At 43.4% G+C, this 144,179-nt stretch overlaps 2 protein-coding genes across 2 annotated transcripts; both read left to right on the forward strand.

Moving 5' to 3' along the window:
• The first annotated feature begins 27,434 nt into the window (after positions 1-27,434).
• SLC7A8 (solute carrier family 7 member 8) lies at positions 27,435-75,815 on the forward strand. Its single transcript, XM_088470004.1, has 12 exons — positions 27,435-27,705; positions 29,853-30,053; positions 44,319-44,523; positions 44,651-44,802; positions 66,489-66,614; positions 67,074-67,227; positions 69,080-69,203; positions 69,335-69,438; positions 70,077-70,173; positions 70,285-70,434; positions 74,074-74,251; positions 74,545-75,815. Exons 2-12 carry the CDS (start codon positions 29,903-29,905, stop codon positions 74,691-74,693), a joined length of 1,590 nt encoding a protein of 529 aa, XP_088326130.1. The 5' UTR covers positions 27,435-27,705; positions 29,853-29,902; the 3' UTR covers positions 74,694-75,815.
• Positions 75,816-96,757: 20,942 nt separating this feature from the next.
• On the forward strand, positions 96,758-113,948 carry CEBPE (CCAAT enhancer binding protein epsilon). Its single transcript, XM_088470250.1, has 3 exons — positions 96,758-96,857; positions 104,709-105,275; positions 112,857-113,948. The coding sequence occupies exons 2-3, from the start codon at positions 104,829-104,831 to the stop codon at positions 113,169-113,171; spliced, it is 762 nt and encodes a 253-aa protein (XP_088326376.1). The 5' UTR covers positions 96,758-96,857; positions 104,709-104,828; the 3' UTR covers positions 113,172-113,948.
• The last annotated feature ends 30,231 nt before the right edge of the window (positions 113,949-144,179 follow it).

The raw sequence follows: 144,179 nt of genomic DNA on the forward strand, positions 1-144,179 counted from the left end.
TAATTGTGACTACACCAAAAAAGGGAAATGAGATTGTTACTGTTAGGTGTTTCTTGTGGCTGTTTTACATAAAAATACAACACACAATGTAAGTGACAAAAATTGCTAATCCTTGCAGGAACAGTCTACTTATGTCAGGGTAAACAATCTCTGATTTTGAAAAAACGAATGAGCCAGAACGTTACTTAGAAAATAACACTTTATTTATAAATGGGCAAAAAACAAAAAAAACTAGTCCCTAAGGAGGACCGACATATGGTCAAGGACCACCAGCAGACCGATGATATTGTGGCGCATCCGGCCAACACAGGCGGCTAATTCTGCCCGACGCCTCTGTTCCTCTGTGGGTGAGAAAAGTGTGGGGATTAATACAACAATAATGAAACCACATTAAAAAACAAGCCCCCCCCCAAAAAAAAACAAAAAACTAACCATAATTACACCATTAAAACACATCAACCAAAAATGGTGTAGGCCAAAAATACAAGGCCAATGTACAAATTCCGACAGGTGTGATATGTGTATGTTGAAATCAGCAGTAACAGGTAAAGGCAATCTGCAAAATCCCCAAAAGTCTAGCAAAACCCCCCAAAAAAAGGAACGACACATGATTACATACAAACAGTTTGTGTAGAAAAAAAACCCAAAGAAAAACATACCGGAAGATAAAACGGCAGCTCCGGAAGGCCCACCCTCGTCCTCCTCGGAGGTGCCTCCATTCCCCAACGATCGGGGCGGGGTAATTACCGATTCCGGGGAGGGGGTAATTCGAAGAGGGGTGGTTGGTGGAGAGGGGGATTTGGGACGGAGGGGAAGGAGCCCCGAAATTTCAGCCAGAGGGTCTTGGAATGCTGGGGAGGAGTGGGGAATAAGGGAATTTGTGGTTGTGGAGTGTTGGCTGGGGGTTGGGGAGAGTGGCCGTGAGCGCCGTCTGGCCTGACGAGGACGGCGTAGTCTTCGCTGGGCCCCTAAAAGATGTGAAACAAATTGGGGTTAGTTTCAACACAAATCCGCGAAAAACACCATTTTCTAATCCCCCCCCCAAAAAAAGTGCCATGCAGATATGAGTACAATGAATAAATATGAACTACATTGAAAACATGGCCATGCAGATATGAGTACAATTAATAAATATGAACTACATGGAAAACATGGCCATGCAGATATGAGTACAATGAATAAATATGAACTACATGGAAAACATGGCCATGCAGATATGAGTACAATGAATAAATATGAACTACATGGAAAACATGGCCATGCAGATATGAGTACAATGAATAAATAGGAAATACAGGGAAAACATGGCCATGCAGATATGAGTACAATGAATAAATATGAACTACATGGAAAACATGGCCATGCAGATATGAGTACAATGAATAAATAGGAAATACAGGGAAAACATGCACACGCAGATATGAGTACAATGAATAAATATGAACTACAGGGAAAACATGCACACGCAGTTAGGGCCACAAAGACAAACTTGAAAACCACAGTCCATAAAACTTACTTTCGGCGATCTGCATGCGAAAGCATGCCAGCAAGCGGGGCGTCCGCCGTTGCAGGTCCGACCACCTGCGCTCCAGCTGCCCGATCTGGCGGCGTGAGCCAAAGGAGCACAGGCGGGCCGTACCTCCGCATATGCGGAACGCTTTTCGCGGTTGGTGATGGGTGGAGGCTGGCTGGTGATCCGCCTATCCATCACCTCCGTTAGCAACAGCAGCTCGCGCCTGGTGAATGCGGAGGCTCTCATGATGTCAATGGTGTATTTGTGAAAATTCATTTTTAATAAAGTGCCCAAAAAATTTTTGATTGGCAAATGTATTTGGGTAATTAACAGGACCAATTCTATTGGTTAGTGTATGAGTCATGTGTTCGACAGGGCCAGAAATCCCTTGAGACTTATGATAGGCTTGATGCAGTGACATGCGTAAGCAAATTTAAATAAAGAAATGAACTCCGGGAAATATGCGGGTAGAAAAACAAATAGAACAATTGTTTAATTGGGGCTAACATGTATTTTGACAATTAAAAGCGAATGTTTAAGACGTACGTATTCTGCGGGTAAACACAAACACGGACATGAATAAAGTTTATTGCATTGTGTTAAAAAAAAAAAAAAAAAAACAATTAAGCTAATTGATATATTGATTGGCATGATACGATTGAGGGAGGTAGGCAGAATAAACGAGCAGTCAATCGAAATCTGACAGTCCAACTTCCGGGTAGTACTTGTGCGTGCGTTCCCTTCAAGCCACTTCGGGGATGTACGCTCGCTATTTGGCACGCTCGTTAGTTAGAGGAGGGGTCGCTTGAGTTTGGGGAGGATGTTTGGCTGCGAGCGAAAATACGAGCGAGTGCTTGAATTTAAATTTTTTTTTACGTACGCCGAACGTACGAATGCCCACTTGCGTCCGGGTCTGAATGAGGGCCTTTGTATGTTTATGTGAATCTGCCAGCAGTTGTGTGACAGTACTTTCAAATTTCGCAACAATTTTAAATATCCTCAGGAGGTCAAGACCTTCTAATTTCTCTTAATTTCCACATCCTTAATAAACAGGGCAAGTCACTTCAACTAAGGAGCCAATAAACTTTAAACAGCCCTGCAGCGGCCCATTACTGACCAAGACACAGCTGTCAGGAACAGTCTTTTCAAAAGACTGTGGGCCTGATTCATTACGGATCGCAACTGCGAATGCAATAGCGATTACACACACAGTCTGACTGCGATAGTATGCTAATCCTCTGCGATCGCTATGCTGTTGTAGCAGAACAAAAGAACATCCACTTTACATTTCATAATCCTTAGCAAGACTGCGAAACCAGTAACTTCGAGTACCATCGCAGCCTCGCGCACACTTGCACAAGGTCAAATCTTACTTATAAATTTCTAACCTCGTCGTACGCTGTGAGTACACAATTTGCGTACGGCATCGCAGTGGATAATTTATGCCCGTGCAGCGGCGTTCAAATGCACTGGCACCAGAGGAGTAGCATGGATGCATGGTCCCGGAGAAACTGCATGTCATAGCAGGGGGGGGGGGGGCTGTACTGAACTGTGCCAGTGGTGTATGGCCAGCCTGCGGGGGAATACTGAAGTGGAGAAAAAAAAGCAAACAGTGGCAGTATCACGCTGGGCGTTGAGGTCCAATTGGGGGAGTAGAATGCTTCGGTAATGCATTAAGTGGTAGCTGCTTTGTCACTGCTTTATGTATAGCACCTAGGATCTGACTTTTATCTCCTTTGAATCATTGTTATTAGTCAATAGAGGAGTTTGTATTATATATTCTGATCATTTAACATAAATTGACAGAGCACATGTGCAAGAGTGAGATTCCACAGGGTGCACAGCTTATTACTGCAATTACTGGCCCAAACAGATTTCACTGGAGTGGGAACACTATGGGAAGCTCCAGTCTCAGCTATGCTCCTACTTCGCAAATATACATTGCACCTATGTTATGTGAGTACTACTAATCATGTTCTGTCTAGCACCATTATTTCAGGTCTCTTAATATTTTTTGCAAGATGGTCTCTTAATAATTTTTGAAAGACCTTTCAAATAACACTTTGTGGTCATGCCTGGGAACACCTTATTAATTTAAATAGCAAAGTAGTGACCTTTTTTGTTTAGGATTTTTCTCAGATGTGTCACTTTTAAGTCCACTGAAGCACAATGAATGAACGAGGAGAGAAGGAGTCAGGGGATCAAAGAGGAGAGGGGAGAGGAAAGTGCCGATCAGAGAGGAGGGCTGACAGAAGCCAATAAGAAAGGAGAGGGGAAGGGCAAAGCCAATCAGAGAGGGCCAGTGACAGAAGCCAATAAGAAAAGGAGAGGGGTGGTGACAGAAGCCAAGAAGAAAGGAGAGGGGAGTGACAAAGTCGATCAGAGAAGGGTGGTGACAGAGCCAATAAGAAAGGAGAGGACACGGGAGCCGATCACAGGGTAGATAGGGGAGGGAATTAAAGAGGTGAGAAGTGAATGTAATCAATCTGACAGGAAAGGGGAGGTGACAGAAGATGATCACAGAGGAGGGAGGGCCGGCAATCTGGGCAGCTTGAGGGAGCATGAAATGTAAAAGCAAACCTCAGATCCGTCACTTATTTAGGATATAGAGCAAACAAACCCAGAACCCTGGATGGTGCCCTCTGTCCATTTTGGCGCCTGGAGCTCATGCTCCACTGGAACCACCCTCGTTACACCCGTGACTGGTACGCCTGCGTTTCGCTGACCCCCCACCGTCACCACCCCCAAATGGTGCTTTCTGACAACACTCTGCGATGGGTCTGCGTAGCCACTGCGATCGCAATGGAGTGTTAGCGCACTGCAATGCATGTGCAGAACACACCAATCGGCTGATTGCGTGCGTAATCGCAGTTACGATCGGTAGTGAATCAGGCCCTCTCTCAGCACAAGTTCACATTTCATATACAGGTACTGCTTTCTGAGGATGGACTTTGAATAAAGAAGTACCATAACTATCAAGATAGTTTCTATTGGTGGCCAGAACCTTCATAATCTGCAGCAGGTTTGAATTCATTGATTTCCTTATCCAGTACTCAAAATTCATTGCTATTACTCAAAACTCAAGCTATATTCAACACTCATTTAGGCATTGAGAATTCAAAGTAACTTTCTGAGGATTTGTCAGTTACTTTCCAAGAAGTCTCCTCCTTGGCCAAGGTTACAGTAACATTGTTAACCTTGTGTTCTTCTGAGATATTCCATTTACCCACAACTCTTGGCTTTTTTTCCGCTTCTTTGTCTTTATTCATAAGTTGACAAGGCTCTTTTTTAGAGTGGGAGCTTTCAGTCCTGGTAAAGCGAGACCTATGTAAATCCATTTCCTCACAAACAAATTCAGCTGTATTATAAGTATCTGCTTGGTTGCATAAATGTGTTATTTTATGTACATGAGCACAACTCTTCACGGGAAGCAGTCGGGAAGCCGGCGGTCGGCTTCCTGACTGCTTAATCCCGGCAAGATACAAATGACAGGCGTCAAAATCTCTTCGCCTGTCATTAGACCTACGCTGGGAGCCTGACACTCGGCTTACCGATTGAAGGTGAGCCGGTCGCCGGGAGCGGACAGCCATGGGGGGGAAAGGGTTAGGTTAGGGGCTCCCGGGGGGACTTAGGGTTAGGCACCCCCTGGGAGTTTAGGGTTAGGCTAGGGGAAGGGAGGTTAGGGTTAGGCACCCCCCCTCTTGGGAGACATAGGGTTAGGCTGCGGGGAAAGGGGGGTTAGGGTTAGGTACTTAGAGGGGGGTTAGGGTTAGGCACTTGGGGGGAGGTTAGGGTTAGGCACCCCTAAAGGAGGGTTAGGGGGGGTGTCGAAGTAAAATAATTGGTTATGATTGTTTCTAATTATCTGACGATCTAGTCGTTTATGGGCTGATAAAGAGTAAAATCAGACGGTACTCTGCGTCGGAAGCAAGCCGATGCACACAAATGCGTATATATCATTCAAGGTTTAGCCAAGTGTGTGAGAAGCAGGAGTATGTCTGTGACAAGTAATTAAAAATACACAAAGATACTGTGAGTGTTTGCATATATATTGAGAAGCTCCGCATACAGTATGTCATTTGAAATGTAACACAGAAACTGATATGCTCAATTGAAGTGTTCTGAATGTAGAGTTAGAAACAATTGTCAGAAGTTTGACTATCGTTAGCAATTGTATGCCTTGTGTCAAGTGCTGATGTGGTTAAGAACTGACAATTGTATTCTAAATAAGCATAGGAAAGCCTTTGTTAAAGTTATCAGACTTCTTTCCAAGGCTTGCTTCACCTGTGAGCAGGGCAAACTTCATTTTATATGACCTTTTGTAATTAGATTCATACAGATATAATATAAAAGAATACCAGTTACTGGATAAAGCTATATATATATATATATATATATATATATATATTAATATATATATATATCATTTTAATCCATGACACAAACACTAATACACATTTGCACATACATGCATACACATAGACAATCGCATGTGTATCCACAATGCGAACACATAGACACTCTTATACATATGCACATACACACGAACATACCCTGTAACTATTTTAATATGAAGATGCACAACACACATTAGCGTATGTAAGATAAAATGCACAAACACACAGGTCATAATCACTATTACTTATGCAAGCACATATAGAAAAGGTTTTGTTAGACAATCATTATGGTATAAAGTGTGCATATATGATATTTAAGGTATACAACATGGTAGACATGGCATGTTTGGTACTACACTGACACCCTGTTTATTTCCAGATATTCAAATCTATCAGCGAGGGAGTCGCATCTTGTGTTCGATGGTTATGGATTATAGGAAATTATTGGTTAGAATGTATACTCTGTATGTAGTGTCTTAAACCAGTTAAAGAAAGACAATGTAATCTCAAGACATTGTTGGAGAATTGGGACATACCCCTAGTAACAACATAAGAACTGTCATATGAACTAAAGCGTACTACAAAGATCAAGAGCAAGAACCAATGGAATTATGTTTGTCTGTCTACATTGTTGTTATCATGATCTGTAGGGTATATAACCTTCCCACCGGTCCCAGTCAGTAGCCATTCTCTTGAATGACCGCAGACCTCAGTATTGACGACTGTATACTGGGACCGGTGCGCATGCGTATGTATCAAGCTGTACCTTTTGTATTCACTTGCTTCTTTGCGCTAATTGTTTAGATCAAAGTGCGTATTATCGTTTATATGAATAATATAACTTTTGTGCTTTTGAAACTCAGTTGGGCTCGATGGCAATTATTTCTTTTGCGACTTGCAGCGCTAAAAGCGACTAGCGATTAAAGGGGTATGCATAGGGGCATTAGGTTAGTTTATACCTACCCTAAGGATGATCAGGATTTCCTCCTCTGTCGGGCTGCCGCTGTCGGGATTAGATTCCTTCTTCACAAGACACGTTCCTGATTTTAACTACTGACTTGGTAATATTCATGTCATTCACATGGAAAAATTAGATTGTTATCTGGGAAGCCAGAGATATTTTTGGAGTCTTCTGTATGTCTTGCATCTTTGCCTCAAGGGACAACAGATCACCATTTGTATTTTTCAACTCCATATCACAAACTTAGGTACAGCTTTATCATTGGAAACAGTAACTCTCTGGTAGGACTGCACACCTTATATATATATATATATATATATATATATACATATATATATATATATATATATACATATATATATATATATATATATATATGTAGCTGAAAGTCACTGCAAGGCATTTCATTTTCAGTAAAAAGTTATTTTGTGGAGTTTTGTAACTTTGACCCACCACTTGTAAATGGATCAATCATATCAACATGGCCAGAATCAAATTCCAGAGTGTAAGCCAGCTTCTTTTCCTTTTCTGATTTTCCTACTTCCAAATGACAGTTTTCCTAAGTTGCAGAGAGCTGTTCTTCTAGCTGATTAATTTTCCCCATTGCGCTTTCCAATTTTTTCTGAGTCTGCAGAATATCTCTCCATATCTTCAAGCTTAACAAGTCTCAACTTTTGCTCAGCTATTTTAAATTCTGCAACTTTTATTTTACACTCAAGCTCTTCGTTCTCTGGCACTCATTTCCACCTGGAGATTGTGCAACTGTTTCTGTGCACTTGATAGACATTTTGAAAGCTCTATCCTTGCAACTCTTCAAATACAGCACATACATGGCAAAGTTCTTTCTCCAAAACTTCACTTTGTTCTGCTGTTTCATGCAGCACTTCCTTTAGAAATATATTTCTTTCAGCAAGACACTCTGAAGTTGCTCTGGAAGTAGCCAAGTTGGACTGGAACGTCTGTACTTGCTCCTCTTGCTTGAAGACAAACACTCTCCATGCCTTTTCTATCCTTGTCTCTTTCCCACTGAGCGTGATTCTGCAGCATATGGAGATATTTATTTTCCCCAGGACATTCATGGGGCTTCTCTGTTAATTGAGCTATCTTTAATTTACACTCTGCAAGTTTTATTCGTGTGGACACAAGTAAAGAGTCTCTTTCTTTCAACACCAGAACTGCATCACTCTGATATCCTTTTACATATTCTTTTTTTTTTATAATTCATTATTTTAAATGGTCATTCAGAAATACAATTTAGCACAAAAAAAGAAAATAAAAGAAGGGTCACAAAAACCCAATACAGACCATATTTTGTAAACATTAATAAACAAAAAAAACTTCAAAAATATTTGGTAGAAAAGGGGGGTTAAACAGAGGGCAAGAGGGAGGGAAATAGGGGGGGAATTGGTATGAAATACCGCCGGCCGCATGGCCGGTGGTTTGATTCCCGGCAGCGGCAGCCCGACATCAGCAGAGATCCTGGCAGCGGAAGCCCGACAGCGCTGGAAATCCCAATCGTGGATAGGTAAGTATTGTCTAACCTAACCCCCCTAACCCTAACCCTCCTTAGGGGTGCCTAACCCTAACCTCCCCCCCAAGTGCCTAACCCTAATCCCCCCTCTAAGTGCCTAACCCTAAGCACCCCCTTCCCCGCTGCCTAAACCTAAGTCCCCCGGGGGGGTGCCTAACCCTGTCCACCCCTGGGGTGCCTAACCCTAACCCTCCCTCCCCCTAGCCTAACCCTAACCCTCCCGGGGAGGTGCCTAACCCTAAGTCCCCCCCGGGAGCCCTAAACCTAACCCTCCCCCCTGCGGCTGTCCGCTCGCGGCACCCGGCATCACTACGATGGAGATGCCAGGCGCCGGTCTCCCGGCGTCGGGGAAATGCCGGGCGTCTACATCTAGACGCCTGGCATTTCACCCTTGCTGGGATATGATAGTCGGGAAGTCGGGAGTAATTTGGATGCGAAGGTCGGTGCGCGGGTAGTATGCCCCATAAAGAAGTTAAATCTGGGAGAGTAATATAGGCAGATTCAATGTCCAACCATGAAGTAGAACCTGGGGGAGAGTATGAAGCAACAATATGGGAGAAGTGGGAGGTGAGATAATAAAGTTTAACATTAGGGAGACCTCTCCCACCTTTTACAACTGACCTTTCTAAAACTTTACTCGCAATTCTAGGGGGTCTGTGATTCCAAACAAAACGAACCAGGGCCTTTTGAATATTACTTAGAAAAACAGCAGTGACAGTTACGGGGAGAGTTTGAAAAAGGTAAAGCCATTTTGGTATAATATTCATTTTAACAGCTATGATCCTACCCAGCCACGAGATCATAAGACGATTCCAGGAATTTAAGTCGGCCTGCATTTTAGATAGGAGAGGTGAAAAATTGTCATGAAATAGAGTCATAGTGGGAAGTTAAGTAAATCCCCAAGTACTTGATCTTTTTGGGTTGCCACTTAAAATTAAAGTTAGTTTGAAGGTTTTCAGCATCTTGTGGGTAAACATTAGAGAAGCATGGCCTCTGATTTGGAGTAATTAATTTTATACCCAGAGACAATGCCAGGGCCGTAGCTAGGGTAGTGCGGCCGGTGCCATTGCACAGGGCACCACAGGTCAGGGGTCACTGTTTGGGCCTGTCAAATTTCTGTTTATTATCATTCTTGCTTGTAGCTTCCTCTTATTCATCTCCAGCATGTCCTGGCCTCTGCTATCTCTTCCCTGGCCCTTCCCCATGAAGCCATGGCCCTTTTTTGGGTGCATTATGTCCCTTTGAAAAATGAGGGGGGCGCCAGTGCTCTTTCAGGCACAGGGCGCCAAAAAGTCTAGTTACGGCTCTGGACAGTGCTATAGAACCGAAGAACAGAAAAAAGGTTGGGGAGAGAGATTGTCGGTTGGGTCAGGGATAGAAGGATATCATCCGCAAAAAAAGAGATCTTAGGTTCCAAAGTACCAACTTGAACCCCCGGAATATCAGGATGGGATCTAATATGGGAGGCCAGTGGTTCAATTATAAGGGCGAACACCAGGGGGGATAAAGGGCAGCCCTGCCTAGTACCATTGCTAATATTGGGCCTGAAGGAATACCATTAATCAGGACTGTAGTAGAGGGGGTAGAGTATAGTGCCAGGAGACCAGTGAGAAAGTCACCAGACATGCCATAGACTTCAAGAGCGGCTTTCATAAAGTCCCAGGAGATTCTATCAAATGTTTTTTCAGCATCTAGAGAGAGTAAAATAGTAGGGGATCTCCTGGAGTTCAAAATATGAATAAGATCAATAGCACGTCTGGTGTTGTCTCTCGCCTGGCGACCCGGTATAAATCCCACTTGGTCGTAGTGAATTAAGGAGGAGAGGAATGGGTTCAGGCGGTTCGCAAGGATTTTAGCAAATATTTTCAAATCCAAATTAAGGAGGGAGATAGGTCTGTAGCTAACACAGTTAAGTGGGTCTTTGCCTTCCTTGGGAATCACCACAATTCTGGCTTCCAGCATTTCAGAAGGGAAAGATCACCATGAAGAACCTTATTAAAGAGAGTGTGAAGATGGGGAACGAGCAAATCTGAATTTTTTTTATAATACGCTGCCGTAAATCCATCTGGACCTGGGGATTTTTCCATTTTTTTTTAGATTTTATAGTGTGTTCAATCTCCTCAACTGATATCTCGGAGTCTTTTACACATTCTTTCAACGTTTTCTCTTCCTGCTGAAGTACCACACTTGGTGCAGTTCAACAATGTGTTGCTCTTTCTCTGCAAGAAGCACGTCATCTTCATGCTCCCTTTTCAGCATAGACTCCTTCCACACTTCAGCTTCCTCTAGGAGTCTAGACATATTTGCCGGTTTGATCTCTGTCTCTTTAAGAGCTTTCATTTCCAACTATTTTTTCTTTCTCTGTCTAAATTATATTCTTAAAGAAGATAATTCACTTGGTAACTTTTCGACAATTTGCTCATGCAACAGTTCCTCTTCAGCAAACCTTTTATTCAAATTAAAAAGAGAGGAAACGAGGGGAGCTCAAATGAAAAAAACATATTTAATAAACACAGTAGTGTAACAAAAAATAAGTAAAAAATAAAATAAACAAATTGATAACAATGATTACAGCCAGGGGCTGGCTGGCAACTTTTAGCCTTGGGGGCAAATGCATGCAGGCGGCCCTGGCAGAGGAGTAGCGTGTAGCCAGGGTGCCCGAAGAACGTGCGTGCTACAGCGCCGCCCCCCTCAAGTGTTTCAGGGAGGAGGCGGGTCCATATGGGATTAATGTAAGTTAAAAATAAAGATTAGGGGCAGCCCCCTGTCGTAGTGCCTCCGTGTGCCACAGGAGAGAACACCCTTATGCAGGCCTCTAGTAGTGCCCCCAGTAGTGATCCCCCCTATGCAGTGCCCCTAGTAGTAAGCCCCTTATATAGTGCCCCCAGTAGTGGTCCCCCTTGTGCAGTGCCCCTTGTGCCCCCAGTAGTAAGCCCCTTATATAGTGCCCCCAATAGTGGTAACCCTTATGCAATGCCCCTTAAATAGTGGCCCCAGTTGTAGTCTCCCCCCTATGCAGTACCCCAGTATTGCCCTTTATATAGAGCCCCCAGCAGTGGTCCCTCGATGCAGTGCCCCCAGTGGTAGTCCCCTCCCCTATGTAGTGCCCCTAGTAGTAGTCCCCTCCCCCCTATCCAGTGCCCCTAGTAGTAGTCCCCTCCCCTTGTAGTGCCCCTAGTAGTAGTCCCCCCCTTGTAGTGCCCCCAGTAGTAGTAGTACCCACTTGTAGTGCCCCCAGTAGCAGTAGTACCCACTTGTAGTGCCCCCAGTAGTAGTAGTCCCCCCCTTGTAGTGCCCCCAGTAGTAGTAGTCCCCCCTTCTAGTGCCCCCAGTAGTAGTAGTCCCCCCCTTGTAGTGCCCACAGTAGTAGTCCCCCCCTTGTAGTGCCCCCAGTAGTAGTAGTCCCCCCCTTTATAGTGCCCCCAGTAGTAGTAGCCCCCCTTGTAGTGCCCCCAGTAGTAGCCCCCCTTGTAGTGCCCCCAGTAGTAGTAGTCCCCCCTTGTAGTTCCCCCAGTAGTAGATCTCCCCCCCTTGTAGTGCCCCCAGTAGTAGTAGTCCTCCCCCCTTGTAGTGCACCCAGTAGTAATCCACCCCCCTGGTAGTGCCCCCAGTAGTAATCCCCCCCTGGTAGTGCCCCCATAGTAATCCCCCCCCCAGTAGAGAGAGACTTAATAAAAAAATAAAAAAACACTTACCTGAAACTCCCGCTCCTGGTCCCGACGCTTCTACCGGCTCCTCCGGCCGCTTTGCATTATGGGAGAGACGTCGTCATGACGACGTCTCTCCCATTATCCACTGCGAAAGCCGGAAGATGGCTCCCGCAGTGGGAGCAGCAGCAGCCGATGAGAGTCTGACAACCTCTCAGCGGCTGCTGATTACAGCAAACACACAGCTGCCGGCTCCGGCGGCTGTGTGTTTGTGCTGTGTAGCGCTGACCGAACTCCGTCCGGTCAGCGCTACACACGCGGTGCAGTCTGTATCACAGTGACACAGACTGCCCGTGGCCCGCATGACGCTGCGGCCCGGGGGGCACATGGCACCCTGCCCCCCGGCCCAGCCCGCCACTGATTACAGCACTCACAAATACAAATCTACAGCTTCCTGGGATGAAGAGAAGATATCACGGTCCTCTATTTACCAAGTTCCAAAAAAATGTAATTCCCTTGGGTTGGCGCTCTTTATGTCTTTATATTTTACCTCAGAGAAAATAATGAGACTAAAAATAACTAAAAATATAAAAGATAAAATAATTAAAAACTATTTATGAGAGTAGAACATGCAAATATATATATAAAAAAAGTATCTTATTTGGATATTAATGCCAGCTGACAACAAAGTTCCAATGTGAAAAAAAAGTCCTTATATGAAAAAAATGGATTTCAAACCATATAGAATTTTCCCAAAATCAGAAACAATATAGCTGCTCATAAATAAGTGAAATTGCAAAGTACTTGAATAACCAATAAATTATCTGATGAAAAACCATTAATCTATGGCTGAGAAACGCGTTATCAACTGACTGATTTATCAATGATTGTGTACAAAGACATTTTTGCTTCTACACGCAGCTGATCCCTATAGTCCCCGCAATCTAGCTAGCATTGGCTAGCACACTGCACTACAGACCACACAGTCAGCAGCTCCACTGGCACCAGCAACTCCACAGCTCCGTGTTTGAGACTGTCACACAAACCGCATGGTCTGTGGCTTCACTGACACTTGTAATTCCATAGCCCCGTGTCTGGAACTATTAACATCACTTTCATCAACCACACACAGACAATATGGTCTGTCAGCACTCTTGGATTTGAATATTCCTTCACAGAGAATGAAAGCAACAGCCTAATTACTATTGGACAACTGTCGCGACTTGTTACCATCACGCTGTATCCTCAGGCTGCAGGGTCTGATAACCTTGACAACGTGGTCACCGAAATGGGGATGGCACCCGCAGTTGCTGGGAGACAAAGACGCCGGACGGCCGCGGGTGCTACTGGCTTTGCCGCACAGACGTGCAGTGTTCCAGCTGTCAGTTGTCTATCAGTTTGTGCACCCGCAGCTCATTGGTGGAGGATCTTTTATTAGTCTGTCTGTACCGGCGCCACATCTCCAGTGGTCATTTACACCTCGTTTGTGAATACTGGTTCCTGTCAGTCTGTCTGTGTCTCTGTCTGCCGGTATCCTGCCAGTTTGTGTCTTGGACTGCCCTGTCTGGTTTCCTGACCATCTTTGTGGTGTTGTATCCAGTCTCAGTCTACGGCCTCGCCGCATCCATGGCATTCACCTTTTGGTGGTGAGTACCTCCTCTTACAGCCATCTGCGCCTGTCGCTCACTGTATCTTTCTCTGCAGAGCTGCCTGTGGCATAGCTACCTTCTCCACCTAAGTGGTAACTCGGCACCAGTGCCACACCTTGGCCCTCAAGGCCACACCTTGGCATGAGTGCCGTACTTCGGCCATCAAGGCTGCATCTCGACATCAGTGCCGAACCTCGGCCCTCAAGGCCGCATCGTGTTTCCAAAGCCGCTCTTTGTCCCTTAAGGCCGCGTCTTGACCCTCAAAGTCGCAACTTGCCACTGCGTCTCAGCTCCATTAGCCATATCTCCTCCCTTAACCATCACCAGCTGTATACATCCTCTGCTCAGCATGGTTGCTGTGTAAGCCCCTACTGATCCGAGTTTTAAGACCAGACGCAAACCTAAGTACCATTGAGCGTATCCAGGAAACAGCGGGTGTCTGTTATTGGCAGAAGACCTCGCCAGTCGACTCTAGGGGTCTTACACGGTGGTACCTAGCTAATCATTTTATATTGTCTTTTATGAAGTGTCAATTATTCTCAGTTGCTTTGGATCACCATACTTACAGAAATAAACAGTGTGTACAGGACCGCTGTACACACTGCTACAGGTTGCTGTATATCATTAACACTGGCTCCATGAATACAGCCAGAAACATAGGAGGTTCTGCACCATCTAAAAGAAATACCAGCTAACTACCAGGTACTCTTATTATGTATACTGGAGTCCATTTAATACTTCCAAACATAATTAAGTACAGGCTTTCCAGTCATATTTCAAAGGATTGTTACAGCTCCCACATTTTAAGTCAGACGTATTATATTATTGGTGATTAAGATACTTTGTGACTTCACTGACTCATGAGCATCTTTTTTGTTTCTGATTTTGGGAGTTACCTATGGTTTGAATTTTGTTCTTTTTATTTTATATAAGGACTTTTTTCAAATTGGGACTTTGTTATCAGCTGGCATTAATATCCAAATAAGAGAATTTTAATTGTTTTTTTTTAACATACAGTATGCGCATCCTGTATATTCTTCTACTCTGATATGTATTGTGTTTTTATTTATTTTATTTTTAACTTATTGTATGTGACACCACTGTGATTATTAAATTATTTTTTTCCATTTGCACTCCCCTCTTTTCACCTCGTCTATATACTGTACATATTGGGGGTTTAGCTTCCCATTCCTGGGTACGCCATCTGGATTTATTACCCTATCTGTTTAGTTTGAAGCACCTGGTACCATATATATATATATATATATATATATATATATATATATATATATATATATATATATACTTCACTGAAAGATGCAGCACTCCTGGCACGAAATAATCACAAATGCGTCAACGTAATAGACAACGTTTCAGTGCCTTTTTATTAATATTTGTGCCACTTTCATCAGGTCTGACCTGATGAAAGTGCCACAAATATTAATAAAAAGGCACTGAAACGTTGTCTATTACGTTGACGCATTTGTGATTATTTCGTGCCAGGAGTGCTGCATCTTTCGGTGAAGTATATTATTTATTTACTTGCGGGCACCCGGCCTATTCACGTTGTAAAGGGAGAGCCGGACCTCTGCATATGGTTTATATATATATATATATATATATATATATATTTTATATATATATATATATATATATTTTATTGTTATTTTTTTTCCTTTTTTATTTGTCATTTATCTGCTTCACAAGATACAAAAGTCTTTCATGCAAAACTTTTTTCATATGCTGACATGGGGCCTGATTCATTACCAATCACAACTACGGTTACGCACGCAGACGGCCAATTGCTGCATTCTGCGCATGCATCGCAATGCGCATACGAGAAGGGCTTACTGCAATCGCAAACACCACGCAGACCCATCGCAGAATGATTGATAGGTAGTGAGCGCTTGAGGGTGGTGACAGGAGGTGGGGTCAGCGAAATGCAGGCATGTTTGAACAGTGTTACAGGGGCGTGCATAATAGCCACTGCGATGGCATGCGCAGCTTGTGCATTTTCATTGCGTGCAGTGATTTTAGCAATTTCTAAGTAAGGTCAGACCTTGTGCAACTGTGCATAAGGCTACAATGGTACTTAATGTTACCGATGCTTTCGCTATTTTGCTAAATATTACGGATGTGAGTAAGGGGAAGTGGGTGTCCTTATGTTAAGTTGCGACGGCATTGCGATGCGATTGCAAACATTAGCATATTTTCACAGTAGACCTGCATGCATAATCGCAGCTGTGATCGCAGTAGCCTTCCGTAATGAATCAGGCCCCTAGTCTTTTCCTGGTAAGACCGGCACCAACACTGACCACACACCACACACAGTTTTACTCTGCTTTTAGATGTCCCTTTCTCTGGAACATCACTTTGCAACACAGCATCTTAAAAATAATTATCCCCCATCATATCACAGATGAGTACAAAAAAAACTATAGAATGGTCACAATGCATGGAGGAGTTTTCGCCGTAGGTAGCCAGTGAAGATTACTGCTGGCAATGCCCTGTAAAAGCCATTGCCGACTACAGGTCTTGTTAAATAAGCAGAAGACCTATCTCTAGCAAAAACAAACATTTTCACTGGATTTAGGGGCCAAGCACACCCTAGTGATAGCTGTGTCTTAAACAGAAGTCAAGGTTGCAACATTAAAGGAATTTTTTTTTTTTTTTTAAATCATATACCTGAGAAACAAGGTAAAAGGAGAGAGTTGTGATAAGTTGGGAATAGGTAAGGGTAGCTTACACCAAATGCATTGATACATCATTGGGCCAACATAGGGCCTGATTCAGACCCACTCGCGAGCGGCTGTCCGCTCGCAAGTGGGTCGATGTTATGGACTGAGCATGCGCACGACGGAGGGAGCTCCGTCGTGCGCATGCGCCAGACGCGACGAGCGAAGGAAAGTCCTTCGCTCGTTGTGTCCGATCAAAGGGGGCGTGCTGTCAATGTTGATTGACAGCACGCCCCCTTTGGTAGGCGTGCCGGGGGCGTGCCTCCCTGATGGGGGCGTTCCCACGGGAACGCCTCCCGTCAAAAGCCGGCCCACTGACATCACTAGTGATGTCAGTGGGAGTGATTTTGGCTCTGATAGAGCCAAAATCACTCCGGAGCTTGCGGTTGAAAACCTCAACCGCAGGCTCCGGCTCGCAATTTCGATGGTCGCGATGGTCACGACCATCGCGGCCATCAAAATGCACGCTCGTATAGCCTGTGGGTGGTGACCCACAGCTATACGAGCATCCAGGAGGACGCTCCATTTTCATGGAGCCCGGCCCTCATTCAGAGCGTGCGCTCTGCTCAGAGCGTACGGCTCTGAATGAGGGCCTTAGTCAGCTACAAAAATAACTGTATAGATAAACATAAATGTATATTCCACCGGTTATATATCAATGAAAATGCCTTTACCAAACTGTCAATGGATTTCATACTCATAAACAATATTAAAATCCACACATTATGCAACCAGTATACGATGCTGTGTTTTGCATTAATACTTGAATATTTCATTGCTTACTCTTACGTTTCTTATATTTAGACCACACCTTTATGAGATTGCTGATAGCTGCTGCTCCTCCTCCATGTTGGTAATGAACAGGGAGTATAATAATCTTTGAGAAAGTAAGTGCAGAACGTGTTGGTTATACTGGGAACTACAAGTGCCAACGAACTGGAGACAATTTTGTTCATACCATCTGCAAGCAGCACTTTCCGTTCTCCTAAGATAACTCCTGATTATACAGGAGGCTACTTGGACTTTATGCAGTCTCCCTCTATACCCTCAAGAAGGATGCATACATTGCTCTTGTGGAAGTGACTATTCAGCATAACCCACCATGTATAGCATATGTTTGGGAGCAATTGTGACTTTTAACTAGGTGACTTTGTGCTGTAAATTTAAGATACAAGTAAATTTGCTACCATTATGAAATTATTGAAACTCACAGTGACAAATTGGCACCAAATGTTCATGTACTATATTGTACTTTGGACCTCATTCAGAGCTGGGCGCTATTTGCGCTCACTCGGTCAGAAAAAAGGGGTGGCTATTCAAATGAACCGTTCACTCTTTGCGGTCTGTTCACGACTCTAGGTCTGAACGAGTGAACAAAACATGCGGTCATTTTTTGGAAAACTACGCCCCCTGGCCGCTCGCATCCTACGTCATGTCCGCTATTTATTAGATTAATCGAGTACATCGACCAGCGTATGAACTACTCGCTATTCTTGTGGTTGGTTTTTCCTACCGCAATCTTGCAAGCAGTTCTGACTATAAAATAACCCAGTGACGTGGTCAATGACGCTGCTGTATTAATTATGCACACCCTTAAAACGCCCGTTTTGACCGTTTGGCACGCCTGCGTTCGGATCTCCACTCCCCGTTTTCAAGCACCTTCCCCTGTTACCACCCACATACGCCTCCTCCTGTCACTCAAAATAGCAGGCATTCGCTATTTAGCGAACAAACGATTTTCGGCCGCACTGACTGGTTCGCGCATGCGTATTACGATCCGTATGCATGTGCAGTTGGGCAAACATCGCTCAGAACGAACGAGCGGCCGCTTACGAGAGGCTCTGAATCAGGCCCTTTGTTCCCAGATTTATTATTGAGTGCCTAGCTTTTCTATCTGAGGTTATTATCTACACACATTTCAAATAATATTCACCATTTAACATTTGAATGCTATGTGTCTGTATATAAAGTATTAAGTGTTATAGTTAAATGTTTTGTTTTTATTTTTTGGGATTTTTTTAAAGAAAAATTGTTTGTAGTGATTAAACTGCCTAATCTACTGCCAACCCTATAGGGAAACTCTGGGGTCATCATCAATCAAAGCTCAGGTCCATGTTCTGTTTTTTGTTTCAGGAAATATAATAATGTCACAACCCAGTTCCACACTCTCAGGGTGAGAGCAGAAGATGCTGCTTCCACTCCATACAAGCTAAGAAGTAAAGATACAGTAGGGGTTGGCGACTTACTGGCTGTCCCCTACTGCTCCCTACGGGAAGGGGCGGCGAGGGCAGCTCTGCGATCGGCATGGTGTGGCAAAGTGGGCAGAGCTGGGTGGTGTTGGTCCATTAGTGGACCCACCCCTGCTACACAATGCTGCGATTGCCTACATTGTGAAATGAGGGACATGATGATGCAATTCAGTATGAATCACATCATTGACCGCCCTCTTCACTCCAAGAGATTTGCTCACTCCTCCAGGCATACGAAAGTGCCACTCGAGATTCGGGAGCCTCTTGAAAATTCCAGGAGAGAAGTGTGGGTGTGTAGTTGCAAATTGTGACTACAATGGCCGGGGACCAGTTGCAAACATAAACACAGGATCGTAACTAGGGGTGTGCGTGTGGTGCCACTGTACAGAGTGCAGAGCCCTGTGGGCAGCACCGCCGCTCACCCACAGCCCCTGCATCTGGCTAGCAGGGTATCTGGTATGGCACCCTGCAGCCAGAATCTCTGCAGCAGTGCCTCCTTGAGCATCCTTGGGACGCTTTAAACATGCACTTTGCTGTCCTGACAGCCCCCCGGGGCATCCTAAGGATGCTTCGGGCATTGCTGTAATTCCCGGCGATTGTGGTCCTACTTCTCCATATGACGTCATGTGGAGGGTTTGTGGTTTGCACCAGGGACCCCTAGTTACGGCGCTGCAAAAACATATGGAGGGCTTTGAATTGGTGGTGCTCTGACCGTAGTGTAAGTGTAACATTGATGATGAATACGTGTGATTGGCAGTAAAAAAAAACATTTATGTAAAACCTCTAAAACTGCTGCAACAATGTTTAAAAAGAGCTTTTACATTGCATGTGCACACTGCGTATGAATTGAAGGTCTGTGCACAGCCCTGCGCAATGGATGATGACGCACCTGACTGTTGGGTCAACTCCCTCCTTATGGGGCAGTGTTTGGAATTTGTATTGTTGGTAAGAAAATTGTCGCTGAAAAATATTACTAAAATCTGATGAGATATATACAAAGGTAAGTGAGTAATAAAATCATGCGTAGATTTGCCCCCAAATTTAGAAACAGTTCTATAGCCCGTTTATTTTAATCTGATTTACTTTTTTTAAATCACATTTTCTTCTTTATTGAAGCATATCAATTACAAGCATAAGAAATATCAATTATAGTACAGGTACATGCAATGGAAATACAACATTATACATTTCTGGAATACATAACCAATATACATCAAAGTTAGTCGATCATAACATTCCAGATAAATGTTAAATAAAAAATAATAATTATGGTGAGAACCCGAATCCATGTCGTCTACTCTTACCCTGTCCATATCCGTGTTGATTTACATATTTATATTTATCTGTTATACTATCATTTTCTTTGTTCTCCATGTGAAAGGAAACAAGGTGGAGTTTTTCCATGGATTGAGCAAAGTTCCTGTCACGTGGATCTTGGCTGTAGCGAGGGTGGTGCAATGTCCTAAGGGTAGCACGGCCGCTGCCCTAGCCCATACCGGTGCCCAACTGATCATGTAGAATTGCAGGGCCGTGCACCACCCAGCGGTATCTGGATGACATCAACAGTAAAAAGGTCGACACCAAATTTGTATTTATTTTATAGGTTTAGGTTTTTCGGCACTTGGGGGAGGGATAGGGTTAGGCACCAGGGAGAATGTCAGGGTTAGGGTAGTGGTTCCCAAACTGTGTACCGTGGCACCCTGGGGTGCCTCAGGACACTGCACTTGCAGGGGTGCCTCAGGTTGGTGGTCCAGCACTAAATCATATTAGTTATGGTCAATGTAATGTAAATATGTAGACAAACAGAAGCTCAAACCTGTCCATTACCACATAACTGAACCTAAGGATGACAGGTAAGCAGTTTACTTCACTTTATTACTTACTAAATTTTTTTCTGAATTTCTCAATAGCAAAAGTTTGGCTTAGGGATGCCGTGAAAACAATGCTGTTACTCAAGGGCGCAGTGATTCAAAAAAGTTTGGGACCCTCTGCGTTAGGCACTAGGGGAAGGTTTAGGATTAGGCTTAACATGTAAAAAAAAAAGTGTTGACCATTTTTTGTGTCGACCATATGTGTGTCGACCATTTGTCCCTGTTGACTTTTTGTATCTGTCGACCTTTTGTCAGTCAACCATTTGATCCTGTTGACCTATTGCCTGTCAACCATTTGGTTTCAACTTATTCATTGTCAACCTAATACCTGTCGATCTCTTATACCACACCCAGGGGCGCCGAGAGAGGGGGGAGCAGGTACAGATTACCCGGGCCCGGACATGGCAGGGGGCCCGGGCTGCCTGCAGCAAACCACCGTTTTACGTTCTTTTTCTCCCTACCTACTTTTTTATTCTTATGCACTCCCCGGAGGTGGTAGTTCGTGTGGGGAAGGGGGGTGTTGGGGGGTCACCGGCCACACTGTCTTACTGCCACTAACTTGTTGCATTGCAGCCGCGCCGCTGCGGAGCGAAGGCTCAGTCTCACAGCAGGCACGGCCGGGCACCAGGCACCACTTCCAGGCTCCGGGGCGAGCGGTGGGCAGGACTGGGTGGGAGGGTCCGGGATTACAGAAAGGCAGTCTGGTTTCAATAAAGTTGCTGCTAATTGGGTGTCTCATGGTAGAGCTTATGTCCCTTTCATGCTAGGGACCTGGAAGCGACGTGAGGGCGGAAGTGCAGTTTCATGCACATTCAGACCACCTAAAGAAGAAAGTTGTCGCCACCTAAAGAAGAAAGTTGTCCCCTCGCGGGCTCGGTGGCTCGCTACGCTCGGCACATGGTTATATTCCCCCTCTATCCCCACTTGGATGGTAGGGAATGATGCTGGACATTGGCTGATGATATCAGGGTTCTCTCCGTGAAGGGGATTTAGACACTACTGTGCCCTCATGCTGATGAAATAGACACGCACCCAAAGAGGTGCAGCCTTGCTCCTAACATGCTGTGGCCACAGCCCCTCCAGTGGGGGCCCGGGAAGTGGCTGTACCGGGGCCAGGATTTCTCTTGGCAGCCCTGACCACACCCACCCAGCGTATTGGATAACACACCGCCTAACACAGTTGATGATGACACACCCAGATGCCGTGCCAGCTTACTTCCTCCTCCAGCTGTTTACACTTATGGATGGCGCACGAGATGTCTCACCCTAGAGAGTGAAGGAGCAGCAATGAGGAATTGCTCGGCCAGCCCAGTGAAGTGCAAATGAAAAACAGAATTAGAAGAACAGAGGAAGAAGATAGAAAAGAAAGGACCATGTAAATAAGAAATAAGTAATCGAAGGGTGATGTGGTGGAGGCACAAAATCAATAAATAGATATAAAGGGTGGAGAGAAAATGTCTACAAATTATTAATAAAATCATGGAGGAGGGTGGGGGAGAGAAAATCGCTTAATCAATAAAATGGTGTTAAATGAAGTAGGGGGAGATGTACAAAGAGGTGGTAAGTGCCAAATGTGCTATAAGCAGCATTATTAGACACATTGTATGGCGATGAAACATCAGATGTTATTGAAAAATATTATACCGGCCAGTATGTACACTAAGCTGCGGCGCCATCCGTGGCAGCCCCTGTGCACAAACGATATTGCAGTGTTTGTGGGATCTCATGCATGTACACTGGGGCCAGCCAGGAGACAAGATGTAGTGCATATGCATTAGACTAATGCGGTGGGGGACTTGCATAAATCGCCAGAGGGGGGAGTTTTCTCTCCCCCATTCCAGCAGCCGAGATGTTAACACATCTCGCTGTTATTGCTTCTTACTTCACCTCGATAAGAGACGAAACAGAAAGAGCTATAGCAGCATGATAAGTGCTGCTATAGTACATCTCCGGTTGGTGTAATGCAGGAATGGGGAACCTCAGGCCTGGGGGCCGTATAAGGCCTGCGGAATCAATTGGTCTGGCCCTCTGAGCTTTTTTCTGCTAGCCAGAATCTATGCAGCAGTGCCACCTGGACCGTCCTTAGGACACTTCAGATGGTCACACCGCTGCCCTTACAGCTCCCCGGAGCATCCTCAGGATGCTCTGGGCATTGCTGTAATCACCTGTGATTGTGGCCCCGCCCCCATGTGATGACAAGTGGAGGGGGAGTGGCCTGCGGCTGACCCGTGAATAATGTTATATATATCAAAATGGCCCTTGGCAGGAAAAAGGTTCCCCACCCCTGGTGTAATGGTTAGCATTGCTGGCCCACAGCACTGAGGTCATCGGTTTAATTCCCACCACAGCCCTAACTGTGTGGAGTTTGTATATTATCCCTGTGTTTGCGTGGGTTTCATCAGCTTCCTCCTATAATCCAAAAATATACTGTTAGTTAAATTGGCTCCTGACAATGTTTAACTCTAGTGTGAGTGGCCAAATATTCTTACACTATATGAATAACTGGTAAATAATATCCCTCTTACATGGCCGATGCAAGGTTTCTGGGTGCCCTAGGCAACATTTCCACCAGAGCCGTAACTAGACTTTTTGGTGCCCTGTGCCAGAGAAGCATTGGTGCCCCCCCCATTTTTTAATTAGGGACATAAGATAGTGCCCCTGAAAAAGGGCCATGGCTTCATGGGGAAGGGCCAGGGAAGATATAGGGGTACTCTTGGGGCAGCCAGGAGATGCTGGGGATGAAAGAAGAGGAAGCTATAAGTGAGAATGATAACAAACAGGAAAATTGACAGGCCCAAACAGCGCCCCCTTCCCTGCGGTGCCCTGTGCCATGGCACTGGTCGCACTACCCTAGTTACGGCGCCGATTTTCACCAACCGCCGCTGCTCCCTCCAATTCATAATATGCCACACATCAATCTCCTCAGTTATATAACATGCCACACAGCAGTGTCCCAAATTCATATTATACTATATAGAATATTACACACAGCAGAGCGCAAAAATCATAATGTACCTCATAACATTGCTGCAAGTTCATAATATACTATATAGAATATTACACACAACAGAGCGCCAAAATCATAATGTACCTCATAACACTGCTGCAAATTCATAATATGCCACACAGCTGTGCCACAAATTCATTATATGCCACACAGCTGTGCCACAAATTCATTATATGCCACTCAGCAATGAATTATGCCATTTCTTTTTGTGGACTCAGCGGCGCCCTGCAGTGGCCGGCACCCTTAGGCGGCTGCCTAAGGTTGTGTAATGGTAGCACCAGCCCTGCCCCCCCTAGTTTCAGCTCTGGCTATCGCTGGGTGTGTGCAATGATTAGAGCACCAATGCTCGATTGGAGCATTTTCTCTAGTGTTAAAGAAACAACTGCCTTGCCCAGGGCTACCTGAACTAAACATCAGAAACTGTTATTAACAATTTTCTGCAAATTATTTATTGCCAAAGATAGGATACAAATTATTAAATGTGAGTGTAGTTAATAGGTGCTAAAATTGCAAAAGAAAAACTATACTAGATGCACATATTATGCATAAACAGTCTGCTTTACAAAGAAAACTAATGTAATTTTCTGTTTCAAAGGGATGTTTACTCAAATACAAAGGGGTCTATTTACTAAGCAGTGTTAGGAGACAGAGTGAAAAATGATAAGAAAGTGATAAGGTGCCAGCCAATCAGCACCCAACTGCCATTTTTCAAACACAGCCTGTGAGATGACAGTTGGGAGCTGATTGGCTGGTACCTTATCACTTTCTTATCACTTTTCACTCTGTCTCCTAACACTGCTTAGTAAATAGATCCCAAAGTATTGATCAAGCCTTCACTGTATGTAATGAATTGTTTTCTTATATATGCCAAGGGAAGCCTATCTATTATGTTACATTGCCAAGTCACTCTTAGGGGCCTATTTATCAAATAGCCCTTAAGTTACAGACTTCCTTTCACCGCTCAAACATACTTCATAGGTGGCCAGTTGGAGTCTCTTCTGAGCCTCTGTTACCCAATAATGGAGCCTATCTCAGGCTTCCAGGTGCTTATTCCAAATATTTATACTTTAAAATTTGAACAATAAAGCATTTTTCTTGTTACCACATATGCTATCACCATCTTGGGATAGTGGCAACATAAGAGGACAGCTAATGCTGTCCTTTTTAAGCCCTTTCCTGACGTGGTTACATCAGATCCGACCATGTCAGAAAAGCCCACCGGCGGCCGCTGGAAGGTGATCTTCCAGCAGCCGCCAAGTCAGGAGGCAGTGCTGCCCCTTGGCTCCCTCCAATCCTCCACACTACCCTCCTCCCTCCCCGGGCACAGCAAAGGGTGATCCTCACAGGATGGCTCAGATGGGCCTGCTTGGATACAGTCTTCACGCAGCCCAACCTCACAGGGCTCAAGGCAGCCTCGGGCTGCCTGCACCGCTTTCCACCCAGACTGTGATCAGTAATCCTAACAGGATCTCTCACAGTCTTAAGGTGGGTACACACCTAAGCGATATATCTGCAGATCGAGTGATCAATTGATCGGCCAATATATCAGTCAGTGTGTACCCAGCGTGAGGCTCTGAGCTCCGTCCAGCCACACCTCCCCCCAGGCACTCCTCTTCTCCCAGGCAGAGTCACAGCGGTGATGGGCAATCCTCAAGAATAAAACTTTATAACCCTAAGGGGCCCATTTATCGTATATATTTGCGGCTTAATCTTCGAAAACACGTTTTGGGGGGTTAACCGCAAATACTAAGTTGCTCCCAGCTCCGATACCTGCTGCGATCTTTTCATTCCCGCTGGCAGCCTCATCCCCTATATGTTTCTATGGGGGATGCGATGCTGCCAAATTTACAAACTTCCGGACTGTGATGCACCCTGGAGATTAGCCTCATCAGCTAACACCATCTGAAGATGGCATTAACCGCTGTAGCCTATGAGTTACACATCGCATAATTAGCCGGCAGAGTGTTTCCCCGGAACCCTCCCCAGCAATGGCTGCCACATGTGTGGCAGCCTGTCCCTGCGTGTGCCAGATGATACATCCTGGTGCTATGATCGCATTTTGCAGTGCAATCATGGGCGGTAATGTCATGCCCAGATCGCATTGCAAATGCGCCCCTAAATCAGTATATTTTTATTACCAAGTCTGCATATTTGTTGAAAAAATTATACTGCATCAGGTATAAATAGCTATTATTTACATAATTTGATAATCAACTATTTAGTAGCATTTTTGGAAAAAGTGTTATCTAGTTAATTGGTTAAATAAGCTGTGAGCCCTGCAATGGCAAGGACAAGCTACAGCCAGCAATGGTCATCACAAACTGCAGGGATTGATAAGAAGGGTGAAATCCTAAATCTGTTCAAAATTGCCATTTTTGCATGTACTGTAGTTCTCTTCCTCCTTTGATAAATATGCCCTAGGGATCTATTTATCAAGCTCCCTCTTAAATTAAGATTTTCTGCTCATTGCTTTCTACCTATCTCTCATTGTATTCTATCTATCTCATTCTACCATTGTTCATATAACTGATTTCTCCTGCGTTTTGCTTTTGGTCAATTGCCATGATTCAGAAAAGTGCCTTAATTATGTGGAAACAGCAGATTTACACATGATTTTGGCTTGATAAATAGATTTAGGGGTTTATGTGCCTTTGATAAATAGACCCCTAAGTGTGAATGTTTCGCTGTCTCTCCAGATTCCTAGCTTCTGTTTAGTACACAAACATTTACACTCTTGAGGCATTTTGTTTGTTAAAGAGCATACACAAACCCCAGAAGGATGGATAAACAAGATATAATCAGTTTTACATAGAATCATGTATTTCAGGCCTCTTGTCATTGTCTGATCTGTCCTCTATATCCCAAGGATATTGTAGTCATGGAAATATTTATCATCCACATTTGTCTTCTGTATGTGCACTTCTCTGGACTGTTTCATTTGTCATTGTCCAAAAATAGTTTACACTTAGTAGATGCATGTTAAACATATTTTACCAATTCACTGAGATGTGAACTATTTACTTGGTGAGAGACTAAAATAGTACCATGTCCAGAGCAGTGTACACAAATTGGACAATGGATTCTGTATGTCTCACAGCTATGATGTGCTTTGGAAGTAAAAGGAGAAAGAAACACGTCATGTTTCAAGAATTGTGACTGAAAGATAAAATCCTGGAAGCTGTATGGGTTCTGTAAAAAGCTTTATTCTTTGTGATATGTGATAGCTATTAATGGGCCAAGGAAAATATACATGGCTTCTTGGAGATGCCAAAAAGGATTCATAATCATTATTAAAAAAGCAAACAACCGGCCTAAACCAAGAGAGTAAAACAAAAGGCGGAACAATATCAGACCCACAAGTTCATATCCAGGAAAGCTGTGACCCCCAAATGCTCCCAGTATCCCGGAGATTTTGGTGCTCCCGTAGAGAAGTTCCTTCTTTTGTTTCACTGTTTTGTTTATTTCAGTTCTTTGAATTATTTTTGTCAGTTGAAGTTCTGTGATTTACAAGTCTCTGCAAGGAGGGAAGCTTTTGTTTCAGGGAAACACTAAGGATATATGTCTGTGACCATAGGGATTTTTTTTTATAGTGCCACCGAACCTTACTGTCCCTAAAGGGACATCAGCTTAGTGTGAGGCTTAACAGTGCCAGGTTTTCTCATGTGTGCAGAGGAGACCCTATGGCTGGAGACTGGCAGCAGCATGTCTCAGGGAGACAGCACAGGACAATTTGCTATTAGGGAAGTGGGGTAAATAAAGGATTCCCTACACATCTGGGTGAGGAAGCAGGACATGGATGTGTCTCAGCATCTGGGTTTTTGTCTGGCAGGTTTCGAGAGGGCGGAGCCTGCAGCGCACAAACAGTATAAGGCTGACGGGCAGCAGCAATAGGAGAGACAAACACTGCTGAGTGCATGGAGGAGAGAAGCTGCAGGTGTACACAGGAGGCGCTGCACAGACAGAGCGGCATCAACAGCAGGGAATAAATACATGGTAACCACCGACGCCAAGACACTGGCCCCGTACTAGATCCCATAGGATGACACAGCTCTGACACATCACCGACGAAGACCAGTGATCCGGTCGCAGGCACCCTAATCCGGGAGAGATGCAGTGGGCGCCCTGAGACAAGCGGCTAGGATCTGGTGAGTACGGGTCAGATCGGATTACCCGATGGCTGTTTCGTTTAAATGCCGAGGTCGCCCTGTGGTATTCCCGTAGCGAGTAATGTGTTGGGAACCAGGCTGGTGCCTACCTGTGCCCGGAGCACACTCAGAGTGGGTAACATTGCTGTGTATTTACACCCCATATACAGTATGTGAGAGTGGCAGGAATGGGATTCCAGTAGGTGGAACAGGCAGATTGTAACAATTGCTAAAAGCACCGAGTCTGGGTGCACTCCGCTGGATGTGATAGTATATAGCATGTATGTCATATTGTGATGTGCCAATATAAATGTAATACAAGGTGCCTGATAAATGATGAAGGTAGACTCTGCTGTTATATTCATATTGTACTCGTTACACGTCTAAATCTATAACTTCAATTAACTACATATAACTATAATTAGTAAGTGATTGCCACGATGCTCTCTCAAATTGAGTGATACTGTATTGTATATACAGAGAGCAAATTGCTTTATTGGCTGATGAAAATACCTCATTCCAATTATTATTTTATTTAATGACATTTAAATAAGCTGGTAAAATATAGGGCAGGATGCATCAAGCATCACATTTTGGATGTGATGCATCTCACCAGTGATCACATGCATACTGTCATTTAGTAATGCTGTATGCATGATGATTTAAGCAAAGGACTGCTCTCCTGATAAGAGCTGTCCTTTGTGGTGTGGGGTCTTCCGGGTTTATGATCCAGGAGTCCCTCTGTGCATGCAAGGTTGTCAGCCAGCATATGCGCAAGACGCTGGGGATCTTGGGAGGGATCCTATTGGATCCTATTTAGGGAAAACTCTGAAAAGCGGCCCATAGGCTTCTATTAGGCAACGCCATCTTCAGATGGCATTGCCTATTGGGACCAAGCTCCGGAAAGTTCTGCTTTCTGGAGCTTGGTGCGTACGGGAAATGCGGTCAAACCTACAGAAACACCATTTTTGGAGGTTTGACTGCATTTTTCAGCAAAGTACATCCCTTCCATAGATCTTCTGTAGATTTTCACAGATATATGACATGGATCCAACAACTTCTTAATAATTCTCTCATAAAAGCTCTACTGACAAGTAGGGATGTGCAGGCTCGGATAGGTTCGAGTTTGCACGTGGAGTTCGGATTTTTCCCTCCAAAAAAACGGAACTCAGAACGAGGCAAAACGTCATCTTACATGGACGAACATCATCATTCCTGGTCTTTTGTCCAGGAATGATGATGTTCGTCCATGTAAGATGACGTTTTGCCTCGTTCTGAGTTCCGTTTTTTTGGAGGGAAAAATCCGAACTCCACGTGCAAACTCGAACCTATCCGAGCCTGCACATCCCTACTGACAAGTAAGAAATGACAACTAGCATACTAAACCATCCTACAAAGTTAGACACTACTATAAGACTTGTTTATGATTTAGAGGTATTTTCAATTAGCAATGGATTTTGCCAGATTTAAAAGGGTAATAATATTTAAGGCAAAATAAGCCTGATTATGCATTTACTATTATTGCCCTCTTAAATATGACAGGCAAAATCTGCAAAAACTACTTAAACTTTAATCAAATATTTGTCATCTCATTCCAGTAAATCCTGAATCTCTCCCCCGTCCTCTTCCCTACAGACTTTTTGACTGTTTTGCAGAACAATAGTTAAGTGTATACTCACTAGTTACCTTATAGTGTTTCCATTGTGCAGAGAATCGGACAGTCAGCTTCAGTGAGGATAGTCAGGATAGCACTAGGTGAGATGTACCTGCTGGGGAAAAGTCACACATTACAGATCAATAATACAGAAAAATGTAACTTAATATTTTATTGTGTTTTTAATCATTTACATGTGTATCCTATATTTTGTAGGATACACACTCTTTTTTTTAATGTAGTGTACAGTAAAATATATTCTGAAAATATTGCACTTACAGTAACTCACTGAAATCTCACTGTCATTAGGACCTCATGTACCAAAGTCCATGTTGATCCCTCATGGTGAGGGTCGATACATGAATTACAGGTTTGTGGCAAGATAATGATTGTAACATATATATGATAATGAAGCCCATATTGCAGTTTCCATGCCAGGCAATATAAATACATTTATTACTTGGTTTTATTCATGCCATCTTCCCTCGCACAGGTCTGGTGGATAAGAAACTCTTTGTTTCTGACAACCAGTAGTCAAGAAAGATGGCGGAGGGTGCCCGACTGCGAACCAGTGCTGAAAAGATCCCCGAAGAACAAACCCAGGATTCTGGCTCTGGTTCAAGTGCTGGAGGAGCGGGTGGGGTGGCTCTGAAGAAGGAGATTGGGCTAGTGAGCGCCTGTGGCATTATAGTGGGTGAGTCAGACACTGTGCTATATCAGTGGTGTCCTTCTACAATTGTACTATCAATATACTTTTTAAATAAAATGTTTTATGGTTTAAAATTAAGTTTTAGCATGTAGTCTCCTTGCTGATGTAAGCACGGCATAAAGCTGGACACATGTGAAGGATCAAATTGCACATATGCAATTGTTTATACACCATGCCATATGACAAGATCACAAAATATATCTGGATGCACACACTCCCTTATTACTTCACATATGAGCTAGATTCCATTGGATTTTGATACATTTAGAAAGGAAAACACATGTTATAATGCTTTACAGTTTGGATAAAAACAACTGCCCAATTCTGCATGTGTCGCTGGCTTTATACTACAGTTTCCCCACTAACATCTACAGGTTTTATTTCGTAGATTTATGTACCAATTGTTGCCCACACCTCTTTGCTCATTTGTGCAGTTCTTTTGTTCTTGTTATTTATGTAATATATTTGTATCCATGTATAATATGTTATAACTTTTATAAAAATTTTTATAGTAATGCAATCTAATGCTTGACACACATTGCAATGGTGAAGGTGGTATCTGAAAGTCTTCCCAGTATTGATATGTGTATCCCAAAAACAAGTGATACCTGAACCTGACAACATTGCTATAATTATTAAGTATCTTATTTAATGTGGTAGGAAGATGACCACTATTGCCCTGTGTAATTATATTAGGTATGTACAAGCAAGCTCTGAGTGATCAGACCACTCAGCCAGGCAGGATTTTGTCCAATTTAGCCACCTGTATGAATTGCCAAATTTGGCTCTTAGGCTGAGCAGCAGGATCCTGACATGTGCGGCCAACATAAAAGGAGCAGTCCTTAGCGATCAGAGGGCAATCAATGGTTGGTGCTACAAGCTGGCATTTTTTTTACACATGCTTGTTTCCATTAGTGTCTGGAAACTGCAACATTGCTGTATTTTGTTACTTTAAATAAAAAAAGTTTAAACAGTTTTAGAGCAAAGATAGACTTATGGAGCATACACACGGTGATTTAAAAACTCGTTCCATCGTTCATATCTGAAGGAAAATCTGACACATCTGACATATCTGTCTGATGAACAATTTGAATGATGCGCGTTCCCGATGGTCAAATAACGATATCTGACATCCGATGTGTTTGCAGTCAGACGTGGACGATTCCATTCATTTTAATGCAGTCAAAAATCATTCAAATTGTTCAAATCTTTGGTAAAATCGTTCATATGACGAATCTGACAGATCTGACAAATCTGACCATGTGTATGCTCCATAATGCAGGGCTGGCTAACCTGTGGCTTTCCAGCTGTTGTGAAACTATAAGGCCCAGTATGCTTTACAAGCTAATCAGTAGGAGGGTGTGCTGGGACTTGTAGTGTCACAACAGCTGGAGAGCCACAGGTTGGCCAGGCCGGGGCTAATGGGTCTGTAAGTACATCTATATATTTTTAGTTATTGCTTATGCTTTTAGAACAAATTTACATTTGTATATTAGGGATTAACTTGTCATAGGGTTTGGTATAATTACTATGTACAGTTGCAGGCCAAAATGAACAAATCTATTTTCACTGACAAACACTGTGGAGCCTTTGTTTAGAGTCAGCATTAGTACACAGACTGATCTATTTCTCAATGTAATCAATTCATTGTTTTCTATTTTACACTTCATCAGCTAGGCCTGTAATCTCCAGTATCAAGAAATGTTTGAAACTGTGTGTACAATAGATATCCTGTAATCTGCGACTCCCCTCCCAAACAAGGCAACAGCGCTGAGCTCCTTTATCTTTACTGAAATGGGGAGGGATTGTGATTCAAATGACAAAAAAACAGCTGCCAGGCTGACCACAGTCTATAGTACAATGGCTGGCCAAGAGCAGAGGGGCATAGCAAAATGTATGTGCTGTAAATACCTGTTTACTATCCAGTTTCACAGACAAAGTACCTCTTTTAATACATGTGTAGGAGTTTTCTCCTGCATTCATGAAGCTGTTTGTTTGGGTACAAATATAGGGCAAGGATGTCATTTTCTGGCTTTGTTGGTCTAATCTACTGTACCTTTAACAGACCGCTGTTATTAGGAGTGCAAGGCATTAACTCAATATTGCATCTTTGCATTTATAGGCATTAGCAAGAATTTATTTAATAAGGGTGATCTTAGTGGAATATGTCAGGTTCACTGAAAAAATTCTTAAAATCATCATCCTATTCTGTTGTAATTAAAGTATAAATTCATTATCCATTGAACAATGGCCCTCATTCAGAGCCGCACGCTATTTGCGGTCGTTCGTTTAAAATCAAGGGGTGGCTATGTAAATGATCCGTACGCACATTGCAGTGTGTTCACACCTCTAAGTCTGAACGAACGAGCAAAACATACGCTCGTTTATTTGTTAAAAACGCCCCCTGGCCGCACGCATCCTACGTCATGTCCGCTATTTATTAGATTAATCGAGTACATCGACCAGCGTATGAACTGCTCGCTATTCTTGTGGTTGGTGTTTGCTACCACAAATTTGCGTGCAGTTCTGGCTATAAAATAACCCAGTAACGTGGTCAATGACGCTGCTGTTTTAAATATACACACCCATAAAACGCCCGTTTTGACCTTTAAGCACGCCTGCGTTCGGATCTCCACTCCCCATTTTCAAGCACCTTCCCCTGTTACCACCCACATACGCCTCATTCTGTCACTCAAAATAGCAGGCACTCGCTATATAGCGTACAAAGGATTTTCGGCCGCACTGACTGGTTCGCGCATGCGTACTAAAAAGCGTACGCATGCGCAGATGTGCAAACATCGCTCGGAACGAGCGTACTGCCGCTAACGAGCGGCTCTGAATGAGGGCCAATGACCTGATTTATTCGATTTTGTAGCCCTAAATTTGTAACTGAGTTTAAACATTTCTCTTTGGTTTAGTAGTAATCTGCTACAGTATCTATACTCTACAATGGATACCGCCACATTAGCACAGTTTACAAACTAAGGGGGCGATTCAGACCTGGTCGCAAGCGGGTGTCCACTAGCTAGCCGCCGATGTTTAAGTACTGCGCATGCGTAAAGTACTCAATGCGCGTGCGTAAGCCTATCACAGCGGTCAGGAAGTGATCGCTCGTAGCACACCAAAGGCCTGCAAGCTTGAGTGACATTGGATGCCGTTAAGGGATGTTGACGGGGGAGTGGTTGTGTGAACGCAGGCGTGTCAGAGCGTCTGAAAGCCGTTTCATAGGCGTCCATAATTAACACGTATCATCAGCATTCACCTCACAGGGTTGGATTAAAGCAGCACTCGCAGTGCTTGCAGTAGCCTCAGGTCTACCTTAGCAGTGCGAATGGGTCCGATGGTGCACGATGGTACTGATGTTCCCCTTATGTAGCGGCATCTCACTGTTCACTCGAAGAGGGAAGTGGGTGGATGGAGCGGATGGGCGCCTGCATATTTGTCCAGTGAGTGCCTATGCGATTGCATATTTGCATGCACATGCTACGTCACGCACCATGCGATCGCTTGTTAGCGAGCAACTCTGAATCACCCCCTAAGTGTTTTATATAACAATTTGAACTTGATTTGAGAAGACACTTGTGCATTGTGTAATATTCACCCAAAGTTATAATGAATATGAATATGCTACTCTTTTGGGATTCTCTATGTGAAACACCCATCCCACTTCAGTCTTGTCTATTCCTTATCAGTGGGTGCAGATGGAGGTAAGAAGGGAAGGAAGTCACTTGTGGCTGGTCACTTGACTTCAAATTTTAGGAAATGGTCATTTCATATTGCTGACTTTGCACCTATGATTAGCTGAGCAGACAGCAAGCACTGCTGCCACGTGAACAGCACAACCTGGAATAGTGATGTACATAGGTCATTTTGTGATTGTTGTCACTAAACCCTTGTACAGTAATGCAGATATGAGTCACTGTACATAGTACTCACCAATATAAAAAGGGATCACCAATATAAAAAGGGACCTATTTAGAGTTATGAGCAAATCTGCATCTGGACAAACCATGTTGCGATGTAGGACTGCAAATGCAGTTTGTTTGTTTTTTTGCATGAAAGGAAACCGTTGTCTGCTTTTACATTAAGTACACAAAGGAACTGGTTCTGAGTCGCATGGAAATCGCAATGCACACGATCTCGCGATTCCAGCATACTGCTTATGTGCCGAATCAGGCATCCGCTCATTGACGGAGATCGCTGGCGCATTCAGATTGATCCGTCTGTCTACAGATAACACCGTCTGTCTACAGATAACACTGTCTGAAATTGGGCATTTTTAGGTGGCAACCATGCGATTGCACGGAACCCTTATGCCTCTTGGCAGTGTCGTGGTAGTGTCGCCTGACTTCCATGCTCATTCACAGCATGCGGATGGAGATAGGAAGTCTGTTTCAGCTGGATCTTTTATGCCCAGCATGGGGCAGGTGTAAGTCCTGAAACTAATGATGACGGCTGCTGATGTCAGAACAGTGGGCGACATAGGCTTCCACATGCAGACCATTACTCTACAAAGGAGCATTCTTAGCTTACCGTAATGTAGTAAGCAGACATCCGCAGCCAGGCGGAAAAGTGGCCGCGGATGTGTCTGACCCAGATGAATCCCAAATACTGCAATAATTCTGTAAGGTGCAGACTCTGAATGCACTCATAACAAAGGGGAGATGTATCACACTTTCTAGAAAGAAAACATGGAGACGTTGCCCATAGCAACCAATCAGCATCTATCAGTTTATAGACCGTAGCAGATAAATGATAGCTAGGAGCTGATTGGTTGCTGTGGGCAACTTCAGCACTTTATCTCTTTATAAGGTTTGATCCATCTCCCCCTAAATGAGGCCTACAGTGTACAGCAGGTATTCTATATAGCAAAGTCACCTGTGTGGTATTGTTCTATAAAAGGGCTCAGTGTACAGAATGTAGCTGCTGTACTAACAAGACAGTATTTATGTGACAGCATTCAGACATTCCACTTGTTTCAATTAACAGTTATGCTAGAAGGGATTGTATTGACTGCAGCAGAACTAGGATGGATGAATAGACCAAAGCTGGTTTATAGCACACTAACATTATTGGATGAATCAATGCATAATAAGTCCCATATTCATATCTGTCACATATAATAAATCAATACTGACTATTTGTATAAAAGCTGCGGTGCCTCAGTTAGGGTACTTACCCCATTTTAAAATACATTTTATACTTGCTTTAATATATACGTAAAACAGGTCATCAGTTCTGAAACTGTAACTCATTAATCTTAGTGTTATTAAATTAATTTTATATATAGACTATACTCATTTGTGTTGCTTTCTTTTGCAAGAGTGATCTCCAAAACCTGCTTATTCCATTTATGTATAATTCCCTATGTCAAGGCACAGGAAAAGCTAAAAACACTAGTGAAAACAAGTGCAAATGCAAATCAAACATGTGTAAATTGTTTGCACTTGGAAGTGTTTTTACTAGTGGTACAACAAAAAGTGTCTTAAAAGCCGGTGGGTATTCAATTTATCCATAGTCATAGGGGTTCTATAATCCCATTTACTCCTAGCATATTCTGCAGCATTGTACATTATTTACAGGGATATATGTAGTGAAAGAAGGGAAGAGATTTGTGATCACCAGCGCTTACAATCTAAAGGAGATGTGGGAATTGGTAAACAAAAGGATATAATTAAAGGTGTCTTTCACTTACTGGCTTATACCTGCCATCTCGGAACATTTACTAAATAACTTTTTCTAGCCTCTTTCTGTATTTTATTTTCAGCCATTAGTTGATATAACATAACTGTGTGTATATCATTGCCGTGGAGTGGAGCTGTGTCATCTCCTCGGTCAGTGATTCCCAGCCATTGTGTGTTTATGTGACACAGTAACAGGCCGTATGTGTCACAAGACATTTGTGTTATAGCAGAGGTGCACTTTTCTAATTTCACCCTACACAATAATGATGACAAGTGTACACTTTTAAATGACATTCAAAACAGTAAGACAATTATAAGCCACAGCTTGCTTTTCTTGTGAGTACACTCTTTTGTTTATGATTACAATTCTCTCTGAATACAGTATTTTAACATTGATGTGGTAACTACAAATTAGTCATTCTAAGGCATCTTGGCAGACATAGCACAACATATTAAAGGGAAAGTAACGAAAATGAACAATGCTGCCTGCTTATATAGAGTCATAGCAAGGAAAAAGCTATGTACTTAGTAAAAACTACAGGTGGCCGTGTACATATCCAGGTGGTAAAGGTTTCCCTGGTTCTTCTGCTCTGTGTTATAACACAGGCTGTTATTGGAGTAATTGGGATTTTGAAATGTGAATGTAATATGTTTAAAGTGATTTTATGTAACTCTAGTATGCATTACATGACTAACGTGTGTGCCTTGTGAGAATTAAGACAAATAATATTAGCACTTAGGGGTATATTCTCTAAGTGGCTGCTTTTCAAAGCCGCTGATTGTCGTCAGCTCTGTCCGAGAGATTTTAAGGGGCAAAATATTCAATGCAAAACACTGGGGTTTTGCATTTGATATGATTGCCTTTTAAATATCACGGTTAGTACTGCTGACATGTTGTGCTTAATAAATATACCTATTAGTGTGAAAAGCATTATTCCTGTTGTTTTTGTACTGGTGTTTTTAATGCTTGTGAAAATGCATATGGAATGTAATTGCCTTTGATATAGATTTGTTACTAGCAATATAGAGACCACTGTAGGTTTCCTAATGCATTTACAGCATTCCAAAAACACTATAACAGCACAAGTAAAATGGCACTTGCTATGGTAACACTAGAAACACGGCTTTGCAGTGCCATACTTGCTTTCATGCATTTTACACGCGTGGAAAAAAAAATGAGAGGACACTAGTTCTCAGGAAGGTCTGAATGAGGACAGAAATAAAGCCTCATCTGGTCAATCTATAGCTATCCTCACATCCACAACACTCCTCTTTTGAGACCCTCTGTTGCTATTTTATGGTCTCCCATTTACCACAACACCCACATTTATGTCTCTTTTCATGCTGCAAAATCACGCTGAGTCTGACAAAAACACTTTTTAGCATTTTTCATTCATTCTCTATCTCCCTTCCCCCTTGTCTCCACACACGTCTTCCCATCCCCTATATCTGCCACAGACTGTAGCATCCTTTCTGTCCCACTCTCCTCTTTACTCTGAATAATAGATGAGAGCGTGACGTGATTTCTATTTATAGAGACCAGTGACGCTGGCAGTTGTAGGTGACGGGGACAAAATGTTAGGAAATGTTGCCCGTGGGTGTTATCTTGTAACTCACAGCTCCTGTAGTAATGTTAGTATGTTGGCACCTACACATCCTGAGATTATAAATCAGTATACAGTTCAGGGGCTCTTTATGACTGAGCATCCTGTGTACACCCAGAGGAGCTTGTCAGTACTAGTATAATGATGCCATCAAACAAGGCACTGCCTTATGTATAAAGATTAGTAGAAATGATTTATGGAATATTGTGTGTAGTCCTACAGGAGAGGAATATATTACACTGGCTGTCTAGTTTTATTAGACAGTTGGTTATATATTATGAAATGCAATAGTTATATAAAATTTACCAGTGTAGTGGAATTGAATTTTAGGGATTTATCGGATAAGTTTTCTTTAAAAAAAAAAAGTGTTTGTTTTGCCACTGCGCATGCGTGAAGGTACATTACCGCGGTCGTACGTTGCAAGTCTTTAGTCACAGTGTGATTGACAGGCAAGGAGTGTTTGGGAGTGGCAAGGGGAGTGTCAGCTGAAAACGCAGGCGTGTCTAGACCATTTCAGGGGCGTGTCACATCCTGCATCTGCGATCACTTATGCAGTTACGGTGGCCATTCTGAGTGACCATATGCTTACTCAAGTATGCCTGATCCGAATTGCCTGATCCGCATCCAATGCTGCCTATGTGTACACTGCTGCAGACAGCTGCGATGGCTCAGGTGGGTGTCTCAGTACAAGTCCTAGCCGCTGCTGAATTAGCATATTTTCGCATATCCACAGCTATGAAAATTGCAGCTGCGGGAGCATTAACGTGCAACTCTGAATCAGGCCCATTGCGCTATATGTGTGCCTAAAAAACCAGACTCACACAAGCTCACCTCCCCTTCCTACTCCCAGGAAGTAATTAGAGGAGATACTAGTTAGTATCATAGAATTGTTCCAATTTATACTCTTATAAACCTTTCTCTGCACTTAGTCAAAATATACAGCCAGCATGCAGGAGATTTCTCAATATTAAGGCACTAATCTGCTCAGGAAGCTATCCCAGAATCTCAAAAATAGATGCTATTGTTAATACACTTTTACATTGAGCAACTGATGCAAACTGCCTTCGTTTTCATGAGCAATGTCAGGTCTCCTCAAAATTAAACCTTAAAAATATAGTACAAGCTGAAGGTTTTTTTGCGGGTGGGAAATGACACCACTCTATCTCATTACAATAATCACTCTCAGCAAAACAGGAATCTGGTTTCTTCATTGCGCTGCAGATCAAGGTGCTGCAACACGCCTATTAGGTATTGTACTAAGAGTGCCCTCACCTTTATCATCTTGCCAAGAATACAGGAGTTTGTCCAAAGCTGCTTTTGTACCACATATTGGACAATTTGCTCTTTCCTTTATGGCTTCCAAAGCCACTGTGAGTAAGACTCCCCACCATATTAAGGACTAAGCAGTAATCTTTTCAAAGGCTTAACCAACCTGATTTTGCCTTTTAAATTATTGCAGCTTTAAAAATATGGACAGACTTAATAGAGCTTACATAAGTACCTCCGGGGATAAATATCTTAGAGAAGCTGCTGCTTCTTGACATATTCAAGTCCGAAACTTAAAACAGCAGTGAAACCTGGCCATTTTAAATTTTGGATTTAAAAACGCATAAAATAGTTTATGTGCAGCTTCTTGCAAAATAAATAGTTGGTCATGTAATGGATAAACTTGATTGTGTTGTCTAATGCAGGGGTTCCCAAACGTGGTCCTCAAGACACCCTAACAGTCCAGATGTTAAGGATATCCATGCTTGTGCATAGATGGTATAATCAAACTGAGGTACTAATCAGTTGCGGATTTTACTTAGGGGCTGCGGGACTGCAGCCCCCCCCCCCCAGTAAAACCCACCACCCGCAGGCACTGCCTAGGCTAGCAACAGTGCTAGTGACTTCTCATTGGAAGCACTACCCTGCTGATCACAGTCAGACAGGCAGTCCCAGGGGGAGGTGTATTCTCCCCAAGGGACTGCCAGTCCGGAGTGCAGTAGCAGAGAGAGGGCTTCCGATGGGAAGCCACTCTCCTGCTATAATGGCATCCCTATCTGACTCATAGTGGTTGCAGCTAATGCAGCCCTTAAAATTCAGACTGTCTGCTAACCTAGCAGCAGGTCTGGGCTTAAGCCATGCCCCCTAATTTAGGCCACACCCCAGGACTGCCGAATTTAAGCCCAGCTTCCGGGTGAATTCGCCCGTCAATCACCGGGATGGCAAGGGAGGAGAGGGAGGATGTGCAATGCAGACGCCCCGGCCAGACAGGTAGTGAGCCGCAGCTGGTACTAATTAAGTCATCTGTGCTTAAGTATGGATATCCTGAAAACCTGGACTGTTAGGGTGCCTTGAGATATGCATTTGAGGAACCACTGGTCTAATGATTCATATCAGTTCTCCCCAAACTCTGTGCTCAAAGCCACCAGTACAGGTTTGAAGGATATCCATACTTGATCACAGATGCTTAGAATGAAAAAAAGCAATCAATTAATTAATCATGTTTTTAATTCTTCAGACCTATACTGTTAGGGGCTTTGAGGACTAGGTTTGGGAAACACTGCTTAATATGACCACGTGGCAGGTGGAATTCTGTCAGTCTTCATTCTTGGCAGGAAGAATACACTTTATAGATGGATTGAGAACAAAGGTTAACAAAAGAGCAATGTCAAGCAAATCTAGAGTACAAATCCTAATACTGAGGGCAAAGTTAGCTGTTGTAATTCTTAACTCAATCAGTGCTGATGAAGTGTGAACAATACTATAGGGCCTATTTATCAGTCAATATTTGCAGGATATCAGCTGTTGTCAGGGACTACCTGCAAATATTAACGATCCTCCATATGTACCATGGAGGCCTCGATCGCAGCATATATCCGTGATGCATGTGCAGTGTTCGCCGAGGACCTGAACCAGGAAACAGTGTGATGGCGTAAAGCTATCACACAGCTTCCAGCTCTATGCTGGGACAGGCCCAGAGACAGTTTCCCGACAAGGGCAGAAAGGTAAAGGCCCCCATACATCAGCAATTGATTGCAGCAATTCTGCAATTTGCAATCGATTGTGTATAAAAATCTTTCGCTTTTTCAATCGATTGCAGATTGCAGAACTGCCACAATCAATTGAAAAAGGGAAAGATTTTTATACACAATCGATTGCACATTGCAGAATTGCTGCAATCAATTGCTGATGTATGGGGGCCTTTAGTTTGGCAGAGAATATTAATTTTCACATTGCAAATTTACGCAAAAAATATTTATCACATCTGCTAAAAATGCAGTTTGTAAAAATATACCCCTATGAAATCTATAATTAAGGACTTTGAGACACTAGAATAATTTACTCCATAGTAGATTGGATGGGTCCCGCTGTTGATGCAATAACATAAAGGCATATATTTAGGACAAAAAGTCCTATGACTGGTGAAAATGGGTGTCATTGCAGGCAATAGAGCTTCACCCTATAAGTTACGCTGTGTTTTGCCAGAGATAAGCTTCCTCTAAGGGGTCTCAGGTATAGCTGCCTGGAGCAGCAAGGCCTAACTTGCCGTTTCCCTGTACCATTCTCAGGATAATGGCCTTTACTCCATTTTGCAAGATAAAAAAAAAACAACTTTTTTTTATTTTCAATGATCAGCACTTTTTGGTGTTCCGTACTATAGACAGACAGTAATTAGTTAGAAAATGTCTAGATAGAAACCAGATGTTAGACAGTTAATAGTTAGACAAGGATAAAAGTTCGAGTCAGACACACTAAAGTTAGACATGTAAAAAGATCGACAGGGTCAAAAGTTCGACATGAAAAAGATCGACACAAAAATGGTAGACACATTTTTTTATTATTTTTTTTAGGTTTAGGGTTAGGCACTTACTGGAGGGTTAGGGTCAGGCACTTACCCCCACGGTTAGGGTTAGGCAATTACCCAGACAGTTAGGGTTAGGCACAAGGAGGGAGGGTTAGGGTGAAGATTACGGCTAATAAAAAAACCAAAAATAATTGTCGACCATTTTTTTGTGTCGACCATTTTTATGTTGAACTTTTGACCCTGTCGACCTTTTGTACCTGTCGAACTTTTTACATGTCTAACTTTAACGTGTCTGACTTTTGTTTGTGTCTAACTTTTTTCCCTGTCTAACTATTGACTGTCTAACATCTGGGGCCAAATGTAATAGGATGAGAGTTTAGAAAAGTGAGAGTTTCTGACACTTTTTAAACTTTGCCAATGTAATAGATTCCAAAAACAAAGTAACAGAGTGAACTTGCATGTTTTTTTAGACTTAAAAAACTCTCACGATTTAAAATCTCATTCAGATGTTTTCCCATTTTGAAGATAATACTCAACCAATGTGAGAGTTTACTGCTAAACTCTCACATTTTCTAAACTCTCACCCTATTACATTTGGCCCCTGGTGTCTATCTAGACAGTGTCTAACTAATTACTGTCTATCTCTTATACCACACCCGTACTTTTGTATTAAAATAATAAAGCATAATTTGATTATTTTCCTGCAATGGCAATAACAGAACAAGTATTGTGGAGGTACAGATGTGTCCTCATACATCTAGACTCCTTGCGCACTAAACAGCCCTTCTAGTAGCGCCGAGCATCTTTTTGTGCAATTTTGTTTTTTCACATTCATATGCATCTTATTCGCACAGCGTTGCAAATAGTTAGCACAAGCAGCTTCTGCTGATTAAAATGATATGCAGCCTATATTCTGTGTGTGACTGCGGGTGTATCTGCATGCGAAACGCTACGTTACAGTGTTACAGCTGCTGACACTGTAACGTAGCCTTTCGTATGCAGATATACCCGCAGTCACACACAGAATATAGGCTGCATATCATTTTAATCAGCAGAAGCTGCTTGTGCTAACTATTTGCAACGCTGCGCGAATAAGATGCATATGAATGTGAAAAATACGCTCAGCGCTACTGAGTCACACGGAGCTCCCACGTTATGTGTAACGTGACTTGTAGTGCACGGAGGATAGATGTATGTGAACACATCTGTACATGTATGAATGGGGAAACTATGCCTGGCAAACCCATTGAATCTTGTCATCAGGGGCTAGGTTACTACACGCGGTAGCAGTGCTACTACCTGCTGTATCCCGGGACTTTTTAGGGGACATATTCTCAGCAGCTATAAGTCTTTTCAAGCCTATATTAAATATACTCTTTACTTTGTGTGGATGTTTAAAATATCAGTGTATCACAGCATGAGGAATGAAATGTTTACCTTATCTTTGTAATCAGTACATTTTATTAAAGTGTTATCAGCTCTGCTTACTTTTTCCACTGATAATGCCTAGCAAAGTTATTGCTTTTCCTCAGTAATCAAAAACATTCTCTAAGAAGGAGGGTGGCAGGGCGATGTACCAAAGCTCTCTGCAATAAGAATTGTGCCCATTCTGTCCATGCACCATACATAGTGCCAGACAATATACCCTGTTCTATTTGTTACATATGTGTATTTTTTGTAGCAATGCCCAGTTAGGGACTAAGCCAGTGGTTTCCAAACTTTCTTAAATGACGGCGCCCTAGAGTATCAGCCCTAAAGTTTCTAATTAAGAAATTCTGCAAAAAATGTGGAAATGAAGTAAATTGTGCTATATGCAGTCCTTAGGCTCAGTTATGTGGTGGTGGACAGGGTTGTAATTCTGTTTTTGCCCATACTTTATGATTAGCAGCCACCAGCTCTGGTTTTCCTTTCCCCATCACATGGACCATAAATAATTTGATCTGGTCCTGGACCTCCAACCCGTGGCACCCCTGCAAGTACCCCAAGACACCTCAGGGTGCCATTGCACACAGTTTGGGAACCACTGGGCTAAGCAATGTATTCTGGTCTTTTACTACCCATGGGAATAACCATTGGTGCTGCATACTTTTGCAAATAGAGCAGACTGTCTGTACGATCGCCTTAAGATTCCTGTATTAGTGCATTGTTTCGCCCCTCTTACTACTTGGAAGATGAGCTTTAGATTGCTCCCATCACTCTTCGGCACAGTGTTTTCCCCTCCACAAAAAGCAGCATTTATAAACCTATTACTAAGTATATCCAATACTTTACACAACTCTTCAATATGTGCTCTGCTCAGTATAGTTATGTGCATGTAGACATAGGTATGTGCATGTAGACGTGCTCAGGTGGGTACATTCAGTCTCATGATATGTAAAACTGCGAGTTAATTCTTATCACAAGACTGTCTGGGCTTAGATCCTATAACATTCTGAACCTGTAATAGGATTCCGTGGTCTCACAAGGGAGTAAGAAATCCTTTTCATTTTTCTAGGATTTTCCTATTAAACTGCCAACGTAACCTCTGTATATAATTTAGAACTTTTAAGTTAGCAAATCATATGTCAAATTAGTTTTAAAAAGTAATTACCCTGAGATTATTTTACTTCAAAGTGACCTTTTACTCTGATTGTTACAGTTGTCTCATTATAGCAGCCAAGATCCTGAAAAGCACAAAATTTCCATTGAGATTGTTTGTTTACTCCAATGTGATCTATAATGAAGGTGCCAGGATACAAGTGATGTAAATATTGTGTGTGTTTCTAGTTGGGGTCATGTTAACAGATTGTGCTATCCCAGGCATAGAAGGCAACTTTTCTAAAATGATTGTCTGTGCTCACATTATCTCATTTCAGTGTAGCTACATTGGCATGATTCGTAGCAGGGACTGACTGTACTAACAGCACCCACAGAAATGGCTGCTCTGATCCCGGCTATAGTGAATAAATGTGCTCTGTTACTGGGACCACACCCTGCAGTATTATCATACTGCAGTGTCTGTCAACCCTGCACCAAGTCTATGACTGGTTAATTGGAACATTCAATGGACTCATTATTATAATCAGTATGACTCTCAAAATGTACTTATGGTTTTCTCCTAATACTTGCAATTTTAAACTCGTTCTTTATGTTTTTCCATTTAAGGATAAATGAATTGTCTACTGTTTTACAGGTAATATTATTGGCTCCGGCATATTTGTGTCCCCAAAGGGAGTACTGGAAAATGCTGGGTCAGTGGGAATGGCTCTCATTGTGTGGATTGTCACAGGAGTAATCACTGCAGTGGGAGCTCTGTGTTACGCAGAGCTTGGAGTCACCATTCCCAAATCTGGAGGAGACTACTCATATGTTAAGGATATCTTCGGTGGACTTGCAGGGTAAGTGAGACATCTTACATTAGATGAAAAAGGGAAGCTGGCTTTATTTTTGGATAAAATGGTTCTGGTGGTCACATAATCTCACTTTGTTGTTTTGAGAGTGTCTGTCTTTGTGATTTCCCTGCAGATTCCTCCGGCTCTGGATTGCAGTCTTAGTGATTTATCCGACAAACCAAGCAGTTATTGCACTAACATTTTCCAACTATGTCTTGCAACCTCTCTTCCCAACGTGTTTTGCGCCCGAGTCTGGACTCCGTCTGTTGGCAGGAGTCTGCCTATGTGAGTAACATGTGCTGTATAGGGTGATCCACTCTAAAGTTCATAATGACATGTTAAATTGGTTTGTTGTCCACAGATTTATTATCTATACTAATATTATAAGAATGTTGTGTCTGTCTGTTCCAAGTTAGTTAAAAAAACTACTTTTCTAATTTTCATGAATACTGCATCATTTTGCAGTGGAAACACGTGGCTGGTAAGCGGTTGGGGAGAGGTGCTTTGGGTCCACGTTCACTTGAATAGGATAGGCTACATAGCTGTCTGTGCACAGGGCACACAGTGACATTGGTGTGAGTGGTGGATGAATAAGATAGGCTACATAGCGGTCTGTGCACAGGGCACGCAGTGACATTGGTGTGAGTGGTGGGTGAATAGGATAGGCTACATAGCAGTCTGTGCACGGGGCACACCGTGACATTGGTGTGAGTGGTGGGTGAATAGGATAGGCTACATAGCAGTCTGTGCACAGGGCACACAGTGACATTAGTGTGAGTGGTGGGTGAATAGGATAGGCTACATAGCAGTCTGTGCACAGGGCACACAGTGACATTGGTGTGAGTGGTGGGTGAATAGGATAGGCTACATAGTCTGTGCGCAGGGCACACAGTGGCATTGGTGTGAGTGGTGGGTGAAGGCGCCGCTGGCACCAGTCTGTATAGCGCTGCTGGTCATGTGGGCCACTCCTACGACAGGGTCCCTATGGAAAAAAATATAACTACATTCACCTTACATAAATAAAAATGTTGGCAGAAGCGATTTCATCGTGGGCGAAGTCATGGGCAACAGCTAGTCACTTTTATTTTTGATCTGCAGGTAACAACTTTACAAAAGGGTCACCATAATATGTGCAAGGTCACATGGATTTTTCTTTTAAAAAGTGTATTTTCCCACCTGTAATTGTTAATGCTCACTGCACATTAAATCAGACATGAGGTCCTCCAGTAGCCACTGTAGTAAACAAAGACAAAACTTTGGAACACTATATATATATATTTGTATACACCAGACATCAAAATCTTTCATGCAGCTTTGATAAAAATATCATAATTAGTACAGGCCTGTGTGTAATGTAGAGTAGTAAAACTGTGCTCCCTAATCTCAGTATTAGGCTTTATCTTATTAGATGTTGGTGTAAGCTGTCCTTTGGGCTATAATCTTGTGACGATAATGTGATCGCTCAAAGCCAATAAGGAACTCCCCAGACTTCCTACTGCTGTTTCTCACCAGCAGTACATGGGACATTCACGTTTTCATTAAAAGTCATGAATACCTGTATTGTAATTTAGATTAAATTATACATCTGCAAAACAGTAAATGTCAGTAGGGTTATAGGTTTTCTGTAGATATCCCTTTAATGCATTTCAGGTTTTATGGATATCCATACTTGAGCTCCAGTAGTTTAATAGAAATCAGAGTCACCAGTATTCATGTACAGATGACCTTAAAACTTGTATTGTTCTAATAGGGGGGTAGGGGGTTGGGAACTTGAGGATCTAATTTGGAAAACTCTGGTTTAATATGTAATTATGTGTATCTGTCTACTTAAAAATAAATTTTCTGCAATTAGCTCATAAAATAATTTTTTTATACTACCTGTTTTTGGGGAGTGTTAGATCTGGACCTTCCCCTTTCACTAATAATTTGATAGGAATAGTGTGGGAAAAAAACCTATGTATGTCAATTTGATATACGTGTACTTCCCTGCCTACGTTATGGCCCAAGGGGCAAGTGCTTGGGAAAGGGGAGTGCGTAATGTCATAACCGCCCTGATCCCTATAGAAAGATAATGAGATCTGCACCACTATGCAGTGGGGGCGTGGCCATGATGAAGTGATTTGCATCAGGCCCAGCAGACCGATGTGAATTGCGAAGGCAGGGTCTGATGACGTGAAAAATGGAAACGTTTAATAAAAAGGATGTATCCAAAATATTAGGGGGTTGGGCTTTTCTGTTAAGGTTACACCTGTGCACATTGCACTGCGGAACACTTGTGGCGCCATATAAATAAAGGATGATAATAATAATAATAATAATAATAATGTTTCCGCCTCCCCGTACACCTAAGCACACCTCTCTGTAGGCATCACATTGAAGTGTGCATGGCCGAGCTTCTAGATGCCACGGTGCAAAACCAAGGTATCCAGCGTGCTTCATAAATGAGGTCCAGGTTGTGCAAGTTGTACTGAAACAGAATTATACTTTCTTCTCCTTTCATAGTTACACTGTGTGTATATATATATATATATATATATATATATATATATTACTTCATGCACCACAAAGAATCTATGATAGCTGCTGATTCAACAACCTCTATAGCTGGTCATCATACAATAATGAAAAGATGTAATAGGCTAAAGCCTCCTGTGGGATCTGAGTTGTCACTAAGCAGTTAATGGGTGTTGATTGGACCTTGGTTCTGGCCCTCATCTCTGAGGATGAGGGGGATGGGTTGTTTTGGACTGTGCTCTTGGGACATGGTGCTGCCTGGCTGCCAGGAGTTGTGAATCCTGCTTAAACTGGTTCCCTGGAAGCTGAAAACATAGGGAAGGGGGGTCAGGATTATGCAAGCACAGCTGGGCCTGAAATGTCATTATTCAGACAGGCTGATTACTCAGGGCTGAGTCAGCAAGAAGATAGAATGGAGGGGAGGTAAAAGGATAAATCCAGTGTTTGCACTGGTGAGATTAATGTGTGTGTGTATGAGACTGGAAAAAAGCTAACCTATGGAAGTGGTGTATCAACAGAGAGTCTGGCGTGTTTTTATGTCGGCTGTAGCATTTAGGCTAGTGTGAGAAATATGTTTCTGTAAGTGTAAGTTCAGTGATTAATGAAAAACTAAATGTAATTCTAAATGAAAAGTGTGTTCGTCTTTTTAAGGGAGATATGGGCTCCGTGCTTTCTCTTGGCAGATCCGTGGCTTCTTGCTGTCCTCCAGTTCTCCTTGTACCTCAGGGTCACTGATAATAATAATGACGCAGAACATGAAACACATGAGGGTGCTATCAGATATTCGAATTAAATATGGGCCTTGAGACTCCGTTGGAGCTGGTATACAGTATTTATCCAAATACACGTAAACTGGTATAGAAGGCACCACGAGGAAGGGACTATGTTGTTTTCATACCTTTTCATGGTGTCTGATTCACCCATTATGCAGTAGAAAGAAGTCACTCCTCTATCAAATATCACTGCATCCACTGAGACACTAGTGCAAAACCACAATTTCCCTTCTACATATAGGGGTACATTTACTAAGCAGGGCTTCGCAAAGGTGCCGTGTCTTTGGTGGTTTTGAACACTTGATTTACTTAAATACAAAACATATCTGGTTTTATAATGAATATTATTACCCTTTAAATCCAGCGGCATATATTGTGGAAACTCAGTTTAGTAAATTTACACCATAGATTTATATTATAAAATTGATTCTGCTTCCTAGTACCAGTTTGATACTTTAAATGTAATGGATCTCATCAGGAAAGTACCGGTGTATTGTACAGTATCTTACTGTTGGTGAGAAGGTGGTTGCTAATATAGTTTCTATTGGCAGCTTAACAGGTGTTTAGTATAAGGCGTGAGATGATGCATTGTACCTAGGCACTGCAGCTGTGCTGCAGGGGACATGGCATTACATCCTTGGAGCTGTACTGAGATACTGATAAGTGAGCTACCACTGGTAACAGAAGGGGTGCTAGCTTCTTACAAATAACCTTAGATTATTATGACAGCAGTCTACTTACCTGTGTGCACATTATAGAGACAACATTTTATTAAAAGCTAATGCTGCCCCAAAACCCTAGGGAATTTGCCCTTTATCACCAAATATGTGGCCCCCATAATGATCCACTTATAACCTTCTGGATCATAACTGGGCATTCTTACTAATCCATTCTGAAGATGACCAATACTAACGTATGTGCGCAGTTATCTTTCTGCTGTACTGTGAGGTCCTTGGAAGTGGTCAGGTGGCATTGTCAAAACATGGCCAACGTGGCAGCCCATGTCTGTGGCCGTATTGTACACTGGTCCTGTTGCTAAGCTGTCAGTGTCAAGTGGCAGAATCTGTGTGTAGTTGGCTTATTATAGACTTAAGCTGGGTAAACATTAGACGACCTGTGTACCCGGCCAACGGCAGATGCGACGGAACAACATATCCTGCGGTCTGTACACACCACACGAGCTGGTGAACAACTGCACAATATGTCGTTCCCCCGCTGCATCCCGCAACATATTAATGCATGGAGTCAGATCTTCAGATTGAGCAGCAGGTACGGCAGATATGTAAATGCGACCGATGACCCCGCAGGATCACTCTTAGTGCATACACATTGGACGATTTGAACGGTGTCACATTTCGATCCATCGGAAATCGGCAAATTGTGTAAAAATCGTCTAGTGTGTACCTAGCTTAACCCAGGGTGACCATTGAGAAGTCACTGTCTATCGAGGGCACATTTAGTAACAATAATATTAGCTATTATCATGCCACCTGGTGTCCCCCAACTTCCTCTTTCCCAGGACTGAAAACCACCGTCCTCTACAAAATGTCTCACATAGTGCAACCTTGCTACAAAGCACCAAAGCAAAACAGGACAGTAGTCCATTGTTCCTGAAATATCTTTACATTTCTATCTAAAGTTTTTACTGTTCATTCAAATCTGTACATTCTGTACATTTAGTGGGCAGGCAAATACATTTTGGCTGCATGCCTGAACCATAGATAATATGCTTTGTAAATACATTGTAAATATGTCATTAAATCCTGTGGTTGTCCACAAACACTACTGTTTGGTGGCACTTATGAAATGTATTTTGGTTGATACTGTAATGTGTCCAGGAGTGATGCTCAGGATAAATCATTGTAAGCTTGCAGCCTTCATATATGTCGTATATGTGTGTTGTTTCAGCTGCTTCCAGCCAAGTTAGTTCCATTCCATTCTAAACATTCTGATCAATTGACAGCAGCACCTGTAGATACTTCTGGTAAAATGTATCTGAACACTAAAGGTGCGTACACACTAGATGATTGGCTCCATGAGCGATATCGTCTAGTGTGTCCCCGGCAGACATTGAGCACACACACTGAACGATATCATGAACGATATTGTTCTGTGCCGGGCTCCCTCCCTCTTCCCCAAACATGCAGCAACCGGACAATATGGCCTGCATGTTCGGGTGATGAACGACAATGACCAACGACCCGCGGAAGTGCGCATCGGTGGTCGTTCGTCATTATTATTCATCGTGTAAGCGTACACACTGGCCGATATAGTGAACGACTGAACGGTAACGATATCGTTATCATTCAGTCATTCAAAATATCGCCCAGTGTATATGCACCTTTTAAGGTACATTTTACCAACACGCCTTTCCCCATTTCTCTCTCTGTCCTCAAATTCACTGTCCTGCTTTGCTTTATTTTCAAGTATGTGTTTTCTGTATTACTCCCTCCCACCCATGGGTTATTTCTGGTCTTTCTCTGTCGCTGGTTAGTTTTCTCTTCCCTCCCATCTGATCTCCAGTTCCTTTCTGAGCTTGAAAACAAGTTGTCTTGTCTGGCAGGACGCCCTGATCCGTAGGACAATTTCCCAGTATAGTGTAAGGATGAGGCATACTGGCACCCCCTAAGCCAGTGACATCACGGCAGACAGTGACTACATATGTGGAAGAGTTCTAAATGTGTATGAAATGCTCAGCTAGAAATGTTGTATCAGCATGTTCTTAAAATGTAGCAAAATAAGCTATGTTAGATTTCATAAGTGCATACGTGAAGCATGTGTGAACAAGCTTTAGGAGGAAGTAGTGTGTAAATCATCACGTTCCTCCACAGATGTTTACTGTTATTATTATCCCTTATCTATATACTGATAATATGTTACACAGCAGTGTACAATAGGAGACTTTACCCAAGCACATCACTCCTTGTGGAGTTATTAATCCTCTCTGCCTTCACACAGATGCTACATTCCAGTGACCGTTTTTAGTTATAAGACCATTATCCTACAAGTATGTCTTTGGATTATAAATAGAACCCAAAGCACATGTAGTAAACCTACATGTAGATGGGAAGAACATGCAAACCCCACAAAGAAATCACCCTGAATTTGAATCAAACCAAGCATTGTAAGGTCATAATTTATTTTGTTTAGTATACTTTAGTAATCATAAAAAATACATTTGTTACATTGTTTTGTGGAACTATTTTGATGTTGTTTGCTTATTGACATTGAAAATTAGGACAAAATGGTGGCATGCTACTACTGCGTTGCACAGCATGGTGACCATTTTGGCTTTACAAGTTTAAACAAGATGCTTTACCAACATATTTACACTTCTAAAGCTAACACGGTCACGATGCTGTACAGCGCAGTAGTAGCACGCCAGCATGTCAGGTTCAACTTACCACTGTCCCCCTTCAGCTTGTTAACATTTTATATTCAAAAAGGAATACTGAACCCTTTATATATTTTCACATGTGTATAGTAAGGCATCCATTCTAATCACATGTATATAGAAAGGCATCTGTTCTAATCACATGTATATAGAAAGGCATCTGTTCTAATCACATGTATATAGTAAGGCATCCATTCTAATCACATGTATATAGAAAGGCATCCATTCTAATCACATGTATATAGAAAGGCATCTATTCTAATCACATGTATATAGTAAGGCATCTGTTCTAATCACATGTATATAGAAAGGCATCTATTCTAATCACATGTATATAGTAAGGCATCTGTTCTAATCACATGTATATAGAAAGGCATCTGTTCTAATCACATGTATATAGTAAGGCATCCATTCTAATCACATGCATATAGAAAGGCATCCGTTCTAATCACATGTATATAGTAAGGCATCCATTCTAATCACATGTATATAGAAAGGCATCTATTCTTATCACATGTATATAGTAAGGCATCTGTTCTAATCACATGTATATAGTAAGGCATTTATTCTAATCACATGTATATAGTAAGGCATCTATTCTAATCACATGTATATAGTAAGGTATCTATTCTAATCACATGTATATAGAAAGGCATGTATTCTAATCACATGTATATAGAAAGGCATGTATTCTAATCACATGTATATAGCAAGGCATGTATTCTAATCACATGTATATAGAAAGGCATCTATTCTAATCACATGTATATAGCAAGGCATCTATTCTAATCACATGTATATAGAAAGGCATCTATTCTAATCACATGTATATAGAAACACATCTATTCTAATCACAAGTATATAGTAAGGCATCTATTCTAATCACATGTATATAGAAACACATCTATTCTAATCACATGTATATAGTAAGGCATCTATTCTAATCACATGTATATAGTAAGGCATCTGTTCTAATCACATGTATATAGAAAGGCATCTATTCTAATCACATGTGTATAGTAAGGCATCCATTCTAATCACATGTATATAGAAAGGCATCTGTTCTGATCACATGTATATAGTAAGGCATCCATTCTAATCACATGCATATAGAAAGGCATCCGTTCTAATCACATGTATATAGTAAGGCATCCATTCTAATCACATGTATATAGAAAGGCATCCATTCTAATCACATGTATATAGAAAGGCATCTATTCTAATCACATGTATATAGAAAGGCATCTATTCTAATCACATGTATATAGTAAGGCATCTGTTCTAATCACATGTATATAGTAAGACATCTATTCTAATCACATGTATATAGTAAGGCATCTATTCTAATCACATGTATATAGTAAGGTATCTATTCTAATCACATGTATATAGAAAGGCATGTATTCTAATCACATGTATATAGAAAGGCATGTATTCTAATCACATGTATATAGCAAGGCATCTATTCTAATCACATGTATATAGTAAGGCATCTATTCTAATCACATGTATATAGAAAGGCATCTATTCTAATCACATGTATATAGCAAGGCATCTATTCTAATCACATGTATATAGAAAGGCATCTATTCTAATCACATGTATATAGAAACGCATCTATTCTAATCACATGTATATAGTAAGGCATCTATTCTAATCACATGTATATAGAAACACATCTATTCTAATCACATGTATATAGTAAGGCATCTATTCTAATCACATGTATATAGAAACACATCTATTCTAATCACATGTATATAGTAAGGCATGTATTCTAATCACATGTATATAGAAACACATCTATTCTAATCACATGTATATAGTAAGGCATCTGTTCTAATCACATGTATATAGAAAGGCATCTATTCTAATCACATGTATATAGTAAGGCATCCATTCTAATCACATGTATATAGAAAGGCATCTGTTCTAATCACATGTATATAGTAAGGCATCCATTCTAATCACATGCATATAGAAAGGCATCCGTTCTAATCACATGTATATAGTAAGGCATCCATTCTAATCACATGTATATAGTAAGGCATCTGTTCTAATCACATGTATATAGAAAGGCATGTATTCTAATCACATGTATATAGAAAGGCATGTATTCTAATCACATGTATATAGCAAGGCATCTATTCTAATCACATGTATATAGTAAGGCATGTATTCTAATCACATGTATATAGAAAGGCATCTATTCTAATCACATGTATATAGCAAGGCATCTATTCTAATCACATGTATATAGAAAGGCATCTATTCTAATCACATGTATATAGAAACGCATCTATTCTAATCACATGTATATAGTAAGGCATCTATTCTAATCACATGTATATAGTAAGGCATCTGTTCTAATCACATGTATATAGAAAGGCATCTATTCTAATCACATGTATATAGTAGGGATGTGCGCCGGACCATTTTTGCCGGATTTGGATTTGGTTCTAATTCGTCGTCCGGCTTTGGATTTGGATTTGCCAAACTGCAGTGACTGGCTTTGGATTTGGATTTTTTTACAAAAATTAACAAAAAAATCTAAAATCACATAAATTGGTCTTTTTTTTCTTCCTAGAGTATTATTAACCTCAATAACATTACTTTTCCAGTCAATTTAGACCATATCACAGCTTATAATATTGTTTTCAACATTATTGGCCAAAGGTTGCAGTGAGCTGACTGGTTACTAAGCGACAAAGCAGCGGCACAACGACACAGACACCACAGTATAAAGCACATCTATGACACATTGCCATACAGCAGTGGCAGAAATGAAAAGTAGTGCACCCACCCAGTGGGTACGGCCAGCAGAGTCACAGTACTTGTTTACATAGTGGGCTACGGCCCAAGGAGTCACAGTCCACAATCTTATTCACATTACACCGCACATAGGGCCTGATTCACATTACACCATAAAGTAGTGTCTCTTATTTATGTTACGACACACAGTAGTGCCCCTTTTACACAATGCCCACAGTAGTGCCCCTTTTACACAATGCCCACAGTAGTGCCCCTTTTACGCAATGCCCACAGTAGCGGTGTCCCTTACACAATGCCCCCAGCAGTGGTGCCCCCTATGCAGTCCCCTTAGTAGTAGGGTCCCCTATGCAGTGCCCCCAGTAGAATGCCCCCCATTAGCAGGCCCCCCCAGTAGTATGCCCCCCATTAGCATGCCACCCAGTAGTATGCCCCCCATTAGCATGCCCCCCATTAGCATGCCACCCAGTAGTATGCCCCCCCAGTAGTATGCCCTCCAGTAGTATGCCCCCCCAGTAGTAGGCTGCCCCAGTAGCAGGCCCCCCCAGTAGAAGGCTGCCCCAGTATTAGCCCCCCTGTAGTATGGCCCCCCTGTAGTAGTAAGCCCCCCCAGTAGTATGCCACCCCCAGTAGTAGTAAGCCCCCCAGTAGTATGCCCCCCCAGTAGTATGGCCCCTCAGTAGTATGGCCCCCACAGTAGCAGACCACCCCCCAGTAGCAGACCACCCCCCAGTAGTAAGCCCCCCCCAGAAGTATAGCCCCTCAGTAGTATGGACCCCCAGTAGCAGACCCCCCCTAGTAGCAGACCCCCCCCAGTAGTATAGCCTCCTCCAGTAGTATAGCCACCCCCAGTAGCAGACACCCCAGTAGTATAGCCCCCCCCCCAGTAGCAGGTCCCCCCAGTAGTATGGACCCCCAGTAGCGCCCCCGCCCCTTGCACAAGTAAAAAAAACAAAAACAAAAAAACTTACCTGTATCCCCGCTCCCGCGCCGTCCGCTCTGCTGTCACACGCTGAGGAGGGAGCCGGAAGACGGAGCTCATGTGTGAGCTCCAGCCAGCTCCCTCCGTGCAGCAGCCAATGAGAGTCTGTGTGACTCTCATTGGCTGCTGTAACAAACACACAGCTGCCGCTGGCGGCTGTGTGCTTGTATCTGTGTAGGGCAGAGCGCTATCACAGCGCTCTGCCCTACACAATAGGAGCCCTGTTGTCGGATTCTCTAGTGAAAATCCGACATCAGGCGGCCGCCGTTCGGCCCCGAACGGGGATCCGAGTCAGGCGGGGAACACCCGAACAGGGTTCGGGTGGACTCGGATCCCCAATGTTCGGAGCGGTTCGGATTCCACAGAATCCGAACCGCTCATCTCTAGTATATAGAAAGGCATCTATTCTAATCACATGTACATAGTAAGGCATCTATTCTAATCACATGTATATAGTAAGGCATCTGTTCTAATCACATGTATATAGTAAGGCATCTATTCTAATCACATGTATATAGTAAGGCATCTATTCTAATCACATGTACATAGTAAGGCATCTATTCTAATCACATGTATATAGAAAGGCATCTATTCTAATCACATGTATATAGTAAGGCATCTGTTCTAATCACATGTATATAGAAAGGCATCTATTCTAATCACATGTATATAGAAAGGCATCTATTCTAAACACATGTATATAGTAAGGCATCTGTTCTAATCACATGTATATAGTAAGGCATCTGTTCTAATCGCATGTATATAGCAAGGCATCTATTCTAATCACATGTATATAGTAAGGCATCTATTCTAATCACATGTACATAGTAAGGCATCTATTCTAATCACATGTATATAGAAACGCATCTATTCTTATCACATGTATATAGTAAGGCATCTATTCTAATCACATGTATATAGTAAGGCATCTATTCTTATCACATGTATATAGTAAGGCATCTATTCTAATCACATGTATATAGAAACGCATCTATTCTTATCACATGTATATAGTAAGGCATCTATTCTAATCACATGTATATAGAAACGCATCTATTCTTATCACATGTATATAGTAAGGCATCTATTCTAATCACATGTATATAGAAAGGCATCTATTCTAATCACATGTATATAGAAAGGCATCTGTTCTAATCACATGTATATAGCAAGGCATGTATTCTAATCATATGTATATAGTAAGGCATGTATTCTAATCACATGTATATAGAAAGGCATCTATTCTAATCACATGTATATAACAAGGCATCTATTCTAATCACATGTATATAGTAAGGCATCTATTCTAATCACATGTATATAGAAAGGCATCTATTCTAATCACATGTATATAGTAAGGCATCTATTCTAATCACATGTATATAGCAAGGTATCTATTCTAATCACATGTATATAGAAAGGCATCTGTTCTAATCACATGTATATAGCAAGACATCTATTCTAATCATATGTATATAGTAAGGCATGTATTCTAATCACATGTATATAGTAAGGCATCTATTCTAATCGGGATGTAGTCACCATCCCACCGTGCGGGATACCAATGGGCGAAATACCAGTGCCAAAATCCCAACAACGTTGGAATGCCAGCACCAAAATCCCGACCACCAGCATTTTGAAGGTAAGTCTAAGGCGTTAGGGGGAGCTTAGGTTTAGGTACTAGGGGGAGAGGTTAGCTTTAGGCACCGGGGAGGGAGTGTTAGGTTTAGGGTGTGGAGAGGGGGAGGTTTATTTTAGGCACTAGGTGGGGTAGGTTAGGGTTAGGCACCGGGTAGGGAAGGCTAGGGGTAAAGGTTAGTCTTACCTTATTTGCTTATGGGTGTCGGAATTCTGACTGTTGGGATGCGACTGTCGGTATTCTGACCAGCGGCATCCTGACTGCCGGGATCTCATACCCAACCCATTCTAATCACATGTATATTGTAAGGTATCTGTGGTATTCTAATAACTGCTGTAGATTCAACAGGATTAAACAACGGTCATTTCATGTTAACACATACTGTATATAAAGTGAATGCAAAGTTTATGAGTGGCTATCTACAATGGCGCAGAATAATACAGAAAACCAGTTGCTTCTCTCCATATGCGTGCCATATTTGTACACAAGTTGAATGACTGGATCATCTTAAGTTTGGCCAGCACTAGTGTGCCTATCCACTGATTAAAAAATAAAACACGAAAAGCAAGAAAGAATCTGAGAACCCTCCATGTAAGAAAAAAATTATGATTTATTAGTAAAACAAAATATAAAATGCATACCCCATGGATTTATGTAAGTAAACAGCATTTTAAAGAGAATGTATAAATGCTGGATGGTCACGGCAAATGGAATCGGTATGAAATACCGCCGGCAGCCCAACACTGGAACAGATACCGGCAGCCCGCTAGCGCTAGAAATCCTGATCGTCCCTAGGTAAGTATTAACTAACAACCTGCCCCCCTAACCCTCCCTTAGGGTTGCCTAACCCTAACCTCCCCCCAAGTGCCTAACCCTAATCCCCCCTCTAAGTGCCTAAACCTAACCCCCCCCTTCCCGCTGCCTAAACCTAAGTCCCCCGGGGGGGGGGGGGTGCCTAACGCTAACCTCCCCCTGGAGGTGCCTAACCCTAACCCTCCCTCCCCCTAGCCTAACACTAACCTCCCGGGGGGGTGCCTAACCCTAAGTCCCCCCCGTGAGCACTAAACCTAATCCTCCCCACCCCGCGGCTGTCCACTCGCGGCGCCCGGCATCCCTTCGGTCGGGATGCCGGCAACGGTGAAATGAGCGGCGTCTACATCTAGACGCCGGGCATTTCACCCTCGCCGGGATATGACAGTCGGGAAGCCGGCTATCGGTATAATGTCAGCCGGCTTCCCGATTGCATCCCCGGCAAATAGGTAAGATTCTTGAAATTCACAGATCAAAACACTGAATAGTAGCCTACTCCGCAGAAGCACTTACAGGTTGAGTCTCCCATATCCAACTATTCCGAAATACGGAATATTGTTAGCATGACTGAGAAAGTGAAACATTTTGCTTTTTGATGGCTCAATGTGCACAAACTTTATTTAAGGCACAAAATGATTAAATATAAAGCATAAAATCACCTTCAGGCTGTGTGTATAAGGTATATATGAAACATAATTAATTTCATGTATGTACACAAATTTTGTTTGAGCCACAAAATTATTGAAAATATTGTATTAAATGACCTGCAGGCTGTGTGTATAAGGTGTATATAACACATACATGCATTCTGTGTTTAGATTTGGGCCCTATTCCTAAGACATTTCAATATGGTATGTAAATATTCCAAAATACAGAATATTCCGATATCCAAAATACCCCTGGTCCCAAGCATTTTGGATACGGGAGACTCAACCTGTACTTCTAAACACACATGGAATACCTTTAAATTTGATGACTGCAAGCTCTGTCAAAACTCTCAAGTAAGGTGACAAACATCTGGAGTGAATCTCTGTATTATAACAGTTTCTGTTTAACAGAATTGCTGAAGTAGATTTTCAATATAGTTAATAACATCTACACAAAGGGTTGATTACTTATTTACCAAAACATGATTAGAACCTAATCACCTGTTCCCATTATTAGTGGACTATAACCTTCAGTACTAGTAAACTTATTGATCCGGCGGGTGCATTTATTCACAAATAGGGAACTGTGGCCCTGATTCAGAGCCGGATGCTCTGACAGCGCTTGCTCTGAATCAGGGCCGGGCTATTTTTTTTTTAGAACGGCCTCCTGGCCGCGCGCATAGCTGTGGGTGACCACCCACAGCTATAGCGAGCGGCCAGGTTGATGGTTGCGATGGTCAAGACCATCGCGACCATCGGGCTTGCGACGAGATCCTTGTGGTAGGGTCTCGTTGCCGCAAACGCCCCAGAGAGATTTCGGCTCTAACAGAGCCGAAATCTCTCCCACTGACATCACTCGTGATGTCAGTGGGGCCGCCCCCAAACGGAGGCATTCACATGGGAATGCCTCCATTTGGGCAGCCACTCCCCTGACCCGCCCACCAAAGGGCATGCTGTCACTCAACATCGACAGCACGCCCCCTTTGGTGCGAGATCCAGAGCGACAGATTGCCCATCGCTATCCGGGTCTCGCGCAGGCGCACGACGGAGCTGGCTCCGTCGTGCGCATGCGCTCTGGGCCACCATCGACCCGGTTGCGAGCGCTCAGCGCTTGCGACCGGGTCTGAATCAGGCCCTGTGTGTACTATTGTGGTGGAATTCATTCATTTGATTACACAGTTGTGACTGTAATGTTTGCTTTGCATTATGTTCTAAGGGCCTGATTCAGACCCACTCGCGAGCGGCTGTCCGCTCGCAAGTGGGTCGATGGTGTGCACTGCGCATGCGCGTGATGGAGGGAGCTCCGTCGTGCGCATGCGTGAGACGCGATGAGCGAAGGACTTTCCTTCGCTCGTTGTGTCTGATCAAAGGGGGCGTGCTGTCGATGTTGATTGACAGCACGCCCCCTTTGGTGGGCGTGCCGGGGGCGTGCCTCCCAGATGGGGGCGTTCCCAAGGGAACGCCTACCGTCAGAAGCCGGCCCCACTGACATCACTAGTGATGTCAGTGGGAGTGATTTTGGCCAAAATCACTCCGGGCCTTGCGGTTGAGAAACTCAACCGCAGGCTTCGGCTCGCAGTGGCGATGGTCGTGATGGTCAAGACCATCGCGACCATCATCCTGCATGCTCGTATATGCTGTGGGTGGTGACCCGCAGCTATACGAGCGTCCAGGAGGACGCTCCATAATTATGGAGGTGGGCCCTGATTCAGAGCGAGCGCTCTGGTCATAGCGTCCGGCTCTGAATCAGGGCCTAAATTCACAAAAATTAGCTGTGAAAGAGCTTTGGAGAGCCTCAGATTAACTTGTTTAATATGCTATTTATGTAGCGAATCTGTTGCAGTAATTCTATTAAGCAGAAACTGTTATAAACAAGAGTTAGACTTCTGATGACTGTTACGTTACTTATGAGATTTGCAGTCATCTTATTTAATGTTAAAAGGTGATTTACCATGTATTTATAAGCAATTGTTAAAGCAGAGTACTACTCAAAGTCATTTTAATCTTTGAGAATTTTGTTGGTTCTATTGCCAGCAACAATAATTGCCAGCCGGCATTTACTGTATATACACTCCCCTTTAGATTGTAAGTTCTCACGAGTAGGGCCTTTATTTCTCTTGCACTTTTCCTTCCCTCACTTATGCCATCATCTCCTCACTGCCAACAAATATATATAGCCATCGACCATAGCATTAAAACCACCTGCCTAATATTGTGTAGGTTCCCCATGTACCGCCAAAACAGCTCTGACCTGATGAGACGTGGACTCCACAAGACCTATGAAGGTGTCCTGTGGTATCTGGTACCTTTATGTTAGCACTATCCTTTAAGTCCTATAAGCTGCGAGGTAGGGCCTACATGGCTCTGACTTGTTTATCCAGCACATCCCATAGATGCTCGATCGGATTGAGATCTGGGGAATTTGGAGACCAGTCAACACCTTGAACTTTGTCATGTTCCTAAAACCATTCCTGAACAAATTTTGCAGTGTGGCAGGGCGCATTATCCGGCTGAAAGAGACCACTCCCATCATGGAATACCATTGTCATGATGTGGGGTACTTGGTCTGCAACAATGTTTAGGTAGGTCGTACATGTCAAAGTAACATCCACATGAATGCCAGACCCAAGCTTTCCCAGCAGAACATTGCCCAGAGCATCACACTGCCTCCCCCAGCTTGTCGTCTTCCCATAGTGTATCCTGGTGCCATCTTTTCCCCAGGTAAATAACGCACCCAGCCATTCACATGATGTAAAAGAAAATATGATTCAACAGACCAGGCCACCCTCTTCTATTGCTCCATGGTCCAGTTCTGACCCTCACGTACCCTTTGTAGGCTCTTTCAGTGATGGTCAGAGGTCTTTATAGGCACTCTGACCGGTCTGAGGCAATGCAGTCCCATACACAGCAAGCTGCGATGCATTGTGTGTCTGCGACATTTTTCTATTATAGGCAGCGTTAACTTTTTCAACAATTTGTGCTACGGTCACACTTCTGTGAGATTCTTCCAGACAGGCAAGCCTTCGCTCCCCATGTCCATTCAATGAGCCTCAGTAGACCATGACCCTATCGCCAGTTCACCGGTTGTACCACTTTTAGTAAGTACTATCCACTGCATACCTGGAACACTCTACAAGACCAGCCGTTGTGGAGATGCCATCAAAATCTGGCCTGGTAATAGTTGCTCAGATCCTTACACTTGCTCATTTTTGTGCCAATTGCTGCTGCGGCTTTGGAGCCTTTGTGCAGATAGGCTTCAAAGTTCAAAGTCATCTTTTTCAGGAAATTACTGGCCCATATGGAGCTGGAGCTACAGTAGTTGGGGACATCCAGGGAGTATTTTCAGAAAGTGCTGCCAGATGCTGCACCACCTGCTGTAAGGCCTTGCGGTCTTGGTGCTTCTGCCTCCAGTATCCCTGAGCATCCATTTCTTGTTGCCTCTGGGCCTCCTCAATGGCCAGTTTCTGCAATTTGGTGGCTTCCTACTGAGCCACTGTAGCCTGTACCAATGCTTTAAATATGGCCTACATTAGCTCTTGGTGTTAGGTTGAACTGGAATCTGGCTTCCCTAAGCATCTAACGATGCCACACCATGGATGTCACAGTGTAACAGTCTTGCAATGACAAAAAGATATATTGGACTTCTGTCCCTTTAAACTTTTTACATGCACAGATGCTTGAATTCCACTACTTGTGGCAAGGTCAGATATGGGGAGTCATCTTCTTGGGTAAACGGTATGGTTTTGCATGCAGCAGACAATTCACAGCACACCAGAGAGGGTGTTTGCTACCAATAGCCTCAGCCAGGGATGTAACAGAGCTTAACAGCGTCCTGTGCCGACCCCGCCCACTTCATGCATGACTTCCCGTATAGGGGGCAGGGCCGCCAGTACCCAGAATGCTCTGGGCAGCTGTACATACAGCAGGGTGTCTGCTTTTTGCGTCTTAAAGAATGCTACGGGTGGCACTGTCGCAGCGATACTGCAGTGGCACCAGTAACACTCCCCTGGCCGCAGCTATTTTTATTTGCAACAAATGTAAAAGCAAAACATAAATCCTAGCCTCTCTAGCACTAAGTAAACAAAATGCTTCCCTACAGGTGGACCTACTGTCCAACTCACAAAACAGAAGTTTTTGACAGCGCTCACTTTCAGTAGTAATGGTGTCTCTCTGCAAGTCAGCAGCCTGCTCCCCAGGCAATGTCACTGGGGGCGATTCAAATGTTTTCCAGGCGGCTTTTTTTTTAAGACGCCCGACAGAGCAATTCAATTGTTGCTCTGTCAGGGCGCGATAGCCGCCAGCGCCGGCATTTCTGCACTCACTCAGAATTTTAGATCGGTTTAGCCGTTGTACACGGCTAAACCTGGTCTCACAGGGGGCGAAGAGGGCGATAATTAATGAGCGCCCAGAACAATTGAATAGCAAAACTGAGCGCTCATTAATTATCACGGCTTAAAAACATTTGAATCGCCCCCACAGACTGAAAAATCTGACACACCTTTATTAGCCTCTCACAGGTGGTCTGTCAATCAAGGCTGCTCAATAGCCTGATTGCCACCAGACAGAAGCTAGAGACCTAGCACCCATCCACAACTTCCACAGTGCTTTTGTCAAAATAAGTGGCACTTTTTTAGTTTTCTTACTCTGTCACTTCTGAGAGCAACCTTTACATTTGTTATTTTATTCAGATAAGATTGTATCTATAGTGCCTATATTTAGTATTTGTGTTTTTCTTTAATATAGAAAAAAAAATATGATGGGTAAAACTACACATTTATTTAAAAAAACAAATGCTGCATACACCACCTAGCACTGTAGTGCTGTGAGTCTCTTTTTCTGCAGGCGTATCTATATTTCTGTCCATTTTATTATGCCTTAAAATGGCCACACATCTAAAGATTATCAGCCAACTTGTTGATTGGTTGGAATGAAAATCTGGTAAGGTATGAAAGCAAATGACAATCAGCAATTTGCTCCCAAACTCCGGACAAAGGACAAAAACTGTTGTTTGAACAAATTGTTTAGATCAAAAATTTAACAAACTTGTCTGACGACCATTTTCATCTGTTTTCTGGCATTTAGGAGCAAATTGCTGATCATTATTTACTCACATACGTTACCAGATATTCATTCCAACCAATCAGCTAGTCGGCTGGTTGGACAGATAATCTTTAGGTGTGTGTCCAGCTTAACTGTTGCTCTTCATGGATTAGCACATTTCTAGGCGCACTATATAAAATGTAAAATAAAGCATCAAATATACAAATGTGGCACTAGTAGAAAAAAAAACCCTGCATTTTATATGAACATTAGAAAAGTTTTATATAATGAAAGTGCTGGTTCTAAAGTGGTAGCAAGTTGCTCTGTGGATGGAACTTTTGCATAGTTTTGTGCTGTGGATGTTCCATATATTGATGCAAAACAAAGGAGCCTAGGCTACACATCCAGTGTAGTTTTTACATGTGGTAGAAAAGCAATGTGTAATGTTAAGGGGATACTATCAGTGGCAAACGCAGGATTTCTAGAGGGGGGTTTCCAAATGCTTGATTTTAGAGCGAGTGTGGCCAGTTCATGAAGAGGGCATAATTAGCACTTGTCCAGCTTTAATATGTTACATACAAAGTATATTGTGTTGCATATATACAGCATATACAGGACCAGCGATCACAGTAAGTCATTAGATGCGGCAGTAGGTCCATCCTGTCTGAGCAGAATGTTTTTCTTTAGATGTGGGCATCATTCCAGTGTATTGGAGCAAGTCTGGGAGTCTGGGGGAGCGGTAGACTAGCACTGTCCTGGACATATATGTACATATTGGTCTCCTTATGTACTGGATAGTTTATTACTATACGTTATTAATAATTTACCCTATTGATGGTCTATAGCAGTGCACCCGTAACAGAGCATATTTTCTACATCTCCTAGTTGGTGCACAGGTATATTTATTACTGGCTGACACATTTTAAAAGATCCACAGGTGTTGCTAATCATTTCATTTGTGATACTGAGAAGAACATGCAGCAGTAGTAACATTCTATTATATTACTATTTCTATTGTGGTCATTGTGTGTGCTGGGGAGGGGGGTTTTCAGGCAGACGGAAATCCCCCCTGCGTTCGCCTATGACTGTGCCCATAACAAGTTGTGAGTTTTGGACTGTAAATACCAGGATGTCTCCTATACATTGCATCCAGCAAAGTGTACGAGTGAGATGATGATGGGGAAGGTGTGTGCTGTATCCTCTTCTTGCTATGTTCCTTGTTTATCAGCCACTTACTACTACATAGTATTCTATACACACCCTTCATGTTATCGGAAACTAACTGACCTATTCCAATTCATACTGTAGTCATTATCTGGCAATTGAGTCATGTTGCTGAATCCATTATCTCAATGTGACAGGGACAGGTTTTTGGGTGTAGGTATGAAAGAACAGTTTTTACCCTCATATGGTGTTCTCTAGTACTTGTCTTTCTGTGTTGTGTATGGGCATGGTGTGTAGGAAGTGTCCTTGGCTGCTGCAGCAGTTAATTTTCGGTAGGACCCCCCCTGCGTCATGTGTGACATATCTATCCTGCCTCGACAGGAGTACTGGAAATAGGCCATAAGTGATTAGTAAGATGGATAGTTGCCATCTCCTTCTTTGAATTGGATTAGGAAGCAGGAATGCATAGTCTACGCAGCAAGAGTTTGTGTATCACCCTTTACTTTGTAACTGAACTGGGCTCGCATGAAGCCTGCAGTCTGATGCATTCAGATCAATAATGTATTTGATCCTGCGTCTATGCAGTATTGCAACTATCTCCATTGTGTTAGCATGCAAGTATACAGGCAGCAATGCAGGTTATTTATATTGTGTTTGAAAGGGCTGTTGTAACAATACTAGTTTGGATGTCCTGTATTGTCAATATATTGCCAATTATTGACCATACTTTTATGTAAATGAGAACATTAAAGTACACTTTTTTTATGCCTTTCACATGAAAACTAGAGAAAAGACTATAGCTTCGTAGTTTCTCAGTGTCCAGGAGACTCTCAGATTGTGCTGAGACCTCCCAGATTCCCAAGAGTCAGCAATTCTATCAGAAGGGCATTTCCTTGTCTGCAGGTTTACATTGAGCAGACAGTGCTTGATACAGAAGTTGACATCATTATGCGCCTTGCCACTCCGCTTAAGTACAAATGGTGTCAGTTCATCGTGTCACACCCACCTCTTCTTCCCACACCTCTACTCCACATTTACTGAAGGGAGTGATGAAAAGTAAGCAAGAGTCCTAGGGGTATATTTACTAAAGTGAGAGTTTTTAGAAGTGGAGATGTTGCCCATAGCAACCAATCAGATTCTACTTAACATTTAACTAGCACCTTCTAGAAAATAATAGCTAGAATCTGATTGGTTGCTATGGGCGACATCTCCACTTCTGAAAACTCTCACTTTAGTAAATGTACCTCCTAGCATTACTTTTAGCTCCAATATGCACACCAAGCCTAAGCAACCACTCACTCTTGCTTTTATTGAGTGACATGCACAAGGCAGATAAAGGCAAGTGATTGATTGGTTTTGTGCATTAATGCAAATTTTGCACCTAAATGAATGTTACATATTGAACGTGAGGTTGTGTTTATGTATTGTGGATAGGCAATGGCAGTACTGAAAATGATCCATTCTTTTATTAGTGAGGCCTGTAGTAATAGATTATTTCACCTATATATAGTGTTGATTGATTACATACTGTAGGTCATTTACAAAGACATCCATTGCCCAATGCAGAATCCGCGTTGTTCCTATCCATCTGCAAAAGTGACAAGCGTAGCTTTTCAGGCCAATCCAAGCATCTGTATACAAACCAGCTATAGGACAGAAAACCAATCATCTGGTACTGCAGACAAACACCAGCCTATAAGATCAGGTTCATAAAGTAGACCTGATCTCATGGGAAAGTGTTCGTCTGCAAGCAACTAATGATTGACATTCTTTCACATCACTCGGTAATTGGAACCCCCCCCCTAAATGCGCACCTGCTATATTGTTGCTTGGTATTGCATTTAAGTGAGAAGGCATACTATGTTCAATGTAATAAGCTTCACAGACATCACCTAATAAATAATATTGATGTCTCCCAACACTTTGAGCCATAAATAAGGGTAAACCGAGCAGTATTTTGGGAGAAAATGGAAAAGGAGTAGTAGCGGTAGGAGAGTAGACCTGTGATGTATACTCTTTTGCACAAAGTGCCTCTTAGCATTTTGCTCTATGTGCATATAGGTGCGCTTCTAGTTTGCGGGGGCATCTCCCAAGGGTACGTAGTAGACCTGAAACTTCATGCACACTTTCTGGGCCATCCACATGCAGCAGTGCAAAACCAAGGTGTTTTATGGTGCATATTGCATGTTCCTCGTACATGAGGACCACAATAACTAACTATCTGTATTTTTTTCCTAAGTGCTGCTCACCTGGGTGAATTGTGCCAGTGTACGATGGGCAACTCGAGTTCAAGACATATTCACGGCTGGGAAGCTGCTGGCTTTGGGACTCATCATTATTATGGGATTTGTGCAGATCTGCAAAGGTAAGTGTGCTTATTCAGATTCAGCACAATACAAAGGAGGGGGTCCTCACGAAGGATATTGCTGTCATGTTTCCTTTTACACGTCAATGCTAGAGAACTCGCAGGATATGCTGCTTTTAAAAAGAAAAACTTTCCATGTTTCAGGAAATGTAAAATAATCTTTTTAGGCTCTTATGAGTAGAATGCTGAGTACTGATTTAGTTATGTCTCCTAGGTGGGTCTCTGTGTTGTTTGTACAAAATTGGATATAGGAGACCTCACAGCCATACATATAGGGATCATAGACAGAACTGTATGCTGGTTGCTATGTTATAGAGAAAATTAGGTTCCATCCAGTGACATAGTACTTGGTGGTGTGAGGCGATCTTTTGTACTTTGTAATATATTGTTATTGTTTGCTTAGCTGCTGTATACAGTGTGTGTGTTTGTGTCATCATTATGTTATCTAATCATTCCTAGGGGAATATTTCTGGCTGGAGCCTAAGAACGCTTTTGAGAATTTCCAGGAGCCAGACATTGGCCTCATCGCACTGGCTTTTCTACAGGGCTCTTTTGCATATGGGGGCTGGAACTTCCTGAACTATGTGACAGAGGAGCTGGTGGACCCCTACAAGTAAGAGTAACCACTGGTGGCCACACTATTAGGCTGTTGCCGTCACCATTAGCCCTAGCATATGTAAGCTGTAGTTGTGTGACTTTGCATCAAAATGATGAGCTATTGAAATGTATACTATTGTTAATTAGAAAATGAAACTTAATTTGCAAGATACTTTATGATGTATTTATTCATGCTAATGTAAGTATATGTCATTCTGGAGTCACAAATAGAAAACAAACCCTGTACTGGAGCCCTGTACCCGAAACAGATCACTTACTGGTGATCTTACAGTATTTTACTCACTGTCACAATCCCTTTCGTGGCGTGGCGTGAATTACAATAGCACTAGGCTATGTAATTTCTAATTTAATTGGCAATAAATATCTGCTTGATCAGTGTACTCTGACTACAGTACAAGCCCCAAGCTAACCATAGCATCAGGTGCTTTCTATTAGTTGTTACTGTCAGGTCCTGGAGCTTCCCTGAGAAACGAGCATGTAGAGCAATGATGGGCAACAGGTGACCCTAGAGCTGAATGAGTCCCCTTGGGCTTTCACTTACAGCACCCAGGTTCTTCCTGCGTTGTTGTTAAACCCTGCAACTCTTGTTTAAAGGGGATGTAGTTATGCGGCCGGTCACAATGCTGACTGCTGAATGCCGGCAAAGGATTCACAATAGGCGTCGAAATACAGATGCCTATCATAATCCCGACACCGGAATCCAGGAGGATGCATGGCCGAACAAGGTAAGTATGGGCCGTGCGTCCTCTTAGCTGCGGGGGGGAGGGTACGGTTTAAGGCAGTTAGCGGGGTTGGTGTTAAGTTTTGGTGGGGAGAGGTTAGTAATAGGCACCCCTAGGGGGGGAGGGTTAGGGTTAGGCACCCCAGGGAGAGGATAGGGTTAGGCACTCCCCCCGGGAGGGTTAGGTTTAGGGAGCGGTAAGGGGGGGTTAGGGTTAGGCACCCCTGGGGGGGTTTAGGCACTAGGGGAGGACGTTAGAGTTAGGCACCACTAAGGGAGGGTTAGGGGGGGTGAACAGGGAGGTTAGAGTACTTACCTGCCTCTGTTGGGATCTTCATCCTGTCGGGCAGCCGCTGTCGGCTAAACAGCCGCTGGCATTTCAATCCCAATCCGTTTAAAGTGTTTGCCGATATCTAATTGCACATGTCTATTTTATTAAATATACTGACTTAATTAACTACTGAGATTAGGGGGATTGTGTGGCCCTTTTGAAGTTTAGAGGGCCACCCATGCACTTGCTGAAGCGTATCTGGTTGCTTGTCACTGATGCAGAGCTTTGATAAGGCTGTCTACCTTCTATGGGGTGAAATTAGCTAAAACAATTGTGGGCTTGTTCTTACCAATGACATGTAAACATATATTTTCACTACAGTAAATAGTTGCTACAACAAAATAGCATATACAAAAATACCATATTTAATTTATATATTCCTCACCATATTATTTTGTACACATCCAGTGTTTGGTTAGGGCTCTTGTGTGCTCCATTTGTCTAGTACAGTATCTCAATGCTTATTTTCCAAGCCTACTGGCTCCATGAGAGTAGCTTATTTTAGCTGGTTTAATGTCTTGCACTAAAGGACGTACATAATGACTTTCATCTATCGTATGTATTCTTTTGTTTTCTAAATATTGTCTCATGGTATTGCTATATCTTAATTATTGACTGCAGTCACAGGTGTTACATTCACAAATAGTTTTTTTTGGTCATTCATGAATATTTGTAAGTGCATAGCATACTCACTGCTTCACTTTCACTGTACCTTACTTCATTTTGCTGGGCTATAGATGAATCTAGATCTCCCTCTAGTGTTAAAACCTGGTTAATTATTTTGTCTTCCAACAGGAACCTCCCACGTGCCATTTTTATATCTATTCCACTTGTCACGTTTGTATATGTTTTTGCAAACATTGCCTACGTGACAGCCATGTCCCCTCAGGAGCTACTGGCCTCCAATGCAGTGGCTGTGGTGAGTATTTTTAAACCACAACCAACCTTTGTCATTTAATAAACTGAATGTAACTATTCTATTGATCTGTTGATTGGTATCACCCTTTAAAAACATCTTGTCACTTATCGCTGCCTCTTTATACTCTTCAGACATTTGGTGAAAAATTGCTGGGTGTCATGGCCTGGATCATGCCAATATCTGTGGCTCTCTCCACATTTGGGGGAGTCAATGGATCTCTCTTTACCTCATCCAGGTGAGTATGAGGTGCATGCTGATATAGCTCTATGACTGTGTGTATAGATGCACACCAGTGTGGGCTCATTGACTATGTGTATTACTGTTGTACTGCTAGTGTTCCATTCTTACCTACTTCCATACTTGAAAAAGAAAATGCAGGTGCATACTAGTACTAAGAATACTGATGGTCAAATTAATTATGATAAATCTTACAATCAACATAGAGTATAAATAAGGTTTTATGTTTGTCAAAAAATGCCTGCCACCTGCCACGTCATTGGTGAACATCATCAGATGGGTCACTAACATTCCTTGTACTAACACATTGTATCCATTTATGAAGGACTTGCCATGCTAGTGCCCATTCTAATATGTAGACCGCAAGGCAAGAACCTGTGCTGATTAAAATCACCTAAGGGCAGATAGGTGGGGTGCTAGTACTAAGCAGTGGATGGTCATGCATTTTTGGCCAAACATGTTAAGAACCTCTTTAAACTCCATGTTAATTGTAGAGTTTCATAATTGTTTTGACTACCAGGAGTGTGCGTCTGCATATTCTTTTTCCTGTATAGCACTACAGGTCTCAGTCAAAGCTCCCCCCCCTACCTTTTCCTACTTCCATCCCTACCTCAATAAACCTTCTTCTTCTAATAGGTTGTTTTTTGCTGGTGCAAGAGAGGGTCATCTTCCAAGTATCTTGGCCATGATCCACATCAAACGCTGCACCCCAATCCCAGCACTGCTTTTTACGGTAAGCAGCCCACTCTTTAGCCCTGTCTGTCCCTACACTTACTCTGCCATTACAGGAGTGGAGTCTATTTGCTCTTCCACTCATTCTCTCACACTTGTTCTATCCCAACAGTGCCTCTCCACTCTACTGATGCTTGTTACCAGCGACATGTATACTCTAATTAATTATGTCGGCTTCATCAATTATCTGTTCTACGGTGTCACTGTGGCTGGGCAGATTGTGTTGAGATGGAAGAAGCCAGACATTCCTCGGCCAATCAAGGTGAGTAGGGCACATTAAGAGATTAAAGGATATAAAAAATGGTCATTCCCAGAGTGCACAAGCAAATTAAATCACATAGTCTCATTCAGAATAATCAGCACGAACCGCAGTCACTATATGAAGGGGAGAAATGTGATGGTGTGCTAGTGATAAGTACACTCCCATCGGGCTGCTGATCTGGCACCCATAAGCCACCTGGCAGTGGTGGGGTACAGGTGCTTTTGTTTGCAGAGAGTTTAGCCAAAGGCCATGTTATCCTCTTCCAAGTCCTATGTGTAGTAGTACAATAGAGGAAAATTGACACTGACAAGCATATGACATAAAGATAAAGTCTGACACAAGTTACTCTTGGATGTATTGGCAGATTCACAGTTACTTATAAAGTGTAATTGAATCTACCATACTGTAGTTGCAGAATAACAGGTATACCAACAATAATAAATAGAAGTAATGCACAGAAGGGAATTTTATAGATGTTCTTAATTTTAGTAAATAGGAGATCAACTTCCCCTCTGAGGTATCCGTTGCTTGCAGATCACTTACAGCTGCAAACACATATAAAGCATTTAAAAGTGGTTTGGCCACCTTATCGATGAGCATGGATTAGGAGTGTTGTCTGGTGTGTCCAGTTTATCTGACTGGGAATAATGTTATGTGTCTTCTTGCCTGCACAAATGGGGAATAGCAGGGAAGAGACATTCCTGCCTTTCTCCGCTGCCCCTAGCCAGCTCCATCATCTTCAATCTCCAATTGCCTCCGGATCCAACTTTTCTAATCCCTTCGGCCGGCTTTGCTGTTCAGCATCATTCTAACATCACCGATGCTGATTGGCACATACGCAGAGCATACAAGTATATTTTGCAAACATAAAAGATCCTTGAAATCTCCTCGCTGGGAAAGCCCTTTACAGCAACGGCTGTTTGGCACTTGAAAAATATGAATATGGAGAAAAAAGCAATTGATTTTTTTAGGGATGTAGTCAATTTGCCAGCAGACGGGATCCTGGATGTCGATATACAGACCCCGGAATCCCGCCGCCCGGCAGAATGCCGACACGATATCCCGAAGGGGATCAGGATACCGGCATCGGCATCCTGACCCCAGCCATCCCAAACATCTAGAGCTGGGTAAGTAGTGCACTGTCCCTGGGGATCGAGGCTTAGGCACCCCTGGGGGGAGATTAGGGTTAGGCACCCCCCAAGGAGTGTTAGCGTTAGGCTGAGGGGAGGGGAGGTTATGGTTAGGCACCAGCGGGGGGAGGTTAGGTGTTAGGCACTAGGGGGGAGGTTAGGGTTAGACACCGGAGAGGGAGGGTTAGGGTGGGGGGGAGAAGGGTTGGAATAGTATACTTATCACCCCTTTTGGGATCTTCAGTTTTCGAGGGTGCCGCCGGTATTTCATACCAATCCCGATTTTTTTTTTTGCATGTCTCTTTTTGCTTTTTTAAATATACCCCTTGGTGTAATACAGTGTGTAGTTTAGCAGTAGGCTTTACCTGGACTGGATGTAAGCCTCCATTGATTTGGGTTTGATGGAATTAAATGACCGGCATTGTTTTGTAAAGTGTGATGTGTATTAATATTATAATTATTAATGAACACAGTACACATACAGTGCATCCGGAAAGTATTCACAGCGCTTCACTTTTTCCACATTTTGTTATGTTACAGCCTTGTTCCAAAATGGAATAAATTCATTTTTGTCCTCAAAATTCTACACCCAATACCCCATAATGACAACGTATAAAAAAATGTTTTTAGATGTCTGCAAATTTAATACAAAAAAACAAAAACTAAGAAATCACATGTACATAAGTATTCACAGCCTTTGCTCAATACTTTGTTGATGCACCTTTGGCAGCAATTACAGCCTCAAGTCTTTTTGAATATGATGCCACAAGCTTGGCACACCTATCTTTGGGCAGTTTCGCCCATTCCTCTTTGCAGCACCTCTCCAGCTCCACCAGGTTGGATGGGAAGCATTGGTGCACAGACATTTTCTGATCTCTCCAGAGATATTCAATCGGATTCAAGTCTGGGCTCTGGCTGGGCCACTCAAGGACTTTCACAGAGTTGTCCTGAAGCCACTCCTTTGATATCTTGGCTGTATGCTTAGGGTCGTTGTCCTGCTGAAAGATGAACCGTAACCCCAGTCTGAGGTCAAGAGCGCTCTGGAGCAGGTTTTCATCCAGGATGTCTGTGTACATTGCTGCATTCATCTTTCCCCCTATCCTGACTAGTCTCCCAGTTCCTGCCGCTGAAAAACATCCCCACAGCATAATGCTGCCACCACCATGCTTCACTGTAGGGATGGTATTGGCCTTGTGATGAGCGGTGCCTGGTTTCCTCCAAACATAACTCCTGGCATTCACGCCAAAGAGTTCAATCTTTGTCTCATCAGACCAGAGAATTTTGATTTTCATGGTCTGAGAGTCCTTCAGGTGCATTTTGGCAAACTCCAGGCGGGCTGCCATGTGCTTTTTTACTAAGGAGTAGCTTCCGTCCGGCCACTCTACCATACAGGCCTGATTGGTGGATTGCTACAGAGATGGTTGTCCTTCTGGAAGGTTCTCCTTTCTCCACAGAGGAATGCTGTAGCTCTGACAGATTGACCATCGGGTTCTTGGTCACCTCCCGGACAAGGGCCCTTCTCTCCCAATTGCTCAGTTTAGACGGCCGGGCAACTTTAGGAAGAGTCCTGGTGGTTCTGAACTTCATATATTATTATTAAATACAAAGTGCAGGAAAATTGGTTTAATTATGTGGGACAGGTATATGGGGGTGCTGTAAGCGTGGGACAGGTGTAGTTAAGATTGCAGGTGGTTGTTAGATGCATATTTTGAAGGTTTTTAAAAGTGGCTTTTAATTACACAAAATATTACTTTAGTAATTTTTATGCACCCACAATGTAAAAAGAACATTTATTTTTAAAAAATATATACTTTTTCTATCAATATTTCACTGTTTTAGAGACATGCATATAACAGCCATTTGACACTTTTTAAGAACCCAAAATACTTTTATTATAACCACTTATACACTTTTATATTGTTATCCTATATTAGTTTGGCTTTTTTTTGCGGTGCATGCAGATTTCACTATGTTTACCTATACGTAACGCAGCAAAATACACAAAAAATGATTGTACAAATGCTGCTTCTTGACTTTTGTAATAGGATTGTGCAAAAAATGCAGACGTGCATAGCTGCCATAAGCGCTAAAATCCCGCGAAGGGTGTGAAAACTTAACGCGCCATAAATTATTGCGGCTAATTGAATCCCCCCTAAGCTCGTTGGAGGTGTGATGATTATTCTTTTGTGCAGTTATCCTTTTAGATATTGTGCTACTTATCTGCAAACCTAGACACACTTCTAGTTTGTACAGGCGTCTCCTGAGAGTGAAAAGTAGGCGTATGCCCCGATGCGCAGTGGGCAGACCAGTTGTGCTCACTGGTGCAGCACCAAGGCTTTTTGCACTATGCACGTTGCAAATGATGTGCAAAGTTTCTTAGAAAGGGGAAGCATAAAGAAGTGCTATGAGAGGAAATGGGAAGCTTGGTGAGATGACGTGACCATTTAGAGAAGCAGAATGAAGAGAAGCAGTGGGTTTGTAACAGTAACACCCCCTTATTTTACCACAGGTTAACCTCATTTTTCCAGTGATCTATCTCCTCTTCTGGGCTTTTCTGCTTGTGTTCAGCTTGTGGTCTGAGCCAGTTGTGTGCGGAATAGGCCTGGCCATCATGCTTACTGGCGTCCCTGTGTACTTCCTGGGGGTCCACTGGCAAAACAAGCCCCAGTGCTTCAATAACTTTGTTGGTGAGTACGCTGTAGGTGATCACTTTACCCTTTCCTTTTGGGCACCTTCCACCATGTAGACCAGGGGTGGGCAATAAGCGGCCATGCAGCTGCTGTTGAACTACACATCCCAACATGCACTGCAACAGTTTTAGCATGGCCAAATAGCAACACTTTGGCAGGGTATGCTGGGAGGTGTAGTTCTACAACAGCTAGTGGGCTGCTTATTGCCCACCCCTGATGTAGACAAACATATCTGTCTTACATAGGAAAAGGGGTAATTTTAGTCTGTTTTATGTTCTTTCCCCCCTCAGATGCAGTGACACGTGCTGGCCAGAAGCTGTGTGTGGTGGTTTATCCTCAGATGGACAATAAAGAAGAAGATGACAGTGAGGAGAACAAAGAACAGAGAGCACCAATTTACAAGCCAGGGTCTGAAGCTGGAGATGGAGCTGATGCCTGAGCCCTACCCTTCTCCATTGAGTGTTCACCACACTCCCACTGCCCGTACATACAAATGTGTACAGCTTTGCAGAGATAGATGGAACTTGTGTGTATGTATATTTGTGAATGTGTATGTGCGCCTCGCTGTGCACATCAACTATGCTGGTAATCGTATCTCCTGTCTCCATTGCCCTCAGGTAATAGTGGTGTCCCAGGGTAGAATCACTTGGCGTGAAGTCAGTGCTACGTGATTGTTTGTGTTTGTTACACATGCAGTCGTGCATAGTTTCCCTGTCGCTCTATCTCTGCATCGTACTGTGGAACTGTTCTTTATTACCACTCCATACAGTGTCCTTAACTGCTGTACTATCTCCCCCACTGGGCAGTAGAGGGAGTTACAGCTATGCTCTGTTCTGTGACATAATGTCTATGCACCTCATGTTAGAGGTGCTCTCACTAAAAGCGGGTGTGTCTGTCTCTTGCTACCCTTGCAAACCTGCATTCAAAACTAAGTTGTGGTCTTCTGCTCATTATGGGCGGCCATGGACATACACCAGATCGAGGTACCTGAAAAGCTTATGAAAACCACACTCTTCCCATGACTCTGTTCCTTTGACTACAACATTGCAAATGGCATGTCTGGTACCCAGAATATTAATTGCTAAACGATGGTTTACACCTGACAATCATGAGATTTGCACGGGGCTGACTTCTTACCTCTTCTGCACTCATGTGCTATTCAATAGGACTTCATAACACATGTAAGGTGTAACTGGCTATGAAGGAAGTCATTGTACTACAGTGCCGTCTCCAATCACCATACGACTGTAACTTGCCACAATGGTCCTAATTTCAATCAAAAACTGAGGTTTACCGTAAGCCACATTGTAGGCACCTCAGTCTCTCACTACTCAAATGTACCATTTACACTCCGGGAGGGCTGGGTAATTATCTCCCAGGTGTTTTCATTCTACAGAATACTTTAAATGTTTTATATATAGATTTTTTTTTTTATTTAGGAACTCTCGTCTCTGAATGTAATAAAATGGATCTTGTGCCTTTTTGGTGGTATGCATATATGTGTGGAATACTGTCCATTCACATAATGCAATATGTTATTAAACGCATATATGCACACAAATGTGATTACTAGAATCTTTTATTTATGATCAGTGTCCTCTTTCAGATCTACAATGAACAAGTTAATAAGCAAAGGTGCACAATACACATTTAATTGAATTCTGGCATAAAATGCCCCCATTGTGTGTGATAAATGTACATTATTTGTGAGTTAGACGTGTACATATTTAGCATTTTCATTCACACTTTCTAGATGCCTCATACCTATGTATAAAGCTGTAAACTGGATATTGTGGTATAAAAACACGGCCCTATGTTATTATTACCATCCTTTATTTATATGGTGTCACAAGTGTTATGCAGCACCTTACAAAGTACATAAAGTGAACAAGAAACCAGTGACTTACAGTACAATACAATGCAGGTCAAGAACAAGGTTTATATACATTAGCTATTATAACAGTCAAAATTAGCAACAGGGCATAAGCAACCAAATGATAGGTGCCCTAGTGGGAAATGGCATAAATTCATTTTTGTCCTCAAAATTCTACACAAAATGACAACGTGTAAAAAGTTTTTTTGGAGATTTTTGCAAATTTAATAAAAAAAAAACAACTAAGAAATCACATGTACATAAGTATTCACAGCCTTTGCCATGAAGCTCAAAATTGAGCTCAGGTGCATCCTGTTTCCACTGGTCATCCTTGAGATGTTCCTACAGCTTAATTGGAGTCCACTTGTGGTAAATTCAGTTGATTGGACATGATTTTGAAAGGCATACCCCCGTCTATATAAGGTCCCACACTTGACAGTGCATGTCAGAGCACAAACCAAGCATGAAGTCCAAGGAATTGTCTGTAGACCTCCAAGACAGGATTGTCTCGAGGCACAAATCTGGGGAACGGTACAGAAAAATATCTGCTGCTTTGAAGGTACCAATGAGCACAGTGGCCTCCATCATCCATAAAAGGAAGAAGTTCGGAACCACAGGACTCTTCCTAGAGTTGGCCGGCCGTCTAAACTGAGTCATCGTGGGAGAAGGGCCCTAGTCAGGGAGGTGACCAAGAACCCGATGGTCACTCTGTCAGAGCTACAGCATTCCTCCGTGGAGAGAGGAGAACCTTCCAGAAAGACAACAATCTCTGTAGCAATCCACCAATCAGGCCTGTATGGTAGAGTGTCCAGACGGAAGCCACTCCTTAGTAAAAAGCACATGGCAGCCCACCTGGAGTTTGCCAAAATGCACCTGAAGGACTCTGGTCTGATGAGACAAACATTGAATTCCTTGGTGTGAATCCCAGCCGTTATGTTTGGAGCAAATCAGGCACCGCTCATCACCAGGCCAATACCATCCCTACAGTGAAGCATGGTGGTGGCAGCATCATGCTGTGGGGATGTTTTTCAGTGACAGGAACTGGGAGACTAGTCAGGATAGAGGGATAGATGAATGCAGCAATGTACAGAGACATCCTGGATGAAAACCTGCTCCAGAGCGCTCTTGACCTCAGACTGGGGCGACGGTTCATCTTTCAGCAGGACAACGACCCTAAGCACACAGCCAAGATATCAAAGGAGTGGCTTCAGGACAACTCTGTGAATGTCCTTGAGTGACCCAGCCAGAGCCCAGACTTGAATCCAATTGAACATCTCTAGAGATCTGAAAATGGCTCTGCACCGACGCTTCCCATCCAACCTGATGGAACTTGAGAGGTGCTGCAAAGAGGAATGGGCGAAACTGCCCAAATATAGGTGTGCCAAGCTTGTGGCATTATATTCAAAAAGACTTGAGGCTGTAATTGCTGCCAAAGGTGCATCAACAAACTATTGAGCAAAGGTTGTGAATACTTATGTACGTTCCATCTTTCTAGGTGGTGAGGTTGGGGATCCAGCCTTGCGTATCTGTAGTCCTAGGATAGGTAATAAAGTTTTATTTTTGCCACTCGCTGTGGAGGACAATTGTATTTGGGTGAAAGAAATATATACAACAATCGCGTTCCACATTAAATAGGGCAGCTTGAGAAACAAAGTGACTTTCACACGTCACAAGGTTGAGAATACAAGGAAGCAAATAATATATCTCAGGCGCATCTAATGGTAAAATATTTTTTCACTAGCCTAAATGTATAGCTATGAAAGTTAGTGTGAGGTGATTTCACACCACTAGATAAATTGTAGCACAAGTTTTCTATATCAATGTCACTGTGTCCCCTAAAAGTAGGAAATAATCTCCAATAGTTCACCGTGATTCCAATAATACCAGGTCGTCACTCCAAATTTTGTTTAAGATCCATTATCCACGGGTCACCTCTGTGTAAGATTCCAAATATGCATACATTCAAAACAAAAGAGGGTTGCCGCAATAGTGTAAGATCTTCACAGTTTTATTCAAATGTAAAACACACAAATGGATGCTTACCATAAAAGACCATTAAAGCAAGGCACACTGTTGTACATATAGGAGCATTAATCTGCTCCCCCTATAGAGCGTTACCTTCCCAGTCTGGGTACTTCAAATGTCATCACCATAAAACCAACGCGTTTCCACCTCTTCTGAGGTCTTTATCAAGGTATATCTTGTACTACAATTTATCTAGTGGTGTGAAATCACCACACGCTAACTTTCATAGCTATACATTTCAGCTAGTGAAGAAATATTTTCCCATTAGGTGCGCCTGAGATATATTATTTGCTTCCTTGAATTGTATTCGGGTCCCTGAAAGTTGAGAATACATGTTCAGCCGCGTGGATTTTGTGTATATATTTCTAGTTGAAAATTAATTGAGCATTAAGATATTTTTTTTAAGAAAGGAGTAACTAATAGGGTGGATGTGACTTTAGTCATGGAAACAAGCTGTAAATTAGCTTGGAGGAATGGGGCCCACTTTAATAAAAAAATATAAAGTTTGTTAAACTAAGATAGGAAATTAAAATCATTCAAATAAATTATTGACATAAGCTGCTTCAGAAGGATATGCTGTAGGTGACTGAGACAAATTCCCAATTTAAAAATGCATAATAAAAGAAAATTATATCCTTTAAGGCAGAGGTTCTCAAACCTGGTCCTCAGGACCCCACACAGGTCACATTTTCCAGGCCACCCAGCAGGTGCACAGGTGTACTCTTTACTCATTGACACATTTTAAAAGAGACACAGGTGGAGCTAATTATTTCACTTGTGATTCTGTCAGGAGACCTGGAAAATATGCACTGTTTGTGGTCATGACCGAGTTTGAGTACCTGGGCTTTACGGCATGGGCAGGCAACATGTGGTACTCCAGCTGCTGAGGATCTATATATCCCAGCATGCCCTGCCACAGTTATACTGTTAGGGCATGCTAAAACTGTGGCAGGGCATGCTGGAATGTGTAGTTTCACGGCACTAAGTGGTTTTTATTTGAAATGGTAAACAAGTGGAAGATCAAGGGAAGTATAAAGCTATTAACTTTAAATTACCTGCAGATTATAAAGGCCTTCCATACATGCAAAGCCAATTCATAATAAAGGGATGGACATCCACAGTTGTGCAAGTTACTGTACATTCCCATCTCCATCCATAGTGATCTTAAGACCTGCGATAAAATGCTTACTAACAACCTGATTTTGGTTCCCACTTGTACTGGATAACTTGCCAAAGGGCTGCGACCTGTTTGCTGGTTGCAGCTTAAACCCAAATCCCAATTGGAGGGGTCACTGGTGAACACCTCCCAGAAGATTAGATGCCTTTGGTCAGGGCTAGACAACATCCGGTATTTGTGGATGAGAAGACATATATCCAGGCCCCAAGCCTCCGTTTCTTTCCCCAACCTAGGACCCCGACTTCTAATCCACCAGTGGAAGATCTTTAGAGCCCAAACATGACAGGTAGATACAGATGAAGAAGTCAAGTTATAACATTGGGTAGGGTCAGGCCTATATGAAGCCAACTTGAAATGTTAGCAACAAGACAACATAGTGATGTGAGGTTGCTGTCAAGCTGGTGCTGAAAGATTGATATGATAAACTCACCTTTGCATAAAACATCTGTCAACTTGTGTTTACTTATGTTCAATGCAATGAAATAAAAGCAGGTGAAATTGTGATCTACGAGACATCTTGACTTCTCTGTACCGTAAAACAATACAGGCAATTCTCACTCTCAATAATTGGCCTGACACCAAGCAATGAAGATAAAATGGCCAGAGCCTTTTATTTTCCAAATTCTTTTATTTTAATAATTTAAGGGGAGGTATTTACCAGACAATTCATTGTCTACCAGGTTAGGAATATTGCACTTGTTTGACCACAATCCAAGGGTCACATTAATAATGCCCATCAACCAGTCACCAAATACTGACTAGGCTGCTGACAAAACCAAAGTGAGATCTAAACCATCACCCAGCTCCCCCCCCAAAAAAATAAAAAATAAACATATATATATATCCATCCAACCAACCTCTTCTAAAATGGGTTAGCATGATGACTCTGGCAATAGATTATATGATAGTGTCAATTTTACTCTTGGAGTAGATGGCAAAGTCATGAGTAGTGAGGAAAGAAGGGGATTGGTGGCAGAAGGTACTGGCATACACCTGGCTGGTGCTGAAGCGATGGATAAGGCTGACACTGTTGTGCTTGGTGAGGGAGAGGACAGAGGATTATACAGTATTGATTGCGAAATTCGATGAACTCTGCCTAGCTGTGATAAATGTGTTTATGGACAGACACACATTTAATACAGCGATGCAGGATCCCGCTGATTGTATTCAGGCTTATGTGGTATGGATGAAGCATTGAAGTGTGACTACGGTGCACTTACAGATGAATTGATAAAGGACAGACTAATTTGGGATATATGTAATACCACACACTCACATTATAAGGGAAAAGGAACTGCCGTACATATCCGCAGGATGCATGAACAATCAAATAAGTATGTGCAGGAGTCTGAAAAGAAGGCCAATGTATGCAACATCAAGCACAGCCACAATTTTACTCTTGAAGTAAGTGGCAAAGTCATGAGTAGAGAGGAAAGAAGGGAATGGTGTGATGATGGCCAGAGAAGAGAGCTGATATGCCTATAAAGCTTATCTTAATGAGCACGTGCAGCAGGCTTTCGTCCATGTCAATAATAATTGCCGCTGAAGAGAATCCCTCCCAGCTATGATTTATGAAGATTGCCACTGCCCCAACCAATACCATCTACCAGCATGCTCCCTCCCACAAGGGGGAGTACGTGAAGCCGGCGCCGAGGATCACGGTGGTCAGAATCCCGGCAGGGTTCGCATACCGATACCTGCTGGTAAGTACCCTAAACCTAACTCTCCCTCCCCGCAGCCTAAACCGGTGATCGGGCCTCCGGTGATGTCTCCCCTCCGGTCAGCTGGTCTCCCATAGTGCACTGCGGCCCGGTCATCAGGGGGGTCCGCGATCGTGGGGGGCGGGGCTTAGCACCAGGGGGGTTGCAGCTGCGGCCGGTCGGCGCATGTGCGGGCACTTTGTCACGGTATTTTTGCGAAAATACAGTGACTAGTGTGCGGAGGGGATTCACAGGGACAGAGCTTTATCGCAAGCTCTGTCCCTTCAAGGGATTTGTAGTAAATCCCTGTGATATTGCCTGAATTCGCAATGCGACTTCAGTTGATAATATCACACTACAATATGCATTCAATATGCGGATTGTAGTAAATAGAGCCCTAAGTACTACATGCAGCATCAGCTCAATGATGCTACTTCCTGGGAGGTCTTTTGGGGGATGATGCCACCTCCTCCCATCTTGCTTCTCAAATGGTTACAGTCAACTCCCAGTGTAACTATATTGCTCTTTCGGATCTATCACTTAACCCTCACGATTCCCTAAATAATACAAAATTTGACCACAAGCTTCCTGCTGCAGTCATGGCCCACGGTGACAGGATAATATAAACTAAATTTGCAAAGTGAAAATTAAACTTACTGATATAGTATTATTCTCTTGGCAGATTTTTTCAGGCTCAGATAAAAGTCTGTCCCAGTAAAGAGCTGGAAGCAGAATGATAGCTTATGCTATCAGTGTACTTCTGGGTTCGGCATGGGAGTGCAATCAGTGGTGGGCAATGGAAAGGGAACAGGTGTATCCCTCTCGAGCAGGGCTGTAGAGGCTTGGCCGGGCCTGGGTACTGTCAAGGGGGTGTGACCTAGTATTTGAGGCATTGCAAAGCGACACCACACGCACCACAAGGGTGGCGCCGTTGTGCCCCGCAGCCAGGGAAAGATGCAGGGGGGCCATAATCAGTGTGATCACTCTTCCCCCTCCTATCAGGTGTTGGCAGAGGGGGCTGCTGCTGCGCTCAGTGGCAGCAGCCTCCCTGTACTCGCTGCAGCCCTCCACACAGCAGTCTGGTGCCCCGCTTGGCACCTCCAGCAAGCCTGGGCCTGAGTAAACAGTTCCCGCTACCCCACCCCCTCTTGGCGCCCCTACTCTTGGGTAAAATCTTTAGAGTAGCTCCTAGGCTACTATGGGCAAATGCCATCTTCAGATGGCTTTAACAGGTAGTGCCAAGACCCAGAAAAGGAGGAACTGTGGTAGATATCGGAGATATCTGCTGCAGTCACTCCTTTTTAAATTCTGGGGATCCTTAATATTTGCAGGTATTCATCAAATATTCTTTAATAAATATGCATTTTATGTGGATTTACAGTATGTGCTATATCTGTTCCTAGCAGGTTGTAGGAATTTATAGCTTAGGCCACCAGACTCAATTACCTAATAAGGTCTTTGCCAGTGAATATAGAGTTTGATCTGTTGAATAGGTACTAATACCATCACTTTTTACCGTTGAACTGACTGGAGTACTGCCAATCTGCCATAGTTCTGCTGCTGAGCATAAGACAAATGAATGTGTTCTCCAGTGCAACACCAGAAATAAAACAAGAAAGAAAATTGTGTACGTTTAAAAGTAGTAACACTTTATATAGAATGTCAAAATAATAAATGACCATAGCACTGAATATAAGTAAAACAGGAATCAGACACATATTTAGCAGTGTCCTGTCCTAGGTTTTGGTGGCTACATGTGTGCAGGAGCCTCACACCTTAGGTAATCATTTTTGAGCAATGCAGTATAAAAACAAAGATAATTTCACTTCCTGAATTGATCATTGCCAGTATTACTTCCCAGTCCATTATTATGGTCGTCAAAAAAAATTGAGACTTTCCCACAATTCATAGCGCAGTAGTAAGCGTACATTAGTAGAGAGTGGGATAGCTGTAGTCCATGGATACTGTCTTGAAGGACCTAGAGACCCACACGGAAATCAAGGCATACCGAAAAATGGACATTCCATGCTGAAGTCCTCTCTGTACCGGCAATCTCAGCTGCAGTGTTGTATAGGCCTCTACAGCCCTTATTGGGCATAGTTTTTGATTAGCGTTTGTGGGTTGCATTGCATAACCCACCTCAAAAGAGGTTTATCGAGACCTTAGGTAAAGCGATATATCACTATAGGCTTGATGATTCACATTGATTAATCAGTTCCAAGTTGGAGACATTACTTAAGAAGTTTAGTTAAACCAAACAATCGCAGCCTATCTTTATTCTCTTTCTCAAACTGCCAGTCATAGAACTGTTGAGCTCTACCCACAACTGTAACTCCAATCACAGACAGAATCTCTCACTTCATGTAGTAGCACAGGGTCTCTATTTCAGCTAAATCCATATTAACTTGTTGGGCCTCACTGCACAAATAAATGGCAACAATATTAGTTGCCCTCAATCTCACCTCGCATCCAGCTATTGTATACGCTCAGGGCCTCATTTATTAACGAGTTTTATTTCACCAAAACGAGTTATAAATGTCACTGTGTATGATAATGGTGCTCCAGCCAATCAGCTCCCAACTGTCAAGTGTTAGAAAAATGACACACGATGCAACACTATCAGTATCACCATCGAATCAAAATAGACAGACAAATAGGATTCTTAATAAATCTATGATCTGTGGCGTAAAAAACGTATGCGAGTCCCTGTGATGCCCAGTGTGCTTAAACTCGGCTAGACATGATTCTTAGTAAATGTATTCCTTACGGTCTTACTCATCTCTTAATGAAATAACTGTACATGTTAGTAAAGTTATTGTGGCCGGGTACCTGATGTTACCTGGTGGCCATTTTGTGGGTCAGTTGGGTGTTGGTATTGCTACAGTAAAGACGTGTTTAGTGCAGCTCCATGTCCTGTGATCCATCATGTATCTGGTGTCAGAAGAATGGCAGTGATGGTGCAGGGTTTCTGCAGGATCAACCATCTGGTTTTCGACGAGCACAGCTCAGACTCTTGGTTAATGTTCTGCAAGGGGTAGTGCACTTACTACTATGCACTTACAGCTATGCGGGATTGATGGCAGAAGGTACTGGTATAAACCTGGCTAGTGCAGAAGCGATGGATAAGGCTGACACTGTTGTGCTTGGTGAGGGAGAGGACAGAGGATTCTGAAGTATTGATTGCGAAATTCAATGCCTAGCTGTATGTGTTTATGGACAGACACACATTTAATACAGCGATGCAGGATACTGCTGAATGTATTCAGGCTAATGTGGTATGGATGAAGCATTAAAGTGTGACTATGGTGCACTTACAGATGAATTGATAAAGGACATACTAGTTTGGGATATAGGTAACACCACACACTCACATTATAATGGAAAAGAAACTACCATACATATCTGCAGAATGCATGAACAATCAAATAAGTATGTGCAGGAGTTTAAAAAAAGGCCAATGTATGCAACATCCAACATCAACCACACACACAATAACACTGTGTGAATTGTGGTGGCCACTATTACTCCACACGCTCCAAATGTCCTGCATACACAAGCTCCGTCATGCTTGTGGTAAATTAACCATTGTGAACAATGGTTCAGATCAAAACCCAGAGAGGATGACAGACAGTCCCGTGATCCTCGTCCTATTAGAGTCCCCCACACAGAATTAATGAAATGGAGTCTGCACCAGCCACTTCCTCTGTCCATAATTTCCACTGTGAAAGAGTGGATGTGAGAAGTGAGAAGGGTGAAAAATTCACCTCTGTGATTGACAGAGAGACCTGCAATGCCATGAAAATACATACAGGCACCAAGGGTAACAATGTCCAGAGATGTCCTGTAACATACCGACCCAAATGCAGTGATTTATGCCTCCAGGTCAGTGAACCTTATAGCCTATGGTGGTCAAATGATCTAGACTCAAAATGTGGTTACAGTCAATGCCACCACTTGTCCATTTAGCTTTCACATTGTCAATGGTGATAACAAACCATTACTAGGCCTGCCTAGAGCATCAAATTGGTTCTGATAAAATTAAGTGCTATTGTACATGTGGTTCAGATGAATATCCCAGAGCTCAAAGATATTGCTGATTTGTTTGACAATTCTTCCATTGGTAATGTACCCATAAAATATCATATGCGGTAACTTTGAATGAATCTGTAGCTCACACAGTCTGTACCCCAAGGTGTATACCACATGCTATGAAGGACAAGGCTACCGCTGAGCTCAACCGCGTGGCTGTTAGGTCTTATTACACCTGTATAGGAGGCCACTCCATGGGTTTCTGCAATGGTGGCAGCTGTAAAAACTGTGGGGCAGTCGCATCTGCATTGACCCTGTGCATCTCAACAAAATCCTTATGCATCCACAGCATCCTTTGAAAACTGTGAAAAGTGATTGAGGGCAAAGCTCAATGCTAAAGTTTTTAACACCATGCATGCCAAATGTGGGTTTCAGCAGATCACAAGGAACAAGGAGATGCACTTTTCTATGTATGCCTTATGGCATTTGCACTGGCAGTGAAGTCCAGCGTTGTATGGAGCATTTGTTTGAGGGCTTCCCCTGCGAGATCATTGTGGATGACATTCTGGTTTGGAACGTGTCCAGCGCCTACTCCAAGTCCTCAACAGAATCAGGTCCCTCCACATGAACCTGAACCCTGACAAGTACCATTTTCATGTGTAGTTACAACATCCAGGCTGATAGAACCCATCTGCCAGCTACATTTAGGAGCACTCGTATTGGGCCTAATTCTCAGTCACACAGCAGTCAGATTTATTACTTTATGCTAAAGCATCCGTCCGTCTATGCAAGTATCTGTGGGGCTTTATGCGTATGTATCACTCCACCCACTGTTTTTCCAGCAGCATCGTTAGTATTGGCACATGCACCCAAATCATGCTGGGTGTCTAAGAATCTATTTGAAACAGGCATCCAATCTTGTGTTCCCACGACTCAAATACAGTAACCACGGACGTCGGGCTTCATCTCCATGACACTTTCACAAGATGTTCTCTGTGTCCGCACGGTAACTTCCCAGTTGCCACACGGAAATGCCTATTTCACTGAAGTTTATGTCTGCTCAAGATCTGACACATACAGGGGGCCTGATTCAGAGCCGCTCGTAAGCGGCCGCTCGCTCCGAGCGATGTTCGCACATCTGCGCATGCGTATGGGTCATAATGCGCATGCGCCAACCAGTCATTGCGGTCGGAAATCGTGCGCTCGCAAAACAGCGAGGGCCTGCTAATTTGAGTGACAGAATGAGGCGTTTGTGGGTGGTAACAGGGGAAGGTGCTTGAAAACGGGGAGTGGAGATCCGAAGGCAGGCGTGCCAAACGGTAAAAACGGGCGTTTAATGAGTGTGCATAATTAGTAAGGGAGTGTCATCGATCACGTCACTTGGTTGTCTTTTAGCCTGAACTACTCGCAGTGATTGCGGGAAGTAAAACCTACCACAAGCACTGCGAGCAGTTCAGACGCCTTTCGATGTACTCGATTAATCTAATAAATAGCGGAGATGATGTATGATACGAACGGCCAGGGGGCGTCTTTACAAAATAGCGAGCGCATGTTTTGTTCGCTCGCTCAGACATAGAGGCGCCAACAGATCGCAAAGAGCGAGCGCTCAATTTAAATAGCCGGCCCCTTTTTCTGAACGACCGTTCGCAAATAGCGTCCAGCTCTGAATCAGGTCCAGAGCTTCTTTCCACTGTGTGCGCTTCGCGCTATTCATGTGCAGAGTGTGTTTGCTGATTTGGTGCATGAGCAGTCTGTATTACATTGCAAGATGAATCTGCTTTTGAACTTGCTTCCAACTCAGAATCAGGCCCAATGTGAAAATGTGGCCTTTTGCTGGCAATATTAGTGTGTATGTGGCCAGTAACAGGAAAATTGGCAAATGGGGCCCTAGGCTTACGGGTGCCCAGGACCCAGTGGCATCAACAAAGGGAAGTGTGGGCTGCCGAGGGGTGACACCAAAGTGCCGACTCCTCCTCAATCCCAGGAGCCGGGTGCTGCACTGTAGTATTATGTGCAGCACTCGGTTCCTGACACAGTGAGGGAGCCGGCACTACACACAGAATGGTCCACAGGTGCAGTACGCATCTCTTGGCCCCCGGGAGTGACTAAAACTGGGGTTTGGCAATGAAACCATGCCCCCTGCCCACTAGGCCATGCCCCCTTTTTGAAGGCATGCGGCTTTGCACTGCAGTCCTATCCGCACCGGGTGTAACCACGGGGAGAGACACCACTGCCCAGACCCAGCTCATATTGTTCGCTACCAAGTTCCCAAAATTGCCTGCTAAGAAATTGCACGGGCCTGAAATAAGGGACTTGTCAGTGGCGATCTTTGTCTCTGCCTCTCAGTAAAGCTCGACACTGATATTATGCATCTCCCACAATCCTGTTTCAGCTAATCAGTAATCCAAGCACTGTCGGAGAGTAGGCTTCTCCGTGTTTACAGCCTTTGTGAAACTGGGGCCGGGAATTGACTTTCGAAATTAGGACTGTCCCAGAAAGGGACAATGGGCCTGATTCAGAGCCGGACGCAAGTGGCCGATCGCTCGTCCGGCGTACGAGTGGAAATATTTAAATCCAAGCGCTCGCTCGTATGTTCGCTCGTAGCTAACCTACCGCCCCATATTCTCCCAACCCCTCCTCTAGCTAGCGATCGTTCAAAATAGCGAGCGTCCGTCTCCTCTTTGGTTGCAGGGAGCGCTCGCACAAGTCAATTCCGGAAGTGGCCCTGTCAGTTTTCGATTGCCTGCTATTTCATTCTGCAAACATACTTGAATCGATTACAGGCAATCACTATATTAATTACCTTAATTGTTATTCACATGTTTGCAATCCTTTTTTTTTTTCAATGTCAATAAACTTTATTCTTGTTAGTGTGTGTCATTTCTTCCGCAGAATACGTACGGTTTGACCAAGGGGATAGTTGTTCGAATTTAAAAGTTTGTTTGAATGCTAGTAATGGTTGTTTTTTTTTAAAAGCAGATATATATATTTTTTTTGTTTAAATTTAAATTAGCTTACGCATGTCACTGCATCAAGCCTATCATAACTCACATTATATTTGTGAGGGTGTAGGTCACATGACTCATACACTAACCAATAGAATTGTTTCTGTTAATTTACAAAGTACATTAGCCAATCAAATTTTTTCTAGGTCCTTTATTAAAACTGTTTTGTGTAAAAAAAATCATTGCCATCATGAGAGCCAACGCTTTCTGCAGGCGGGAGCTAATGGTGCTTACAGAAGTAATGGACGAGCGCATTACCAACCAGCCGCACCCCATCACCAATATACAAAAACGTAGGGCCTACGCGGAGGTTCGCCGCCGCCTGCATTCCCTCGGCTGTCGCCGAAATATAGGGCAGTTGGAACGCAGGTGGTCGGATCTGCGGCGCAGATCACCAAGCCTGCTGGACCTTTTGCGGCGCCGGATTGGCCAAAGTAAGTGCTTCTATGTATGTTTTTTTTTTTTTTTTTTTTTGGTCATACCTGCGTGTGCTTGTTTACAGTATATCCCTGTTTTTTTTATTTTAATGCAAATTTTAAAAAAAAAAAAATATGTTATTGAAATTGTTTTTCTCCATCATTTAGGGGCAGAGCGGATAGTCAGACGGCGCCGATGTGTGGCTCGTCCCCTATCCCCCACTCCCACTCAAACATCCCCTGCCCACTCTTCCCCAAATTCCCCCTCCACCCCAGACCTTGCCAACCTTCAATCCCCTCCCTCTCCTCAACTGACCATCCCTCCAACTTCCCCCTCCCCTCAAACCCCACCTCACTTTTCCACACCCTCAACTCCCTCAGCCATAACCCCTCCTTCTTCAATTACCCACTGGCCCACCTCAGATGAGGAGGCTCCAGGCCCAGTCCACAGTGTGGCTGGTATGTTTACATTGTAAACTATTGTTTGTTTGTTTTTTAGTTTTTGTTTTTTTAATTTGTAAATTAATTTGGTTGATGTTGTCCTTTTGCCTGTGCAGTTCAAAATAGTAAAGTAGTTCAAATGTTTTTTAGATATATCTTTGTGAAACAATGTCAAGGATGTTTTCCCCTTACACATATGACACATGTCCAAACACTCCCACTTGTGTCTTTCTTGTTTACGGTACCAACAAATGTCGCAGTTTTGCTTAGGTTTAAGACATATGTTTTTTTTTGTTATTTCTACTTTTTGGCCCCTTATTTGTTGTAAATCTTTTCGTTTTGCATTCCTTTTTTAGGACAGGTTTTTGTAACTGATGTTTTTTTTTGTTATAGCCAGAATTTTTTTTGGGTTTGAACATTCTAAATGAAGGTGTCATTTTAGTAACCCTCACATTTTTGATCCCCACAGAGGCCCAGAGGTGTAACGAGGCCATTGTAGGAGGCTTGGCGGAACTCCGGGGCCATGTAATTGGCATGCTGGTGGCCTTGGACCACCTTTTGGCGATCCTGCGCCAATAAGTTTTTAGCGTTATACCCCCAAAAAAACAAAAAAAATAAAGTTTATTTTGATTTATTTAAGTCTCATTCCTTGTCTGTAAATCTTAGATTGTTGAACCTTACATAAGTCTACTATTTGTCCCTGTGTAATGACAATTTGTTTGTAGAAAGGTCAAGTAAGTATGTAAGCTTGCACATTAAACACATAACAATACCAATAGGTTTTTAGAATTAACGTCAAAAATAGTATAATTATTTTTTGGGGTAATGTAAAAATTAAAGCAACCTGCTTAGGCCTAGAATTGTAAACATACTGATTCACCATAATACCTTTGGTGTTTGTTTCTAGCAACAAAGCAGGGCACAAAAGTTTAGAAATTAATAATTAAGCATGTTTGCATTTTTTGGAACAGGTTTCACTTGTTTGTAATTTACGAAGGAAATGGTTATTTAATGAAAAAAAAAATTTATTGCACAAATAATAAACACCAAGTGAATTGTCAAAACAAAATCACACAGTTAAAACACACACAAAAGTCCAAAAAATTCCAAAAACCCAAAATATAAAAAAAATCAGGAACTGTTTGTTGAAGTAGCATGCCAACATGAATCCACAAATGAGGAGAGGAAATCATTGTTCCCAAAGTTATATCCAATGTGTCCACATAAAGTCATTTGTGTTGATCAGGTAGTATGCAAGGATTTTTATGGTCATTTTAGGGAATAAAAAAAAAAAAGTTAAAAAAATACATGTCTATATTGTGTCAATTAAATTAATTTGTTGAAATAATTACCTAAAAAACCGGGCAACAATTTGATCGCGTATGGCCCCCCCACATACTGACCTCCGACCAACCTCGGGGGGGGGCGTCCTCAGGCAAGGCATCCTCTAGCTGCATTGGGACACCACTCCTTATGGCGATGTTGTGAAAAATCCCACACAGGACCACAATTTTGGAAACCATAGCCGGCAAATACATGAGGTCGCCACCAGAGCGGTGGAGGCATCTGAATCGGCCTTTTAAAAGGCCGATACAGCGCTCCACCACCTGCCTGGTGGCTGTAAGTGCGGAATTATACTGACTTTGTGGCCTTGGTGTGGGAACCAAATAAGGAGTGAGCAGCCAGGGCGTGCAAGGGTAACCACTGTCTCCTGTGAAAATATAAAAAACAACATCAGGACCATTGTGTACCAAGCTTTGCATTGGTTTCAACAGAAGGTGTCAACTTACCCAGAAGCCACACATCACCAGCTTGAAGGTTGTTTAATTTGTGCCAAATCCCTGATTGCCGGATGACGAAGGAATCATGTGCACTGCCTGGGAATTTGGCATTCAGGGACAGGATCTGGAGGGAGGCATTACATACCACCATTACATTCATTGAATGAAAGTGCTTTCGGTTCCTAAATATTGCCTTCAGCCTTGCTGGAGGCTGAAGTGGTATGTGAATGCCATCCACAACCCCTATGATGTGTGGGAAGCCAGCAGTTTGGTAAAATTTATCCTTCACAACATTAAGGGAACCCATATCCAATGGCATTTTAATAAAGTGATGGAGGTGTTTAAATAGTGCATCCATCACTGCCCTCAGGATCCTAGAAAAGGAGGATTGGGAGATTCCTGCGATTATTCCCTCGGTGGTTTGAAAGGATCCTGAGGCACAAAAATGTAACACCGACATGAATTGCGTAAGTGGTGGTATTGCTGTAGGACTGTCAATTTGCCATTCAAGATCACTCTCTATTAATGAGAGAGTGTCTATGATGATTTTTGGAGGCAGACGGTAGCGCCTTAACACCTCATCATCTGGCATTCCAAAAAGGGTGACATGTGTTCTATATGGCCTTGCACGCCTACGAGGCCTACGCCTGGGACGAAGTTGAGGTTGGTCAGGTTCTGGAACCATGGCCAAGAGAATACGACCAACATCAACCTGAAATGTTAAGCCAGGTAGTTATTGTTTTAGACAAATGTGTTAAGAAAAATATGCTTATCTTTTCAAAGAAAACCAAAGAATCTTACAGGCCTGGGTAGTGTCATGTGAAAAACCACCTACATTTCAAAAGGATAAAAAAGAATTTAGATTTTATAAACTAGGAATTAAACCAAATATAGTTTACTAACATTTAGAGAAGGGAGCACACATTAGTTTGCAAAATAGTACGCTACATTTAGACTTAAGACATGATTTTACACAGAACAAGCACACATCAGTTCGCAAAATAGTATGCTACATTTAGACTTGAGACATGATTTTACACAGAACAAGCACACATCAGGTCGCAAAATAGTACGCTACATTTAGACTTAAGACATGATTTTACACAGAACAAGCACACATTAGTTCGCAAAATAGTACGCTACATTTAGACTTAAGACATGATTTTACACAGAACAAGCACACATCAGTTTGCAAAATAGTACACTACATTTAGACTTAAGACATGATTTTACACAGAACAAGCACACATTAGTTCGCAAAATAGTACGCTACATTTAGACTTAAAACATGATTTTACACAGAACAAGCACACATTACTTAGCGAAACATATGCTAAGACCAACACATATAATTTGTTAATTAATAAAATCAAAAACACTTACCAAAAACAGACAAATATCCAAAAGTTATAAAAGGTCACTTGGGTTCCAGCCAAAATAACTGTAAAAAAAAATAAAAAAAAAAACAATATAAAAATTTTGAAACAATTTATTCATAAATGTTTATGGGAATTATTGAAATACTTACTCAAAAATATAAATAAAAATAGCAAATAAAAATACACAAAAATGCTAACTTAAAGAAAGTAATAAAAAAAAAACGCTCCTTCAAAAAACAAACAACTCCTTCACGTTCCACCAACCAAACAACAAACCACTCTACACCGAAATACCTCCAACAATCCAAAAATGCCACCTCGAATGGAGTCACACCAAGCCATAAATAGTCTTTATTTTCCCGCTCAAATTAAGGACGGACAATAGGAGCGCACAATGAATGATGCGGCCGAATAATGCTGACACATGTATAAAATCGTCACTGAAGGCCCAAATCGGTATTCTGCATTGAGAAAAGACAATGAGTACAGAGCAGCAAAGTACTAGCCAAGAGGCGCCATGTAAGTATTTGTTTTTTTTATGGGAAAATGCTTATGTTTAACATTACATTTTGAAACATTTTACTTTAAAAAATTTTAAACCATTTAAAAAAAAGGTGTGGCGGATGCCATGGAAGAGGCTGCTGGGCCTAGTAGGCAAACTAGGGCCAAAAAAAAAAGGCAGCCACAATTCACAAGGAAGGAGATGAAGGTTTTGGTGCAAATGTGCAACGACAACCTAGCACAGGCACCAAGGAATATGGGTGCAACCCAGAGATGGAAACTGTGGGACGACATAGCCAGTGCTGTCAATGGGGTGGGTGAGTTTGAACAGTCAACCCGGGAGGTCAAACGCCGGTATGTAAAAACTACATTTGACTAAAAAGTGTTTACAGGTCCAAATACTGCAGCAATAATGCCAACTTTTTAACCAACAGATAGAGCAACTTCAAATATCAGCTTAAACAAAAACTGGCTGATAGGACTAGGCATGCAGGGGGGACAGGTGGGGGTCCCACCCCTGTGTAACCTGAGCTCACGGATTTGGGGGAGCTGGCACAGGGGTGTGTGCAGGATGAGGAGGTGTTGGGTGTGTCGAACATGGATACCGACATGCCAGACTTTGCGGCTCCTCATGTTGCCCCAGGTAAATGTTGTAATGTTAACAACTCAGAAATGTGTTTTGTAAAATATCTAGATTATAATTTTACTCTTTTCTCTTTTTTCTCACAGAGACACAGGCGGATGAGTCTGCTCCACAGGTGAGCTTTGGCCACAGAATTTCTTCTGGCTCTGCAGGGGAGGAAGCAGTAGATCCGACTGGGGACCCTGTGGCAGACAGTCCAGGGCATTCCCCCTTGCAGGCAGTGGCCCTCCTCACTGATCTCAATGTTAAATCGGATCAGAACACCGAGATTCTGCTGAGGATGGATGCCAATCTGCTACGGGTGGAGGACGCCCTGGAGCAAACTGCTGCGGCCAATGTGAGAATTGCAAATGCCCTGGAGCAGCTCGTTCGCCAACACATGTTGGAGCCGGCCTCCCTTCCTGCCGGAACATCAGGACCCTCCACCTCTGGCACAACAGCCATCCCTCCAAATGTGCCTAGCCCTATGCCTAGTCTAGAGGCCACAACATCTGCCTCTGGCCAGGCCAGCCAAAGGAGATCCCGGACCCATTCAGGCTCCCTCCAACCCCCGGCCAAACGGCCTAAAAGGCAATGACAGCACTGGCTAATTTCCCCACAATCCATCTCTGTGTTTGCCCCATATTCCTTCATGCCAAAAACCTCCCTCTCCTTTCTTGTGAATTGTTTTTTTTTGTTTTTTTTTTAGTTCAAATGCCACTTATTTTGTTTGTGTGTGGCCAAAATCATTTCTAAATTTTGTTACCTTAAAATAAATATGTTTATGTAAAAAAAAAAAAAAAAATGAACACAATCATTTAATAAAATTATGTTCAAAATCTGCAAAATTCTATTGTTGATTTATTCAAAAACTGGTTAAAAGGTAATCCCTCAAACAAACTTACAAACCATACAACGGAAATAGAAACATTTAATATTTTTTAAAAACAATTTATGAGTTTTAATTAACACTTATCAAAAAACAAAAGGACGATTGGTTTCTTGGCCCAAAAAAAAATATGAAAAAAAACAAACATGCGTACAATATTGTTTCCCTAAAAAAGAAACACTTACAAATATTTTAAAAGCCCACAAAAAAACAAAAACATTTGTTAGCTAATTGATTGTATGGCCCAGAAATTAGCAGCTGAGTAGTTCACCTGCATTCGGTTTTTAGCTACTAAAAAAGGTCTATTTGCTAAACACCTTACAAGCAGTTTAGCAATTAAAAGATGATTGTTTTTGTGGCCTCAATTGATAAATCGCTACACCATCGATGGAAGTTGGATCAGACAGTGATGTATCACTTGTTCCGTTCACATTTGGCGTTCGCATAAGATAATTTATGTACGCCAAAAAAACGCCTCGGCACACCTGCGTTTTTCCATCTCCACCCCCGTCACCACCCCAAAACGGACAGTTCTGTCAATCACATTTGACATGTCACTTCCTGTTCGCTGTGTCTACGATCGACTGAAAAATGACCGCAAACAGACGTACGCACATTCGCACTGTTACACCGACGCATGCGTGGTTGTACAACATCGTCTGACTATGAACGAACAGCCGCTTACGAGCGGCTCTGAATCAGGCCCTGTGGCCCTCATTCAGAGGCGCTCACAAAATGCGAGTGCTTGTTCTGAATGTGGGCGGCCGCTTCTCTTTTGAAGTGCGGCCTCCTGGTCGCTAGCTAAGATCGTAACCATCGGGGCTTGCGACGAGACCTTGAGGTTGGGTCTCGGCAACCGCAAGCCCAGGGAGCTTCCTGCTCTGATCGAGCAGGAAGCTCCCCACTGACATCACTGCTGATGTCAGTGCGGCCACCCACAAAACGGCAGGTATTCCTTAAGGAACGCCTCCGTTTGTGAAACCATCCCCCCGCCATGCCTACAAAATGGGGCGAGCTGTCGATCACCATCGACAGCCGCCCCTTTTGTAGTGAGCTCCGGAGCAAGAGAATTGCGTAATGCGGCCGCTGCATGTGCGCAGGGCCTAAACATCGACCCGCTTGCGAGCGCTCAGCGCTTGCATGCGGGTCTGAATGAGGTCCTGTGTGCCTAAATTAAGAAGATCTCCATTCAAAATTGAATGTCCTGCATTAGGAAGTATCCCCTTCAGGTAGGAGCTGGTTGGTTCTTGCCCCTGTGTAGCATAATATTAACTGGACACAGTGGCGTCACAAGGGGGTGAAGGGGGTGTGGCCCGCACCCGGGTGTCACCCACCGAGGGGGTGACACCAAGGTGCAGACTCCCCCTCAGTGACAGGAGCCAGGTGCTGCACTGTACTATTCAGTGCAGCGCTCGGCTCCTAACATTGTGAGGGAGCCGGCACTGGAACCACAACACAGTCCGCACCTCCCCTCCTGCACCCCCCTACCAGTAGAACTTAAAGAACGGGAACACGGGGGTTCGTGCCGTGAGGCCACACCCCTTCCCCTGATTCCATGCCCCCGTTTTGCAAGGCCACACCCCCTCTTGCACAAACAGCGTCCCTCCCCGCCCCGGGTGACACCACTTGTAGGGACACCACTGACTGGAGGCACTGTGTGGCATAATGTGTACTGGCAACCTATAATGTTGCATATTGTGAATTGGGGGGAATAAAATGTGACAAAAATTAGCTGCTGGCACTGTGCGGTAAAAAGTGAAGTAGGACACATCTATGGGGCATAAAAGGAACTAGGACACTATTACTGTATGGTGCACAAAATGAACTAGGGAAATATTATGGGGCATAAATGAATAACCACTGTGCAGAGAGGTGTCTCTCTAGAAGAATTGAGGAGGGGCCTTCAAAATATTGCTATGTGCCACACATTGCTGGCTATGCCCCTGGCTGAGTTCTTGAAAACTAGATTTCTTTTTCTGCCTAAAGTTTTTAAAGCAAGTTGAATTGTAAGATTAGAGGTTTTTTAAATAAGCCCACTCCATAAGCTACATACACCTATCACTACATCAGCATGGTAAAACGCAAACCAGTCACACCTACCTTCTCAATTCACACCTACCTTCTTTCTAATTGCTCCCTCAACTCTCACTCACTTCTTCCACATCCATTTTAAACATCTCTCTGCACCCTCACTACAATTTCATCAGTCCTGCAGTCATTAGATTTACTTCCACAAAACTACAAATGTATCTGATAACATAAACCCAATGTGTGTATGCCCACATAAAACCCATGCTTTAACATTGTTACTCATCCATGAATTCTTTATATATTGTTCTACAACAAAACCAATAAACTTAGTTATTCCTCAGTCTTGCAATAAGGTTTTTACAGTTTTATTGCACTTTGGCAGGTAATGGGTTAATATCTAGTCCGTATATAGAGCCACTGTGAGTTATCCGTTACTGGGTGCTGTGGGGGCCATGTGGTGAGAGCTGATAAACTGAGAGCAGTGTCTGGATTGCACCAGCCCCATTGGGAAATCAGTTGTCTTCCTGATGAGCAGATCATGGGGGGGCGGAATCAGTCAGCCGCAGGGAGTGGACACATAGTAATATAGAAGATGCCCCCCCTCTCTGAACTTATTCAGATCAGACCAGCCATCAACCTCAGGTGCAATAGGTGATCCCAGGAACTGACTCTGGGGTGTGAGACAGACATCCCACACTGGGGAGTGTGCGAGAGAAAAACATTCATTAAGACAGGTAACATACATTCCATCTGCTTTACAATCAACATATTCCAAAAGATATATAGATAGATAGATAGATAGATAGATAGATAGATAGATAGAATCATTTGTATTAATTTTAACAATTATGTTTTTTCCCCAAACTATGAAATGTCATGTCACAACGACACACACAAAAAACTAAGGGTAAACTGTACGTCTAACCCTTTTTCACAATGCACTATTACAAAATGACATGTCTAGCAGACATGAAAGACCTTACATAAGTCACTATAAAGATTATAACAGAACCAATGACCATCATTAATACATGTGGGACTATAACTGCTGAAGTCGTACATGGGGCAACACTTCAGCTGGACATTAATTCAATTTCATTGGTGCTGGGTATGCCAGGTACAAGCAATGGAGAAATCATTATGAGTGAAAGAGGAGATGTGTAATGAGGCATAGGTCACGATAAAGTATTAAGGAAAATCGACATACATAGCACAGGTCAGTGTGTTTTTCTATGAAAAAAGGTATAAGTTATCAGAAAGAAGGTATAAAGTTATCAGAAAGGTATAAGTTATCAGAAAGAAGGTATAAGGTTATCAGAAAGAAGGTATAAAGTTATCAGAAAGAAGGTATAAGTTATCATAAAGAAGGTATAAAGTTATCAGAAAGAAGGTATAAGTTATCATAAAGAAGGTATAAAGTTATTAGTAAGAAGGTATAAGTTATCAGAAAGAAGGTATAAAGTTATCAGAAAGAAGGTATAAGTTATCAGAAAGAAGGAATAAAGTTATCAGAAAGAAGGTATAAAGTTATCAGAAGGAAGGTATAAGTTATCAGAAAGAAGGTATAAAGTTATCAGAAAGAAGGTATAAGTTATCAGAAAGATGGTATAAGTTATCAGAAAGAAGGTATAAAGTTATCAGAAAGAAGGTATAAGTTATCAGAAAGAAGGAATAAAGTTATCAGAAAGAAGGTATAAAGTTATCAGAAGGAAGGTATAAGTTATCAGAAAGAAGGTATAAAGTTATCAGAAAGAAGGTATAAAGTTATCAGAAGGAAGGTATAAGTTATCAGAAAGAAAGTATAAAGTTATCAGAAAGAAGGTATAAGTTATCAGAAAGAAGGTATAAAGTTACAGAAGGAAGGTATAAGTTATCAGAAAGAAGGTATAAAGTTATAGGAAAGAAGGTATAAGTTATCAGAAAGAAGGTATAAAGTTATCAGAAAAAAAGTTTCCAGTACTCACCTAAAGTTATACGTTGATACAAGATTTAAAATACTTTCCACAAGTCTTCTGATGCTTATTTTATTACTTTATGAAACGAGTTTACTGATTTATTCCTGTTTCTGGGAATAGTTATAAAAATTAAAAATGACACCAAAATAAAAGGTGTCAGTACTGCATACCGCTGAGTACCAACAGAAACACTACATTGGCACAGGTGTATGGAAAAATAGAGCTACCACTCTATGTATACGATGCACTGTATAATTATCTGATATAATTAGCAATTGTCAGTGGGGCCGTATATAATTTTAAAGATTTGTCCTTGGAATTTTTTTTTCTTGAAATTAACCTACAGAATTTAATTGATAATTCTATCTTTTTTTATTCATTTTTATTGGGTTTATCAGTAATATAAAAGAAAGGGATACAGAAGGAAGAAGGGGGTAAGGGAATACATTATCTTAATTTCATAATTCAATATTGACCAACTGCACAAAATATATTCCTCTTATTTTTGCTCATTAGATGTAACATACTGTATTTATTAGACTTTCCAAGTTAATATATATTGGTTAGGAGTATATAACGTATAATTAAATGTTTTGCTGACAATTAGTAAACAGACAGGGCTGAGAATTGTAGTGCTTCTAAGTCACCTGAGAGGGTATCGCTGGTGACTTGCTTTAATTCAGCAGCTAAGTGTCACTGAAAACTTTAAACTTTAAAATGTTAACAACTGCTATGTCCTTCTCTGAGATATGTGCAACTGCTTTATTGTGAGATGTTTACTGTATTATAGACTGCTCTGCCATACACTATAGCGGCCTAGTATGTCTGCAAACTCTATAAACTCCAATATGCCATGTTCTGCACTCTGATGTCCTGTTTAACAATATACTGGCTATGTTACTAGGGTTAAGGGGAGACCCATTAACATAGACACCAAACTGACCCATCATATCCAGGAAAGAGTATTGTGAGCAAGTATTTATAGCACTCTCAGACCAAATTAAAGTTTGCTCAAGTAATTTTAATTAATTCATGCATCAATTTAGTTGAATGATTATTACATGTATATATATATATATGTGCTGTCTTTTGCCCGGCACTCCTATTTAATAGATAGATGCTGGGTGTTCCTTCCAACAGGCCTGAGACTGTAACAATATCCGTAGCAGAGATTAGAAAGGCACTCTCAGACGTATATATGCAAGTAAAACATCAATACCCCATGTGTATGCCAAAGATTCAGAGGATTTTAACCTGATGTCTTGATAAAAGAGGTTAAAATCCTCTGAAACGTTGGCATACACAAGGAGTATTGATGTTTTACTTGCATATATGTCTGAGAGTGCATTTATAATCTCTGCTACAGATACACACATATATATATATATATATATATATATATATATATGTGTAATATATATTAATAATGTAGGAAAAAAACGAAAAAACATTTGTATACAAATCAATGTCTCATAATAATCGGGTGCAAGGTGATTTATAAGAAAGCCTCTAGGAATCAAACCAACCAGCACATCTATCCATGAAACTGCAAAAAGAGCTTAATTTAATGTAACAGTGTAAAATAAAAACATTCAATTGAATAGGTCTGGATAGAGGCTCTATCAAAGGGACTTTCATATAAAAACTAATGATTTGAGCACTGGTAAATTCACTGATGAAAGTCAGTGATAAGTTATGGTGTCAATAAAGATTTCATGGATGAAATGGGTCAAATTATAGACATTACAGAACCCAGTTACTGTTTCCCCACAACCATCATGGGAAAGTTATTTTCATTGGCTCGGTGCAGACCACAGTGTGCTCCAGAGGTTGGGCTGCAGCCAAAATTCAAATAGGGAAACCACACCAGCTGCCAGTGAGACCTGGCTGGCGATGTTTGGCAGTGTTTTGGGTGGCAGTTGGTGTGGCTCACCTCTGGAGCTGCCATTGGTTGCATTATATCCATGGTACCAAATTACAACACTTACCTGCTTAACAATACCACTGGACAAAATAGTGTCCAACTGCAGATGTGGGCTTTGAGATATTGAGATAGAAATAATCAGAAATAAACTAAATTGACATCTGTTGTTATTATGTAAATCTTGTGCAATGTTAAGAAGATGTATAATTTACTGTTATTGAAATAACTAAACATAATGCACAAACAGGATTATTTAAAGGGGAAGTATACTGACCCTGCATTTCAAAGAGAAAATTTCAAAGAAGAGATGTCGGGGTAGATTTAGTAAAGCTTATAAAACAGACAAATGGTGGTTTTGCCCATAGCAACCAATCATATTCTAGCTAACATTTCCCTTTTGCATTCTAGAAAATGATAGAATATGATTTGTTGCAATGGGCAACACCAATACTTGTACGTTTTTTTTCAGCTTTAGTAAATCTACCCCTTCCCCCCAACTATCAGAATGGTGCCAATTGCTAGAATGGAATCTATCAATACAAACTCTCAAAGCTGAACGTTGATGTTGCCTTGACAATACTGAATGTGACCTATTTGAATCTAATTAGAATGATTCACTATTGGCTCGGTGTAGAGGAACACTTGATAAAGAGCTACAGTATTGACACCCACCCAATTGGGTAAATAATGTACTTCTAACATGAGGGTCCCCAATTATTTTATAATTTTTCAAGCAGTGGTGCCTGTAAGATTGTAAGTTTCCTGGTTTGGGTCTAACTTGGTCCTCAAGGCACCCTAACAGTCCAGGTTTTAAGGATATACATGCTTCTGTACTAGTGACTTAATTAGTACCTCATCCATTTTGATTAACCATATGTGTTCAATCATTGATATCCTTAAAACCTGGAGTGAAGAGCAAGTTTGGTCTAGGGAATAGGGATGGTCAGGAGATGGCACTTTCATATTGGGTAATGTAGCAGTACATGATCGCTGTTAAATAAATATTATAATGAATACATTTTAATACGCTAAATACAAATTTGGTCTGGAGAATGATGTAGAGAGAAAACATAGCACTAAAGTAACTTTTTACAATAATATTATTTTATTTTCTATGTGTTGCTGTTTTATTGATATACATGCAAATGTGTAATAGTAATAATCATCTATTTACAATTACATATTTGGTTTATAAGTGGTAGCAACACTGTTTCACTTTCATTTGTATTTTACAATAATTACCTTGCATCATGAATGCTCGTGGGAATAGGGTAGGTGGATACATTTGTAAACATTTCAAAAGTAAAATACCTTTGTATAAAATTTTGTATAATGTATATAATGCAAGAGAGCAAAATAATACAATTTGGAAGTGATAATTCTTATTTGCATTATTGAAAAAAAGGGACGTTTTTGTATTTACAATTTTTAGATTTTCATTAATTTGAAATAAATAGCAAGTGAACATTTTAGAAATGTGTGAATATGTGTTATTCAATATTGCTCCCTCTTGCGATTTAAGTAAAATAATAACTAATACTGCTATAAAATAAAATTTAACTTTTTGTTTGTAAATTTGTACTGATTTAGAACAACCTTGAATAATTTTAGGTCTTATATGTATTGTTGCTTTACTTTATTGATTATTTTTTAATGGCAATTTGACATATTTCACTTTTTCATTTATATAAAATATATAAGGTGAGTTGTATATTAAAGATAAGTAACTACATTGTCTACCTATACAAAACTGCATTCAACATATTAATTGCCATATTGATATTTTAAGAAGACAATGTAAAATACCAAGTAAACACAAGGTACTAAGAGACATATATCTTACACAAATTTTGCGGGAAATTCCCCTGAAAATGACATTATTAGGGGATTCCTGAAAATGTAGGTGTCCCCTGGATGAATGACTGTGGTTTCATAGCAGATAACAGAGAAGCATTGGCATTAGCCTCGTAGCCTATCGAAACCCCTGTCCCCATTTTTCTAATTGTATTGAATAGCGGCGATAAAGAATTCTAATTATCTGGTTTTAAACCTGATAATTAATAAATGGCCTCTTAATCTTTTAAAGTCAAATATGATCTAAAATAGTTCAGCTTAAAACCAACCTGAAACAGAATACTGTTTTTTGTAAGTTTGTAACAAAGTATCCCAAAAATATCTAAAAACATGTTTTCCTATAAATGTACATTTCTGGTAAGCAAGGGGTTAGTACAATGTATAACATAAAGAAAATATAGGTCTTACCAATTTATTAATGGAATTGCCGTTTTCTTATAGTACTGGGGCTATTTTATAGGGTAGTACAGTCACATATATCAAATGTATCTACAGTAGTCACTCAATTTTCTGCTTGCAAAAGCAGTCCCTATAGCTTTCTATATGAGAACTGCAAATAATAATTTATTTACGAGCTAAAAATGCTTAGCTTTTCAGAGCTGGCACTGGTTAACTAACCCCATCTCCATTAGCTTTGTTTTGTCTATGTGCAAGGCCCAGCAATAGACGGACGAAACTCCTCCCCTCCCTCCTTTCTCATATGCAGCCTGATGGGTGAGCGTGTGTGCTATGCAAATCTAGGACGTACAGTATAGTGATAGCTATTGCTCTCACTGTACTGAAACAGGCCATGAATAAAAGCAATAGCAGATGTTATATACTGGGCAATTTTACAAATGTTGTAAATTGGTACCTGAATGAGGGATAAAAGGGCACTAAGAACAAATAAAAAATGGTATACAATATGCATAAGGTGGAAGTGCAGGAGAGTATCAGTGAATTGTAGTAACTGATTTGGAGAAAACTGCACTGACTAAAAAAGCTGCATCATAATTAGAGTTAGTTACTGTTTTAGAGTATGTGATTCTGAGTCCCATGCTGTGTCGATGCCGCACGCATTTGGCCAATGTTTTAAGACTACACATGCATCCCAGCCGTACAATGCCTGCGTCCAGATTGTTAGCGCTCAGAGATGCAGAGCAGAATCAGAAGCATGGTCCGTGGGGTTCCTGGGAAGTAACGGGGTAGCTAAGCAGATGCGGGTGTGTCGCTGTAAGTGGCTTCAGATTTGAAGCGCTCACACATGAGGCCACACTCAGACAGAGAAACTGCACCTGCCAAAGGGCTGGTGCAAGTTTTTGATGGAGCATCTAAAGATACTGCCACAAGATGATGCAAGTGGGAGTCTCAGTATCAATAAAATCGGATGCGGCATTAGCATAAGACGAAGACGTGGCTGTGGTAAAAGATGCAGGGTTCTATTTATCAAGCAGTGAAAAGTGTGGAGAAGTGGAGTAGTGGAGAAGTTGCCCATAGCAACCAATCAGCTTCTATCTATTATTTTATAAACTGTACTTGATAAATGCTACTTCAAAGCTGATTGGTTGCTATAGGCAATGGTACTTGTGTACTTTACAGACTCAATGCAGAGAGACTTGTGTACTTTTCGAACTCATTGCATAGAGAACCAAATGAATGTTTTAAATGGTACTTGTGTACTTTACAAGTTATCCCCACCTAAAGAAGAAAGTTGTCCCCTCGCGGGATCACTGCACTCTCCACGCTTCGGGCTCGGTGGCTCGCTACACTCGCCACAAGGTTACATTCCGCCTCTATGCCCACTTGGATGATAGGGAATGACGCTGGACACTGGCTGATGATGTCAGGGTTCTCTCTCCGTCAAGGGGATTTAGACATAACCATGATAATGAGTGCATACCTCCCAACATGACCCTCTCCAGGAGGGACACAATGCTCTGGTCCTGGACTTCCCTGGTAATTTATGATTGGTGGCAGCTCCAGAGGTGGGGCTGCAGTACAGTCCAAAATTCAAATAGGGGAGTCACACCAACTGCTAGTGAGTCCCAGCCAGTGATGTTGGGCAGTGTGTGAAATGACAGTTGGTGTGTCTCCCCTTTTTGAATTTTGAACTGCGCTGCAGCCCCACCTCTTACCAGGGAAGTCCAGGACCAGAGCATTGTGTCCCTCCTGGAGAGGGCCATGTTGGGAGGAATGTGAGTGTAGGATACTTGGGTTCTGCAATGAGTCCGTAAAGTACACAAGTACCTGGGCAACTTCTCCACTGGTCCACTTCTCCACACTTTTCACTGCTTGATAAATAGACCCCATAGCCACATCTGCAAGCAAATCAGAATCAGCTCCTCTATGTCGAGCGACAGAACTTTCCTGCACAGGAAGGAGCTCTCAGGGCATTTTAAATAATACTGTATGTAGAATATTATTAGGAGCGCAGCAAATCACCATGACATTCTACATACACATATGAAACATCTAGGTAAATTCTGACTCTGAATCATACGCAGGTCAGTATGCAGCCGCATCTAGCGAATTGTAGCAAAACACACATGCGCCGTAGGAAACATACGCCTGTTCGCATATCTACGGGTGATTCTAAATTGGTCAGATCTCATTTGTTTCATATGTGTAATAGCGTTCCCGAGTGACAAATGGTGCCTCATTGAAAAGTGTAAACCATTAGCCAGTGGGCAAACGCCAACCACAATGTCACCAGAAAACCAGAGGAGAGTAACATTCCATTACATTAGGACATTGTGGGTTGGAGAACAATGTGTTTAGCATAGTCAGTAACAATATGAATGGCACAGTGTCAGGCATATGGACTATACATGTGTATTAATGAGATCTTTGTGTCTAACTCTGCTTTTCCACAGCTATTGTATCCTGCCAATATACAGAAGACATTGGGTTCACACCAAATTAAGGACACTTTTGGAAAAGACGGGTGAGCTGACAAGGGAGAGAATCACCTGGGAGACGTTACAGGGAACATAATGTCTCAAAACAATTACTATGAGTTTGAAAAACGGAGCCAAAGTTCAGGCTATCCTTCTCGTATGGGTGGATCTCAGGCAGAGCTTGTCGGGGGTAATCTCTGTGACCCTGAGACATCTGTGGATTTGTCCACATACATCGATACAGGAGAGGAAATTCTGTCTGATCTCTTTCCTCTTAAACAGGAACGTCTGAAAGGAACTTATCCATACATGCCCACAGATGGGCTGCCCTCTTCATCTCTGTATGGCTACCCACACAGCATGGTTCCAGACCGTAGAATAGGAGGATATGAACCTGGGGGAGTGATAGTGAAGGAGGAGACACGTGGATCACACAGAACTGTGTGTAACACTCTACAGTACCAGGCTGCACAGTGTGCACAGACGTCAATGCACTTCCCTCCTCAGATGGAGGGTGTACACTCTGCACTCCGTGTACTAAAGGTGAGAATACTACGTCCTTCAATCGCCAACCTTTATCTACTGTATCTATTCTTTGACTCCTCCCACTATGTCCTCTTGTAGTACAATTTTCATTCCAATTCTTTTTACCTGCACTTCCTAGCCCACAGAGTAGATGAGTGATACCAACTACTAAACACCTTTATACAGCATACAGTGCAATTTCAGGTACTATGCAACTTTATACAGCATACAGTGCAATTTCAGGTACTATACACCTTTATAAAGCATAGAGTGTGATACCAAGTACTATGCATCTTAATACAGCATAGAGTCTGAAACCAGGTACTATACACCTTTATACAACACTAGCTTAAGTACCCAGCATTGCCCGGGTTTAAATCTTCAAGTTATTAATTTAGGCATCCCAGACCAATTGCCAGGCCCAGAACAGGCTCCCTGGGTCAAAGTTCTGCCCAGCCCACCAATGGGAGGTCCAACCGGGACCTCAACCCCCTAGTATGTCTTCTGGGATCCAATGTTAACACTCAGTGAAGTTTTCATCCAAATCCATCCAGTGGAAGGCCAAGAACAGGGACACCAGGTTAAAGTTCTGCCCAGCGTACACCAACGATAGGTCCGACTCGGACCCTAACCCCACTTAAAACGTGTCCAGGAACCAACTGGTCCACCTCACATTGGTTATATCCCAATCAGTGCAGGGGTGTCCGAACACATAACCGGAATGACAAACAAACAAACACACAAATTAATTTTATATATAAGATAGAGGGCTCTATTTACTACAATCCACATTTTGAATGCAGATTGTAGTGTGATATTACTGACTGAATTCGCATTGCGATCACAGGGATTTACCAAAAATCCCTTGCAGGGACAGAGCTCGCGATAAAGCTCTGTCCCTGCGAATCGCCTCCGCACACTTATCACGGTATTTTCGCAATACCGTGACAAGTGCCCACACATGCACCAACCGGCCGCTGCTAAGCCCCGCCATTGCCGCTAAGCCCTGCCCCCACGATTGTGACCCCCCCGTGACCCCCTCCTCCCTTTTTTACACTTACCTCTTGTGATCGTGCTCCAATGATTTCCTCCATGGCTCCGGTCAGCTGACATCCCATCCTGCACTGGGACCCAGTCACCTGATGACCGGGTCCCAGTGCAGGATGGGAGACCAGCTGACCGGAGGGAGGACATCATCGGAGCACCAATCTCCGGTCCCTGGACTCAGGTAAGTTATTTTTTGTTTTTAATATTTTTTTTATTTTTTTTGCAGTGTATCAGCATGTGGTCTGTTTAGACCACACAGCTGATCACTGTGACCGGCTCCGGGCTCTGCTCTGCCTGTTAGAGTGGAGCAGGAGTCCGGTAACCGAGGGGAGACCCTGGATTATCACAGGGCTTCCCCCGGTATTTTTTTCACAATTTATTTTTAGTAACTACCAGGCAGATCACATTTCCCATTACAGTTATGGGAAATGCGATCTGATTACTAAAAATAAGTGATAATTAGGGGTTGGAGTAGATTTTTACGAATTCTACTCCAATTGCCCTTTAGTAACTTTAGGTGAAACTAAAATAATGTGAAAGGGGTGTGAAAACACCCCTTTTCACTTTATTTTAGTAAACATAATGATAATAAATAGAGCCTAGAGTGTGATACTAGGTACTATACACCTTTCTACAGCATAGAGGCCCCTATTTAATAACGAAGCATAACCTCTTTAGAACTCGCTAAAGGGGTAATATCACCCTTACTGGATTTAACAAACAGCGGTAATCTAAAATTACCGCTGTTTGTCAAGCATCGCTGTCGCCATCTTTTAGATGGCGAGAGCGATGCGGATCCCATTGCCGGCAATGGAGACCCGTGTCTTTCCGGCTTCAGCGAAGCCTTCCAGGCACTGCCAGGTCCCCGTGTCATGCACATGCGCAGATGGCCCGCCGCACATGTGCATTACTCCGGCGCTCACAGCTTTAGGCTGCCAGCAGCCCAGCAGAGGACCTCGCCGAGGACAAGGACTTTGCTGGACTTTGCAGGACCTTGCCGGAGGGGTAAGTATTGTTAAATACCAGTGAATTTTTCGTTTGTATCACAGTGATACTAAACGAAAAATTGCACCCGTGTTTAATATTGTTGATAAATGGGCCAGAGTGTGATACCAGACAGAGCCGTAACTACACTTTTTGGTGCCCTGTGCCAGAAAGAGCATTGGCCCCTACTTCATTTTTCAAAGGGACATAATGCACCCAAAAAAGGGCTTTGGCCTCATGGGGAAGGGCCAGGGAAAAGATAGAAGAGGCCAGGAGATGCTGGGGATGAAATAAGAGGAAGCTATAAGTGAGAATGATAATACACAGAAATTTGACAGGCCCAAACATCGCCCCCTTACCTGTGGTGCCCTGTGCGATGGCACCGGCTGCACTACCCTAGCTACAGCCCTGATACCAGGTTCTATACACCTTTATACCATAGTTGCCGACATTCGGCTCCCTCCTCCCGGGAAGGAGCTGAATGCCTGCATACAGAGGGGGGCGTGGCTGGGCACTGACTCTGCAAGGGGCCGTGGCCAGGGCGTGACCAGGCGATTGCATCATCGTGGCCCCGCTCCTCTTCACAATGCCGAAAATAAAGGCATTGTGAAGCAGGGGGCAGAGCCACGATGACACGATGTAGCGCAAATCGTCTCATCGGGCTCCCCGCTGCAGGGGTTTCTAGTTGTAACCCAAGGGGGCAGGCAGCAGCCGGAAGGCTTGCCTGCCTTTCCGGGGGGTCAGGAGCAGCACCTGATATTCAGGAGGCTCCCGACCAAATCGGGAGGGTAGGCACGCCTGCTTTATACAGTACAGTATAAAGAGTGATACCAAGTTCTATACCCCTTAAACAATACAGCATAGAGGGCCTGATTCAGCAAGGAATGCAATGGAGAGAACGCACGCTCCCGGACACTGCGAGAATATGCTAATCAATGCATACGCACGGAGACAGCAACACAAGATGCAGACGCCCAGCCCCATATTAAACCGCAAGATAGCGCAAACATCGGTAACACCGAGAACCATCGACCACATTTGCATAATAGTGGTTGACCAGACCCTGCGCAGGATTTTAGCAACTTCCTGGCTTAATTATGGACACTCCTAAAATGGCGTCCCAACAGGCACACCTGCATTTACCTGACCACCCCCTGTCACCACCAACAAACGGCACTTCCTGTCAATCAATGTCGGAAGGGGTCTGCGTACATGCTGCGTATAGTCTGCATACGCTTACCCGCACTGGCTAGTTCGCGCACGCTCAGTGCGATACATGTGCAGTTTGGAAACATCGGCCAAGTGAGTGCGTTCTCTCCTGTGCGTTCCTTGCAGAATCAGCCCAGAGTATGATATCAGGTACTTTGCACAGCATAGATGGCAGCATGCAGCAATCATAGCATTTTGGATGTGATGCATCCTGCTACTGATTGCATGCATAGCGGCATTTATTAGTGCCGTATGCATGTACATTTATGCAAAGGACAGCTCTTCCGATAAGAGCTGTCCTTTGCAGAGTATGGTATCAGGTATTATTATTATTTATTTTTATGGCGCTACAAGTGTTCTGCAGCGCCTTACAAAATACATTACCAAAAAAGTGACTAACAGTTCAATACAAATACAATGCAGGACAAGGACAGGTATAATATACATTGCTACATAACACCCAAGTATGCAACAGAGCATAAGCAACCAAGTGTTAGGTTCCCTAGTGTGAAGTAAGAAGTAGATGAAAATAAAGTAAGGAGAAGCACAAGAGGGTAAAGGGCCCTGCTCGCAAGAGCTTACATTCTAAAGGGGAGGGGCAGACAAACAGGTGAGACAGATGGGGTAGACAGGAAGGAGGGAGCATGTAGTAGCGGGTTAGGATGAGAGCTGGAATGCTTTGATGAAGTAGTGGGTCTTAAGAGCCCATTTGAAAGATTGTAGAAAGGTGGAGAGTCTGATGGGGAGAGGGAGAGAGTTCCAAAGGTGGGGAGCAGCATGGGCAAAATCTTGGAGGCGGGAGTGGGAGGAAGTAATCAGTTGGCATGAGAGACGGCATGCATTTGTTGAACGAAGAGAGCGGGCAGGAGAGAGAGGGGTGATGAGGTCAGAGATGTAAATGGGAGAGGAATGTGTGAGGGCTTTGTAAGCGAGTGTGAGAACCTTGGATTGGGTTCTGAAGGGGAAGGGCCGTAGAGAGCGGTGCCAATCCCAGAGACTGTAGGGAGCGTGACACAGGGGCACCACATCAGGTGCAGGCAGCCACCCTGGACCCACTGCAGGCACTGGGCTGTCATAGAAGGTTAAGGGACGGTTATGGAGGTGGACCTAGGCCCCTCCAACAAGCCCGGGCATGATTAATTAGTACCCGATCCCCCATGCTCTCGGAGTGTGGAGCTGGAGATAGGAGAGTAATATTTAATTTCTTGCGGAAGGTGCTTCCCATTGAGGAATATGATATTTAAGTGAGTTTGAAAGAGGAAGATTGTACATTTCAGAGGTCATTCCTGGTTTGGTGGTGGCCTGAGAGTCATTTATTCCCATAAAATAACTTTGTTTTACATGGTGTCACAAGTGGTAGAGACTGGCTATATTATTACTGGGGGGAGCATGTTGCACCCATTAATCAGGCAGTTAAGGGGGCCCGCCCTCACAGTGGCACAATACGATATAAGGGAGGCCACCCACTCCTAATGCAGAGCCCCCAATCTCTTGGGGGCCCTGCGCTTTACAAATGAATGTGCACAAAAACAAATGCAATGAAAGCAATGTACATGAGAGGTCCAATATATCCTCTATCTCATGATACCTTTTTAACATAAATTATAGGATGTATCAAGTAGTATTGTAGGAGGAGATATGTGTGTCATTTTTTATTAAATTAATGGGTAGGCCTAAAGTGATAGTAGGCAGAACTCTGAAGTGGCATTATTACATTTTGGAGCATACATATATCTGTCTTGGACCGTCTCTTCATGGCCCCAGAGAGCACCAACGCGTCTTGCCCCCTCAGGCTTTAGCAAAAGCCAAGGCTGTCATGCAGTTTGGGAGGGAGGTGACCAATAGAAAGCTCCTGGTGCTAAGATAGGGTATATATGGGTGGATAGTATCAGGGCCCCAACAGCGTTCACCATAATTCCCAAGCAATGGGCCGCCAAAGGACACACAGGCCCCTGAGCAATTACACAAAAAATCAAACAAAGCATTTGCATTACCATTCTCCCAGAAAATGGATAACGAGCATGCTCCTTGCGGTCCTGGATCTGAGCCGGACGCATCTTTAAAAACAGATGCATATCCCTTGTTTGAGCTGACTACGCATGTGTCTGAATCACAGAACATAGTGTCTGCATGTGCCGCGTACTGTGTCTGAAGTCGCAGGCAGGTGCATGCGTGCTGTTTCTTGTGAGAACAAAGACTAACATGAAGTTGTTTATGGGCATTGACTGGGCATTGACAAGCATAGGACCGAAACGTTGATCCTGTAAACTGCTGTTGTGTTATCCATTTGAATAAAAGAAATCTATTTAAGAAGACTGGTGAGTGCACCCCTAATATATATATATATATATATATATATATATATATATAATATATATATATATATATAAATATACATATACATATATGTTTCCTGGCCTCTTTTACTCATCTGTGGCGCCTGGCTCGTGTGACCCCATGGTCACTCAGCCAGCCGCCTCCTTCTGCATTACCATAATAGGGCTATCGTAGCTCCTACCATGTTAGCAGCTGCAATAGCCTCTGCCTTCTCTGCTGAATCAGACCCTTTGGGCTCTATTTATTAACATTAACATTACTTTTACTAAAATAAAGTGAAAAAGGGTGTTTTCACACCCTTTTCACATTATTTTAGTATCACCTAAAGTTACTAAAGGACAATTGGAGTAGAATTCGTAAAATTCTACTCCAAGCCGTAAGTATCACTTATGTTTAGTAAGCAGATTGCAGTTCCATAATTGTAATGGGAAATGTGATCTGGCCAAAGTTACTAAAAATAAATTGTGAAAAAATACCGGGGGAAGCCCTGTGATAATAACGCACCTGGAGGCGTTATCCAGGGTCTCCCTTGGTTACCGGACTCCTGCTCCGCTCTAACGGGCAGAGCAGAACCTGGTGCAGCCCCAGTGATAAGCTGTGTGGTCTAAACAGACCACACGCTGATCACTGCAACAAAAAAAGAAAAAAAAATTGACAAAAAATAATAACTTACCTGAGTCCAGGGACCGGAGATTGGGGCTCCGGTGATGTCCTCCCTCCGGTCAGCTGGTCTCCCATCCTGGACTGGGCCTGGTCGTCACCTGACCAGGTTCCAGTGCAGTATGGGATGTCAGCTGACAGGAGCCACGGAGGACATCAGCGGAGCACCGATCACTGCAGGTAAGTGTTATTAAGGGAGGGGGGTCACTGGGGTCCAGGGCTTAGCGACGGGGTCGGGGCTTAGCGACGGCCGGTCAGCGCATGCGCGGGCACTTGTCACTGTATTTTTTCGCAAGTGATAAGTGTGCGTTGGGGATTTGCAGGGACAGAGCTTTATCGCAAGCTTTTTAGGAAATCCCAGTGATATTGGCTGAAATGATAGATCGCCTGAATACACTAATAATCACAGGCAGGGAGAGGGGTTCTGAAAGGAGCCCGCCCGTGCGATACATAAGAAGTCAAATGATCGCAAAAGCAATCACTTCTCCTTCAGGAGCTGGGGCCATTCTGCGCATGTGCGGTCTGCTGAGCATGCATGTGCGGCGGTCATTATTAAGGTACCCTGGGCCTAATTCAGACCCGCTCACAAGCGCTATGTGCTCGCGAGCGGGTCGATGTTTGGCCACTGCGCATGCGTACGCTGGAGCTGGCTCCGACGTGCGCATGCGCGAGACCCGGCTAGCGATGGGCGCTCCGTCGCTATGGGTCTCGCACCAAAGCGGGGCAGCTGCCGATTTTGATTGACAGCTTGCCCCGTTTTGGAGGCGGGCAGGGGGGGTGGCTGGCCAAACGGAGGCGTTCCCGAAGGAATGCCTGCTGTTTGGGGGCGGCCCCACTGACATCACGAGTGATGTCAGTGGGTGAGCTTCCGGCTCTAATAGAGCCGAAAGCTCACTGGGGCTTGCGGGGACCACAAGGGTCTCGTCGCAAGCCCCGATGGTCGAGACCATAGCGACAATCACCTGGCCGCTCGCAATAGCTGTGGGTGGTCACAAAAAACAAAAACAAAAAAAACTCCGATTCAGAGCGAGCGTTCTTTCAGAGCGTCCGCCTCTGAATCAGGCCTCCTCTCCCGGTAATTTTTGCCTTAGGTAGCCCATAGGCTTCAGATAGCATTATCTGCCAGGGCCAAAGTAAATCTGACAATGTTGCAGCCCTCATAGAAACCTTTGGGGGCTGAGGCTGTGGTTGGAAATGGTAGGAAAGTGGCAGATATTAATATATCTGCTGCTGTCCCTCCTTATACATTCAAGAGATCCTTAATGCTTGAAGACACCCCCCAGAAACACTCAATATGCCACAAATGTTATTTGATAAATAGGCCCCTAAATCTTAGTAACACCTGCTTATCTCTATTTCCAGGGCTCTCTCTCTGGGATGTTACCCGCCCCTCCATTGAAAGAGCCTAGCCATAAGGGTAAGAAGTCACTGAGTAAAGACAGTCTGGAATACCGCCTGCGTCGCGAGAGAAACAACATTGCAGTGCGGAAGAGTCGTGATAAAGCCAAACGAAGGAATATAGAAACGCAGCAGCGTGCGCTAGAATTCATGGCAGAGAATGAGAAGTTGCGCAATCGCATCCAACAGCTGACTCAGGAGCTTGAAGCTTTGAGAGGAGTTTTCAGGCAAATCCCAGAAGCTGCCGCATTGGCCAAGGGATCTGGAGGATGCAGCTGAAAGTTTTGAAACCACAAATGACACAAAGAAATGACTGATAAGCTGCCAAATAAGACTCAAGTCACAAATATAATTTCTGTGGATAATTCTATGCTGAGAATGTGGATACATAGCCATGAATAATAGATCTCACCCCAAGGATACACACATGTAAATGCAGGTCCTAGTTTGTGACTAAATCATGTCACATCATAGACACATCCTTCCTTTCAAAAGACCTTTCATACGTATCTTCTGTGATGCCAGGCCAAGATGAGGTACAAAGGCATAACTACCATAGGTGCTGTTATGGGTCCCACAGCTGAAAAAGTTCATATGTTATATTGTTTTTTCATCATTGGGTGGTACACAAAGGACAAACCAGCCCACAAATATCTATTCACGCCCATAGACGTGCACAAAAGCCGTCACAGGGGATGCCTCAAAGAGACCCCCCGACAGGTCATGGAATAACCCCGTCACCCCCCTCCTGGACATACACTGCTCACCGCTGAGGTCACTCAAGTGAGTAGTCTTGGAGTGGGGAGGGGTAAAGAGTAGTCCATGACCCGGCAGGGGTCCAATTGCAGCACCCCCTGTGCTGTCTCCTGTGCGCAACAATGTTTACGTCCATGATGAGATAGATGCACATAGTACTTGTTGAGTCCTCTAATACAGGAGATGGCAATGGAGGTCTCTAGTATAGTTTCTGGCATCTCTATCTTACCTTCCTGCCCATCTCTTTTCCTGTGGTAATAATTTGTGGTTTCATAATAATGTTCATGTTTGTGATGAACAAATAAATGGTTTGGATAATAATGGAAGGAACAGAAGTGCCTTGTGTATTGCTCTATAAATAATAACGTATATATAGCATGCCATGTTATATATATACACAAGGAAGCCAGCACAAGAAGAAGTGAAACAACCATATTACTGAGTCTGTCTTTGCTCTTCTCTGCTTCTCTAAATTTAGTCCTGTGCTGTTTTATTTTGTCACCAGCACTCTCTTCTCTATATCATGCAAGCTCTAGTCCATTTTCTTCTGTTTACTTATTCTCACATTGCACCGTTCTGTCCCGTCTCCTTACCTTCTGTGGTCTCGCCCTCCATCTTGCTCTCTCACTTTTTACTGTCTCTCCCCATTGTCTATTTTTCTCTGAAAGTCTGAGAGGGATGTTCCTATTACAACACATATTTGCAGCTAATTGTGACCACAGAGTTAGCCCATCATCCTGTGGACAGGAGATGAGAGGGGGGGAGATATGAGTAAGGTGGAGAGAGGCAGATGTGACAAAGGAGGGTAGATGAGTGTGAATACATGAACTTAGTGTGTTCAATACACTTGATAATAACAATTTTCATAATAAAAAAGTAGATACATTTATGCAAATCTGCAGTTAGGTGTGGATTTGCTCAAAGTTCTAGTGACACATTTTAACATCGCTCAAAAACTGTAATATATTATTTTGTCCAATAACAGTCATGATGCTGGATAGCAGACTGGGATAATTCCTGCTACTTAAAATGGGCAGTAGAAAGACTCACACATTGTTGTTGCAGCCATTTGGCAGACATTTTGTGAATCTCTGGCATTCCCAGTCCTTAACAATGTCTGTAATGTAACCATGAAAACAAACTGTACTGCAATGACTATTCACTGATACATGTATGCCAGGGACCGATAGCTAAGAGCTGTTGTGGGTGAAGATGTAGCATCTAGCTATGTTGCCATAGGGGGGTATAATTGTAAATCTCAGACAACTAACTGAGGGCCTGATTCAGCAGTGCATGCAAGTGTACTGCTGATTTCAGATTCACGATTATCGGCCCCCGTCTGCCTCTGCCTGATTGACAGGCAGAGGCATTTATGGGGTTGTGAGGGGGAGAGTGGCAAGATCAGGATCTGCGTCCATGGATGCAGATTCCAGGCATGCCTTGCAGCCTGCGTAAGCTGAGGCTCACTCAGCAGGCCAGCACCATCCAACATCGCGATTGATGGTAATCCAAGGCTTCAGTCGCAGCACTCGGATTGCAGATGCAGCAGGAGGTGTCAGACATCTCCTGCTGCATTTGCATTTTAGCAAGGGAGGAATTGCAAAGCTGCTTGTGTGTGGCTTTGCAATTCCGTCCTCTGCTGAATCAGGGCCTGAGTTAACTAGCAATCCGTATTGGGAAGCAGTCGGGAAGCCGACGGACGAAATCCCGACCACCGGCTTCCCGACTCTCTAATCCTGGCAAGGCACTAATGACAAGCGTTGAAATTCCGACGCCTATCATTAGACCTACGCCGGGAGCCCGACGCCCAGCATACCGAATGAAGGTGAGCCGGGCATCGGGCGCGGACAGCCTCGAGGGGGAGGGTTAGGTTTTAGGGTTCCGGGGGGATTTAGGGTTAGGCACCCCCGGGAGGGTTAGGTTTAGGCTAGGGGATGGGGGGGTTAGGGTTAGGGTTAGGCAACCCTGCGGGGAGGTTAGGGTTAGGCACCCCCCCGGGAGACCTGGGTTTAGGCAGCGGGGAAGGGGGGGTTAGGTTTAGGAACTTAGAGGGGGGTTAGGGTTAGGCACTGGGGGGGAGGTTAGGTTTAGGCACCCCTAAGGGAGAGTTAGGGGGGTAGATTAGTGTTACTTACCTTTAGAAGCAGTCAGGATTTCCACCCCTGCAGGGTATGCGGCCGGCGGGATTACATATCAATTCCATCTGTATCACCTTTTATCCTTTTGTTGCCAGAATGTATTAATCTTGCAGTGCCAGAGGAGCTACTGCGAAAATGTATCTCCCAGTGATGTAGTAACTCATTCTGTAGTCAACTGCAGCGAAAGCCCTCTGTCCTCATTCTAGGGAAGATGTATCAAACCTTGGAGAGACATAAAGTGGAGAAGTTGCCTAAAGCAATTGCTAACTATCATTTCAAAGGGCCGAACTCAATTCAGTGCGAAGATGAATAACCACAGAAGGGAGATCCCGCAGCTATTCAATACACCGCACTGTTTGCCTGGTCAGGAATTGGTTACGTCAGAGAATGCTGGCTCTCGTGACTTAACCTGGGTTTTAGATGTGAGAACCGGCTTTTTTCTGACTAAATGCCGGGTGCGCGGCTGTTAGTGCCGCACTAAACCGGCAAGCAACTGCACTTTTGTCAGATTTCTCCTCACATCCCCAGGGGTGTGCGAGAAGAAATCCTTTAGCCGCCTAAACAGCGCGGTGTATAGAATAGCTCTGGGAGCTCCCTCCCGCAGCTTTTCATCTTCTCATTGAATTGAATTCAGCCCAATTGACTGTGTTAGATAAATTACAGTCAGAAGCTGATTAGTTGATTTGGGCAACTTCTCCACTTTATCTCTCTCCAATGATTGATACACCTCCCCCTTAGTTTTGTTTGTGCTCTTATTTCATAGATAGGACTGGGGTTATAGGGTTTTACTAGCATCGCTATCACCAGTAAAGTCATTATACTGTCTCTAACTGCTACAACTTTTATAATATCATCTGTGAGTATACAGGTTACCAAAGTTCAGCTCTGTATCAGCTATTTATAGGCAAGAATGTGCACCGTCTATTATTCCCAGTGTATGCATTGAGTATCCCCACTTACACAAAACAGTATCAGTAAACCAAAATATACAAAGCATAAATCACAGATGATACTTGCGGCACAGTACTGTGCACATTCACACGCTGAACATTTCAAGGAAAAGAAGACTGAAGAACTGTATCTCCTGCTGTAGCACAGTGCGAGTTGCCATAATGCCACCCTGAGATGGCATTATGGACCTGATTCAGACCCTCTCGCTAGGATGCGTTCACTCGTAGCTGTCGATGGTGCGCATTGTGCGCATGCGTATGTATTGTCGTGAAGCGTGCGCATAGACTGCCCAGCAGTGTGAGTGACAGGTGAAGCCGTTTGTGGGTGGTGACAGGGGCTGGCCGCTAGAAACGGGAGAGTGGAGGTGAAAAAGCAGGTGTGCCCGAGCGTCTTAACGCCATTGCAGAGGCGTGCATAATTAAGACGGAGCATCATAGTACACGTCACCTGGCTGGATTTTACACTGAAGTGCTTGCAGTGCTTGTGGTAGGGTATGGTCAACCACAAGCGCTGCGTTCACTTCCGATGGTACCCAATGGTTGCATACACATCCTGGAGAGGACGTTTATAAGTGGGCGTGTTAAGACAGGCTGGTGGGCGTCAGCATACACAGGACGATCGCACTTGCTGTGTGATCACCTGCCTTTCTGTCACTTAGCTGAATTTGCATACGCATCGGACGAGCGTCCACATCTAGTGAGCGGGTCTGAATGAGGTCCTATGTTTCAAACCCAAGGGGTGAAAAGTTAACATTTTTGCCAATTGATAAATAAGAACAGTTCGATCCCCCCATACAAATCTATGGAGATGGTGGTAAGATGCAGTAAATGTATTAGTGCTGGAGAAATCTATCATTTCTCTGGCATTTAGCACTTTATATATACTGAGAAACAATGAGAAGTCTTTTTCCAGCTAAAAGTGACTTTTCTTTTTCAATTAAGAAAATAAAAAGATTTTTCAAAGAAAATGAATACAGTTCTGCTCATATGTTCACATTGAATAACTTCCCTTTTACATTATGCATTTTTATTATAGCAAACAATCTAACAATCTAATTGCTTAAAAAAAAGTGAGATTGAGCAACACAGGCAGTTGGAGATCAGACAAATTCATGTTACGAAATGTTTCAGAAAGACATTGGGGCGAGGAAGATAAGACATTTGCTATTACCTGAGAAGAGAAGACAGAAGTCATGTCATACCTAATAATTAAGTTCACGGAAGGTTACTGAGTTGTTATCTGCATTGTGCAAGTCCTAAAACTTCTGATAAACATACTCACTATGTGTGTGTAGAAGATAATCCACAATATTATACAAACTAATCATGGGATAAAGTCGTTTTTGGCAAGGTCCAGGATGGTATTCAGAGCTGGGCAATAAGTGCAGATAAACATGACCACTGGCTCTGAGTGGTGCTCAAACCATGAAAACCCACTCCACGTGTTTAGTGCCTAAGTGCCATCATAAAATAGCCATAGTTTTAAAATATTCCCTATTAAAGCTTTGCATTTGCATGTTTATAAGGACACACATCATACCCCTCCCCGAAATTGTTTTACTGGATGCCAAACATTTTGCAATACGCAGTAATATCACCTTTCCAAGTTTATTGAAGGATACCGCAATGTTTTGCAACAATGTAGAAGAATGCTCTCCAATTCTGATCAGTAGCTCAATATTTCTGAAGCAATTTGGGCATCTGACATGGGAACGATAAACTAGGCCCCTGGATTATTATCATAAGAATAGAATTCTCTAGTTGCCAATACCTGAAGGTGCTGGTGCAGAGTTGGAAATAAAATGTGCATTACTTAAAAGAAACATAGTAATAGCGTATTCCCACACATATGCAGAGCTGCATGCTTCTCCAGATGCTCATGTCTCTGCATCATATGCACCAGGTGTATTACTAGCTATAATCATTGGTGTGTAATGGTGTTTGCCCTATACTATGTGCAAAAGATACACCTCCTTATAGGAGTATATAGGCTTACATGCTGGGCTGCATTGTGTGGACATGCCCTTACTGAAGTGTTCCTACGTGATAATGCTTCCTCACGCCCCAGTTCTGACCATCTGGTTATAAGTGTAGATGTGATCAGAATGTGTTTGACACTGCATTCTCATATTTGCAGTTATAATTTGGTATGTGTAGTGCAAATTTAGGCAACGTAGGAGACAATGGAAGGCGTTCGCCTCCTGGCACCAGCCCTGAAGGGGGCACACTGACGTTCTCCATTGTTTCAGGTTCTGCTTTATCTGCCCCAGAGCAGGAATAAGCAGAAAAGCTAGGGGGCATATTAGGCTTTCCTCCTTCGCCCAGGGCCACCACCGTGGAGTCCGGTCTTTAGGGATTGATCTCCAGCAAAGAAATAGCAACAATGTACATAAAAGGGACAGTGCAGTGCAGGGCAGAGGCTGCAGTGCATGGCTCCCCTCCTTTGTTGGTTCTTCCCCCTCACACATGCAGGACCTACTGCTGCTGTTGCTGTGGGACCAACAAATAGCAATAACAGAAGACCCTGAGTGTGTGTGACTGGGTGCTGCTGGAGTGTTGGAAGTGAATGCAGGGGGAAGAGAGTGAGTGTCTGGGTGCTGCTGGGGTGTTAGCAGTGAATGTGGTTTTTGGGGACTGTGTGTGATTGCTGCTAGGACTGGGGTGTTAGTAGTTTATGCGAGCAGAGGGGGGCACCAACAACTATCTCGCCTCCTGGCTCCTGACGCAACAGGAATAAATTTAACTCTGTATCAGCCTCAATGGGTCTAAAAAACAATGGGAATGGTCATGAATACACTTTTCTATAACCCCATTTACCGTACATATTGCACAGGGGGTAAACATAGATATGTATTATTTATATAAAACAGAAAGTTCCCGAACGTATATTACATAGCATTGTTCGGCCACAGCAGTACAGGAGTGGGGCGGCGTTTTGTATATACCGTATATACTCAAGTATAAGCCGAGTTTTTCGGCACATTTTTTGTGCTGAAAAAGCCCCCCCTCTGCTTATAATCAAGTGATGCCCGCATGGTACGCAGCTGAGTAGCGTACCATACGGGCCACGGTGCAGACTGTGGGGGTCATTCAGACCCGCTCGCGAGTGCAGGACACTCGCAAGCGGGTCGATGTTGCCCCACTGCAATTGCGCACGACGGAGGGAGCTCCGTCGTGCGCATGCGCGAGACCCGGATAGCGGCGGGCTCTCCGTCGCTCCGGGTCTCGCACCAAAGGGGGCGTGCTGTCGATGTTGATTGACAGCACGCCCCCTTTGGTGGGTGTGCCGGGGGCGTGGCTGCCAGACGGAGGCATTCCCATGGGAACGCCTACCGTCTGAAGCCGGCCCCACTGACATCACTAGTGATGTCAGTGGGAGTGATTTTGGCTCTGATAGAGCCAAAATCACTCCAGGGCTTGCGGCAGCGAGACTCTACCGCAGGGTCGCCGTCGCAAGCCCGATGGTCGTGATGTTCTTGACCATCGCGACCATCTTTTTGGCCGCTCGCATAAGCTGTGGGTGGTAACCCACAGCTATGCGAGCGTCCATAAGGCCGCTCCATTTTCATGTAGGAGGGCCCTGATTCAGAGCGAGCGCTCTGGTCAGAGCGTCCGGCTCTGAATCAGGCCCCGTGTCTCTGTGACACAGCTGCACCGCGTGTGTAGCGCTGACCGGACAGAGTTCGGTCAGCACTACACACTGCCAAACACACAGCCGCCGGAGCCGGCAGCTGTGTGTTTGTTATAATCAGCAGCCGATGAGAGTCTGTCAGACTCTCATCGGCTGCTGCTGCTCCCACTGCGGGACCCATCTTCCGGCTCCCGCAGTGGGTAATGGGAGACAGTGTCGGGACCAGGAGCGGGGTTTCAGGTAAGTGTTTTTTTTTTTTATATTTCATCTCTCTACTGGGGGCAGTACCAGGAGGGGGTTACTACTGGGGGCACTACCAGGGGGGGATTAATACTGGGGGCACTACCAGGGGGGGATTAATACTGGGGGCACTACCAGGGGGGGATATTGCTACTGGGGGCACTACCAGGGGGCGGTATTACTACTGGGGGCACTACCAGGGGGCGGTATTACTACTGGGGACACTACCAGGGGGCGGTATTACTACTGGGGACACTACCAGGGGGGGTATTAGTACTGGGGACACTACCAGAGGGGGAATATTACTACTGGGGGGCAGTACCAGGGGGGATTACTACTGGGGGCACTACAAGGGGGAATTAATACTGGGGGCACTACCAGGGGGGGATTAATACTGGGGGCACTACCAGGGGGTGATATTGCTACTGTGGGCACTACCAGGGGGGCGGTATTACTACTGGGGGCACTACCAAGGGGGGGTATTACTACTGGGGACACTACCAGAGGGGGAATATTACTACTGGGGGCAGTACCAGGGGGGGATTACTACTGGGGCAGTACCAGGGGGATATTGCTACTGGGGGCACTACCGGGGGGGTATTACTACTGGGAGCACTATCAGAGGGGGGATATTACTACTGGGGGCAGTACCAGGGGGGAGGGATTACTACCAGTAGCTGCTGCATTTCCCACCCTAGGCTTATACTCGAGTCAATACGTTTTCCCAGTTTTTTGTGGTAAAATTAGGTACCTCGGCTTATATTCGGGTCGACTTATACTTGAGTATATACGGTAGTTTTTTCCTTTTTCCTGGAACCTGGACAGTAATATCAGTGAGTGCACACTGTGTAGCACAGGAGCCTGATTAAGAGGTGGGTGCAATGTTGATACCGCAGGCAATCGACTGATGTTGTAAGTCTGCACATGTGTCCGAGTCACACTGCGCATATGGCCCGATGTTACAGCTCAAAGGGCCTAATTTAGAGATGAACACAGTAGCGTCTTTGTACACAACCGTGTGCTAAAAAATGCAAATGCAGCAAAAGGCATCTTAAGTAATAAAAACACCGACTGCCGGCTTCTCTGATCCAGTACTGCATCTGAAGACACAGCAATTGAATCAGAAGGTGACCATCGGACATCTGAGTATCTCTTAGGTTACTCAGGATGTCCGGGGAAATCACGCTGCAGGGGCCAGTGAAGATGTGTCTAAGGACGTAGCCACCTGCCTTGGCATGGCCAGATAATGAGGCCAACATGCTCCTGTTTTCTGGAATCCTCCGTATTCCCACCCCATCACCGCTCCCAAAAGCCAGCAGCATCTCAATTATGCTGTGGCACTTGGGGCAGTGCAAGCAAAGTATGTGCATACGCAGATCTGAATACATCGGAGATGTGCATAAACATCGGGTCTACGTACATCTGATACAATACAAGTGAATTTGGAGTCCAAGAGATTGAGATTTCAGTGGGTGTTCCTGGGAAATAACATGGGGGTGGCTAGGCAGGATGCACCTAAAGATGCCATAGCGCTGACACAGGACACCATGGCCTGCATAGGGTTGGTGTAAGTTTCGATGGTGTGACAGTTGGTGCAGGATGGTATGTTTAAAAATGCACCAAGATGTATTAGCGCCACTGCAAGTGGGCGTCTCAATATGTTCAGAAATGGCCGCAGCATTAGCATCAAGATGCAGATGTGGCTGCGGCACGAGAGACAGATGCATCTGCGCCCACATTTAAATCAGCCCCTAGGTCTGATGAACACGCATGCGCGCTGACTTGGTGATTTCAAATTTAACAGCACATAGTTTTATTACATATTTATAATTATTTTTAAGACTGTACACACTATGGGGCCTATTCATCATCACTTAATTTTTACAAAAGCAGGTGAAAATGAAGTTATCGGGCCATTCATCAAGACAGAATGGCCCGCTGTCCCCATACACTAGTATGGGGACAGGAATTCATCAAGCTCAGAAAATGTTGTAGTTTTGGAGCTTGAGTGCGGGAGCATTCATCATCTTCAGATGACGAGTACCCGCTTTCGGATACCTCAGTCCCTGACCGGCTTCTTCCGACGGACGTCGGGGCTCTTATGCGCATGCATGACCTGTAGCTCACGCATGTGCACTTGTCCGCGAAAGGAGCAGTGAAGAGCTTCGGGGGAGACCGCTGATATTCGGATCAGCTGTCACCGCGGCGCAGCAATGAGGAATTTGCTTCGGCGCTCGCGTCGAGATGGATTGTTAATTATTGGGGTACGTTCGCACCTCAATAATTAACATAATGAATAGAATCCCTATATGCTTTAATAACTAATTAATGTGTTAATTGTATTTGTAAAACACTGCATGCACTGAAATAATGTGTTCAACCCAATATTTTTATTCATTTGAATCCTGCAGGGCCACATTTATAACACATATCACATAACACATATCACATAACACATATCACATATCACATGCATTTCAAACTCAGGTCAGATGGTGAAACAGGATGCAGTATCATGGGATTTTCGGAAGAAATGGTTATATAAGGCAGCATCTCAAATGCATCTAAACACATTTTGTTACACTAATAAATGCTTGAACAGCTAGCACATAAGCCTTCAGAGTGTACAAAGTCTAAAGCTTTCAACAAGAAAGGAGCAAGCATATGTTTTGTTAACAGTGCAATATACTCCTACTACTATCACTTGGAGATTTACAGCATTGTCTCTTGGAAGCAAGTAGCTACAGTAGTGGGTTGATGCTTGCCCACAAAACCCACAGATAGTCAAAACAAAAACCCATTGCCCAGACAGCTAATACCTGATGTTTTCCAAACAATTTAAATTTACAGGCTGTGATACTGTAGGAACAATACCTATTACTTGTGTGCAGTACTATTCCGCAGGGCTTGTAAGACAGTACTTGCCTAAAACTAGACCTCACTTTGTGTTTTGTCATTGATTGAAAACATTTTCTCATAGCTTCCTGCAGAACACTGTACTATGAGAACTCCCACTACACTACAGTATATTTCACCAAGCATTAACAGTAGAAACTGCTGCTGATAACATCAAAATGAACACGGGCAGGTAAGTAGTCTGCTTTTGCATATATCTCAACAACAATACAGCCAAACCAGTGTAGACTGTTAGACTGTAGACCTCAATATATATTTATAGAGAGGATAACAACATCCAAACAAAAACATTCTACCAACTGGTAGATGTAAATCATTATATCATCTTCTCCAGTGGCCACAACTGGCTCAGCAGTATTCCCACCAGCTAGCTCAAGAGGATTAAACAGCAAGGACAATACCTGAAACAATGGTGTACTGCCCGCACTAAGTGTCTGACAAATTTGGAGCAGCCAGCATAACCAATACTCTGTCTTACAATAATCCAGTCAGATGTGATCTGAAGAAATGAGTTTATTATTCGATAGAGGAACTTGCGTGGAAATGATAAGTGATGATATGACAAGTGATGTGGTAAAACTGTAAACAAACAATGAAAAGCGATTATTATATGTACATGGGAATGCAAGGCAAACATATACATAACATGGGATATGCAAACAACATGAAACATACGGTATGCAAAGTACAGGCTGCAATGTCACATAGTACAGCTAACATGCATAACATAACTGGCTAGCAGATCTATGGCACAGTGGAAGCTTAGAACTCACCATCGGATGCTGTACCAGGTTGAGCATATGTAATGGTCACTGTCTGGGACCATGTCAAAAGGAAAATGGCTGCTTACAGCTCCTTTAGTCCAGAATGCATTGCTAGACTGCTATGGAATGCTAAGAAGGTCAAAATGGATCAGATTTAAACTGCTGCTGTCCTGACCACTAGGTGGGGCTGCTAATGTGAATTAGTGCAACATAACAAACCCTATGCTGAAGGCATGACACTCCCCGTCTGGTATCGTTGATACCGCAAATTTAAACTCTAAGTAGGTAACAGTAAAAACAGTTCAGACACTGGTCTGAGAAACAACTTAGTCTCTCCTTGCTTACGTATCTTGACCTCGACCATACGAACTTTTCTGTCCTTGCTCGGGAACGTCTTGGTGACATTACTCAAAGGCCACTCATTACGTTGTGACTGACAATCTCTGACAAACACAATGTCACCAGGTTTTAGATTGGGTTTGGAAACTTGCCACTTGGTCCTTGGCTGCAGGGTAGAGATATATTGCGTTTTCCACCTGTCCCAAAAGGTGTTTGCTAGGCTTTGAACTTGCCTCCATTGACGTTTGAATAAGTCTTTATTGGTGAACTCTCCAGAAGGAGTATAGATAGTCCCGATCTTCTGAGTAAGAAGAGTAGCAGGAGTAAGTAGAAGCGGATCTTCTGGGTCATTAGAAACTGAAGTCAAAGGTCTGGCATTGAAGATAGCTGAGACTTCAGCCATGAAAGTTGTTAAACTCTTGTGAGTAAGTCTTGCAGTACCTACTTGTAGGAATATGGAATCAAGGATTCTGCGTATAATGCCAATCATCCTTTCCTAAGTATCTCCCATATGAGAAGAATGATGCGGGTTGAAAGTCAATGTACAACTTTGCTCACTGAGGTATCTCTCTACACCTTTAGTGTTGATGTTTGAGTGAATTTGTAATTCTTTGGTTGCGTAAATATTTTGGCAGTGATGCCAATCTATACATTCAGTCACTGTTAGAAATGTGGCACATTTAAATGAACGGGCTATATGAGTTAGGCAGGTAATTGCTCTAAAAAGTGATTTCCAAGTTGAGAATCTTTGGAATCTGTGTGGCTTAAGTTGACAATTTGAGATCATGGTATGGATCGTTGTCACAGCTAGCACTGCAGCACAAAGTTCTAGCTTGGGTATGGTATGCTCTGGAAGTGGTGCTAACTTCACTTTGCCCATGACAAACACAATATAAAACTGGCCTCTAATATCCACAGTTTTATTAATTGCTTGGATTGAAGCATCAGAAAATACACATAGTCTCTGGTTTTGTACTTCTGTAGAAGGCACAGGAGCATATGAAAGTGTAATATAAAGGTTGATTAAGGTGGACAGAGAACTTTTCCACTCCTCCCACAAATCTCTTTTCTAAGGAGACAGTGGCACGTCCCATTTGGATGACTCGCAGGTTAGGTTTCTGAGTAAGGCTTTACCTTTGATAGTGATAGGAGCAGCAAATCCTAAGGGGTCATACAAGCTGTTTATAACAGACAAGACACCTCTGTGGGTGTAGGATCTTTCCCCACTGTTCACTTGGAAGGTAAAGGAGTCAGATTTTAAGTCCCATAAGAGTCCAAGGCTACGTTGAGCTGGTGGAGAATCAGGACCTCATTCAGAGTCGGTTTTAGCGGCCGCACGGTCGTATATGCATCCGATGTTTTTCTTTCTGTGCCTGTGCACAGCTAGCTGTGCGCATGTGCGTACGAGCTCTACCGATGAAAAATACTGTCGGTCGTAGGGCTTCCGACACGGAAGTGGATTGCTAAAGTTGATTGACAGGAAAGTCCGTTTGTGGGAGTGTACGGGGGTGTTGGTCTGCAAACAGAGGCGTTCTTCAGCGTTTCCAGGCATTTTAGGGGAGTGCATAAATTATCTGCTTCGTACGACCAAGAATTGCGGATGCATGACAATGTCACTCTATGAACAGGATGATCGTCCAGGCTAAAGTAGGCAAGAAGCATCCGTAAGCCACAACAGTACAATCGTAAATCTGATGTTACTTGCGATGTTTCTAATTGGAACCACACAAACCAAGCAGCTAAGATTGGTGCATTGTAACTATTAACACTGCTAATTACCTTGTAACTGATTTCAGATGCGTGTGCATTAGGGAATTCGTAACACAAATGTTTATTTGTGCTTTTTAAACTTATTTTTTTGAAACAGTTTTTTAAACATCTAGCATTGTGTTTTGCGTAGCAGCCTTTTCAGACAACATACTTTTTAAACCTTGTATACATTGATATAGTGAAATATAGACATTTTGGATTCATTTTTTTTTTTATTTTTTTGTAATTCACCTATCAGCACAATTTAACTAACAATTGTTAGGGCAACATTTGCATATAATTTAAATAAATAAAAAAATTCAGAATAAATAAAAAAAAAAAACGAGCTTGAGATATTGGTGACAAGAAATATGGGGACTGGACAACAGGTGAGGGAGGAGATATCCAGGGCTACTTTCATCATTTGGGCCGGCTTGGAGGAAGAGGTAAGCTACGGACAGCCAACTGGCGTGTAACACGCCGACTGGCCTGGCCAGAGGTAGATGGGATTTCCTCTGGCCTAGGCATAGGGCTCTCCATACTTGTGGGGGTGGCTGTTCGGCTGCCAGAGGTGGTGGTCCTGGGAGGAAGGGAGTCTCGCTCCATCATGGCAGGTGGGTTTGCCTGCTCCTGGGTATTGGCCAAATGATCTAGGGCCCCAGCAATGGTCTCCAGGGCCACCGCCACCCTCACCAGAGTGGTCTCCATCCTCAGAAGAACACATGTGTTATCCTGAGTTTGGGAGACCAACCTGGTGAGGAGAGGCACTGCTCGGTCTGATGGTTGCCCTGGAGTAGACTCCACAGGGTCCCCAGATGGAGTACTTGGATCCTCCCCTGCAGAGTCTCCATCTGTGCTGGACCCAGACCTGACCTCAGGAGCAGGCACTACCTCCTTTGAGTCTGGAATTATAAAAAAAAAACATTAGTATTTGTTACAAAAAAAAACGCATACACGTTTGAGCTTTATACTTTTTGCCTTCCAAAAAAAATGTACCTTCTTGCACATGTGGAGCATTGAAGTCGGCCACGTCAGTGTCCATAGTGGACACGCCGACTATCTCCTCTTATGTCACACATCCCTGAGCCAACGTCTTCAACCTCGTCAAGGCCAGATCCTCAGGGATGGGACCACCACCTGTCCCCGCAGCATGGTCCATCCTACTCCGTAGCTTCCTCTTCAACTGGTATTTGAAATCCGTCCAGCTGTCAATGTGATTTTGCATTTTTTAAGGGTTAGTTTTTTAAAATAAGATCTCGCTTTTGACTTCAGTACACTCACAATATAATTTTCTTACCGTTTTTTAAAGACTTTCATGGTTCTGTGGGTTGTCCACACAGCATTAACAGCCTTGGATATCTCCTCCCAAATCCTGTCTTTGGCTCCAGCCCCCATATTTCTTGGGGTATGGACAAGGTTATCCATTGTCATGGTCACCAATGTCTCAAGCTCGATCCGTGAAAACGGAGGGTATCTTGGCCTTGGCCTGCTTGGGCCTGCCTCCTCCTCCTCTATTGGTGGAATTGGATTTCCAGCACCTACAACATTTTTAAAATTAGATAAAATAAAAAAAGTCGAATTTTGGAAATATGAACTGTTCTTTGGTTTTTTTCAAAATGTGATTCGCACTTACCTGCCTCAGTTGGCCTCTGCTCACCATGCTCCTCACTTGACATTTTTCAAACATGTGAGAGAGCATGAAGAATACTGCTTGTGCAGACTTTTTTTATAGATGTGAGCGCATCCCTGGATTGGTTACCCGTGCATCCCTATTTGCCCAAGTACAATGCACACCTTGCCTGCATTCTGTAATCACTGTGTGGGTTGGGCTAGATGTGAGCGCATCCCTGGATTGGTTACCCGTGCATCCTTATTTGCCTACGTATAATGCACACCTTGCCTGCATTCCGTAATCACTGCGTGGGTTGGGCTAGATGTGAGAACATCCCTGGATTGATTACTTGTGCATCCCTATTTGCCTACGTATAATGCACACCTTGCCTGCATTCCGTAATCACTGCGTGGGTTGGGCTAGATGTGAGCGCATCCCTGGATTGATTACCCATGCATCCCTATTTGCCTCCATATAATGCACGCCTTGCCTGCATTCCGTAATCACTGCGTGGGTTGGGCTAGATGTGAGTGCATCCCTGGATTGGTTACCCGTGCATCCCTATTTGCCTCCATATAATGCACACCTTGCCTGCATTCCGTAATCACTGCGTGGGTTGGGCTAGATGTGAGCGCATCCCTGGATTGGTAACCCGTGCATCCCTATTTGCATAAGTACAATGCACACCTTGCCTGCATGATTCAATAATTGTGTTTTTTTTCCCTTATTTAAGGCAAAGCCAAATGTTTCCTTACTTGTGGGTTGTAGTTGGAGTGATTTGTGGTGCAGGAAGGGATTGCTAGTGGTTACATTGTTTGGAGTTGTTTGAGTGGTGATTTTGTGTATTGTGTGAGTGGTGCTTTTGTGTGTTGTTTGAGTGGTGCTTTTGTGTGTTGTTTGAGTGTTTTTTTTTATTTTGGGTGTTTTTTTAATTTTTTTGGGGTGGTTGTTTTTTCTTTCATATTTTTTTGGTGTTTTATTTTGTTTATTTTTTGGTTGGGGTGGTGTTTTTTTATTTTTTTTATTTTGAGTGGTGGTTTTTTATTTTTAAATTTATTTTGGGTGGTGTTTTATTTTTAATTTTATTTTGGGTGGTGGTTTTTTTATTTTTAAATTTATTTTGGGTGGTGGTATTTTATTTTTAAATTTATTTTTGGTGGTGTTTTATTATTTTTTATTTTATTTTGGGTGGTGTTTTTTTTTTTTGATTGGGTTGTTGATTTTTTTATTTCTAATTTTGTTTGGGGCATAAATTTCCCAAACCCGGTTACTTGGTGTGTTTGGGTGGCCGTGCTTTTGGAGGATCAAAAATCCAACATTATTTGAAGACTCCAGTATGTGTGCCAGCCTGTTGCAAATTTTTTTGTTTTTTATTTTTGTTATATAAACCCAAAAAAGTACATTATTCTAAAAATTTATTCATGTTGTTTTTTAAAAATTTGAAGGTGTTTAACAGTCCATTTTGTACTTGAAACAAGTAAACGTCTATTTATACAAACCTAAAAGTTTGTTTATTTTAATTATGAAGCTTTTTTTGCAGTTTTTTTTTACATTTAATAATGCAGTTTTAAAAATTTTTGAAAAAACAATAATAAAGTTTAAAAAATTTTATATTGGCCATTTTAAAAGTTAAGGTTTGTTTTAACAATAATAGTAGTAATAGTGGTTTTTTAAAAATATAATATTATTTTCTTTTTCTTCCCCCCCCCCAAAAAACGTACACCAAATACACCTGTAGGGATTCCTGAAGATGGCACTGCCTAACCCTGTAAGAATATGCACCATTATTACAAAGCTAAGTATTTTGGGGCAAATATTCAAAAATCATTCTCAAAAACTTTATTTTTTGTTTTTTAAAATTTACAGAGCGATGTGGGCCAGCTAATAGTGGCCATGTTGCCCCCCACCAACCTTCCTCAGCCTCCTCCTGGGTGTAGGCATAGGAGGCGTGCAAGGGCCAAGATATATAGAACACGTGTCACCCTTTTTGGAATGCCTTATGATGTGGTTGTAACCACTTATCGCCTGCCTCCAAATATTATCCTAGACACTCTTTCAATAAAGATTGATCTAGAAAGTCAGATTCACATTCCAACAGCAATCTCACCACTTACACAGTTGTTGGCAGTGTTAAATTTCTGCGCCTCAGGGTCCTTCCAAACCACTGTGGGGCTGGACTCTCCCAGCCCTCATTTTCACGGATCCTGAGGCGTGTGCTAGATGCATTCTTTAATCATATAGCACATTTTATTAGTATGCCTTTGGATACGGAAGCCCTTCATGTGGTAAAGCAGGTTTTTAGGATTGCAGGCTTTCCACATGTCATAGGGGTAGTGGATGGCACTCACAGAGCACTTCTGCCACCTGCATGCAGGGAACAAATATATAGGAACCGTAAACATTTTCATTCGCTAAATGTGTTGGTGCTATGTGATGCCTCCCTCCAGATCCTCTCCCTGAATGCAAAATTTCCAGGCTGCAGCCATGATGCGTATGTGATCCAGCATTCAGGGATTTGGCCAAAATTAAGCACACTGCAAGCTGGTGACGCGTGGCTTCTTGGTAAGTATAATTCAAGGATGTAGCTATAGTAATAGTGTAAACATGTTTTCATGGTCAATTTATGTATCTTTTGGTGTTCCATTTCCATCAGGTGACAGTGGATATCCTTGCACGCCCTGGCTGCTGACTCCTTATTTGAATCTCACACCAGGGCCCCAAACTCTATATAATGCCATGTTTACTTCCACCAGGCAGGTGGTGGAGCGCTGTAGCAGCCTTTTAAAGGGCCGGTTCCGGTGTCTCCATCACTCTGGTGGTGCCCTCATTTACTCGCCGGATATGGTTTCTCGCATTGTGGTCCTGTGTGGGATTTTACACAACATTGCAATAAGGAGTCGAGTACCCATGCAGCCAGAGGATGCCTTGCCAGAGGATGGCCCCCCGGAGGAAGGTGTTGTGATGCTGTCGGGGGGGCCCAGATGTGAATCTGTTGTTTCTCGATTTTTTAGGTAATAATTTTTATTTTTAGTTTGTTTTTTACACTTAGAGCAAATGTATTAAAAGGTGTACCTCATTTTTTGTTTTCTTTTTCTTCCACCAAAATCAAAACACTTTCCAAAACTGCAAAAGTAATGGAACCCATTGGCAATACCCTGTACTGTTTTTGGACAACTAACAAATTTTGACTGGATATACCCCAACATGTTTAGTTAATTTGCCTATATCAGATCAGTCGGTAGCTAGAGGAGGCGCAGTGCTAACGAATGGGCATCACTTTGTTTACGATCGTCCTGCCGTACGATCGGATTTTGCGGTCATAGCCCGTACAACCGTGCGGCCGCTACGACCGACTCTGAATGAGGTCCTCAGTTCCTAAATCTAAATCCCTTAAGCCACTGGTATAATCTTGAGAAGGGAAGGCTTCCATCACTCTTTTGCTGTTGGAAGCTATTTTGTGAAGCCTGAGATTAGAGTAGGCAAGCATTTCCTGAGCTCTCTTGAGGAGGCTGATTGCTGTCTCATCCTTTGGCATAGATTTTAAACAGTCATCTACACAGAAATCTTTTTCCACAAGTTGTCTAACATCAGAACCATACTCATGGGTGCCGAGAGGGGGGGAGTGGGTACAGTTTACCCGGGCGAAGGCTTGCTAGAGGGGCCTGACGGGACCCGGGTCCGGCGTCACCCCCCCTCCTCACAGCAGCTCAGCACACAGCTTGTGCTGGGCTGCTGTGTGAGACTGCTCGCGGCTGCTGCAGCAGCCGGAGCATTCTCCTATGGCTGGGGGGGAGCAATCACACTGATCGCCCCCCACCCCCCTGCTTAGCACCGGGCTGGGGGGCTTACAGCGCCCCCCTCCCCAGTGCACAGTGGCACTGAAAAAGTGATTATTGTGTGTTTTTTCTCAAGGGGGCGTGGCCATGCCTCCCATGATTAGGCCATGCCCCCTCCATTACCCGGGCTTGGCCAGGCTCTCAACGGCCCTGACCATACTCTAGCTTGCCCTCTTGAGCTGAACATCTGAGTCCGTAGATGGCAACTGCAGGGGAAGGGCTGTTACCAAAGATGTGTACCCTCATGCAGTACTCTGCAATATCTTTAGAGGGGCCATTGTCTCTGAACCAAAGGAATCTTTGGAAATTCCTGTCACTTTCCCTCACGAGGAAGCAATGAAACATTTGTTGAATGTCAGCTGTGAAGGCAATAGAGTCCTTACGGAAATGTATGAGTACTCCAAGGAGTTTGTTGTTAAGGTCTGGTCCTGTCAGGAGAACATCATTTAAGGAGATGCCTTCGAACTTGGCACTGAATCAAACATGACTGATCTGACCTGGTTTCTTTGGGTGGTATATTCCAAACATTGGTAAGTACCAGCATTCATCTGTGTCTTTAAGAATGGGAGCTATCTCAGCATGACCGTCGTTGTTCATGAAAGAAAAGAAGTGATCTTTCATTTCTGGTTTCCTGTGGAAGTTGCGTTCTAGTGAAGAGAAGCGTTTAAATACTTGATCTCTGTTGTTAGGTAAGTGCCGTCTATATGTTTTAAAGGGTAGAGGTGCAACCCAACTGTTGGCATCATCTTTGACTTGTCCCTTTTTCATTATTTCCAGGAATAGATTGTCCTCTATAGACATTGCGACTTGGTCATCCCTTTTTGTTCTTTGGAAGACTGTGCAAGCCAAATGTTCTTGGTAGCTGTCACAGATTTGGTTGTCACTAGGAGAGTCTATGACAGAGCAGTGTGGTAGTTCCTTTATGAGGAAGTGATCGTGACATGGTTGAAACAGAGAAGGGCATCCGTTTTCTAAAGTACAGGTAAGCATGCTGTTGACGGTAGCTGGTTTATGCACATTTCCAAGACATACTTCTCCTATTATGACCCATCCTAGGTCTAATCTTTGAGCATAAGGAGCATTGTGTGGACCGTTAATCTGACTTCTGACTTTGTGGACTCGTAAGATATCTCTCCCGATGAGTAGAATTATCTGGGCTAGTGGGTCCAGTTCTGGTATCAGATGTGCTATACGTTTTAAATGTGCATGATGGATAGCTGCGTCTGGTGTAGGGATTTCAGACCTATTATCAGGGATCTCATTGCATTCAATGATAGTAGGTAAGGGAAGGCATGTCTTTCCGTCTATGTACTCGACTTGATAGCCGATTGCTCTCCTCCCCATTGTCTCAAAACTCCCTGCACAAGTCCTTAAGGAGTATGGAGTGCTGGGTCCTTTGATATTAAAGGTCTCAAAGAAGGTTGATCTAGCTAGAGACTTGTTGCTTTAATCATCTAGGATTGCATAAAGTTTGACGGCTTTCTCTGGTTGGCCATTGGGGTAGACTCTGACCAAACAGATTTTGGAGCAAGATCTGCCGCTAATTGTGTCTTTGCAGACTTCAGTACATTGTGAAGTTATCTCTGACTGCAGTAGTGTCTCTTTGCTCCACACTGAGCTCCCCGCCATGCTCTGTGTCACCATAACTGTGTTGTAAAGTCATGGGGAAGGTCCAGGGTGTAGAGCTGTGTTGTGTTCTGTGCTGTGACATTCTATGCAGTTAACACTAACCTTACAATCCTTGGCAAGGTGGGTTGTAGAAAAGCAGCACTTGTAGCAGATGCCATTTTCTCTTAGGAATGCTTTGCAGTTCTCCAGGGATTTTTCTCTGAAGGCTCTGCATTTCAGGAGAGGATGCGGTTTGTTATGCAGGGGACACTGCTTGGTAGGATCTTTATCTTTGTTCTCTTGACGAGTAGAATAGGTAGACCTGTGGGAAGAATCTGTATAATGCACATTAGTCTTGTGAACTGCGACTGACATTTTGCGGGGGTTAGGTAGAATAGGGGTTGAGCTAGTCAGTGTAAAGGCAAAACTAGGATCATTCCTGGTCTTAGCTTGTTGGTGCATGAAGTCCACAAAAACAGAGAATGGTGGAAATGGCACGTTGTGCCGCCACTTATATTTGGAACCATGGGTGAGCCATTGCTCCTGCAAATTGTAAAGTAGCTTTTGCACTATAGGGTTAATGCCTCTGGCTGTGTTGAGGACGGCAAGTCCTGGTAAGTCTCCCTCACACTTGGCTACTTGAAGCTCCATTAGTAGGTCACTTAATTCTCTCAGTCTCTGATAGCTTTTGTTAGCTAACCTAGGGAAATCATCAATTCTTTTGAATAGTGCACTTTCTATTATCTCTGGTGAGCCGTAGCACTCAGTTAATCTATCCCAGAACTTGTTAAGGCCGTTCTCAGGGTGGTTAATATTGATCACTCTTATCCTTCTAGCATGTTCAGCGGATTCATTCCCAAGCCATTTAATTAAAAGGTCTATCTCTTCGCTATGTGAAAGGTCTAACCCTCTGATTACATTTTGGAAAGAGGATTGCCAGGCTCTGAAGCTCTCAGGGCGATCATTGAACTTTGAGAGTCCGTTTGTGACCAGCTCATGGCAAGCAATAAACTTGGCAAAGTCTAATGTGTCTTGATTGGCTCTAGGAGATGTTGTTTGTGCATTAACATGGTGAGTAAATGGTGCATGGTCATACCTGTTAGGATTGTATGGTTCCTGTTGGCTTGTGTCATACCACTTTTGTGTGCGGGGAGTTGTGCCTTTGTTGTAGTTTGCAGATTCAGACACCTGGTGTGGGGGAAGGTTGTCCCTCATGGGTTCCCTATGTCTAGAATTCTCTTGTTTGCAAGTTTGCAGTTCACTGTTGACTAGTGGGGGCACTGCATAGTGTGTTTGGCTTGTTTCACTGATGAAATCTGAATGCATGCTTTGTACTGATTGATGTTTGCTACTCATTTTGGATGCTTGATTTACATATTCTGAAGTGCGTTGCAATGAATTCTGCGATCCAAGCTCTGCGTCAAGCACATTGATCCTCCTTATATTAATAAGTTCTACAGACTCTAAGAAATCTGGTTCAGCCATGGCGGCTGCCGCTTCCTTCTCTGCAGTGAGCTTCTCACTAATTCCTTCTAGTCGTTGTTTCTCCATATCTCTTTCTGCATCCAGACGTGACCTCTCTGCATCCAGACGTGATCTCTCTATTCCTTTCTCTGCTTCTAAATGAGATTTTTCTATTTTCAATTGCATCTCTTGTTCAGCAAAGGTGGCCCACACTTTTGCAGCTTCCGCTTTTGCACGTGCCATTATGGCTGTATTGCTGATAGATAAAGATTTGGAGGAACTAAAGACTTGGGACCTTGTTTTGTATGAAGATGTCGTTTTCTGTGACATGATGATGGAATGGAAATGCTTGACTGTATAGAGGCTGCTGTATTGTAATGTGCAGATAACTGAGCTTACACTGTAGCAGGTCTCTGAGTAGTCAGGGTCTTGGTACTGTTGTTAGGCTGTCTGACTGTGCAGGGACTGTTGTCTTGCCATATGCAGGTGGCTGTACTGACAGTGTGAAATTCCTGTGTAGTCAATGGCGGTACTCCTATTGCTGAGCTGCCATGGTTAGACTGTATAGAAACTCCTGTGCTGTCATATGCAGATAGCTCTGGCTGGCAGTGTAACAGATCTGTGAGTCAGTATGTGTCCCACTTGCTGACAGAAAGTGTTGCTGACGAAGTCAGATATATGCATCACACGCTGGGAGCCCGATGTTTTACTGTATTGCCCCACACTAAGAGTCTGACAAATTTGGAGCAGCCAGCATAACCAATACTCTATCTTCCAATAATCCAGTCAGATGTGATCTGAAGAAATTAGTTTATTATTTGATAGAGGAACTTGCGTGGAAATGATAAGTGATGATATGACAAGTGATGTGGTAAAACTATAAACAAACAATGAAAAGCGATTATTATATGTACATGGGAATGCAAGGCAAACATATACATAACATGGGATATGCAAACAGCTCCTTTAGTCCAGAATGCATTGCTAGACTGCTATGGAATGCTAAGAAGGTCAAAATGGATCAGATTTAAACTGCTGCTGTCCTGACTACTAGGTGGGGCTGCTAATATGAAATAGTGCAACATAACAAACCCTATGCTGAAGGCATGACAAATGGAATGCAGTCAGCATGTCAATAGTATTGGTCACAGTGTCAACATTATGATGTTGACATTGTTGAAATGTTAACTGCTAAGAAACTGTTAATAAATAAACAAAATAAATAAATTGCTGCATGATGGATCGCATGAAAAAAATAAACGGCACGATCTACACACTGGAACATATGGGCTGCACATCTGAACATAAGATCCGATTATAGGAGCTGCGGGAGCGCGCATCGGATCTGATCTTACTAAAATAATACACGATTTTCACAAGATCCATCTTATGACTCATCGAAAATTGGGCAATCGGCCCAAAATCGTGCAGGCGTATGGCCAGCATTTGGAAGAGACAGGTGACTTTTTATTACACAGTACAACCAACAGGCAGAAACTGGAGGATGGAAGAGGCAAAGGAAAGGCTGGTGCCGTGGGTGGAGAGGGTCCCCCTTATGGCTGGCATCATGATGTCTACAGCAGTTGGCCATCTTTTCCTTCCTGCCGACTGCAGTGGACAGTGTCCAGTAAGCATTCAGGTGTTTACCTGGAAGGATCATTCCTTCCTAGACCAGGTCCAGAGACTCACCCAGCTCATAGAACATAGTAGATAGAGAGAGACAGTTGCAGTGAGAATATAGATAAACAGAGAGCAGTCACAGATGGAATGGGATTGAAATACCGGTGGCTGTTTTGCCGCCGGTACAAATCCCGACAGGATGAAGATCCCGACTGGGTCAGGTAAGTACGTTAACCCTCCCCTGTTCCCCCCTTACCCTAAACCTAACCCTCCTGGGGGGGTGCCTAAATATAATCTCTCCCTGGGGGTGACTAACCCTAACCCTCCCCCCTAGGGGTGCCTAACCCTAACCTCCCCCCCAAAACCTAACCTTAACCTCGCTAGACTCCCTAATCCTAACCCCCTCTCTGCGGCTAATGCTAAGGGCCCCGCGGACTTACCTTAATTCAGGCTGGCATCCTCAGCGTTCCGGCGTCGGGATTATCCTGAACTGTAGTCATACAGGGAGCCTGCTGGACCAAGCCCCCTAATCAGGGAGCTTGCTGCAGCTCCTGGATGGTAGACACAGGGTCGGCGTATTAGCGGATGAGCAACCTCTCGGGACCAGTCTGCATTGTGGCCTAGCATTGATCAGGAACCGTCAGAGAGTGTGAGCCGCTGCAGCTAGTGTGGCCGCTCATAACAACACTATGATTGCAACCCCAAAGCAATGAAATTCTTGGCTGCTCACATCATCCCTTTCTTATACATTTGAGCTTGGGCGCTCACTCAACTCACTCTACTCATATTGCCATATCATAGGGGCAAACACCCTATCAGAGAGACAAGCTGGCCTACATCTAACCTTAGCTTTCTCATTCACAGTGTGCAGACAAGGCCAGCGTTAAGGTGCCTACACACTTAACAATATTTTACACGATTTGCCCGATTCCGATGCATCGTGACGACATATTGTGTAAAATATGTCCTAATCGTGAGTGTCTACTCACGATCACGATGTCGATGTGCGTACCCGCTGGTCATACATTGCATCTTCAGATCTGCCATGCTGTAGGGAAGATCTGACAATCTCAGTCACGATGCACTTCGAATAATTAGGAGGCACGATAGATCGTTTATCACATTGGACAGTTTTCAACACCAAATCGTGCCCACGACTGCCAGGGAGTAGCTGGGGAGAGTTCAAGGGTAAATCGGACACGATGTCTGATCGTGAGCACATCGCCAAGTGTGTAGGCACCTTTACAATTAGGTAGCTTTTGGCACCTGTCCAAGGGTGCCGGCCTCTGGAGGGTGCCACAGAGTCCACCTAAAAAAAAAAGAAGGATGGCTCTCAGAGACATGCTTCTTTTACATGGCGCCCCCACTTCCTCTCTTCAGAACACTTACTGGATCCGGTCATGTCACAGCGCGGCTGAACCCGGTTTCCACTTTGGCAGCGCTGGAGTCCTGGTCAGAGTAGGGGAGTCCCCAGCACCCTCTACTAGTGTTTTAGTCTCGGCTCCTACTCTCATCCTCCAATGGCAGCAACAAGTGCAGATGGCCGTGGCTCCCCCTAGGGGTGTGCGCGATGACCTGCAGGAAGATTTAAAGGGACAGAGGTGCCAAACGTGGTGTCACATTTGGTGCAAAGAATTAACTGCTCCCTTCCTCCCTATAAAGGGAGTCTCTGGGCACTAGGTAGGTGCCAGAGTATTGGCTCTCAACCATACTCCAATGTTTCTAGTGTTTGCAGCTGCTCGTTCATGACCTTGGCTTCATCCGTGGCCTGCTTCCTTCTCCTCCCTGGTACTTTGCTTGGTATTCCGGTTTTGACCTTCACTATTCTCCTCCTACCTCTATGACCTGCATACGTCTGCATCCTGGTACCGTCTTGTCTGTGCAGTTCTGACCCGGTTTGTCGACTATGCTGTACTGTATGTCTTAATCGTAATCCGCTCTATACAGAGTACACTAGAACCTGTATTAGGGAACCTAGGGCCTGATTCAGACCTGTTCGCAAGGCTGCGTTCACACGCAGCTGTCCGCATCCAAAGTATGCAAATCCGCGATCGCTAGCAAGACATTAGCATGCCCACTATGTTTTGCTGTGCAATCACGGTATGTATTTAGATGCCCACCATCCTGACACTTTCCCTTACGGCATCTCCAGGAAGTGTATTAAACAATCGGTAACATTGGCCGACATTGGACTCGTGGCTGACCATACCGCACTGTGAGTGCTGCTGTGTTTAATTGAGCCATGTGATGTGTACGCTGACGATGCATCTTAATTATGCACGCCCCTGAAATGGCATTCCAACACACAGACACAGCTGCGTTCGCACCACCACACCCTCGTAACCATCAACCACCCCCTGTCACCACCCACAAACGGCACGTCCTGTCACTCATGATTGCGGATCGTCTGTGTACAGGGTATGAACGCTTCCCAATCACATGGACCAGTTTGCGCACGCGCACTGTGTCTTGTACGCATGCCCAGATTGCAAACATTGGCAGGCTGCCTTTGAACGCAGCCTTGCGACCGGGTCTGAATCAGGCCCCTAGTCTGAGAGCCGTGGCCTGTGTGTTGGACGCAGCTAAGTGCAAAGCTCCTTGCAGGGTTTAATGGTAAATACTGCTGGCACATTAGACTCCGCACCTCAATAATAGGGTCTCTCGTCAATCCCAACATATGGGTTAGCATCCACTACTTGCTACACTTTCCATGACTTGCTACAGGTATTCACTCACAGCTGTAATATATCTCATTACATCAATTCCCCATTCCCCCTCTCTGACTTGCACCTTCTATCTTTTAACTTATCCCTCACCCCTTCTCCTCCTGTGCCTCCCAAGGCCACATCACTAAGCGTAGCCTTGAGGCTATTGACATTGTATCTTTATCCACCCTGCTTGACACACTTCTCTTCCCATTATATCTTTCTCCTGCCTTGAACAAGCCATTTCCTTTTATAATGTCTCCCTTACTTCTGCTCTTGACTCTGTTGCTCCAGTGATCACTACTCACCCTCACAGATCCACACATCAACCATGGTCCTTCAAATGCACCAGATACCTGCAAAAGGGCTTACAAACTGCTGGGCGTCAGTGGAGGAAATCGCACTCCTATGCAGACGTCCTCCATTTCAAATGTATGCTCTTAACCTACAGTATCGCTCTCAATCTCTCTCTCTCTCTCTAAGAACCTTATCTCCTTCCAGTCCTCAAAACCCAGTCGTGTCTTCACCACTTTCAACTCCCTTTTCTGTCCCTCTACTTCTCAACTTCCCTCCTCACTCTCTGCTTCTGACTTTAGCACCCACATGACATCTAAAATTTACTCTATACTAGGGATGTGCGGACCATTTTTACTGGATTTGGATTCGGCTCTGATTCGTCATCCGGCTTTGGATTTGGATTTGCCAAACCTGCCGTGACTGGCTTTGTTTACAAAAATTGGCAAAAAAAAAGCTAAAATCACATAATTTGGGCTTTTTTTTGTTTGTTCCTAGAGTATTATTCACCTCAATAACATTAATTTCCAGTAATTTACAGTCAATTTAGACCACCTCACAGCTTACAATATTGTTTTCACCATTATTGGCCAAAGGCTGCAGTGAGCTGGCTGGTTACTAAGCGACAGAGCATCGGCACAGACACCGCAGTTTAAAGCACATCTATGAACCATTGCCACACAGCAGTGGCAGATATGAAAGGTAGTGCAAGATGGAATTGTCCTTGGGCACTCTCACCCACCCAGTGGAGTATGGCCAGCAGAGTCACGGTACTTGTATACAAATGACGTGTGTTGCGGAGATGACGTGTGTTGCGAGTGGCAAAGGGGCGTCTACAGACATTTGCGAGCGCACTTTGCCATAGCTCGCTAAAACATAATGGGCATTGTTACGTGATGCAGTGCGAGCGCTTAATTTAAATATCCGGCCCCTTTTTGCCAGCGAGCGATTGCATCTTGCGAGCGGGTTTGAATGAGCTCCTAAGGTCCAAGAAGTCACGGTGCTTTTATACACAGAGGGCTATGGCCCAAGGAGTCATGGTGCTTCTATACACAGAGAACTACTGCCCAAGGAGCTACGGTGCCTGTATACACAGTGGGGTACAGCACCAAAACATTTCTTTTCTTTTTTTTTTCTTTTTACACTTTTAACTTTCTTGAAAGTTTTGTTTATTATTTTAAACTTTTTTTTTGTACACACAGACAGAGTAGAGCGCAGCATACATTAGCGTGCAGTGTGCCCCCTATACAGTCACTTACCAGCACAGCTCCTTGTGAGTCTCTGGACACAGCCACTTAATCAGCAGAGTATAGTGCAGCATACATCAGTGTGCAGTGTGCACCCTATACAGTCACTTTACCAGCACAGCTACTTGTGAGTCTCTGGACACAGCCACTTAATCAGCAGGAAATGTTAAATGAATACAATATATCAGGCGCCAAACAGTCACTTATCAGGTGAAAATATATAGGTGATATATGCTGCCGCTTGCCACCTGGGAATAATTGCCAATCTTCCCAACAGTAAAAATAGAATAAATATAGGTGGAAAGCACTGCACAGACACACAAGGAATCAAAAGAAGTTTAATACATCACTATTTAATAAACAGTAATACACAATAATATACCTCTAGTCTACTAATACTAAAAGGTTAATGTCTGGAATAGCATGGTACACTGCTAACATAAATACACAAATGCGCTGTCTTGCAGTTATCCTGGACCCCTCCCCAGTGGAGTAACTTCATCCCAGGTGCCCGGAGGCAAGATAAATGTTGGTGCCCCCCCCAAACTAAAATGTACCACCCCCCAGCACCTATGCCAGCCCCAGCTGCCGCCACCCCCCTTATGCAGTTCCTTTTATATAATGCCCCCAGTAGTGGTCCGCCAATGTAGTGCTCCCCAGTAATGGTCCCCCTATGCAGTACATCCAGTAGTGAGCCCCCGGTATTTGCCCCCAGTAGTGAGGCCCCTTGTAGTTTCCCCCAGTAGTGAGCCCCCGGTAGTTGCCCCCAGTAGTGAGGCCCCTTGTAGTTGCCCCCAGTAGTGAGCCCCCTGTAGTTGCCCCCAGTAGTGAGGCCCCTGTAGCTGCCCCCAGTAGTGAGGCACCTGTAGTTGCCCCAGTAGTGAGCACCCTGTAGTTACCCCCAGTAGTGAGGTCCCTGTAGTTACCCCCAGTAGTGAGGCCCCTGTAGTTACCCCCAGTAGTAAGGCCCCTGTAGTTGACCCCAGTAGTGAGGCCCTTGTAGTTGCCCCAGTAGTGAGCACCCTGTAGTTGCCCCCAGTAGTGAGTCCCCTGCAGTGAGGCCCCTGTAGTTGCACCCAGTAGTTGCCCCCAGTAGTGAGGCCCCTGTAGTTGCCCCAGTAGTGAGCACCCTGTAGTTGCCCCCAGTAGTGAGGCCCCTTTAGTTACCCCCAGTAGTGAGGCCCCTGTAGTTACCCTCAGTAGTGAGGCCCCTGTAGTTGCCCCCAGTAGTGAGGCCCCTGTAGTTAGCACCCTGTAGTTGCCCTCAGTAGTGAGCCCCTGTAGTTGCCCTCAGTAGTGAGTCCCCTGCAGTGAGGCCCCTGTAGTTACCCCCAGTAGTGAGGCCCCTGTAGTTACCCCAGTAGTGAGGCCCCTGTAGTTGCCCCCAGTAGTGAGCCCCTGTAGTTGCCCCCAGTAGTGAGCCCCTGTAGTTGCCCCCAGTAGTGATGGCCCCACCGTGCACGCACACACACACACAAAAAAAACAAACACTTACCTTTATCCCCGCTCCAGTGCTGCTGCCGTCCATCCCTGGTGTCTGTTCCTCGGCACTATGGGAGTGACGTCATTATGTCACTCCCATAGTGCACTGCAGGACCCGGAAGACGGAGCTCACTCCTGAGCTCCGTCCCCGGCGTCCGCTCCTCGGCACTATGGGAGTGACGTTATGATGTCACTCCCATAGTACACTGCGGGACCCGGAAGACGGAGGGAGCTCCATCCTCCGGCTGCCGCCAGGAGGATAGGAGCCGGGTGCCCACTGGTAACACACTCAGCGGGCGCCCGGCAAATGGAGGGTGCAGGGGTGCGACCGCACCCCTTGCACCCTCCGTAGTTACTCCAATGGAAGTGGAGCACTGATCAGCGGCGCTCCTTCTCCATGCAGCTCCCGGGGACAATGGAGCCAGGTGCCCCCTTCAGGGCTGACGCCCGGCGGCAAATGACTCCATTGTCTCCGGGAGTTCTGCCACTGCCCCTCCCTCTCCTTCAAACCACAGATTCAGTACCTTTCTCAGTCCTGCCATTTCCATCTCAGAAATACTTCTAGGATCAGACCCTTTCTCAGCCTGGAGGCAACTAAGACCTTCATTCATTCACTAGTCATCTCGAGATTGGACTACTGTAACCTCCTACCATCTGGTCTCCCTCACTCCCACCTCTCTCCAGGCCAATCAGCCATCAATGCTGCTGCCCGGCTCATTTTCCTCTCCAAATGTACTACATCTGTCTCCCCTCTCCTGCAAGCCCTACACTAGTTTTCATTCCCCTTCAAACCCAATTCAAGCTTCTCACACTCACTTTCAAAGCACTCACCCAAACCTTCCTCATTTACATCTCTGACCTTATCTCCCTTCACACTCCTGCCCACACACTTTGCTCCACAAATGCATGCCGCCACTCTTGCCAACTGATTACTTCCTCCCACTCCTGCCTCCAAGATTTTGCTTGTGCTGCTTACTACCTCTGGATTCTCTCCCTCTCTGACTCTCCACCTCTCTACAAATCTTCAAACAGGCACTCAAAACTCACTTCTTCATCAAGCCATCCAGCTCTCATCCTAATCCACTGCTCCTTCCTCACTGTCTACCCTGTCTTTCTGCCCCTCCCCTTTAGATTGTAAACTCTCACAAGCATGTGCATGTGCTTCTCCTTCCCTTACTTACACTATACTCCCTAGCCCTCCAACTAACCTTTGGTTGTTGCTGCCTTGTTGCTTATTTGAGTGTTATGATCGCAGTTGCAGCAATATTTATTAAACATGTCCTTGTCCTGCATTGTTTTGTACTGTAAAGGTGCCCACACACATAGCGACATTTTACACGATTTGGCCGATTTCGACGAATCGTGACGACGAATCGGGTAAAAAAAAGTACAAATCGTGAGTTTATACTAGGGGTGTGCACCGGCCACTTTTCGTGTTTTGTGTTTTGGTTTTGGATCTGGATCTTTCTTCGTGTTTTGGATCTGGATTGGTTTTGCCAAAACCACCCTTCCGTGTTTTGGGTTCTGGGTTTTGTGTTTTGGATCTGTATTTTTTTGAAAAAAAGCATAAAAACAGCTAAAATCACAGAATTTGTTGGTTTCTCTGCTCCTATGCTATTATTAACCTCAATAACCTTAATTTCCACTCATTTCCAGTCTATTCTGAACACCTCACACCTCACAATAGTGTTTTCATGTCCAAAAGGTTGCACCGAGGTAGCTGGATGACTATGCTAAGCGACACGAGTGGGCGGCACAAACACGTGACCCATCTAGGAGTGACACTGCAGTGGCAGACAGGATGGCAGTTAGAAAAACTAGGCCCCAAACTGTACATAATGCAAAGAAAAAAAAGAAGTGCAAGATGGAATTGTCCTTGGGCCCTCCCACCCACCCTTATGTTGTATAAACAGGACATGCACACTTTAACAAATCA

This window comes from Taudactylus pleione, unplaced genomic scaffold (genome assembly GCF_031769625.1).
Source record: "Taudactylus pleione unplaced genomic scaffold, aTauple2 ptg000095l, whole genome shotgun sequence".
In the NCBI taxonomy this organism is placed as follows: Eukaryota; Metazoa; Chordata; class Amphibia; order Anura; family Myobatrachidae; genus Taudactylus; species Taudactylus pleione.

Coding starts and splice junctions, on each gene's coding strand:
- SLC7A8 (XM_088470004.1), top strand. CDS start 29,903: ATGGCGGAGGGTGCCCGACTGCGAACCAGTGCTGAAAAGATCCCCGAA. Junction 44,803..66,488: donor GTTGGCAGGAGTCTGCCTAT/GTGAGTAACATG, acceptor TTTTTTCCTAAG/TGCTGCTCACCTGGGTGAAT. Junction 70,435..74,073: donor ACATTCCTCGGCCAATCAAG/GTGAGTAGGGCA, acceptor ATTTTACCACAG/GTTAACCTCATTTTTCCAGT.
- CEBPE (XM_088470250.1), top strand. CDS start 104,829: ATGTCTCAAAACAATTACTATGAGTTTGAAAAACGGAGCCAAAGTTCA. Junction 105,276..112,856: donor CTGCACTCCGTGTACTAAAG/GTGAGAATACTA, acceptor CTCTATTTCCAG/GGCTCTCTCTCTGGGATGTT.